This window comes from Oncorhynchus masou, chromosome 23 (assembly GCF_036934945.1).
Source record: "Oncorhynchus masou masou isolate Uvic2021 chromosome 23, UVic_Omas_1.1, whole genome shotgun sequence".
NCBI classification, from domain to species: domain Eukaryota; kingdom Metazoa; phylum Chordata; class Actinopteri; order Salmoniformes; family Salmonidae; genus Oncorhynchus; species Oncorhynchus masou.
In genome coordinates, this window is record NC_088234.1 from 39028587 (window position 1) to 39129692 (window position 101106).

The following is a 101106-nucleotide window of genomic DNA, read 5'->3' on the forward strand; positions in this document are numbered from 1 at the left end:
AATTCTTACAATTTTGTCATGAGATGCAGAGAATATTTTGCTGTTTTAAAGCTTATTTTCATGCAATTCTATACATTTTGCCATGTCTAATGTGTATTTGTGTGATATTTGAGGGACTCAAACATTACAACATAATCTATGGGCTAAAAAACATTAGCTGACATGGACTAGCTGATCTGGACATTTCGGACAAGTTATAAATAGCGCTCCCTGCCGACCCCTGCGCCCCCTCTGCCGACCCCTCGCGCCCCAGGGGGGTGCCCCACAGTTTGGGAACCACTGATTTAGGTTGAGGCCCTGCTGAAAGGTGAATTTGTCTACTGGAAAGCAGACTGAACCAGGCTTTTCTCTAGGATTTTGCCTGTGCTTAGCTCTATTCCATTTCTTTTAATCCTAAACTCCCTTGCCGATGACAAGCATACCCATAACATGATGCAGCCACCACCATGCTTGACAATATGACTAGTGGTACTCAGTGACATGTTGTGTTGGATTTTCCCCAAACATAACGCTTTGTATTCAGGACCAATAGTTCATGTCTTTGCCAATATTTTTCCAGTATTACTTTAGTGCCTTATTGCAAACAGGATCCATTTATTGGAATATTTTTTATTTTGTACAGGCTTCCTCCTTTTCACTGTCATTCAGGTTAGTATTGTTGATCCATCCTCATTTTCACCTATCACAGCCATTCATCTCTTCAACTGTTTCCACTCTTGGCCTCATGGTGAAATCCCTGAGCGATTTCCTTCCTTTCCCCAACTGAGTTAGGAAGGACGCCTGTATCTTTGTAATGACTGGGTATATGGATACACCATCCAAAATGTAATTAATAACTTCACTATGCTCAAAAGGTTATTCTATGTTTTTTTTACCAATAGGTGCCCTTTGCAAGGCATTTGAAAACCTCCCTGGTCTTTGTGGTTGAATCTATGTTTAAAATTCACTGCTCGACTGAGGGACGATAACAACTATCTCTATGTGTGTAGAGAGATGAGGTAGTCATTCAAAAATCATGTTATTGCACACAGTGAGTCCATGCAGCACATTTTTACTCCTGAAAGTATTTAGGCTTGTCAGAACAAAGAGATTGAATAATTATTGGCATTTTCCTGATCACATGACTCGGACAGGAAAAACTGGTCGCCTGCTCTGGGAGCCAAAGATGAATTTGTTCTGTGCCCAAATTCTTCTCCCTCCTTTCCCTTTAAGTGGTTCAAGGAAATACCCCCCATAGATTAAACAGCATAGGGCTAGTGTAAGCACGGGTTATTACACCAATCCTATGCTTTTAAATCCATGTGGGGGAGTGTATACTAGAGCGAAAAGGGTTGAGAATTGGGACGCAGGATATGACTCATGAGATGCTGTTGACGATGTTCTGTTTGATGTTTCACTGTGCATATGATGAGTATGTCCTAGGTCCTGGAGGGCCAAAATGTCTCTTGATTTTCAATGCCTTTTAATCACAGACTGTGTATATTCTCTCTGGCCAATCATTGACATTGACTGATCAATAAGTGAAGCTTGTGCCAGAATGAAACTGAAACCAGTAGGATTAGATGGCTCAATGACTTGAATGGATGTGTAAAGCTTTAGAACAGGACAATAACAGAAAATCCCATTGCCTAGTATCCTACCGTTCAATCCAGACATGTTTTTAAATTGAACCTTTATTTAACTAGGAAAGTCAGTTAAGAAAAAATTCTTATTTTCAATGACAACCTACCAGGAGAACAGTGGGGCAGTGGGGTTCTGGGGCAGAACGACAGATTTTTACCTTGTCTGCTCTGGGATTCAATTCAGCAACCTTTCCGTTACTGGCCCAACGCTGTAACCACTAGGCTACCAGCTGCTCCAGGTGAATGTGCTCTGAAAATGAAGTCTTTGTTTACTTGCCTTTGCTCCATTTTGACAGGCTGAGTTCCCCATTTGTATGGCCTATTATCAAAATGTTTATTTTCCGATCAGTTCTGAAAACTGTCCTGCAGTGTTTCATTTTCAGCCACACAGATACAACATGTTTTGGGTATTTATGAATGAGTGCAACATACATATGTTATTCAATCAAAGTTACAACTTCAACATGGTCTCGTGTTTGTGTATGTTTGCTATTTTGGAATAAACTGTTTGATTTGGATTGTATAGTATTTTGCCGGGCTATTTCTGATTTACGCTAACTGGTCGTTGTCTTGCCAAAGCAACAATGTAGTGTTTCTAACAGCAGAAACAGTCAGGTACCCAGGCTAACTACAGTAGTTGTGTCATTGGGTGCGATTCAGATAACCATATTACGTGCGAGCTTGCAAAGTTTTACAATATCATTATAACACGGTGATGTGGTAAAGATTGTAAAGATCTGATGTTCTACGCAGGCCTTAGGATTTGTCGATTTGGAATGTGCTCAGTACGTGTGTCACTGTGAGAAGTGCCCCTTTTCTGTTTTGTGAATAGTTTGTCATCCTCACCATATGGCATGGCTCCCACAGGTCGTTGTGTTTGATAGGTTCTTGACGTCACCAACTCACTCCGAGTTACAAAAACATTGTTGTTACCCTTTGTTAAAAATAGCCTGGTACCAGATCTGTTCGTGCCACAGGAGGTGGCAAGATAACAGACAAGTCACAGAAATGGAGGAAATACTACATTTACATTCAAGACACATGACCCACTGCTCTCATAACTTGGGATGTCAACCTCAACATGGCCATAGCCCAGCAATGACCAAATATCTTTACAGCTCCACACAGCCTTGTGTGTGAACCAGTACAGTTGGTTAAACGTTGTGTTTCTCCTTTCGGGTTAACTATGAGAAGAATGACCATAACATGTCTGCTGAGCGGCACCACTCCTTATTGTCACGGCTATGGAACCGTGTGTGTGTGTGTGTGCGTCTATGGAGAAGGGAGAGAATGGTGGGAGGGAAGGGAGGTGCACAGAGGACAAGGGTGGCGGAGGCACCCACTCATTGTCTTGCGTCAGATTTGAGTCTGCACTCTCAAGTCGAGGAGCCCTTGGAGTGATGCCAACACCCTGAAGACAATGGGGATTCTTATCTCTTTGTTAGAAAATCCTGCTGTGGAGAGAGAGAGGAGGACTGAGGGTGAGAGAGAGCAAGGCTGCTCCAAGAGGCTAGAACACACTGCAGATGTGTCATTTGGGTTCAAATTCCACCCCTGATATCCATGATTCCATCCCCCTCTCCCCCACCTCCCTGTCCTCCCCCACCTCCCTGTCCTCCCCCACCTCCCTCTCCTCCCCCACCTCCCTCTCTCCCCCACCTCCCTCTCCTCCCCCACCCCCCTCTCCCCCCCCACCTCCCCCACCACCTCCCTCTCTCCCCCATCCCCCTCTCCTCCCTCTCTCCCCCCCCTCCCTCTCCTCCCCCACCTCCCCTCCCTCTCCTCCCCCACCTCCCTCTCTCCCCCATCCCCCCCCTCTCCTCCCTCTCTCCCCCACCTCCCTCTCCTCCCCCACCTCCCTCTCTCATGGTGATGCTGAGAGGCTGTGTTCACTGATTCAGGTGGATCTGTGCTGTAAAACTACACGCATCGATTGATTTGTTCCATTTTTAGACTGCATCCTGTAAACAATAGTCTAATGCAGAACTCGTTTCTGTTGGCCGTTGATGCCATCCTATCAGAAACATGCTCTAGTACAAAATACTATAACAGTGACACATTTGAGAAAGAATTAGCTGACACACAGACATCTCTGTCAGTAGCAAATCTTTAATTACAGTAATTTGCACAATGCTAATATATATATATATATATATATATATATATATATATATATATATATATAAATATATAAAACAGACCTAATAAAGTGCTTCGTAACATACAAACGTCCTACTCATTATTTGGCACACCATTTTATCATAGCGGAATCACATATTTCAATCAGTATAATTCATTAAAAAAAGCAATGAAATTATCATAAACATTATATTGAATACCTACCCTATTTGATTTCATATATACTTTATCATTATATCAAATATATCATTATTCAGGTGGTACTAACAGGGTTTGTCCCATTTCCCATAACGAAATCCTTTCAAATATAAAAAAATGCCAGTGATGTTCTTCATGGTACATTCAAACCAAAATATTGGTTGAAAACATACAATATACATACAGTCAATCCATTAGATATCATGAACCACGTGGGAAATGTTGAGAATAGGTAGATTGCATTTTATCCTGCAACACTCCTGAGAGGAACTCTTTGTGTGTGTGTGTGTGTGTGTGTGTGTGTGTGTGTGTGTGTGTGTGTGTGTGTGTGTGTGTGTGTGTACTGCAGACATTGAGATGTGGCCTTTAATTCCTGACATATGCCGTCTACAGAAAACAGTTCCTCTGTCCATCGAGTGAGTGCGAGATCGCTCCTGCGTTTCAGTCCATCACTGAGGGAGAGTAGCACTTCCTTATTGAAATACACCATGCGACTGGCTTTAGTCCTGTTCAGAATGTTCCATGTAGTAGTTTTAAGTAGGGGTGCCAGAGTCCTGGTAGTGACAATCATTAGATTTCAATGAAGGTTTATTTTAATTTGATTTATTTAACCTTAATTTAACTAGGCAAGTCCGTTAAGAACAAAGTTCTTATTTAGGCGACAGCGTTCTGTTTGAAATGTTCCATGATACTCTTGTCAGGGAGTTGTGACAGTCATGGTTATAGTCCCTGAGAGCAGTAACAGTCCTGGCCAGTCCTCTTTCCCTCAGCTCAGTAGGGTTGGACTTGGGCTCGGGGGATGATGCTCATGGCTATGTGGTTGCTGTGGGGAGAAAGATGAAACAAGAAAAAAAAAAAAAAAGAGTTTGTATCTTGGTTCCATACCACCTTTACTGCAACAATGTTTCAATCAATCAATCAGTGTCCTGGGCCCGTATTCACCAAGAGTCACGCAGTAGTAGTGCTGACAAAGGATCAGTTCAGCCTTTTATGTCATATTGAATAAGAAGATAAGATGATATGGGGGCCCACCGAGTACCGAAGTACAATCATCGGATGCATACGTGTAAATATCTTAGCTACTCACTCATAGTTATCACTGTGCTTCATCCTCCTGTAGAACTTGGCCAGTTTGATGGAGAAGATGATGCTGGGGACCAGGAAGATCGTACACCAGCCCAGGCTGAACCAGAATGCATTCTGGACAAACAGACACACGTAGGTTAATAAACCATGCTGGATTAGCACAGTGAATCCTTTTCTCTCTCTCTGTGTGTAATAGTTTCCTCACCAGAGATTGCACCATGTTTGAGCAGACTATAACCTCAGCTGAGTCCATCGCTTCAGCCACTGGGCCACAGAGACCAACCTGCTGAGTGATCTACAGAACACACACACAGAAGTGTCAATCAATCAAATGTATCAATCAATTGTATTTTATATACCCAGCCTGAAACCCAGGCCTGTTTTAACAGAAGATGATCAACCACACATTCTTACACGTAGGGTTGAGGCTAAACCTAAAATTAAACCAAACACACGGTAGAGTAATGCAGTGATACAGTAATAATAGTACACTAAGTGAACACACCGTGAAATTAGCCCAGTCAGCATACGCCGTGAAGTACCCCATCTGACAGTCTAGGAACCCCCTACTCTCCTGAGAGCGAGAGAGAGAGAGAGACAGATGTAAATTCGACACTCATACTCATGAGAATCAGTGGAGCTTTGCAGCAGAGAATCAGGTGGACTTCCCTGTAACTACGTGAAGTGGGCCTTGTGAGCTAAGATGTGAGCAATGGCTGTGGTGCTACAGGCGAAGTCAGACAGAGAGCTGTGCTTGTCACACTCATCGGAACTCATCTCTCCCTCTTCACTGTACAGAATGTGGCATTATGACGTCGTTTTCTGGTTGTATTTTTTTTTTTTCCGTGACGGGATGAGCTTGTGTGGCTACTCACGGCCTTGACAATCTGTGTAGTGTTAGTGTTGAGGAACTCTTGAGCTGTTCCCACTTCCCTCAACACATCTCCGACTGTGCGCTAAAGGAGAGAGCGAGAGAGAAAGAGAGAGGGATGAGCGCGAATTGCACAGCTACATTGTGACGTGGTCTAATGAAAGAACACGCGCTGCTCATGCTTTCTGAACATCCTGCAGTATACTCACATCGATGTGTGACGCTATGACACCGAGGGCATCTATGGTGGAGTTCAAATGAGTCTGAAACACAAAAGACCGACCGATACTATATCCACACGTACACACAACGTGACTCTGCTCTGAATAATGACCTCCGAAGAACTGATGAAAACACGTCACAGATAGTTCAGATAGCTGTACATTTAGTACGGCCACACGCATGGGACATTTAGCTGACCGTTGTCCAGAGCAGAAGCCGACAGCGCCAGGCTGGTCGGACGTACCAGTTGTGGGAGGATGGCAGTGTTAATGTAGAACTGGATCTCTCTCAGGTCTGTAGCCTCCTGTGTCAGCTCTAATTTAACACCCGTCTGGAGGGAGACGGTGGGACATGCTTCACATTACTGTCTTTCTACAAATGCACAGTCCAACACTGAGGAGAACATTATACGATGATGACTGAGTGGATTTTATTACTCACTTGAGCAGCAGCCAGTTGGTCTAGCCTGTCTGCTGTTTCATTCAGATCAATGCTGGAAATATTGTTGATCTAAAAACAGACGTCGAAACCGTTACGGTATGTCATATGATCTGATGTATGCTCAAATTCGATACAAACTACGAGACCAAAGGTCACACGGACGCGCACACTTTGTACCTGCTGGGTGACAGAGCTGAAGTCGACATCATGGGCCTTGTCAGAGAAGCTGTGTAGCTGATTGCGTATGTCGCGGGTGAGCAGGGTGACTGTCGACAGTTTGATCTCATTCCTGTCAAAGTGCTGCTGAATCTCTTCTGTGTACTGGGAGGGGAGAGGTAAACACATGATTAGAAGGACTAGTGGAAAAATTGTCCTAGGAGAGCAGATGGTTTAATATATGGACTTTACACCAATTTGGAAGTGGAAACATAAGATGATTCATTTGGGAATTAAATCCCCATGTAAAGTGATTCCCAGTGATCATCAATAGACAGTATATGGTGATAGAAAAAGTTAAAACCATATGTGATCGAGTAGAAACCATACGTGACAGAGTAGAAACAGTAGGAACCCTACGTGACAGAGTAGAAACAGAAGGAACCCTACGTGACAGAGTAGAAACAGTAGAAACCCTACGTGACAGAGTAGAAACAGTAGAAACCCTACGTGACAGAGTAGAAACAGTAGGAACCCTACGTGACAGAGTAGAAACAGTAGAAACCCTACGTGACAGAGTAGAAACAGAAGGAACCCTACGTGACAGAGTAGAAACAGTAGGAACCCTACGTGACAGAGTAGAATCAGTAGGAACCCTACGTGACAGAGTAGAAACAGAAGGAACCCTACGTGACAGAGTAGAATCAGTAGGAACCCTACGTGACAGAGTAGAATCAGTAGGAACTCTACGTGACAGAGTAGAAACAGAAGGAACCCTACGTGACAGAGTAGAAACAGAAGGAACCCTACGTGACAGAGTAGAATCAGTAGGAACCCTACGTGACAGAGTAGAAACAGAACGAACCCTACGTGACAGAGTAGAATCAGTTGGAACCCTACGTGACAGAGTAGAAACAGAAGGAACCCTACGTGACAGAGTAGAATTAGTAGGAACCCTACGTGACAGAGTAGAATCAGTAGGAACCCTACGTGACAGAGTAGAAACAGTAGGAACCCTACGTGACAGAGTAGAATAGGTAGGAACCCTATGTGACAGAGTAGAAACAGAAGGAACCCTACGTGACAGAGTAGAAACAGAAGGAACCCTACGTGACAGAGTAGAAACAGAAGGAACCCTACGTGACAGAGTAGAATCAGTAGGAACCCTACGTGACAGAGTAGAAACAGAAGGAACCCTACGTGACAGAGTAGAATCAGTAGGAACCCTACGTGACAGAGTAGAAACAGAAGGAACCCTATGTGACAGAGTAGAAACCATATGTGACGTAGTAGAAACAATAGAAATCGTAGTGTGACAGTCGTACTTTGGACACGTTGAGCAAAGCATTGAGGTCTATGAGATCATACAGATGGAGTGTTGTCCATAGAGGCCTGTTCTTTTCACAATCACTACAAACACACAACAATACATCATTACATAGCACAATAGCACAACAAAAACAACATTACATTTAGAGTGACTTATAGTAACCAGAAAGCAGATCTTTCATTTGTATAACCCTTTATAATGTTTCTACATACTTGTATACTTCAGTGAGTGTCAGGTTGCTCTTCAGGCCCAGTGTCTTTCCTAAATTGAAGCCTTGTATCAGGCCTGGAGTGTCAGCAAACTGGGGAGGGGGGAGACACACAATCAATCAGTGAGTCAATGAATCCATTGTGTGTGTGTGGATGTATGAGTGTGTGTAGGCGTGTGAGTGTGAGTAGGCGTGTGAGTGTGTTTGTGTACCTGTAGTAGCTGTCCACTGCGCCAGGGCTGGCAGATGAGTGTGTAGACATTTCCTCCCAGTATAAACAGTACTAACACCACCAGCATGAAGAGCCAGGAAAACAGGAAACTTAGCCCTGCACCCCTACACACACAAATACGTTGAGATCACTTTTTCACTAGATGACTTTTGTTAAGGGCACGGGCGTCACTTATGCCTATGCTCGCTCACACACACACACACACACACACAGACACACACACACACACACACACACAGTGACAGTACATACGCCATGAGGAAGGTTCCTCCACAGTCTGCGGTGCTGGATCGTTCTGTTGGCTCGTCCTTTGGGCTTAGTCCAACCGGGCCCAAAAACAGACCCAGGAGGTTACACACTACAACTAGGAGAACTGAACAGCTCAGGATAATACACACACCCCACCTAGGGAGACAAACAGAAACAGAGGATCTTTACCTTATCTGTTCAGTCCTGTCAGTGTGTGTGTGTGCGTGTGGGTGTAAGTGTGTTCATTACCTGATCATCTCTACCCTCTCTGACTGTTGTGAGTACATGCCGATGTATCTCTGAGCCTCTCCCAGTGTGTCTGAGATGTTTCTGAGGGCAGAGACAGGGATGTTTCCCTTCACCTCAGAGATTTGTCTCTTGATGTCTTCAAGCTGCTGCTTCACATCTGAGGGAGAAGGATGAATATACCTCTAGACACTGATCCAAGGTCAGTTTTAAAGGTATTTAGGTAAGGTTAAAGCATAAGATGTGGCTATAAGGCTAGTAGACATAATCTTGATAGTGTGGGTGTGCATAATAACCTATACAAGGTAGAAGTTTAACTGAATCTAATTGATTTATAAAGCTATTTTTATGTCAGCGGATTCCACAAAGTGCTTATACAGAAACCCAGCCTAAAACCCAGAGCAGCAAGCAATGCAGATTGTGGCGTACAGCAGGTCAGCCACCAGGGGGAGACTCGTCGAGGTCTTGTGACAGGCGGAGTACACATCACAAGGCGATGGCTCCCTCTGCTGGACGTGCCAGGTCTCGACGGGCTCTCTGGCCAGGACTAATTGGGGCTGGTGAGTAATCAAGGGCTGATTTCCCATAAAGCTGCCAGAAGGGCAGCACACAGGAGAGAGACTGGGGGAAGAAAGGACTCCTGTATAGTTGGGGACAGTTTGAGACGTAACAGGGGGGAGTTCTTTTTTTTTTATCCCCACGGGACACAGATAGACCCGGAGCCCAGAAGATGGTATCCCGGAGGGGGTCTCATGGGGGTGACCTGTTCTTTTCTTTTGAACTATTATTTGAATAGACACCTTTTGAAACTGAGCTAATCCAACTCTGTCCGTGTCTGTCCTGTGTAAACGTTTTGACCCAACCACCTGGCCTGCCACAAGATGTAGAAGCATGGTGGCTCTGAAAATCTCCCGAGAAAGGCAGGAATCTAGGAAAACACCTAGAGGAACCAGGCTCTGGGGGGTGGCCAGTTCTCTTCTGGCTGTGCCGGGTGGAGGTTATAAGAGTACATGGCCATTAAGGCCATATTGTTCTTCAAGATGTTCAAACGTTCATAGATGACCAGCAGGGTCAAATAATAATCAGAGTAGTTGTGGTGTCTTAGTCCTATAACAGTAGTGACATTGAAGGTAATATACTCACTCTGTACCATGTCCTTGGTGTCGTTGGTCACTTTTTGGGGAATACTGGCAAAGAAGTCTTCTCCCTGACACACACACAGTCAGAACCATCCTCAGTAACACTCCATGGAGTTTCCCAGCATATATTATGCATGGAAGTCAATGGAGGACTTGCATGAAAAATGTATCAAGCATGCATCTCAAATTCCCCCTCAGAACAGGACCATGCATATTACTGTATCATGTCAGTAACACTTCACTAATCCATGGCAACTGTGTGTGCATTGTGTATTTCCCCCCACACACACAAACACTCAAATGAAATTGTATTTGTCACATGCACCGAAATTGCCACATGCGCCGAATGTGAAATGTGACCTTAACATGAAATGCTTATGTTACAAGCCCTTAACCAACAAAGCAGTTAAGAAAATAATGTCTTGAAAATGTTTACTAAATAAACTACAGTAAAACATTTTTTTTATAATAATTATAAAATAACAATAATGAGGCTATATACAGGTGGTACTGGTACCGAGTCAACATTCGGGGGTACATGTTAGTCGAGGTAATTTGTACAAGTAGGTAGGGGGGGTCAATTCAAATAGTCCGGGTGTCCGTTTGATTAATTGTTCAGTAGTCATATGGCTTGGGGGTAGAAGCTGTTAAGGAGCCTTTTGGACTTAGACTTGGCGCTCCGGGAAAGCTTGCCGCATGGAAGTAGAAAGAACAGTCTATGACTTGGGTGACTGGAATCTTTGAAAAAGGTCCTGGATGGCAATAAGCTTGGCCCTGTGATGTACTGGGCCGTACGCCACTGTAGCGCCTTATGGTCAGATGCCAAGCAGATGCCATACCAGGCGATGATGCAACCGGTCAGGATGCTCTCGATGGTGCAGCTGTATACATTTTTGAGGATCTGGGGACCCAGGCCAAATATTGGATTGTTAGTTGATCCATCGGCCAGTTTCTTGGAACACTATACCCATTTTGCCAATTGGACTTGGATCCCTCTGCTACTTGGAACCCTAGTAATCCACGACAGGTCTATCGACGTCACCACACGCGGAGGCAAAAACAGACTGCTAGCCCCGGTCTGCTAACTGCTAGCTTGCTATCCCCGACCTGCTAACTGTCTGAATCGCCGTGCCCCCAGCCAGCCCAACCACTTACTGGATCCATACGATCACTTGGCTACGCATGCCTCTCCCTAATATCAATATGCCTTGTCCATTGCTGTTGTGGTTAGTGATTACTGTCTTATTTCACAGTAGAGCCTCTTGCCCTGCTCAATATGCCTTAACCAACCATGTTGTTCCACCTCCTACATATGCAATGAATCACCTGGTTTAAACATCTCTAGAGACTATATCTCTCTCATCAGTACTCAATGCCTAGGTTTAACTCCAATGTACTCTTTTCCTACCATACCTTTGTCTGTACGTTATGCCTTGAATCTATGCTATCTTGCCCAGAAACCTGCTCCTTTTACTCTCTGTTCCGAACGTGCTAGACGGCTAGTTCTTATAGCCTTTAGCCGTACCCTTATCCTTCTTCTCCTCTGTTCCTCTGGTGATGTAGAGGTTCATCCAGGACCTGCAGTGCACAACATGCCTACCACTTTGAAGATGCAAAATTGCAACATTTCTATTGTGAAACAAACAAGAAATAAGACAAAAAAATAATAAAAGAAAACTTGAGCATGCATAACTATTCACCCCCCCAAAAAAGTCGATACTTTGTAGAGCCACCTTTTGCAGCAATTACAGCTGCATGTCTCTTGGGGTATGTCTCCATAAGCTTGGCACATCCATCCACTGGGAGTTTTGCCAATTCCTCAAGGTAAAACTGCTCCAGCTCCTTCAAGTTGGATGTGTTCCGCTGGTGTACAGCAATCTTTAAGTCATACCACAGATTCTCAACTGGATTGAGGTCTGGGCTTTGACTAGGCCATTCCAAGATATTTTAATGTTTCCCCTTAAACCACTCGAGCATTGCTTTAGCAGTGTGCTTAGGGTCATTGTCCTGCTGGATGGTGAACCTCCGTCCCAGTCTCAAATCTCTGGAAGACTGAAACAGGTTTCTCGCAAGAATTTCCCTGTATTTAGCACCATCCATCATTCCTTCAATTCTGACTAGTTTGCCAAGTCCCTGCCGATGAAAAGCATACCCACAGCATGATGCTGCCACCACCATGCTTCACTGTGGGGGTGGTGATCTCGGGGTGATGAGAGGTGTTGGGTTTGCACCGGACATAGTGTTTCCTTGATGGCCAAAAAGCTCAATTTTAGACTCATCTAACCAGAGTACCTTCTTCCATATGTTTGGGGAGTCTCCCACATGCCTTTTGGCTAACACCAAATGTGTTTGCTTATTTATTTCTTTAAGCAATGGATTTTTCTGGCAACAATTCCATAAATCCCAGCTCTGTGGAGTGTACTGCTTAAAATGGTCCTATGGACAGATACTCCAATCTCCGCTGTGAAGCTTTGCAGCTCCTTCAGGGATATCTTTGGTCTCTTTGTTGCCTCTCTGATTAATGATTTCCTTGCCTGGTCCATGAGTTTTTCTGGGTGGTCCTCTCTTGACAGGTTTGTTGTGGTGCCATATTCTTTCCATTTTTTAATAATGGATTTAATGGTGCTCCGTGGGATGTACAAAGTTTCAGATATTTTTTTACAACCCAACCCTGATCTGTACTTCTCCACAACTTTGTCCCTGACCTGTTTGGAGAGCTCCTTGGTCTTCATGGTGCCGCTTGCTTGGTGGTGCCCCTTGCTTAGTGGTGTTGCAGACTCTGGGGCCTTTCAGAACAGGTGTATATATACTGAGATCATGTGACAGTTCATGTGACACTTAGATTTCACACAGGTGGATTTTATTTAACCAATTATGTGACTTCAGAAGGTAATTGGTTGCACCAGATCTTATTTAGGGGCTTCATAGCAAAGGGGTTGAATACATATATGCATGCACTACTTTTCAGTTTTTATATATATATTTTTTTAAACAAATTACTATTTTGTGTATGTCCATTACATGAAATCCAAATAAAAATCAATTTAAATTACAGGTTGTAATGCAACAAAATAGGAAAAACACCATGGGGGATGAATACTTTTGCAAGGCACAGTAAGTGTTCCTTTTGTCCAGGTTAGAAAAGGCAGTGTGGAGTGCAATAGAGATTGCGTCATCTGTGGATCTGTTGGAGAGGTATGCAAATTGGAGTGGGTCTAGGGTTTCTGGGACAATGGTGTTGATGTGAGCCATGACCAGCCTTTCAAATCACTTCATGGCTACCGATATGAGTGCTAAGGGGCGGTAGTCACTTAGACAGGTTACCTTTGCTTTTGTAGGCACAGAGACTATGGTGGTCTGCTTGAAACATGTAGGTATTACAGACTCGGTCAGGGAGAGTTTGAAAAGGTCCGTGAGCCGGCCGTGACCAGGAGGTCCATTGGGCGACGCATAGGGAGGGTTTGGCCGGTAGGGATATCCTTGTCTCATCACGCACTAGCGACTCCTGTGGCAGGCCGGGCGCAGTGCACGCTAACCAGGTCGCTAGGTGCACGGTGTTTCCTCCGACACATTGGTGCGGCTGGCTTCCGGGTTGGACGTGCACTGTGTTAAGAAGCAGTGCAGCTTGGTTGGGTTGTGTATCGGAAGACGCATGGCTTTCAACCTTCGTCTCTCCTGAGCCCGTACGGGAGTTGTAGCAATGAGGCAAGATAGTATCTACTAACAATTGAATACCACAAAATTGGGGAGAAAAAGGGGGTGGGGATAAAAAAATAAATGTCAGTGAAAACACTTGACAGTTGGTCCGCGCATGCTCTGAGTACATGTCCTGGTAATCCGTCTGGCCCCGCAGCCTTGTGAATGTTAACCTGTTTAAATGTCTTGCTCACATTGGCTATGTGATCAGCCAGTCATCTGGAACAGGTGGTGCTCTCATGCATGCTTCAGTATTGCTTGCCTCGAAGTGAGCATAAAAGGCATTTAGTCCGTCTGGTAGGCTCACATCACTGGGCAGCTCAAGGCTGAGTTTCCATTTGTAGTCTGTAATAGTTTGCAAGCCCTGCCACCTCCGACAAGAGTCAGAGCTGGTGTAGTAGGATTCAATCTTAGTTCTGTATTGACACTTAGCCTGTTTGATGGTTTGTCTGAGGGCATAGCGGGATTTTTTAGTGTCCCACTCCTTGAAAGCGGCAGCTCTAGCCTTTAGCTAGGTGCGAATGTTGCCTATAATCCATGGCTTCTGGTTGGTATATGTACATACGGTCACTGTGGGGACGACGTCGTCGATGAGCTCATTGATGATGCTGATGACTGAGGTGGTAAACTCCTCAATGCCATTGGTTGAATCCCAGAACATATTCCACTCTGTGCTAGCAAAACAGTCCTGTCTGACTACTTCCGTATTGAGCGAGTCACTGGTACTTCCTGCTTTAGTATTTGTATGTAATCAGGAATCAGTAGGATATAATTATGGTTAGATTTGCCAAATGGAGGGTGAGGGAGAGCTTTGTACGCATCTCTGTGTGTGGAGTAAAGGTGGTTGCACATGTGACATACTGGTAGAAATGAGGTAAACCTGATTTAAGTTTGCCTGCATTAAAGTCCCCGGCAACTAGGCGCCCCGCTTCTGGATGAGCATTTTCTTGTTTGCTTATGGCCTTATACAACTTGTTGAATGCGGTCTTCATGCCAGCCTCGGTTTGTGGTTGGTAATAGACTTAAACTAAAAATATAGATGAAAACTCTCTTGGTAGATAGTGTGGTCTACATCTTATCATGAGGTACTCTACCTCAGGCGAGCAATACCTCGAGACTACCTTAATTTTAGACATCGTGCACCAGCTGTTACTGACAAATAGACACACACCACCACCCCTCGTCTTACCGGACGTAGCTGTTCTGTCCTGCCGATGCACGGAAAACCCAGCCAACTGTATATTATCCGTGTTGTTGTTCAGCCACGACTCAGTGAAACCTAAGATATTACCCTTTTTAATGTCCCGTTGGTAGGATAGTCTCAAACGGAGCTCAACCAGTTTATTCTCCAGTGATTGCATGTTGGCCAATAGAATGGATGGTAGAGGTGGGTTACTCACTCGCCGACAAACTCTCACAAGGCACCCTGATCTGCGCCCCCTGTATTTCCTTATTTTCTTCATGCAAATGACGGGAATTTGGGCCTTTATATCCTTTGCGTCAAACTCATTAAACAAAAAATCTTTATCCAGTTCGAGGTGAGTAATCACTGTTTTGATATCCAGAAGCTATTTTCAGTCATAAGAGATGGTAGCATCAACATTATGTACAAAATAAGTAACAAACAATGTGGGGGGAAAAAACACACAATTGGGTAGGAGGCCTTAAAACAGCAGCCATCCCCAGCAACATTCTTCTAAAAAGCACACACACACACTAACTCACTGTCTTCCATGCAGAGGTTACCTTAACCTCTACTTACAAAAGAGGGATTCCCTTTGATTATAAATTAGTTACATTATCTGTGGTCATGTTTTCCACAATGGCATACAGTACGCAGTACTGACACAGCAAGAAAGGTGCCGTTGTGTATGATTACTTTGCCTGGCATGCCACAAAACACCTCATTTGGATTTTGAACATTTGCTGCATATAAAATCAACTAGTTAATTGATAGTCTTCGCTTCCATAGCCCATATGGAACGATCCAAATACATAGTCTTGAAAAATGTGTCTATTTAGTCCAGACAGACTCACCTCTTTCACTTTAGAGTTTAGATCAGCCTCGGTGACGTTATTAACGGCCGACTGCAGTTCACTCAGACTGGGGACCTGTGGAACACACACACACACACACACACACACACACACACACACACACACACAAACACACAAACACACAAACACTTTAGATTGCAAACTGCTCATAATCCTCAATGACTTCTTTGCAGTAAATGTCATTATTATGCTTTGGCAGAAGGGGGCAGCAAAGCCAGAACTATCAACTATGCTGACATTGCCTGCCTTATTTTTGATTTTACTTTCATTTATACGGGTTTTTCTCATTGAGAAATTGAACCAGGTCTCTCTTTTCCAAGAGAGACCTGGCCAATAGCAGCAGGGGGAACAACGTTTCAGACAAAACAACTCACATACACTAACACAACATTAAACAAAACTATAAACCCACATACAGTACAACAATTACATATTAAATGTTAAAAACACGAACGTCTTGACTAAAAAACAGCTGTCCTAAAGACAATTACACCCTTCTATGTTATATACATCGATCAAGTATTTAAACTCCACCCACGAAACTAGATCATCACATTTTAAAATGATGCTCGTTATCGAAGTAGATCAGTGATAGGGATGAATGAAATACTGCATTGTCTATGATAAAATAAACTGAAGTCTAAAAACAACATTTATATGGAACTATTCAGGCCTTTTGTTGGACATGTGTTTAGAAGATAAATACACAATGCAGAGGATGAGAGGTCAATATAGTACTAAAGGTCAAGAGGACTAAAAGTCAATAGAGTACTAACGATCAATGGAAATAAATAGTGTTTTTTCTGTAATAGGGATTAAAGACCAATGGGTCAGAGACATGGGAGGAATTTCAGTCTGGGACTCACAGCTACATGGCAAATTCTCATTGGTATACATTGAGCCTGAAATCGGATACTTGTTACTTGGCCATTGGCACAGTTTAATTGCAAGGAATTCTAATTGGTCAACCACAGGCTAGAGCTGGGTTATAAAACTACATCCTGTCCCTTTGTTCTGTGGAGAGAATCACTGAGGACAGGGGAGAATGAACATCTACCTCTCAGCATAACATCTTTGATTTGTCCTCCTCTTTGAATAAACCAATTGTTCTCCCCCTGATATGCTTAAGGGCCTGTGTTGTTGAAGAGTAACATCACTGCTAACAGACAGAAATGTCTGGTTTCTTCTTGTCTTACTGATAAGGTGTGTGTGCATGTGAGCATGCATTATGAGCTGTAGTTTTCCTGAAACCCAAGCCCTTCGTTGGTGGTAGCCTGTTTGAGGGGGGGGGGGGGGGAGTGCGTCAGAGGGAGTAGGAGGAGGAGGCGGAAGAAAGGACAAGTCAGGTCAGCTTACAGACTGAAACCTGACATCCAAAGATAACACCATGAGTCATTGAGTCTACTCATTTGCCTGTGTCGTGTCGATCTCATTAACCTAGTAATGTGTTCCTCCTGTTGCAAGGCAATTTCCTCAAAACACAGTGCATCACCACACAACACACACTGTCGAAAACCACGCACACATGTTATCAGGAACACAGAAGAGCTTGATTGTGTTTAACAAAAGGCCTGAATCCTTCCTTATCAAGAACAAACCAGTAGGATGAAAAGACACACTGGTGGGTACAGGGTGATAACTGGGGAACCAGAACAATCGTAGAAACGTAGAAAGAGGAAGAGGCGGCAACACGAAACTAAGTTGTACTCACAGCGATAGTGGTGGCAATTGTTAGTTTCTGTAGCTCTGACTGATAGGCCGAGCACGCAGTACAGTTAGGGTTTCTCAGTGTGCTGTTGATGCGGTCTCTGACAGAGCTAACATTATCCTGGACCACAGATACATCAGACCGGACCTGGGTTAGAGTAGAGTCTAACCTCACCAGCAGGACACTGGTACTGTTCACCACTAGGATACAAATACAACATACACACATTTTAAAATGTCAGAAGACTTTAAAAGCACTTTGTTAAACAATTAATGTAGATAATTCAAATGAACCTATATCAGAAGAGGAATATACACACAAACACCACACACAAGCGCACACACACACAAACACACACACAGGATGGAGTTGTACCATTGGCTATATCTCTGACAGACTGCAGGGAAGGTTTCAGGGGCCCTCTAGCCTTCTCTGGATCTCCTTGCCCAGCAGATTACCTATATCTGGGAGCGAGAGAGAAGGTAGAGATGTATGTCATTGGTGTTTCCCAAATTGTGAATGGCAGCTAGTCACTACTGGGTCAAAACGACGATTGGCATTACAGTTGTTTCAGTGTGTTTGTACTTTGCAGAACGTGTGATGCATTATGTGACTAGAAGCTCGGGAACTCACTATTGAGGCTTCTGGTGACTTCATCCACTGTCTCATTGCTCCCTATCAGCACACTATCAATTTGCTGAGCAGAGATAGAAGACACACACACTTAGACACAGGAGAGATTACATAAAATTGAGGAGACTCTCTCAAGCACATTCTGAACACAAAACTGAAACTTCAAAGCCACTACCGACAGCCAAAATGAATGATTGACATGTTCTAACAACACAACCTGCCCTACCATTAACCTATCCTTCTCTCTCCATCCTTTCCCTCTCTCTTTCTCCCTCTTCCCCCCCTTCTTCCTCTCTCTTTCTCCCCAGTCTTGCTCCCTTTCTCTCCCTCTCTATCCCCTGCCTTCTTCACCCTTCTCCCTCTCTTCCCCCGGCGTCCCTCTCCCTCTGTTGTACCAGATAAAAGTGTTGACAGTGCGAGCCTGACCGTCAGTTAAACATAAAGGTGAATGGGCGACTAATGGTGTGACAGAGGGTCAAATGTCATACCCCCAAGACATGCTAACCTCTCACCATTGCAAATAACAGGGGTGGTTAGCATGTTTTGGGGGTATGCTGTTTGACCCGCTGTTTTTAAATCACTCGGCATTATTCACATTTCATTTTAGGATGATCCGTAACCATGGTATCATCCACATTAATGTAGAAGTGTTTAGAAACATATTTTATATATATATATATATCCAAAATAACAATACAATATTTACCATTGATTTCTAATGGGCACTAAATAATCTGAAACACAACCAAAACGAACTGCAAATGCATACGGCAAGTTTGTAGAGTCACGCTTGATGTCGTCATTGCGCCCTAGGTACATGGGGCCAAAATTTAAACCTGTGACAACTTGATTCATAATAATCTTTAGGGGTGTCAATAAATTTGACCCCCCCCCCCCCAAGGGCAGCTGAGGGGAGGACAACTCATAATAATGGGTGGAACGGATCAAGTACATGGAAAACATGTTTGATTTGTTCAATACCATTCTATTTATTCCTTCCAGCCTTTACCATGAGCCCGTCCTCCCCAATTAAGGTGCCACTTGCTGCCTGTAGAGCATACTCCATAGCTCCAGTATTTGAATGATTTATTTTATTGTCTTTCTTGCTCATCTTTATCAATGGTGTCAATAATTTCAGACCCCATTGTTCATCTATAAAACTGTCTGCATTGACATGTCTATAATGTTTTAGAAACTAAACTGGTCTTCCTTCTTCATTTATTACTTAGGTTTTCTACTCCCTTCTGAAAATCACAGGTAAGTCCTCTCTCACACGCACGCGCACACACACACACACACACACACCTGTGGGACAGCAGTGAGGTAGGTTTGGAGGTTGTCAAGTGTATTGTTGAGTTCTACAGAGCTGTCCTCGACACTCCCTTTCAGAAACTGGTTGCTGAAGAACATGCAGATGTTCCCTGAACTACACACACATGCACAGAAAAATTAGTGTGTGTTCATTGTTTTACTTCATATCAAAAATGCTCGTTTTTTTTCTTATCCAAAAGGATTAAAATATGCGCGCGCACTTACAGTATGACTAGCGTGGTGAGTAGCGTAGCCCAGTAGAATCCTCTCCTGTGACAGTGGACAGCTTGAGTCTGCTTCTGGTACATGTGTCCTCCACAGTGTCCACAGCAGCGACAGCAGGCCAGGCAGAACCCCACCAGGGGCATCAGGATAATGTACACGATCCCTATAGCAGCACACACTAGGAAACCAACTTCATAGAGAAGGACCTGAGGAGATTCACACACAGTTAACATACACAGACACACACACACACACATTAACATAAACACACAGATACACTAGTAGAATATATAGGATTATGAGCACAGTGTAAATAAGAAGAAGAAGAAAAGTTGGCTGATTCAACATTGGTGAAGAGAAGGATGGTGACACTTTGCTCAAATATATTAACGTTGCACATTACTGTGTAGTGTTAGTGTATTTTACACTGTCATCTACTACTCATGCAATACTATGAAAACCGAATGACCAGAAATATTCATTAGACCAATCTTCTATCTTTAACAATGAAGAGTCATTGTTGTTCAATGTGACGTCACACTCTGTCAAATATCACTAGACAATAGATTGACTGTGATGTGGACATCTGTGGCATCTGTTCTCACCTCTTTAATGGTCTTGTCATCATTGTATATATTGCCATTTTCCTCCAATAATTTCACCAGCAAATCTAAGGGAGAGAGATGGAGAGGGAGAGAGAGAGGGAAAAAAAAGAAGACGGATGATCTGGATAAGCACTACACAATGCGTACATATGTAAGGGTCTTGAAATCATATGGCATATGAAAGCAATTATGAAAACGTACAGTTATGATATAACTATTGTTCCCTGAAGGAGGGAATGAGGTATAACATACTTTGGGGAGTCAACAACTAATCATTTCACCTGAAGAACTGAACGGATGCCAAGCCCGCCCTCGGAAGTCCCACCTTCCTGACTATAATACTGGGGGTGGCATACATTTCCTCAATTATTAAGTACCTCTCTTCAGCGAGCCCAATTTCACTGTAGGCGCGGAGTGATTGTATGTTCCCATAGTATGTTATACCTCGTTCTCTCCTTCGGGGAATAGTAGTTAAATTCATAACTGTACGTTCCTTTTCCGTTGTCACTCTGTATAACATACTATGGAAACACACAATCACTCCCCAAGCCCAGCACGCCTATGATAGCCCATGCACACACAGGAGGGGGGGGGGTGCATGTGACAAATGCGCATGTGGCGCAGGTGACAAATAAAATTAGATTTGAGACCCTGGGGTAGAACTGACAATACCTACATGACACGTCAAGATGGCTCCCACATAAGCTTCAAATGTATAAAAAGAAAGGCCCTGCTCAAAAAGCTCTTGGAAGGACATCAAAATGTCCACCAAAGAGCTCTGAAAAGGAGAATCTCCTTTAACCTGACATCAAATCTCGAACGCACGCCACTTACAGTGCCTTGCGAAAGTATTCGCCCCCCTTGAACTTTGCGACCTTTTGCCACATTTCAGGCTTCAAACATAAAGATATAAAACTGTATTTTTTTGTGAAGAATCAACAACAAGTGGGACACAATCATGAAGTGGAACGACATTTATAGGATATTTCAAACTTTTTTAACAAATCAAAAACTGAAAAATTGGGCGTGCAAAATGATTCAGCCCCTTTACTTTCAGTGCAGCAAACTCTCTCCAGAAGTTCAGTGAGGATCTCTGAATGATCCAATGTTGACCTAAATGACTAATGATGATAAATAAAATCCACCTGTGTGTAATCAAGTCTCCGTTTAAATGCACCTGCACTGTGATAGTCTCAGAGGTCCGTTAAAAGCGCAGAGAGCATCATCAAGAACAAGGAACACACCAGGCAGGTCCGAGATACTGTTGTGAAGAAGTTTAAAGCCGGATTTGGATACAAAAAAGATTTCCCAACCTTTAAACATCCCAAGGAGCACTGTGCAAGCGATAATATTGAAATGGAAGGAGTATCAGACCACTGCAGATCTACCAAGACCTGGCTGTCCCTCTAAACTTTCAGCTCATACAAGGAGAAGACTGATCAGAGATGCAGCCAAGAGGCCCATGATCACTCTGGATGAACTGCAGAGATCTACAGCTGAGGTGGGAGACTCTGTCCATAGGACAACAATCAGTCGTATATTGCACAAATCTGGCCTTTATGGAAGTGGCAAGAAGGAAGCCATTTCTTAAAGATATCCATAAAAAGTGTTGTTTAAAGTTTGCCACAAGCCACCTGGGAGACACACCAAACATGTGGAAGAAGGTGCTCTGGTCAGATGAAACCAAAATTGAATTTTTTGGCAACAATGCAAAACGTCATGTTTGGCGTAAAAGCAACACAGCTCATCACCCTGAACACACCATACCCACTGTCAAACATGGTGGTGGCAGCATCATGGTTTGGGCCTGCTTTTCTTCAGCAGGGACAGGGAAGATGGTTAAAATTGATGGGAAGATGGATGGAGCCAAATACAGGACCATTCTGGAAGAAAACCTGATGGAGTCTGCAAAAGACCTGAGACTGGGACGGAGATTTGTCTTCCAAAAGACAATGATCCAAAACATAAAGCAAAATCTACAATGGAATGGTTCAAAAATAAACATATCCAGGTGTTAGAATGGCCAAGTCAAAGTCCAGACCTGAATCCAATCGAGAATCTGTGGAAAGAACTGAAAACTGCTGTTCACAAATGCTCTCCATCCAACCTCACTGAGCTCGAGCTGTTTTGCAAGGAGTAATGGGGAAAAATTTCAGTCTCTCAATGTGCAAAACTGATAGAGACATACCCCAAGCAACTTACAGCTGTAATCGCAGCAAAAGGTGGCGCTACAAAGTATTAACTTATGGGGGCTGAATAATTTTGCACGCCCAATTCTTCAGTTTTTGATTTGTTAAAAAAGTTTGAAATATCCAATAAATGTCGTTCCACTTCATGATTGTGTCCCACTTGTTGTTGATTCTTCACAAAAAAATACAGTTTTTTATTTTTGTGTTTGAAGCCTGAAATGTGGCAAAAGGTCGCAAAGTTCAAGGGGGCCGAATACTTTCGCAAGGCACTGTATATGTTATACAACCATCTCGTAGAGGGCGCATGGGCCGAGTGTATAGACATAATCACATTCGAGGTTAAACCCCTAGCCGTCAAATTCAACCTTTCAGGGGCCAAACCCACAGATCCATATCTGCGGCTGTGGGTAACAAATGCTCACTTGCGACTGGGACAATAGATCCCAACGACATGGAACCCTTCATGGATCCCTGTCCAACAGGCGGATGGATGATCTCTGGGAATCAAGGTTGCTCGGGCCGACGGGGTTGCCACCAGAATCAACACCAGACCCTCCTGATGGACCCTCTCCACATGGGCATGAATCAGGCCCAGCGGAGGAACGCATAGAGCAGGGTCCGAGGCCACTAACACGCCAAAGCGTCTGTTCACAAACAAATGACAATGCACATTTTTCGAGCGATCTTGGAAAGAGGGGTGCAGTCTCCACTCCCCCTTGGAAAGTACAACTTCCCCATGTTGAGAGATCTGGGAAGATACATCGCCCTGAGTGACAGAAAATGCGCACTGCTTCATACGAGCGTCCCCCTACTGCCTGTTGATGTACGCCACCGACCAGCCTGTTGTCGGACATTACCAACACATTCTGTCCCTCCAACATTGGAAGGAAATGCCTCAGTGCTAGCAAACAGTCAGTAGCTCTAGGTAATTGATATGCAGCGCCCTTTGCGCTGTTGACCAAATCCCTATTTTCGAGTAGCCCACACAAAGCGCTCCCCATCCCAGTAAAGATGCATCTGTCGTGATCAACATGCAGCACACTACCCGAGCCCATGAGAACCCCTTGCAACAACAAACGTGGGTCCCTCCATGGAGTCAACTCCCTTAGGCATGACGGTCATATCTTGAGCAGTCAATGGCAGTAGCGAGATGTGTCCAGACGCGTAGCAATCACTCGGCGCCTCAACAGACGCCTCAACAGAAGTCCTCGAGGCACCACAGCTTTCATAGAGGCCATCAGACCCAATAATCGTAGGCACAAGCGAAAAGGCGCAGAGTGCCCCAGCTGAAACCGTGCCGGACAGAGCCGGAATGCGACCCTCCTTTGTTGGGACAATAAACACAGGATTCAGAACTGTGTCCAGAATGAGACCCAGACACCGAAAGCACTGAGCCGGAGTGAAACAACTGTTATTGTAATCCACTTTGCACCACAGACTTAATATGGGAAACCAGCGTGGCAGGGTGGCCAATACTCTGATCCGCTGGCACTGCACCGGTGCCAAAGTCGCCTCCACTGCCATAGAAAAGGTGCAAAGCAATCGGGAGAGTCCCGAAAGGCAGGACCAGAAACTCGTAGGCCACACCCTCAAAATGAAACCTCTTGAAATGAAACCTTCTGTGGGGAGGATGTGTAGCCACATGAAAACATGCATCCTTCAGATCTATGTGCGTAAACCAAACGCTGGGACACACCGACTGCAATAGCCAGCGAAGTATTAGCATTTTGAAATTGCAAACCTTCAGGTGATTTGTTTAAAAACACACAAGTCCAGGATGGGACTCAACGTTCCATCGCTCTTGGGAACTGACACGGGGACAAGCTTTTGAAGGAGAGAGGAAATCTCCTCTCTCAAGACAGGCGCTAGGACCTCGGAGACCATTGACATAATGACATCAAGAAAAGGAAGACGCACAGCGAACTACAGACTGTACCCCCTTGTCACCATCATCTTCGCCCATGGTGAACTGTGCATGCCAGCCACTGGACAGAGCACGCTGCCAGTCTCCCATGCATTGTCTCCTGAACGGGCAGAGCACCACCCAGAGAACTGGGATTTTTTTAAACAAATTTTTAAATATCCCTACTTGACAACCGTGTGTCTAAACTAGGGGAAGGAACTGTTTATTATACCCACAACTGGATGAGACCGCACTCTTGATACCCAATAAACACAGAGGAACTTTTGTAGAAACAATGTGCTTTCTTGCTACTGCTGTTCTGATACCCAGCCCACACCGGGTTTGGGGGACTTTGCAAACCAGTAACTTGTCCCCGTTGACTGAGCCACTTGGGAGCACTATTGCCCTTGTTGGTGAAACTGGCTCATCCAAATACATCCTCCTGTCCCTGTCAGGAATCCAGGACAATGTCAAGCAGAGGTGGTGGTGAACCCATACTTCTCACCATAGCCAGGATAGTACAGCAGGACGGACGCAGTACAAAATCAACAGCAGCACAGATTTCATCGAGAAGCTCTGAAACCGACTTCCCCGGTCTTATTCAGCTCCTGTAGCAAATCAATATAATACATCAGCTGCATTGTGACCACATTCAATGACCGGGCCGCCACACCCTCAGTGAAGTACACTTTGTCCAGCTGATCCGTCGAGAACCAGCACTATGTATTCATCGTGCTAGGATTAGCCCTCTTTGTAGCCTCTGGAGCTAAGTAACTTGCCAGCTTTCCATCCATCCATCCAGTGTTATAGTGGAGGGATTGTGCATTCCTGGTGGAGGGATTGTGCGTTCCTGGTGTAACTCGGGCAGTTGTTGTTGCGATCCTGTACCTGTCCCGCAGGTGTGATGTTCGGATGTACCGATCCTGTGCAGGTGTTGTTACACATGGTCTGCCACTGCGAGGACAATCAGCTGTCCTTCATGTCTCCCTGTAGCGCTGTCTTAGGCATCTCACAATACAGAAATTGCAATTTATTGCCCTGGCCACATCTGCATTCCTCATGCCTCCTTGCAGCATGCCTAAGGCATGTTCACGCAGATGAGCAGGGACCCTGGGCATCTTTCTTTTGGTGTTTTTCAGGGTCAGTAGAAAGGCCTCTCTAGTGTCCTACGTTTTCATAACTCTGACCTTAATTGCCTACCGTCTTGTAAGCTGTTAGTGTCTTAACTTAATTGTTTATGGTTCATTGAACAAGCATGGGAAACAGTGTTTAAACCCTATACAAATGAAGATCTGTGAAGCTATTTGGATTTTCACGAATTATCTTTGAAAGACAGGGTCCTGATAAAGGGAAGTTTATTTTTTATAAACATATAAACATCTTCTGGCGTGTTCATGTGAGAGGATCAGAGTTCACACTTTCACAAGGCTGAATGGAGATCAGGCATCACATTTTTACATCAACCCTCGGATCTCTCCCACCGGCATTCCCTCCCTCTCTTCGTTCATTCCTCCTTCACCCTCTCTCTCTCCCTCTCTCTCTCTCTCTCTGACAACAGTAAGATAGGAAATCAAACCTACCCGTATGTTATTTAGATGTAACCTAAACTAAGGATCATGAAACCATGGGTAACCATACCGGTGTTGTAAGACCTGAGCCAACCACACATTAAAGAACTGCTTGTCCACCATTGTCCTGTCTAACCCTGGTAGTTATGGTTATTGTTCATACACCAACGGCTGGCATTCTGGACAGAAACCTGAGAGGACATATATCACTGTCTAGTTGGGAAGGAGGACATTCTGCTTTTTCACATTCTCTCTCTAATTCTGCATTTCTCGCTCCCTCTTTCTGTCTCTCTCTCACACAGAGGCCACTCACAGCCTAGTGAATGCTGACGGACTAGATAAGTTGCATTGAATTGTGAAAACTGTTACAGAGTAACAACGAGGTGTGAACCACTTAAGAGTGTCTTAGGATAGGATTCGAACAGAGAGTGGATCAGTCCGTATTTACAGTTGGGTTCAGAAATGTAAAGTTCTTAAAATGTTAAATTACTGCTCCTTGCCTGGCACATAATAACAGACAAATGTCAGTGTTCTCAACAAACATAAAACCAAAACATGCGCAAACAAGGGTTGAAATACTAAGCAGCAATAATACCTCCAATCCTGATTGGATAGAAGCCATGATCAGAGAGACTATCGCTATCCAATCCGTGCATAGCAACCTGAGAGCTCTCTGATCTAAGACGAGTTTCACCTGGGCAAAGGTCAATGACTGATTAACGTGTGTGTGTGTGTGTGTGTGTGCGTGCGTGCGTGCGTGTGTGTGTGTATACCTGAGGGACCTTCACTGTTGTTTGTCAAACAGAATCAATAATGAAATGTACTGTCGTGACAAAGGAGATGGACAATCAGATTCTGTCAGTGAGACAAACTACAGTGGAGTATTGTCCACAGGCCTACGCTGTTACTCTGCTCTGTGCTTTCTGGGTTAACCATAAGTGTATGAGTCACTTTCATCTGACTACAGTAGTTAACCATTGACAGCCTGACCCACAACACACCAAAGGCATTCCCATGAACACACTTACTGGCTAACGGCGCCGCCAGTTTCTATGGTAAAAGAGCGCTGGTTGGCTCTAATGTTTAACCTCATCACATCCCTATAGGCACACATGCTCAAATCTTTGGGGAGAGTTAGGAGGAAAGCAAACAGTGCATTTCCTGATGGAAACTAATCTCAGTTAAGCTAGAAATAAAATATTGCCTAATGTTTACGTAGTCTGTTCACAAGAGATTAGTTGGCAACAGAAGAAGAATTATAATACAATTCCCCTATAGCTCTATACCATTTTCACTCTGCAAATTGGAGGAAGCCCATGTATTTGTATGGGATGTACATAATGGCTACACACAACTGGCTAGGTCAATATGAGGTCAGTATGATATATAGACTGCTGTAGAAAAGGAGCGCTGTCAGACTAGGCTATGTCCAAAATGGCACAATATTCCCTTTATAGTGCACTTGTTTTGTTTTTTGACTATGGCACCCTGCTCCCTTTGTATACTGTAGTACACTACTTTTTACCAGACAAATTCAGCCCTAGACTGACCTTTGGGGAAGGAGTTGGGCTGGACGGTGTGGAGGAAGGACTGGACCACCCCGGACATGAAGCCTGTGTCTGCTCCTGGGACTGACTGGTACTGGGGCTGGCTCAGGTTCAAGGGAGTGACTCTCATAGGACAGGAGTCAGCGGGAGGCTGGGCCAAGCTGGAACCCAGGAACAGTGCCCCAATCCAGGCCAACACCACCCTGACGCAGCCCCCCAACCTCCAAACTCTCCTATATGCTCCCATCACTGCAGCTGGAGACAGGGCCGGAGGGTGTGCTAGGGTAAGGATGGAGAAATTCGTGTGGAGCAATCAACTTATGGCACAATCTCAGTATTGCTGGGCCTGCAAACGCACAGAGCAGAGAGAGACTGGGGTGAGGGTGGAAACACACACGGATACAGAGGAGAAAGTCAAGAAAAACACAGAAGTAATGAGATTGTTGTGAAAAAGTGCAGGCACTGGAAAGGAAATGTATTGTATAGTAAAGTATTGTATAATAAAGTATTGTATAGTAAAGTATTGTAGAATAAAGTATTGTATAGCAATTGTAAGAAATCCAGCCTTGAAGGAAACCATAAACGTGATAACAAGGGAAACGTTCTCTAATGATCCCTAATGATCTGTAAACATTCGGCACAACATCCTTCTAGAGACCATATGTCTATCTTAGGCTCTACCATAGTACATGCCATTTCACAGACGGGTCGTTCTTGCATTGTGCTGGCATTTGTGTCCCTTGCCTATGCAACCATGAAAAACACATTAAAATGACAAATAGTTACACATCACACGTTTTTGTTTATATTGAATATATCAATGATAAAAACATACTGTAAAACTTTGTTTACGCATTGTTTAAAGTTTTTAGGGTTAGAAAATTGGCTTGTCCCAGTAGGGACGTGTAGAGTTGTAGAGAGATGTTTTGGGGGATTTAGAGATATCTATTATTTTGAATGCTAGAAAGTGAAACAAAAGTATTTCATATATTGTATAGATCAATAAAAACGAAGGCGGCTATTACAATACCAATGTTTTACTAGTATAATGTCTGTCCCCCAGTTCTATGTCATTGGCGTTAGCACCTTGAAAATCATTCCCTCCAATAGCAAACTGTTATCGGGGGAAGGGTCGATTTTAAAGAAAATTATTTTCTAATCACACCCTTTTAGTAGGTCATAAATTTGAGGATTCCATTTATAATTTGGTGTCTAAATGTGTCACTTGAATGTGAAAAAGCACTTGATGTTACTCAATTTAAATGAAGGGAAATTATTACATTGTGAGCAAAATTATTAATCATATCGCTTAAGTAAATGATTTTCAAACTGCTAATGACCTTAGATTTGCCCATCTGTGGCCTCCGTTTAAGAAAATGCTCAATAACCTCCATTTTTTTTTTCATTGGTGAAACCATCATTGGTGTAACCATCATTGGTGTTACCATCATTGGTGTTACCATCATTGGTGTTACTACTCCTACTGGTGGCACAATATTATCACAATGGTCAAAATTATTAAAAGTCATTAACCCCTTACACTCGTGGAAATTTGTCTAGAGCATATGAATAGGGCCAAATTGAAATGTTCTTTTAAAAGAAGAACTCTAAAAAGCATTTGCATAACCATGGTATCAATTGAAAGAGAACACTTTGAAGATTATGGGGAAATTGTCCAACTAAAGGCGAGGACACAACAGTTCACCTGACAAGACTGAATCCAAACATTACACTATGATTTTATGTGCATTTGACATTTATTGTCATTTTCACAGCATTTGTCAACAATGAAATCTGAAAATACTCTGGAAACATTCAGTAACATAATATTATTCATAGGAATTTTGGAGAAATTGCAAGCTAAACCACCCCCCCTCCCCCACATTACAATGGTTTGAATGAGAGGTTAAACTGTTGTCTCTAAGTGTCACGTTCTGACCTTTATTTCCTTTGTCTTGTCATTATTTAGTATGGTCAGGGTGTGAGTTGGGGTGGGCAGTCTGTTTGTTTTTCTATGATTTGGGTATTTCTATGTTTCGGCCAAGTATGGTTCTCAATCAGAGGCAGGTGTCATTCGTTGTCTCTGATTGAGAATCATATTTAGGTAGCCTGGGTTTCACTGTGTGTTGGTAGGTGATTGTTCGTCTCTGTGTTTGTTTTCACCAGATATGCTGTTTAGGTTTTCTCACATTTATTGTTTTTTTGTTAGTTTAGTCATGTATAGTGTCTTTATTAAAGTACCATGAATAGCCACCACGCTGCGTTTTGGTCCGCCTCTCCTTCACCTCAAGAAAACCGTTACACTAAGTGGCCAAACACCTTTCCAAACTGTGCACAGTTAAGTCATGTAAATGTACTTTTATGACAAAAGGAAAGAGCCTTTAACTATAAAGTGCTACTTTTTGTTTTATCTCTCCTAGCTTTAACATTGAGGAGCTGTAGCAAGTTTTTTGTTTGGAAAACAGCCCTGCGTCCCACGTCACACAATTACTGTTGTTGTTTACGCAAACCCAAAACCTTCCAATATAAATCACAATCTGGGTCAGGTGGGCATAATTTGAAAGTTTATTCTAATGCCAACATGGCTAGCTAAATTATAGAATACGATCTTGCAGTGTTAGGCTTTCAAAAGGCACTTCAGACAAACATATTGTAATTTTGGTGCGCATAGAATGGAGTTTTGAGTGCATTCAATTGAGTGTTCCGAGGCAAGTTTTCTTCACCATACTACAAACATAGGCTCTTTATTTTCAGGACAACCCAGGTTATAACGCATGTCCTCCTTGTATCTGTGGATCAAATATAGCAAGAGATGTTTTCAAATATGAAATGTGGAATGCAAATTTGGACTCGTGGGTGTGTGGTTTGCTTGTATGACAACAAAGTGATATTTATTTAAATCCTCAACGCCTCATCTTTCAGAACACAGGCTTCTCTTGGTTTACAGCATTTCCCTGACTCGGACAACAACAAATGTGCAAATGTAGCCCAATTAGCGGGAGGGATGAGGGCATCTTCTTGTTGTGTTCTGTGTTCAAGTTAACGGCTATTAGTCAAAACTAATGAAGCACTGTCGTGGAGAACCTGAGCTCTGACATCACGTATAGCATGTTACTGTACACCCACTGCGTTCAAATGTAGTAGTTTATCAATGACAAAATCGGCCATTTTCAACCCCTATATGGGATGACAGAGGCTGTGAGTGGAAAGAGCTACGCTGCCATATTAGTTTATTTAGAATAGGAAGATGTACCTAGATTTGTAAATTCTTTACACATTTCCAATACCAAATGACACCACAATTCAAGAACCACCCAGATGCATTTACAGTAACTCGTGCATACATTTAACTTACGGGTGGTCCCGGGAATCGAAACCACCCATGCTCTACCAACTGAGCTACCACTGATAAGGTTATCAAAGTCTTTAAAGACCTGAGTTTTGATCAATTAACCACCAACACATAATACATTACTTGAATCATGCAATTCCACATCCTCTTCCTAAATCAATAAAGATGATACACATAAAACCCTGAGACAGATCACCAAAAACATTAAAAATTCCATAATGCAAAACCACACCCACAACACACTATTCTGAGTCAGAAAATCGGTAATGTTCATAGAGAAACAAAAGACTGGCCCAACAGATCCATAGATGATGCAATCTCAATTGCTCTCCACACTGCCCTCACCCACCTAGAATACCTATGAGAGAATGCTGTTCATTGACTACAGTTTAGCATTCAAAACCATTGTCCCCTCCAAGTATCTCTAAAAGTATTGATGTTCATCAGTCCAGAGACAGGAACAGCGTCAGCAAACGTATAAAAAGACAAAAACAATACAATGAGGCAGCGGGGAACAGAGGTGGGGAACTGACAAACATAAGGGAGGAAAAAACACAGATTATAAGTGAGTCCAGGTGAGCCCAATTTCGCTGATGCGTGTGAAGACGGAAGGCAGATGTGTGTGATGGATGCCAACCTGGTGACCTCAAGCGCCAGGGGAAGGGAAGAGCAGGAGCAGACATGACAGGTTGGAGTCATTAAAACTCGTTTTTGAACGACTCCACAAATGTCTTGTTAACAAACTATAGTTTTAGCAAGTCAGTTAGGACATCTACTTTGTGCATGACGCAAGTAATTTTTCCAATAATTGTTTAGACAGATTATTTCACTTTTAATTCACTGTATCACAATTCCAGTGAGTCAGAAGTTTACATACACTAAGTTGAATGTGCCTTTAAACAGCTTGGAAAATTCCAGAAAATTATGTAATGGCTTTAGAAGCTTCTGTTAGGCTAATTGACATAATGAGTCAATTGGAGGTGTACTTGTGGATGTATTTCAAGGCCTACCTTCAAACTCAGTGCCTCTTTGCTTGACATCATTAGAAACATTTTAAAAATCAGCCAAGACCTCAGAAGAAAAAGAAATGTAGACCTCCATAAGTCTGGTTCCTCCTTGGGAGCAATTTCCAAACGCCTGAATGTACCACGTTCATCTGTACAAACAGTACGCAAGTATAAACACCATGGGACCATGCAGCCGTTATACCGCTCAGGAAGGAGACGAGTTCTGTCTACTTGAGATGAACGTACTTTGGTGAGAAAAGTGCAAATCAATCCCAGAACAGCAGTAAAGGACCTTGTGAAGATGCTGGAGGAAACAAGTACAAAAGTATCTATATCCACAGTAAAAACGAGTCCTATATCAACATAACCTGGAAGGCCGCTCAGCAAGGAAGAAGCCACTGCTAGAAAACCGCCATAGAAAAGCCTATGGTTTGCAACTGCACATGGGGACAAAGATCATACTTTTTGGAGAAATGTCCTCTGGTCTGATGAAACAAAAATAGAACTATTTTGCCATAATGACCATCATTATGTTTGGAGGAGAAAGGGGGAGGCTTGCAAGCTGAAGAACACCATCCCAACCGTGGCAGCATCATGTTGTGGGGTGCTTTGCTGCAGGAGGGACTGGTGCACTTCACAAAATAGATGGCATCATGAGGAGGTACAATTATGTGGATATATTGAAGTAACATCTCAAGACATCAGTCAGGAAGTAAAAGCTTGGTCGCAAATGGGTCTTCCAAATGGACATTGACCCCAAGCATACTTCCAAAGTTGTGGCAGAAATAGCTTAAGGACAACAAAGGCAAGGTATTGGAGTGGCCATCACAAAGCCCTGAACTCAATTCTATAGAAAATTTGTTGACAGAATTGAAAAAGCATGTGAGAGCAAGGAGGCCTACAACCCTGACTCAGTTACACCAGCGCTGTCAGAGGGAATGGGCCAAAATTCACCCAACTTATTGTGTGAAGCTTGTAGAAGGCTAACCGAAACATTTGACCCTAGTTAAACATTTTAAAGTCAATTCTACCAAATTGAGTGTATGTAATTGAGTGTATGTAGACTTCTGATCCACTGGGAATGTGATGTAATACATAAAATCTGAAATAAATCATTCTCTCTACTATTATTCTGACATTTCACATTCTTAAAATAAAGTGGTGATCCTAACTGACCTAAGACGGGATTTTTACTAGGATCAAATGTCAGGAATTGTGAAAAACTAAGTTTAAATGTATTTGGCTAAGGTGTATGTAAACTTCCGACGTCAACTGTACATTGTTATTGATTATTGATTATTGATTTTTAGTTTGCAAGAAAGGCATTTCACTGTATTTGTGCATGTGACATGTGGATGGGGGCAAGCACGCCCCCATCCACATCAACAGGGCTGCAGTAGAGCAGGTTGAGAAGTTCCTCGGTGTCCAAATCACTAAAGACTTTAAATGGTCCAAACACACAAAGTTGTGAAGAAGGCGAGACAGAACCTCTTCCGCCCTCAGGACGTTGAAAGAGTTTTGCATGGGCCCTCAAATCCTCAAAAAGTTCTACAGCTGTACCATTGAGAGCATCACTGCCTTGTATGGCAATAGCACCGCCCTCGATTACATCGCACGACAGAGGGTGGTGCGGACAGCCCAGTACATCACTTGGTCCGAGCTCCCAGCAATCCAGGACCTCTGTATCAGGCCCGGAAAATTGATAGACTCCAACCACCCAAGCCACAGACTATTCTCTCTACTTCCGCACTGCAAGCGGTACCAGTGCATCAACTACCAGGCTGTTGAACGGCTTCTATCCCCAAGCAATAAGACTGATAAATAGCTAACAAAATAGCTACACGGATTATCGGAGTTTACCTTGTATCTTCATTGACCTTATATTCTTTTTTTTGCTCTGTCTCTATGCACACTCACAGAGCTCTACACACACTCACTCCATCATCATCTTCTCACTCACACACCATGAACATACATTAATACTGACTCTACACGCCCGCATAGCCACTCACATACAAGCTGCTGCTACTCTGTTTATCTTATACCCTGTTGCCTAGTCACCTTACCCCTATTCACATCTACCTCCATCATTACAGTATCCCTGCACATTGTAAATACGGTATTCGAACGGACCCTGTATATAGTATGCTTATTTACTTACATATTTCTTCTTATTTCTCGTTTTTTTTTTTTTTTTATAGTATTACGTTGTTATTGATTATTGCATTGTTGGGTTTTGAGTTTGCAAGAAAGGCGTTTCACTGTATTTGTGCATGTGACATAAAAAAAACTTGACCTTGATCCTGCTTACTAAGATTGTGACTGAACATACCGGTATTCTGTTTGTAAAGTAAAGAGAAACGCTTTTACTGGTTTTGCATGAGCTCAAACACAGTATTGCAATGTCATTGTTTGTCCAACAAGTTTCAGTACATTATATTTATTTATACAATGGGAGGGTCTTTTCCTGAATGCCGATTGGTTAAAACCGCATTTGAGCCGGTGTCTATGCCACAAGTTACCACCTGCTAAATCTATAACGTTAAAATACCTATTTACTCTGTTCCATCTGACTGCGCAATCCACTGTCTCATCAGCCCAGTCGGGAAATGTATAAACTTAATCTCCACTATTAAGAGCATCTAGACATTTTCTCACATTTCTTTCAGACTAATATTTAGCTGTCAACAGTGGAGTATATTGCTGTCTGTCTATCAGACATTTGCAACATTGGTTCAATATTCCAATTCGATCTCCAGCTGTCCCATAGTAATGAACATGACAGACAGGCAGGCCGCATTTCTCAGCCAGTCGAAAACATGAATCAGCTGGCATCATTTTTATGGATATATTTACAAAGAAATGTCAATTGAAAAAAAGCTCAAAGAAACGAAGTGCAGCTAGCTTGCAGTTTTTCCAGCTTCAGTTTGAAGTGATTGTGTTAGCTGTGTTGTTGGCTAGCTCCTCTGAACAACAGTGTCCTGACGAGAGAGCACCGTTTCTATGCCAGGTGAAATTGTTATGGAAGTATTCAAAAAATTTCACTAGAAAACAGCTTAAACAAATGCAGCTACTGATGTTATTCTAGCTGTTTGACATGGCTGTAAGTTATCCATAGTTTGCTAGCTAGCAAGCAAGGGATAAGAACGTTGCCAGCCAGTATGGACTGGGTGTTTTTGTTCCATAGATACAGAACAAAAAGACTGAACGACCGGGTCGTTGTGTCTCTGACAACCGAACTGATAGAACAAACGACCAGCCGGCTTGGGTAGCAACCCTAGATTTGTTTGTCGGGACTATATCTTGTGGAAAGGATGAAATAGTATGAATAAATTCAAATATTTTTAATATACACATGTCAATCATTATTTGAATATGTCGGTAACCGTTGACAATGCCCTTGGAGTCAGTGTTTGGAGGAATAGAGTCGGGCCTAACAACACCCGTGCCAATACATCTTCCAAACACCGGCTTTTCTGGCATTGTCACTTGATTACACAGTACTAGGACAACGGAAAGAGAGAGAAAATAGATGGAGAGAGAACATAGGTAGGGAGAGAGAGTAAGAAATAAAGAATAAAAGAAAGCAAGAGAGAAAGTACAGACTGAAAAGCTCTCACTCACCTCCCACAGTGTTAACAGAGTTCTGTTGAGAGTAGAGCAGAGAGAGAGAGCAGGATGATAGGCTCCTTTGTACACTACACACACAGTCCTATTGGAACACAGAACACACAGTCAACCAGTCCTGGAGACCAACACTCTCCAACTACCGCTACTTCAGCTGTATATAACTACTCCATAGCTCTTCTATAGAAAAGTGGCTTTATTAATTACAACAGCAGACTCGTACAGCTACCTCAACAACCTTAACTACTGCTATTGCCTATGGGTGTTTACCTCAGTATCTCTGGGAGCTAACTGCAGAGCTGTTAGCCTACTTTCCCTGTCCCTGTATGAGGAGAAGGGGAGTGTTTTGAGGAGAAGAGGAGACAGATAACTGGAGAGTGAGAGGACAGGAAAGAAGAGGAAAGAAAGTAGAGTGTGTTGGAGACTAGAGAGGATAGTGACATCGGAGAGAGGAAGGGACCGAAAACAGGACTTTACCTGTTGTTCCTTCAGTCGAGTCAGGAAAGAGGTGAACCAGTAGAGCTGGAGCGTAAAGAATATAGTCCAGGTGAGTGAGTGTGCGTGTCTGGTCTCTGCCCTGGTCTCCCCACTAGTGTGTTAGTATGTGTGTCCCCGGTGAGAGGGAGTATGTATTAATCCCTTCCTTGATCAATCTGATAGGGTCGACAACTGCTCTGGTGAAGGTCAAGTTGACTGCCTCTCTCCCTGCCTGCCTGCCTGTGAAATACTGGCACTGAGAATAGAGGGAGGGAAGAAGGGATTGGAGGAGGGAGAAAGGAAGGGTTTTAACTGGACAAGAGCAAGAGAGAGAAGTGGGAAGGTGGGGGGAGGGTGGGAGCAAAACAAATACTTTGAGGAGGGGGTGGTCACTTAGCAGCAGTGGTGTAAAGTGCTTAAGTAAAAAGTATAATTTATCACTCGAAGTGTGTTTATCATTGTAACTTGATTTCCTGAAGATGTGTCTAATAAAGGGGTGGGTCACACAAAGCCACACAATATGTATACCTTCATTTGTAACACATAAATATGCCATTATAAATGCTTATAAATGCTTCATCAATTATTGTAAATGTTATAAAGGCGTAAGACTTGTGCGTAATGCTTAAAGGCCTACTTTAAATAAGTAGTTAACTAAAACATGTCCAGAATTCTGTCAAAAGCATGGAGTTAAGGGAAACTCCCTTCTTAATTTTTTTTTTAAATGCTAAGAAAGCAGCTGTCTGAACTTCAGATCCTTCTCTTGGAGCAGAAAATGGATGCACCTTCCCATCTTACCCAAGCAGAAAAAAACATGTTTTTTCATGATACTTATTATAAAGTGTTACCCATTCACTCATTCATTCAACAGGCTAAAAAATAAGACAAAGGGTTTGGAATATATATTTTCTCTGATGAAATACCACCACAAATTCACATCACCAGTGATAAGGTGCTTATACGTGTAACAACACAGCCCAAATATGCAGGTAGTGACTAGCGGAACATAGGCAGGTAAAAATGCAGAGGAAATGAGGGCCGGGTTTCAGGAAGTTCGATTAAAATAGTACATTAAAAACTATGTGAGTTACCTTTGAAGGTCATTCATTTGTCTTGTAAATATTAACAAACAATATACTCAGTCATTTCAGTGATAACCTTTAAATGACAAGACTATTGTTATGTGAGGAGATGGAGTAGGAATGCATAATATTGAGAACCCAGAACCAAATCCCACATGCCTGCTGGCTAGCTACCGGATTTGGTTACTCATATGGCTGTAACTTACTTGTTTGTTTTAACAGTCTGTCACCAGAGACTACAATGTACACTGCCCTGTGCTGAAAATAGTACTGTATGGGATATCCTAGGGGGGAATATTACACAAAAGATTCCCTCTTATCATAAACATGAATGTTAGACGGCAAGTAGCCTAGTGGTTAGAGCGTTGTGCCAGTAACCAAAAGGTTGATGTATCGAATCCCCGAGCTGACATGGTAAAAATGTGTCTTTCTGAACAAGGCAGTTAACCCACTGTTCCCCGGTACGGCGTCATTGTACATAAGATTATGTTCTTAATTGACTTGCCTAGTTAAATAAAGGTTACATTTAAAAATAAATGTTAAAGGCCCAATGCAAAAAAATTATATCAATATCACACAAAAGGGAAAGCCAGCCGAAAGCTGCCCAGTGAGCCTACCAGATGAGCTTCCTGCATTTTATGCTCGCTTCGAGGCAAGTAACACTGAAGCATGCATGAGAGCACCAGCTGTTCAGGGCGACGGTGTGATCACGCTCTCCGTAGCCGATGTGAACAGGTCAATAATCACAAGGCCGCGGGGCAAGACGGTGTACTCAGAGCATACGCAAACCAATTGACAAGTATCTTCACTGACCTTTTCAACCTGTCCCTAACTGTATTACCTATATGTTTCAAGCAAACCGCCATAGTCCTGGTGCCCAAGAAAGCGAAGGTAACCTGCCTAAATGACTACCGCCCCGCAGCACTCATGTCGGTAGCCATGTAGTGCTTTGAAAGGCTGGTCATGACTCACATCTACACCATCATCCCGGAAACCCTAGACCCACTACAATTTGCATACCGCCCCCAACAGATCCACAGATGAAGCAGTCTCAATCGCACTCCACACTGCTCTTTCCCACCTGGACAATAGGAATACCTTTATGAGAATGCTGTTCATTGACTACAGCACATCAGAGACCTGGCAGTTTGGTGCCAGGATAACAACCTCTCCCTCAACGTGATCAAGACAAAGGAGATGATTGTGGACTATAGGAAAAGGACGGCCGAAAGTGCCCCCATTCACATCGACAGGGCTGGAGTGGAGCGGGTCGAGAGTTTTAAGATCCTTGGTGTCCACATCACCAACAAACTATCATGGTTCAAACACACCAAGACAGTCGGGAAGAGGGCACTACGAAACATTTCCCCCCTCTTATAGTTTTAGTTTCATCAGCTGTACAATATGATATACAACACAGGACAAACTGAATTTGTAATGGAACACATCAGCAGATCTTACCTGACTAGATAAGACATGTTTATGATGTTTGTGGCCACTGGCCAATAAAGGATATAAATATAAAGTCTGAGAGAATCTCCTGTAATTAACTCACATTGATATACAATAAACCTGTAAACTACCTGTCACGTATTAACTGTATTTGACAAGGTAATCCTTTATGTGTATTTTAATATCTGCAGAACAACACGTCCATCGACTCGTCCACCGACCCTACGCTGGCCAATGTTCCCATCTCTCTCCCTCAGGAAGCAGAACAGGACTCGGGAGTGAAGCGGAGGTAAACATTAACCCACAGAGTCCATGGTGAAGTCCCAAATGGCACTCTACTCCCTATTTGGTGCACTACTTTTGACCAGGACCTTGGGGCTCTGGTCAAAAGTAGTGCAGTATATAGGGAATAGGGTGCCATTTGGGACACATCCATCGCTCATCTCCTCCCATCATCATCACAGAGGCAGTCGGTGTCAAAACAAAAAGGGTCATGGTCATTAGGTACCAAACAGAAGAAAATGGACTGAAACATGGAGAGACTACCTGGACTTGGCCAATAAGAACCGCTCATTTTCTTTTACGTGCTCTAATGAACAACCCAGGCCTCGCCGAACCCCCTCTTCCATCACTTGGTTTAATGTGCATTATGGAAAAAGTCAATCAAAAAGGTCATATTATATCAAATGTCGATATCACATATAAAAGCCTTCATTATCAAAAGAACATGCCTCTATTGGAATATAATATTGATTTTATAGTGGTCATATAACCAGTAGCTCTGAGAGGCACTTTGCAACATGGACCAGTGCATTTGTTTTTTTAATGTAACCTTTATTTAACTAAAACAATAAAACACTGTTTTAAAATAGAAAATTAAAGTTTTGTTTGAACATTATGATAGTGTTGTTTAGTGTCCTTTAGAGAGCATCCTTACCTGAAGATATGTGACCCTAGGTGTAGGGTGCTTCTGTATGAGTCAGAGGAGGTGAGAGGAGTAGATGACAGGACACGCTGATACACTGATCCCTTAAGCAAACTTGCCACCATCTCCCACCAGCCACTGCTGACTGTGACCGATGTTCCTTCAGCCTCAAAACACACAGGCCCTGGGGTTCTCTAGTTTGGGCCAAAAGACTGTCCTCTCTCCTCGAGACCCGGAAACCGATAAGTGGTCGAGGAGTGTCAATTTCTTAGTAGGCGAACGGAAGAGTCCTTCCCACCTCGATCGCCACCTTTCACGAGTATTGTTTTTATACCTGCCACACCTTTGAATCAGCTTTTGCTTTTGTCAGAGAAAACATGCAAACGTTCTCTAGAAAATGTCTTTCACAACTAACTTAATTTGATCATTTTACACATTTATATATCCATAGCACATTTATGCTATGCAGTCAATTTCACCATAATCTAAAGCATACACTTGGCACAGGAGAGCGTCTGCCAAAACTCACACCCCCATCCTCATCACTCATTCGTGGGAATGAGAACACGGGGACGTAACTTTCACTGGGGACAGGGGGGTCATGCCGCCCCCCCACACTCTGAAACTGCATCACCTCTCCAGTTTTATAATTGCCACTTTTTGTATCACATTGCAACAATGTGCTTTAGGTCCATGTGGATGACTTCGAGTAGTCAGGTAGGCTGTTTGGAGTGTTCAGCTGGTTGGATTTAGGGCTGTGTGAAGGCAAAGCTTCTGGAAAGCTGGCTGGACCAGAATGGGAGAGTTGAGCATAGCTCAGCAAGAACCTTTTGTGGCAGGGCTGAAATGCAGTGGTAATGTTTTTTGGGGGATTCAGTTCTTTTGCATGGCAAAGAGGGACTTTGCAATTAATTGCAATTAATCTGATCAGTCTTCATAACATTCTGGAGTATATGCAAATTGCCATCATACAAACTGAGGCAGCAGACTGTGAAAATGTATATTTGTGTCATTCTCAAAACTTTTGGCCACAACTGCATATTTTAATTGAGACCACACGCGCACCTGATCTAGCAGGTATGGTTACAGAACTGGAAGCAGCGAGAATGATGACGACACTTGCTACATTTTGCATAGGCCTATAGGATATAGCCTACTTTTTAGGATGACGATTTGCAGGCAGATACAAATAAATAGGTAATCAATACTTTTTGAAAATCAAAAAGGCGCAATGCTCACTCACCATAGTAGCCTCACCTACATGCGCGTTGTGCCTTTTCTTTTTCAATTATTACATTTTTTGATTGTACTTTGACGTTGGTTGAGCGCCCTCCCCTTCTTTCCATTATCAATACAATTTCATATTCAAGTTAAGTGCGACGTGCTTCTCTGAATTTGCAGCCAACTCTATTTCAATGAGACCACACATAGTAAGCCCACTTGGACTCTCACGCCCAACTAGGAGAGGTAGGCTACTGAAGTTGAAGCAGCGAATTCTGTGTGTGTGTGTACAATTTGAAAAATGTGTGCTTCTAATACAATTGGTAGGCTAACTCATACAAAGCAGTAAGAGAATCGTTTCCAAATAATCTGTGGGACAACAAAAATATGTCATCCTGAATTCGTCTGTATTGACCGGCAGCATGAAAAATGCCATTCGCGCGCAATGATCTTTCAGGACCTGGTGTCCTGTGGGAATACAGCCATCTCGTGCAGTCAGTACGCAACACTATGCACATCATGTTAACAGGATCAGACAGCCAGGGAAGGCCAGTTACAGAGCTCACGTGAATTTTGCAGTATATTAAATATGTTAGATCATTTGAGTTATTGACTACACTGGTGGGGGTCTGGCGTGCAGTCGGTTCGGGCTGGCTGGTCGGTCTGGCTGAAATTTGATATATTATGTCTTAATAAAAAATAATCGAAGGTCTTCGTTTTTTTTAAAGAGTTGTTCATTTGTTTGGATATTGGTTAAAAAGGTGCAACACAATATTCATTATTGAATTACCTTTGATCTAGTTCAGTCTTATTAAATCACTTAAACATATTCAATCTCTTACCAAGCCTGATGACTGTGGGCAGTTTTGCTTACTTTTTGTTCCAAATAGAGACAGCATATTGGATTGTGTAAAAATGCAGGAAATGAGCTTTAGACGACAAATATATATATATATACATACACATACATACTTGGGGAAGACCCCCCCACTTAAAAACCAAAGTGGCACCCCGGTGAGGAAATGTCAGTCATAATCAATTCTACTCATTATCATCTCCCACATCACATCTGCCAAAATGTATCAACGGTCTTCTTATAACCAGATGTGATATTTTAGAACGGAAATAACATTCTTGGTAATTACATTCTAGTCTTGGGCTTTCCGTGCTGACATGAAGGACAATTTGCCAAAAGTCAGTCTGCCTCTATATCTTCGAAGGCCTGAGGCTACTAAAACACTTATTTACCCACCCGCTGACTCTAGGGCAAAACCTAACTTCCACTTAAGTCACATTTTCACTGTCTCCCATGAACATCAATGCAAAAAAAGTTGACTTAAACGGATTTGCCTCTGTGCTGAGAACAGACATAGCAAGTGAAGAACATCAGTCAACTGCGCTCAATTGAAAGTGTCTTTATTGATACCGTTACATGAATAAATGGCAGAAACTCGGCAAAATATCATATAAACCGAATATCAAACCACGCCTATGATGCGCTAACAGGGACATGTATGGGTACATCGCACCACTCAGACGCTACTACTTTTGACCAGCGCCAAACGTGATAGTTCCCTGTATTGGGTGTGATTTGAGACGTGCCAGTTTCTACTCAGTGAGCCTGCTGAAGGGAACATGACTGGAAAGCTGAAAACATTATACAGTTAAGCCTGGTGATGTCTGAATGGATTTAGAGACCGTTTGGGAGTTAGGAAAGAGAGGGTTGATCCTGCATTCTTGTGGGCTGCTAAAGCTCTGGAGACCCCTGGTGGTGAAACTAAGCATCTACACCAAGTTATGTACAGAGAAATCAGAGGAATCATTCATCACTGTCAAATCAAATTTTATTTGTCACATGCTTCCTAAACAACAGGTGTAGGCTTACAGTGAAATGCTTACTTACAGGTCTTTCAACAATGCAGCATTAAAGATTAATATATAGAGAGCGAGAAATGCATTACTCGTTCAACTTAGGTCCTGATGGATTTTACATAAGATTTATTTTTTAAGTAGTCCTTTTTCTATAATCTTTTTTCCCCCTATGGTGATTTCTTCCTATTGACTTGACTGGAAATCATGTCAAGTTACCTATGAGGAACGTCTGGAAAAGCATATGAAAATAATGTAATTCTCTAGTCTTTTCAGACATCTGAGTGTTGATCATATTGGGGTCATTTATTGAAAACGTGAGGTATAGTTGAGATGACATAGCCAGAAAAGCCTACAAAATGACATTGGGGGCAAAGGCATAGATATTGTACATGAACTTGCAAACTCATTAACCAGGTTTCCATCCAACCATTTCATGCAAATTAATTACCTGACGCATAAAATTATTGACAGGGCTGATGGAAACAGGAAATGCTGGTACAATTTTATGGTGGCATCTTTTTGTGTCTCTAAAATGAATTGTGCAATGGGGGTGAAACACCTTTATGCGCAAATATTGATATAATAACCATAATATTTTAGTAAACTCGGGAGTCACGCGATGATATGGTTTATGGTTCTCCCACTACAACTCGGGAAACAATGCAGTTTAAAGTAGGCTTCAGATTAAATAAATGAACTTCATAGGGTGGTGAATGTGCAAAGTGATGAACTTGATGCTCCTTTCCACTAAATATTGAGTCTTATTCTGGTGAAATGATAGATGCTTGGCTGCAGTTTAACCAATAAAATAATAAAAATCGGTCTTATCTATAATCATCTTATGTAGGTAGCCTACCCGCACTATCTGTGAGCTGTTGGCTGGAGTGCACGTGTCAAAACCAGAGCGTGCATATTTGCTATATAAACGCAACAATGTTTGTGACAAAACCATTAGTAGAGTTGAAAATGTAATGGAAACCGATTGAACTTGAATACATGGGAATTAACTGCAAAAGTTAGTTTTTGTCTGCTACGTCATCGCGCAAAGCCTTTTATGAGCAAAACGTCAGTTTGATGGAAACATCTCTGGTAGGAAAATGCGCATATTGATTTATGCAGATTTTAGAATATTCGCATGAAAATCTGTCGCAAAGTGGATGGAAACCTAGCTATTGGCATCGGTATCAAAATAAATAAATTGTATTTTTTTTATTTTACCTTTATTTAACTAGGTAAGTCAGTTAAGAACAAATTCTTATTTTCAATGACGGCCTAGGAACACTGGGTTAACTGCCTGTTCAGGGGCAGAACGACAGATTTGTACCTTGTCAGCTCAGGGATTTGAACTTGCAACCTTCCGGTTACTAGTCCAACGCTCTAACCACTAGGCTACCCTGCCGACCCAATTATGTAGAACAAAAATTCATAGCCAGCTCTCGTGAATGGAAATTGCATTCAAGGGTACAACCACCAAACAGTTTTTTTTTTTTAAATGGAGAAAAAAATGTATCTTTACATTGGAGAGATGCCATAGGGTGTTTATCTAAGGAAGGATACGTAGAATAACAATTATACAGAAACTACCTTAAATATACAAGCACAAAGACACAAACATAAGAGGAAAAAGCGCACAAAATTATTAATACAAACAAACTAGCATATTCGGGGATCAATATTTAAAAGGATCTTGCAAAGTAGCTTCTTGGTTTGTAGCTTTCAAAAATAGTGATTACAAATTATTGGGAAACGCAAGCCAATACAAAATGTGTTGTTTTCTTATATCTTACATTGCCATGCCAAAATTGTCTTCAAAAGTTTTCGTAACATATCAGAGAGAGAAAATACGTGTCTGTACTGTCTGAGATGTGGACATGAGGTACTGAGCAGATAAGTAGACAGGGAGTTAGGATGGATCTCAACAGGCACCCTATCCTCTAAATCAGCGATTCTCAACTGGTGGGTCTCGTGAGGTTTTGAATAGGTCGGATGAGTGTGAGTGAAAAAATAAAATACATCCTCAAATCTGAAGTTAAACAACAAACAATTATAATTAACCTATATTTAATTTAATCTCAACTATGTCTTAAAACCACAGTATTTTCAATATAGAGTTATTAGCAGCACTATTTAGCAGATTGGGTTGATTTTGTCATCTCAAACGAGTTTAACATTCTTCAAGAATAGGGGCAAAATTGAAATTTAGGTGGGACTGCAGTTCCCTTGTCATATAATTGATACATTTACTATCAATATAGCATTGAAAATAGCATGCATTTTGGCAACAACAAACAACGCAATGCAAATATTGGACCGCGACAGACCCGGTTCAAATTGGGTCCCCAGGACAAACCAGTTGAGAACCACTGCTCTATATAGTGCACCACTTTTGACCATAGCCCTATGGGTCATTGTCAAAAGTAGTTCACAGGGAATATGGTGCCATTTAAGGTGCAGGCTTGGACATTAAAAGAGGTGGCTTTTCCCTTCAGATCCGAATCACTGGGATTTGTTATAATGTCATTACCATGTCTGACACTGACAGGCAACATACTGTATCAGGCATAGACAATTCAATATTACATAGATGTAGATCTTAATGACAAGAATACAAATTATCTAACAGTAATATTTATACAGTTACATACCGTAGATTCTCCTCTCCAGTCACAGGTTTCTGATGCTTTACAATTTCTTTATATAATCCATAATAAAAAGAACAAAATACACCATCAATTCATAAGAAATATAGATTGACGATAGTGGAAAACAGTAAAGAATATTCTGGGGTGCATTTTTGTTTCATTTATTTGTTTGCTCATCTGTTTCATTTTTAGAAATTGATATAAAAATAAAAAATTTAAATCAAACTAAAAACATAGAAAATTAAAACCCACTTCTGTATGGCCTGGTGCTCTGGTCCAGGTGGGGAAGTAGGACCTCTCTCCAGTACCTCAGAGTGTCTGTGTGTGTGCGTGCGAGCGAGTTGTGTGTGTGTGTGTGTGTGTGTGTGTATGTATGTGTTGCATGCGTGTTGTGTGTTTTAGGTTTAGCGTAGCGGTTCTCAACTCCGGTCCTCAAGCTCCGGCAGTGTACAGGTTTTTGTTCCAACCAGGTCCTACAAAACAAATAATTTAGTTTTTAAAAACTGAACGTTGGATTTATGCTGTAGTGCACACAATACGTTTTACTCTGCTAAAATCTAAGAGATAATAAATAAAACTAAGTATTCCTTCCCTGTGGAGGTGAGCACAACAGAAATAGAGGTACGCTGTCAAGGCAACACACCCAGAGACCCGAGGTTGGAACAAGAACCCGCCAATATGTCCGCCAGCAAAATGGCCAACATGGCTAGCACTGATCATAGACGGCCGAACCCAGCTCTGACTCAAACACTCTGACCAGTAAGCACAGGCTCCCTCCCTCACACACACAAACAGAACAGAGTCAGGCCTAGCACTGATGATCAAGGGGAAGAGGGCCAGGGTTGAGCACCACTGAGCATGTGCGAGAGAGAGCGTGAGTGGGATTCATTTTGCAGGTAGATGAGTAGCGTATCTGGGTGGTGAGTTAGGGTTTATGGTTGTGGCTCTACTGTGCGTCATTCTTGCTGTCCTGGCTGCTGGGCGTCTTGTTGTTCCAGGGGGAGTGTGCGCCCCCCAGAGCAGGGGAGCTACCAAAACTGTCCTCATCCTCCAGGCCCCCCGCTCCGTTGGCCGTGTCGAACTGGCCGTTCTCCAGCCGCGTGATCAGACGTTCATCTTCGTCTCCGAACTCCCCTCCCATCAGTGTGGGCTCGCCCACCATCATCACGTCCTAGAGAGGGACAGCAAGGGCCGGAACATTATCCCCATAACCACGGGGGAGAACCGAGCATGGACGATCCCAAAGGACTTCGAAAATGGGATGGATGGGGCTGGGACTACCGTGGTTACATGTAATGGTGGACTTTAGGCTAGATGAAACTTATGATTAATATTTTACGTAACTTTAGGTCCTTGAAGGCCTTAAAATGATATGGACATTTTCAAATGAAGCCTTTCAGTACCTATGAAAATAAGGATAACTCATGTTTCAGTGTGTGTCCATCAATGCTCACCCCACTCACAACCAGACATAGCTCTGGGTTTCAGGCATACAGCCCAAATATTCAACACCATCGACAGCAGGCCCAATGCCAGCCTCTGTTCCAGGGATTTGGGTAGTATTGCCCTTCCCCAATTGGTCAGCGGTGGGCAGCCCTGATCCTCGAGTGCTGCATCATGGGGTTTTTCATTCCACCTCGGGTCTCATTGGCTCACTTAACCAACCAATAGCACCTAAGCTGTCTGTGATATCTACGTTTTGATAAAACCAGCTACTACCGCTGTGCCTAAGTTTGTAGGACAATAAAGCAGAATGAGCGGATTGCCTCACCTGCTCCAAGTAGAAGTTACCCCTAATCACAGACCTAGAATCAGATTGGTGCATCTCCACTCCTAACTAACATTTAGAGGGTTTATATAGTATCTGATCCAGGACCAGTGGTAATGTCTACCTCCTGTATGTGTGTGACCCGTAGGCCAGAGGACCAGGGACTGCCCAGCACTGGCTCACGTCAGACAGGGAGTCATTGGCATCATAAACCTAATACACTTCCACCATTCCCCATAGCCTATTTCCCCAATCTGATCCTAAACCCAAAAGGCCCTACCTCCACCCTTCTTCCTCTCAACCCCATATCCTGCCTTCTCCTATCGACTACAAACCTGTCTTAAACTCATATCCTTATCATACCAGCCCCATATTTCCTGCCCCCACACCCGCCCTTTTCCTTTCTCACCTGTCCTATCACTCCCATCTGACCAGAAATGTCTACCCCTATATTACCTGTCCCAAACCCCCACCATCATCACCCCCCCAAAAGGTTGTGATTGGGAATCCAATAAAGGTGGTGCACAATTGGCCCAGTGTCGTCCGGGTTTGGCCAGTGTAGGCCGTCATTGTAAATAAGAATTTGTTCTTAACTGGCTTGCCTAGTTAAATAAAAGGTTAAATTAAAAACAAACAAAACAATATGTAAAGATGGGATGCTTACAGGTACCTGTGTGGAGAGAGGGAAGTTGTTTGCAGGACTCTTCTTCTTGCTGTTGTTTCCTCCACCAGCACTCATGTTGCTTCCGCCAGACATCTTCCTTTTCCTCCGCTTGTTGGGCGCTTGTCTGGCTGGCTCAGCTGGAAAGAAATAGGAGGAAAAGTGTAACAGATCTGCAGCGTGTGAGTGTGTGGCTTGTAGTACTATCTTCATGGGTACCGGAATCCCAAAAGTCCCCACAAGGATAGAAAAACAAGGGAAATTTGCCCTTATTGGGACATTCCCCAAGGCTATTTTTTAGCTTACAATTAGGGTGGGGGAAAATAAGATTGAATGGAAATAAATGTTAGGTCCCCACAAGGATAGTTAAACATATGCTGTGTGTGTGTGTGAGAATCCAATTCATCTGTGCACCAAGCAAGCTAAAGGGTTCAATTCTCAAGTAAGGTTGTGTGGTTTACCCAACATTAGGGATGGGCATGAGGACTCGAACGGTCGTCAAAGCTCGATCTTTAACCAGAAATTTTAAAAAAAACATTGTCAAACTATTTGGTGGAATGTCATTTGTGGCTGCCCAAACAGGCAAGTAAAAAGTTTATTTTAGTGTCTTGAAAACAAATGTTAATTTCCTTTGACTCTAGTGTTCTATTTGTACAGTCGTGGACAAAAGGTTTGAGAATGACACAAATATTAATTTTCACAAAGTTTGCTGCTTCTGTGTCTTTAGACATTTTTGTCAGATGTTACTATGGAATATTGAAGTATAATTACAAGCATTTCACAAGTGTCAAAGGCTTTTGACAATTACATGAAGTTGATGCAGAGTCAATATTTGCAGTGGTGACCCTTCTTTTTCAAGACCTCTGTAATCCGTCCTTGCATGCTGTCAATTAACTTCTGGGCCACATCCTGACTGATGGCAGCCCATTCTTGCATAATCAATTCTTGGAGTTTGTCAGAATTTGTGTGTTTTTGTTTGTCCACCCACCTCGAGGATTGACCACAAGTTCTCAATGGGATTAAGGTCTGGAGTTTCCTGGCCATGGACCCAAAATATTGATGTTTTGTTCCCCGAGCAAATTCGTTATCACTTTTGCCTTATGGCAAGGTGCTCCATCATGCTGGAAAATGCATTGTTCATCACCAAACTGTTCCTGGATGGTTGGGAGAAGTTGCTCTCGGAGGATGTGTTGGTACCATTCTTTATTCATGGCTGTGGTCTTCAGGCAAAATTGTGAGTGAGCCCACTCCCTTGGCTGAAAAGCAAAGGTTCCCTGTATTTTTTTGGGGCACTGAGCAAATTTCAAGTCTGCTGAGTGCAAAATTCTGTGCAATTGGAACGTGTTCACTGTGAACACTGAAGCTGTACCCGCTTTAAAGTTACAGTTTTAACTAGAGGTCGACCAATTAATCGGAATGGGCGATTAATTAGGGACGATTTCAAGTTTTCATTACAATCGGAAATTTGTATTTTTTGGACACCGATTTGGCCGATTTTGTTTTACACCTTTATTTAACTAGGCAAGTCAGTTAAGAACACATTCTTATTTTCAATGACGGCCTAGGAATAGTAGGTTAACTGCCTGTTTAGGGGCAGAACGACAGATTTTTAACTTGTCAGCTCTGGGATTCAATCTTGCAACCTGACTGTTAACTAGTCCAACGCTCTAACCACCTGCCTGTCATTGCACTCCACGATTAGCCTGCCTGTTACGCAAATGCAGTAATAAGCCAAGGTAAGTTGCTAGCTAGCATTAACCTCTTGAAACTCTGGGGGCGCAATTTCATTTTTGGATGAAAAACGTTCCCGTTTTAAACAAGATATTTTGTCACAAAAAGATGCTCGACTATGCATATAATTGATAGCTTTGGAAAGACAACACTCTGAATTTTCCAGAACTGCAAAGATATTGTCTGTGAGTGCCCCAGAACAGGAGCTACAGGCAAAACCAAGATGAAACTGCAACCAGGAAATCAGCAGGATTTGAGGCTCTGTTTTCCATTGTCTCCTTATATGGTTGTGAATGCGACAGGAATGAGCCTGCCCTATCTATCGTTTCCCCAAGGTGTCTGCAGCATTGTGACGTATTTGTAGGCATATCATTGGAAGATTGACCATAAGAGACTACATTTTCCAGGTGTCCGCCCGGTGTCCTCCTTCGAAATTGGTGCGTCATTTTCAGCTGCTGGTATTTTTCCATGGGATTCTGAGACGAAAGCAGGCTTCCACGAACGGCATATCAATGAAGAGATCTGTGAAAAAACACCTTGAGGATTGATTCTAAACAACGTTTGCCATGTTTCGGTCGATATTATGGAGTTAATTCGGAAAAAGTTTGACGTTTTGGTGACTGAATTTTCGGTTCGTTTCGGTAGCCAAATGTGATGTCTGCCAAATGACTTAAATGTAAATGTACAAAACTGAGCGATTTCTCCTACACAAAGATTCTTTCAGGAAAAACTGAACATTTGCTATGTAACTGAGTCTCCTCATTGAAAACATCCGAAGTTCTTCAAAGGTAAATGATTTTATTTATTTGGTTATCTGGTTTTTGTGAAAATGTTGCGTGCTAAATGCTAAGCAAAATGCTAAGCTAGCTTGCAATACTCTTACACAAATGCTTGATTTGCTATGGTTCAAAAGCATATTTTGAAAATCTGAGATGACAGTGTTGTTAAGAAAAGGCTAACCTTGAGAGCAGGCATATTATTTCATTTCATTTGCGATTTTCAGAAATCGTTAACGTTGCGTTATGCTAATGAGCCTGAGGCTGTATCCACGATCCCGGATACGGGATGGGTAGTATCAAGAGTTAACAATCAATCATAATCACTAGTTAACTACACATGGTTGATGATATTACTAGTATATCTAGCGTGTCCTGCGTTGCATATAATCGATGCAACGCAGGGGGATGATTTAACAAAAAGCGCATTTGCGGAAAAAAGCACAATCGTTGGACGACTGTACCTAACCATGAACACCAATGCCTTCAATCCACAGAAGTATATATATTTTTAAACCAGCATATTTAGCTAAAAGAAATCCAGGTTAGCAGGCAATATTAACCACATGAAATTGTGTCACTTCTCTTGCGTTCATTGCACACAGAGTCAGGGTATATGCAACAGTTTGGGCCGCCTGGCTCATTGCGAACTAATTTGCCAGAATTTTACGTAATATTGACGACATTGAAGGTTGTACAATGTAACAGGAATATTTAGACTTAGGGATGCCACCTGTTAGATAAAATACCGAACAGTTCCGTATTTCACTGAAATAAACGTTTTGTTTTCTAAATTATAGTTTCCGGATTCTACCATATTAATGACCAAAGGCTTGTATTTCTGTGTGTTATGTTATAATTAAGTCTATGATTTGATAGAGCAGTCTGTCTGAGTGATGGTAGGCAAGCAGCAGGCTCGTAAGTATTCATTTAAACAGCACTTTTGTGCGTTTTGCCAGCAGCTCTTCCCTTTGTTTCAAGCATTGCGCTGTTTATGACTTCAAGCCTATCAACTCCCGAGATTAGTCTGGTGTAACCGATGTGAAATGGCTAGCTATTTAGTAGGGTGTGCGCTAATAGCGTTTCAAACGTCACTCGCTCTGAGACTTGGAGTAGTTGTTCCCCTTGCTCTGCATGGGTAACGCTGCTTCGAGGGTGGCTGTTGTCGATGTGTTCATGGTTCGAGCCCAGGTGGGGGCGAGGAGAGGGACGGAAGCTATACTGTTACACTGGCAATACTAAAGTGCCTATAAGAACATCCAATAGTCAAAGGTATATGAAATACAAATACTTTAGGGAGAAATAGTCCTATAAATACTATAACTACAACATAAAACCTCTTACCTTGGAATATTGAAGTCTGATTGCTTTTCTGATTTTCGTGACCAAGTTACCTGATGCTAGGTGTACTTATTGTTTTGTCGAGCAATCGATAAACTTACATAAATGCTTGTATTGCTTTCACTGTCAAGCATAATTTCAAAATCTGAGACGACAGGTGGATTAACAAAAGGCTCCACTGTGTTTTCCTATATTGCACTTGTGATTTCATGAATATTAATATTTTCTAGTAACATTTTCTATTATGCTATTCAGCGTTGTTGATGACAATTCTCCCGGATCCGGGATGGTGGTTCTAAGAGGTTAAAGGAACCACCAGCTTTCATATGTTCTTATGTTCTGAGCAAGGAGCTTAAACGTTAGCTTTTTTTACATGGCACATATTGCACTTTTACTTTCTTCTCCAACACTTTGTTTTTGCATTATTTAAACCAAATTGAACATGTTTCATTATTTATTTGAGGCTAAATAGATTATTGATGTATTATATTAAGTTAAAATAAGTGTTCATTCAGTATTGTTGTAATTGTCATTATTACAAATAAATAAAAAATATTTTATTTATTTATTTATTATTTTTAAAATTATTATTTATTATTTTTATTTAAAATTGGCCGATTAATCGGTATCGTCTTTTTTTGGGTCCTCCAATAATCGGTATCCGCTTTGAAAAATCATAATCGGTCGACCTCTAGTTTTAACAGTGGCCAAGTAGGCTACTGTGGCTATTTGATCCTAATGTAGGCCTACCATCAAAAACAATGGGGAAAATGCATCCAATAACATTTTAACAACTGTTCTATCATTCAGCCAACAGTAGCAGCCAAATGTGTTGTGCTCAATGTAGGTCTACATTCCATGAGACTTTAAAAAAAAAAAAACATGTAGGGATTGACAACCTGTTTATCCACTTGTACTTCAGACAAGGTGACTGAAATGTGTTGTTTGATGCAAAAATTTAAAATTCATTATTACAGAGAATCAGACAAATTATGCTACCCACAGATCCATGTGGCATTGCTTCATTTGGTTGGTTATGGCACACCAGTCTGTGTAGAGTATGGGCCTGAGTCGTGCCCGTCAATGCAATAGAATCCAACTCCAATGCTCTCTGACTACAAGAAAATCTCTTGGATAGTTAGTTTTGTTTTGGTATGATGCATTGAAAATGACTAATATTGCGTTGATTCGACCACAATTCGCACAGTAGAGGAAAACGTTTATAGTGTTAACTAGAAAGTTGGGTGAAGTTCAATTTCGTGCTTCTCTAAGCGGGCTGATATTTCTTCTGCACAGCAGTTCCAGGGAGCTGCGCGCCCGTGCACAGCTTAGAGCAAGGGGGGCAAAGTACAGCCCACGGGACATATCCGGCCCTTTTTCCCTCCCCAATTTCGTGATATCCAATTCATAGTTACAGTCTTGTCCCATCGCGTCAACTCCCGTACGGACTCGGGAGAGGCTAAAGCTGAGAGCCGTGCGTCCTCTGAAACACGACCCAGCCAAGCCACACTGCTTCTTGACACAATGCCCGCTTAACCCGGAAGCCATCCGCACCAATGTGTCGGAGGAAACACTGTGCACCTGGCGAACGTGTCAGTGTGCATGCGCCCGGCCTGCGACAGAAGTCGCTAGAGCACGATGGGACAAGGAAATATCAGCTTTCCAAACCTGGACAACCCTGGGCCAATTGTGTGCCGCCTCATGGGTCTCCCAGTCACGGCCAGCTGTGACAGCCTGGAATCGAACCCGGTTCTGTAGTGACACCTCAAGCAGCGATGCAGTGCCTTTGACTGCGTGTGCCAGTCAGGAGGCCCCCGCAAATTGATTTTAACAATCAATTGGTCCCCCATAAAATGCATCCCTCCATTGAATTTCAAAATCATGAGGCCCTCGTGCCAAAACGTTTGCCCGCTCCTGGTTTAGAGGGAACATTACCCCCTACACAAAAGCATGCTGAGTGTGCACACAAGCTCCCGTTAGGCCTACAAAAATAAAAGCCTATAAAAACATATCTAGCTGATAGGATAAACAAGCTACATTCATTGCCAAATGGCGACAGTTATCACATTCTAAATGGACTGGTTGATTGAAGTAGGAAGATATGTGATCCAACAACGAGCTGCAGTTTTGGAATAATTGTGTCCCGTCCGTTTTCTGCAAAATGCTAGTGCCATTTAAAATTGATTAGGCAATGCTATAACCCTCTAAACATAGACAGGTTCCACACTGAAAATACACAAAATTGTACTTTCATCAGAATCATTAAGCCTAGGCCTACTCACCGAACAGATGCATTGGCCGTAATTACTGTGAAATTCTTAATACATTTTGAGAAAAAAAAAATGGGAAAAAAAATAAATTACAGTCTGTATATCAAAAAGACAGATTGTTTTGTAACCCTGAATCTTCTTTCAACTCGCTAAATTGAGCCCTGTTTCAAATTATCACTGAGAATAACTTCCTTGTTTTTTCATTTGGAAAAATATTATATTTTATTCTGTTATATTACATCATGTTTTTTTTAAACAATAAAAAAAGGTGTCTTGACTGATAAGGGATCAGGAAATAATTAACAAAACAAGGCTATAACATTGCATAGCCATTGGATTCTACAAACCAACGCCACTGCTGATATTACTGCATTTTTTGAAGATTATTGTTGAACAATATAGACAGTTGAGATTACGATTTCAATAAATTAATCTTAAATGGCACTTGATTTTTTATTGACTGAATAGATATATCTGTAATGGTTATGATAAATTAGGCATTGTCGCACACTGTTGGCATAGGCCTATAGATAAATGTTTGGGCCTTGCATTCTAAAAATAAATTTTCAAATGTACTCAGATTTCTTTTTTTTTATGTGAGTACTGGAACAGTCAAAAAATGTCAAATGCCCATCCCTACCAAACATGTGTATAAGTGGATTGTCTGTGTAAAGTCTTGATTGTTACCTGGTGGGGCCACCATGCGTTGCCACTTCTGGAAGAGGCAGGTCTTGAGACAGTCTCTGGGACTCAGACTGTAGGTCTTGTGTCTGGACATCAACTCCTGCATCGGCTCCAAGATCACACACAGCTAGATGAGAGAAAGAGGGTCAGAGAAACAGATTACCAATACTTCTTAAGTACCAGCATCTCTAACCACATTTACCATTCCACTGACTAAAGCACTGAACGAGACAACCAGTGGCAGCTGTTGGGAGGAGCTATAGGAGGACTGAATCATTGTAATTGCTGCAATGGAATTAATGGAACGGTATCAAACAAAATAAAACTTATGGAAACCCCATTTGACACGGTTCCATGAATTCCATTCCAGCCATTACAATGAGCCTGTCCTCCTATATCTCCTCCCACAGACTAGACATACCCTGAGGTAGTTGAGTGTGGAGTTGGACAGGCCACATCTTGTGATGTTTTTAGCCAGCTGATCCAGCATCTGAGGGTCCTGCACCTTGGAAGAGAGTGAAGAGAGAAGGGTGGAAAGAGAGCAGAGAAGAAACATGGGAAGGTGGTCAGTAACACTGGTTTGGAAATCAATTAATAAATCAATCCACCAAATCTGTGGGTGTGCGTCAGGGTTTCCGTTAGGAAAATGTGGCGGCGGAAATTTGAGATTTATACCGGACCATATGCATTGCGTAACCTGATTAGGGCGTCCACCCAGTGCTCAGAATGACAGAAATCACATAGATTATGGTCATTCATATTAACAGAACATGCAGGTTGAGGATCCAATGATGTGCAGTACTTCTTACTGAAATCTGATGCCTACTTTGAAGATGTTAGAATAACTGTCCACATTTACTGTGTGGCAACCCAGGGGCCAGCAGGGAGCTACAAAGGAAGGAGCAGGACCATGGTCAGCACCAGAGGGCTAGAGAGGCCAAGTTGAGTCAGCACCATGGACAGCTCTACAGGCACCAACTGGGGCTGGTGATCCAACACTAATACTACCCAGTCCAGGTGATGCAAACCAATTGGCACCTGGAATTGGTCCCACCTGTCCCTCGTTAACCCAAATGAGTATAAGTTGAGGCGCAATCACTCGGCCGCTTGAGCAGACAGGCAGAGGGTATGCCTAGACCTTAGAAGAACTGGAGAAGAGGACCCATTCCCAGGCAGCATGCCACCTGGTGCAAGTTGAGAACAAGTATTGAAACCCCGGACTCATCGCTCTCTTTTGTTGTTCATTACCACAGGCGGTCCGAGGAGCCGCCACGCCGAACACCGAGTGACCCACCCGTTACCTGAGACGCCTTTCAGTTATTTCTCCCCATTCCCCCCAAAATTTAGTAAGGAACAACTTTTGTTTGAGCACAGCAAAATGGTCTCCCACGGTCTTATTTTATTGTGAGTTCCACCTCTGACTCCCCTGGGCTACCATATTTTCTTCAGCCAACAAGACGAGTAACAGCAAAATCACTAGCCTACATGAATCTACTATCCCCCAATGGAAGTTAACCTATTCTATTGGTAGGTTAACAGACTGACCATTGTGGAAGGATAGACTAGCCTATGTAGCCTGATGCAACAGGTCAGAACGTTTAGCTTAAAATGTTGCTCAACTATTATTTCTTCACATTATTAGCGCAGCAATGTCCATTCCATAGTGGGGATAAGACCATTGTCAAAGCACACGTGAGCGGTTTCCTGTGACAGATGAAAATAACAGTTAGACATTTTGAAAGAGGAAATCTAATATGCAACAATTAGCATGGGTTGCTAATATGACAAGGATTGTGCCTTTAGGCGACTGGACAATGAAAGAAAGTTTATATAAAATAATTGCCTCCACGGATATGGTCTGATTTTGGGTAGGCCAGTTTGAAGCAAGATAAGACCTGTCTCAATACATAGTAAAATGTTTGTTGAAGCACCTTTGGAGGCGATTACAGCCTCGAGTCTTCTTGGGTAGGACGCTACAAGCTTGGCACACCTGTATTTGGGAAGTTTCTCCCATTCTTCTCTGCAGATCCTGTCAAACTCCGTCAAGTTGGATGTGGAGCGTTGCTTGCACAGCTATTTTCAAGTCTCTCCAGAGATGTTCGATCGGGTTCAAGTCCGGACCGCTCAAGGACTTGTCCTGAAGCCACTCCTGCGTTGTCCTGTTGGAAGGTGAACCGTCGCCCCAGTCGGAGCGCTTTGGAGCAGGTTTTCATTTAAGGATCTCTGTACTTTGCTGTTTATCTTCGCATCAATCCTGTTAAGTCTCCATCGACCTCATGGCTTGGTTTTTGCTCTGACATGCACTGTCAACTGTGGGACCTTATGTAGACAGGTGTGTGCCAAGTCATGTCCAATCAATTGAATTTACCACAGGTGGACTCCAAGTTGTAGAAACATGATCAAGGTTGATCAATGGAAACAGGAAGCACCTGAGCTCAATTTCATGTCTCAAAGCAAAGGGTCTGAATACTTACGTAAATAAGGTGTGTTTTTTTATTTTTAATACATTTGCAAAAATGTCTCATTGTGTGTAGATTGCTGAGGATATTTTTTAATTTAATGAATTTTAGAATCAGGCTGTAACTTAACAAAATGTGAACAAAGTCAAGGGGTCTGAATACTTTCCGAAGGCACTATGTTTTCAAAATGCATACTGCTTCCAGCTCAGTGTAAAGTGGTGTGACGCAACGATGAAGCCCAACTTCCGTTGCCTATGCTCTAGCGCTGCCTGACAGACATTCTGTTCAAAGGCTCTGTATGCTGAAACATAACGAATATACCATACACAAACAAAATTATGCAAATTAACCTATAGACCGATAAGCATGACCGATCGACTCGTATTTCCATCAATTATTTCACAATAGAATTTCTCTCTTCTCAGGGACAATTGGCCGGCGCCAATTTAACATGTATAGACCAACCGCCTGCTATTACTGGCTAACGGAAACCCTGGTGTGTGTGTGCGACTCACGTGCATGGCCAGTATGCTGCGAGGCAGGACTTCTCTGTGTTGTCTGATGCTAAAATGCCACGTCTTGATCCTCATCATGTCGTCAAACATGAACTCCAGGTACAGACGGCCCTCCACACACACCTAAAGGAGAGAGGTTAGAGGTCAAACACCTAGAGCAAGGTATGGTTTCTTATCATACAGTGCACAGAAAATAGGGGGAGAAAGACAACTACATGTTTGGATTTGTAAATGAAAGGTGGAGTTGTGGAATTGTAAGTGGGGAATGTAATGTGTATTTGCAAATGTTCAAATGTACCAGAAAGTGTATTTCGTACCTGTGTGAACATGGGCTTGCCGTTCTGTGTAACCATGGTGCACTGGTCACAGTCCAGAGACACAAAGTTTGTGTGGAAGGACTCTTTAGGGTGCTTCAATGTGTAGAACAGCTCAGTGGCGCCGCCTTCAAAGATACTCCGGAAGTACCGCGGGATCAATGTCCGGCCGATAGCTAGGAAGAGGATACATTTACTGTTTCAATAAAATTATTTGGTTTCAAATGCAGATTAACATGTTATGGTTAGAGGGTGAAATCTATGCAATCCCATAATAAACCATAGCCGCCCTGGAATTCAAAATATTTCGTACTGTATCGTTTAGGCCCGTCCTCCAGACAAAAGGTGATGGTGAGCATGGCATCATCCTCAAAGAACTCTGTGGTGAAGGCATCCCACCAGAGATTGTCACAGTCCTACAACACACAACAAAATCAGTCCAACAGTAGAGGGGAGAGAAGATATTCCCACCATCAGTGAATCTATCATTCAATAAATCAATCTCCCATCACAGACTAAGGGCACAGCCAAATCGCCATCATCGCCCACCTCTGTCCAGTTTTGTAGCCGTTTGTTGAGCTCAAATATCCTGTAGTCTGTCTGGTTGCCGTATGGTGTTGGTCTCCTGCAACAGGCCAGAGCAGGGTCAGTACAGATGGACTGGACTTTACAACTTTTTTCGAATTAAAACATTTGCTCTAACACTATTTTGAGGCCTGGGGTGGTCAAGGTTGATGCTGTGATCGTCAGTCGTTGTACTCACCCCATGCCAGGCTCTAGGTATGACGGGGGGTACATTGGTGTTGGCCTGCAGACGGAAAGACAGGAGAAAGTACAAATTAAAACAACCCAGTACTATATAGGTACTAATAGTAATGTACTAACAGTACGAGTTAAGTGGTAAATGCGTGCGTGTCCTACCCTACGTCCCTGTCCAGCATGGTGCCGGGGTGGAAGGGGGGGAAGGCACTGCCGTTAGGGCCGGGCTCCTTGGGGGAGTACAGCTTGAACGACTTAGACGAACAGCCTAGAGAGAGAGAGATTGAGCGATTTGTACAAACTGATTACAGCCTGATTACACAGACCGTGCGCACAAAAAAATCTACCAATGAATTTGCAGCCTCGCACCAACACGCTCCACCATTAAGCCAGCTACAGCCAACTCAATTACTTGCTTGTTTTTGCCCCTCCATGTGTGAAGGAGACTATTAGACAAATATGCATCTTTAATCTTATTTACTCTACCAGGTAGGTTGACTGATAATTCCTTTATAGCATATTTCAGAGTACAGAGTACAGATGAGAAAACAGGTTAAAAAAAGTTGACTACATTGTGGAAATTTTAACAATATTGTATTTTCTTGTGTGCAAATAAATACAAACCAATCATATGCCCTCAGCCATTGCCAAAAGCTATGCAATCTGGTTGACTGAAACTACTTAGACTTTTGTATCCTACTTTGTACATTAAATTAGGCAAATATAAAAGGCCAAATGTAGTCTACTTCAAAATACACACATGCTAGGTAAATAAGCCATTTCATGCTCAAATTGACCTTAATATGGAATTGCTCTAAATCTCTTTATAAACTGGGTAAATCAAGATGTAGCCTAGGTCTATTCATGATACAGATTAATGCATATTATTCAATACGAGTGTGTGAATGCATTGAGCTATCGAGCTTGTTTTGACTGATTTTGTGGGGCTCCAGATCCCTTCCATGTAGGACTTATTCTATTGTACATTTCCAGAAGCAGTCTTATATAAAATTGTGCGCTGTCTCTAAGAAGGCAATGTCATTTGTGAGGCAGAACATTGCGGTGGATTCTGGCTTTGTGGGTGGCTATGGAATATAGGGGAAACCAGGCAGGAGGGAAATGAAGTGAATGAGTTTATGGTGGCGAGATATTCACTTTGTCTTGAGTCAAGTTTTGGGTGAAAATCAGCTTTGAAATGTGCATATTTTTCATTATACTTGCATATTATCACAAAGAAAGTACTTGGTAGTGAATTTGTGTTGCTTCAGCTGTAAGCTAGCAAGTAAAGTTAGCCTTCAATTAAAGCTAGTTTCGTCTTGCGTTGTAAAAGTGTTCTAGCCTGTATGAACATTGTTTTGCCAACAGTAATTCTTACATGCCATGTTGCATTATTCAAGTGTTAATTTATGTGCAGCATGAGTCAGGAGCTAACACAGCCCAGACAGTACCAAACAGCTTTTTAAAATAAACATACAGAAGTTTCCGTATACCATATAACACTAAGCCCCTCTCTTGCATACAGCAGCCTAAAATCATGTGATCAGTCCTGTTGTGTGTGTGGTGTCCTGTCCTGCCCATCCCCCACCCCTCCCTCTAGCTTGCTGTGGTGTAACCCTTCTCCTGCCTAGATCTGTGCATACTGAAACACTCAGGCCTTCATTACAACGCTGCTGTAACTAAACACCCCATCTAAGGCTTACTGAATTTGAAGACAAAGAAACACTGCATTGAGCCTCAACCTGTATTCAATAACATCCCATCTCCATCTGTAGAAGTAAGGCTGGAATAAAAAAAATAGGCTACTCTCTGTGGCCTACTTCGTCAACAAAGGGGGGTGGGGGCGTAGAGAGAGATTAGAGAGGGGTTATGTGCACTGTCCTGAGCTGTCTGCCCTCCTTCCTCTCTAGTGCACAACTCAGCCAGCCCAGGTCATTATAAAAGGCATCCAAATGCTTCCCAGCCAAAACTGTTCAGAAGAGTTTGCATATATTATGGCATTTTGGGTTTGGCTGTTCGGCACACTTTTTTGAGGCAAGCTGAAGTCTATGCCCCTTCCTCTGTGATTGGTCAACAGTAGGGATTCTTCAATAAAGTATTGTTTTTAAACGAGAGACGACTCATTTTCAAATACCTTTTTCATTGAGAAATACGGCACCAAAATTCTCATTTACATGTGAAATTGCACGAAAAACATCTCCTCTGCAAAAACATCCAAATTAATAACAGATATCTTGAGTTATCATAGATTAATTCGGACTATTTTGAGGATCTGGCTACGGCTTCTCAATATGGACAAACAGTACTACTGCCTCTTTTTTCTCGTTTTTCAAGGGAAGGTCTTTTACGGGAGTATGCAAGTACACATGTTCGGCTAGCCGAGTTTAACTCGGCACCAGCCGAACTGAAGCATGCTGAGGCCTTAACACGGGAAAAATGATAGCTTCTACTACAACAACTCTAATATGCGCCCAAAAGCAGAATCCTGCATCTTACCAATAAAGCATTGTTTGGAGAACAACATTACCCATCTTATATAATCCCCCCCCCATAGCCCCTCCCAAAAAAGCACACAAATCCCCCTTGTTTCACTGCACCCCAGAGAGGCTGTCTATCCTCCCCTCTCCAGCCCTTCTCTACAGGGTTCACTGCAGTTCTATTGGAATGACCTTTGACCTGGCAGCAACCCCAAACCCTGGTACACCAGACATCCCCCTGTATACACTCAGCCTTTCTCTAGGCTAGCCAAGTACGTCATATTAAATTACTCATTAATCATCCTACAATCAATAAAAATACTTTTCATTGCACAGACTGGCTTTAAGCCTTCAACCTCTGCATATAGCCATGCCAACATGAGAATAGAATGGATAAGCAGTTGGTGGCATCCACTCACTCTACTCTGGGGTCAATCCTGTCTTTATGACAGATTTAGATGGATGACATCAGTCCAAGCTTCCAGAGATCTGGAGCAGAAACATAGAGTAACACTGGAGGAGCATCATGTCACTGTCTGAGAGATGTCATATATAGAGGAGTCACAAACAACCTCTCCTATATTCCCCAGATGACACACACTATCCAATGAAAGCGCCATTGACCTATCTTGGAGTGGGTGAAGTTGCCTCTACTACTAGAGAAACTGATCTACAGCCTGTTTTGAATTTTCCACTCAAAGAGATTTGGATGAACTTATACTCTATCTGTAGTCTGGGGGTTATGATTGATTAGAACGAGATTTGAATAACAAAACAACAATCGACATTTGACATTTGCTCAATTAAACACACCGAAAGACAGCATTGAGCCTAGTACAGATTACGTTAGTTAAACATCGAAGTGACAGAGCTGAGAAGCTAGCAGCCAACTACATGAAGTCTTCATTAAATTGTCTTATCTTGATGAATACTGACGCGTGAGATCAGTTGAACACAAGGTTTTACTGGATGCTGATAGCATGCTAGCTACAACAGCAAGATTGCCTGTGTTGACCACTGGCAGTGAAGTTAGCTAGCTGTGGCGTTAGCCATCTAACGTTAACTGTTAAGGAACTAAGTACGTTAGCTAGCTGCACGAGCCGCATTCGAAATTTCACGTTTGCATCCTAATAATCCATTCCTACTTAAAATTGCAACACGACTAGTACCTAGAGTTAATTGCGAACACTTCAAGCCACCATACCTGCACCGAATGGTTAAACGAAACGGGGGGGGGGGGGGGTTTCCAACACCACTGCTCGGTTAGCAGGCTAGCTTGAATGCTAGCTGTCCCAATTTGAAGCACCTTCAGGCTCAGCTTAAAAAAATAGCCGTTACTTCAGTGCTCCTCTGAAACAAAACGAAAAGCAAAACAAAAAAGTGGCAATAATTAGTATTTTCTCAGGTGCGTTATTTTTACTCCTCCAAGGTAGCGTTTTTTTTTTTAGCAACACAGTTGTTGAGAAGTGGTGAAGGAGCCAAACCCTTTGTTCCTAGCCAGCAGCGAACAATGCCCCCCCCGTCTCTGCACTTGCTCTTCTTCGATGAAGTTTAACAGCGGTTGGCAACTAATAAATATTGCATTACCGCCACCTACTAGACTGGAGTACAACTCCCTTATACTTTGTCTGAAAAAAACAAAGGAATAAACAAATACCCTACCATCGAACATTACGCTCAAAAAAAAAAAACTTTAAAAAATACCACCCAACTCCATTATATAAATCTATGTAGTCCTACCTCAGGCCAACAATCTGAAAGGATGGGACACTACCACTTACCAAACCCTGTACATCAGAGGAGTTATAGTCTCGCACACCCAAATACCACTGCAGCTACCTAACACCAGTCTCAACGTCAACAGTGAAGAGGCGACCCCATGATGCTGACCTTCTAGGCAGAGTTGCAAAGAAAATGCCATATCTCAGACAGGCCAATAAAAATAAAAGATTAAGATTGCCAAAAGGACACTGGACAGAGGAACTCTACCGAGAAGGCCTGCATCCCGGAGTCGCCTCTTCACTGTTGATGTTTGAGACTGGTGTTTTGTGGGTACTATTTAATGAAGCTGCCAGTTGAGGACTAGACGCTAATGAGGCGGCAGCGTTGGACAAGTAACCGAAAACTTGCAAGTTCGAATCCCTGAGCTGACAAGGTAAAAATCTGTCCATCTGCCCCTGAACAAGGCAGTTAACCCACTGTTCCTAGGCCGTCATTGAAAATAAGAATTTGTTCTTAACTGACTTGCCTAGTTAAATAAAAGGTCAAATTAAAAAATAATTTAAAAAAAATAATGTACTTGACCTCTTGCTCAGTTGTGCACCGGGGCCTCCCACTCCTCTTTCTATTCTGGTTAGAGACGGTTTGCGCTGTTCTGTGAAGAGAGTAGGACACAGCGTTGTACGAGATCTTCAGTTTCTTGGAAATTTCTCGCATGGAATAGCCTTCATTTCTCAGAACAAGTATAGACTGTTGAGTTTCAGAATAAAGTTATTTGTTTCTGGCCACTTTGAGCCTATTTATTTATTTTTATTTTACCTTTATTTAACTAGGCAAGTCAGTAAAGAACAAATTCTTAATTTCAATGACGGCCTAGGAACAGTGGGTTAACTGCCTAGTTCAGGGGCAGAATGACAGATTTGTACCTTGTCAGCTCGGGGATTTGAACTTGCAACCTTTCGGTTACTAGTTCAACGCTCTAACCAGCAACCCACAAATGCTGATGCTCCAGATTTTTATTTTATTTCACCTTTATTTAACCAGGTAGGCTAGTTGAGAACAAGTTCTCATTTGCAACTGCGACCTGGCCAAGATAAAGCATAGCAGTGTGAACAGACAACAACAGAGTTACACATGGAGTAAACAATAAACAAGTCAATAACATAATTTTTTCCTACTATCTATATACATTGTGTGCAAAAGGCATGAGGAGGTAGGTAATAAATAGGCCATAGGAGTGAATAATTACAATTTAGCAGATTAACACTGGAGTGATAAATAATCAGATGAACATGTGCAGATAGAGATACTGGTGTGCAAAAGAGCAGAAAAGTAAATAAAATAAAAACAGTATGGGGATGAGGTAGGTAAATTGGGTGGGCTATATACCGATGGACTATGTACAGCTGCAGCGATCGGTTAGCTGCTCAGATAGCAGATGTTTAAAGTTGGTGAGGGAGATAAAAGTCTCAAACTTCAGAGATTTTTGCAATTCGTTCCAGTCGCAGGCAGTTGAGAACTGGAAGGAAAGGCGGCCAAATGAGGTTTTGGCTTTAGGGATGATCAGTGAGATACCCTAGTAAAACTGACTATCTGTAAGTTTTGCGGCGTGAGTGAAGGAGGCTTTGTTTCGAAATAGAAAGCCGACTCTAGATTTGATTTTGGATTGGAGATGTTTGATATGAGTCTGGAAGGAGAGTTTACAGTCTAGCCAGACACCTAGGTACTTATAGATGTCCACATATTCTAGGTCGGAACCATCCAGGGTGGTGATGCTAGTCGGGCGGGCGGGTGCAGGCAGCGAACGGTTGAAAAGCATGCATTTGGTTTTACTAGCGTTTAAGAGCAGTTGGAGGCCACGGAAGGAGTGTATATGGCATTGAAGCTTGTTTGGAGGTTAAATAGCACAGTGTCCAAGGAAGGGCCAGAAGTATATAGAATGGTGTCGTCTGCGTAGAGGTGGATCAGGGAATCGCCCGCAGCAAGAGAAACATCATTGATATATACAGAGAAAAGAGTCGGCCCGAGAATTGAACCCTGTGGTACCCCCATAGAGACTGCCAGAGGACCGGACAACATGCCCTCCCATTTGACACACTGAACTCTGTCTGCAAAGTAGTTGGTGAACCAGGCAAGGCAGTCATTTGAAAAACCGAGGCAACTGAGTCTGCCCATAAGAATATGGTGATTGACAGAGTCGAAAGCCTTGGCTAGGTCGATGAAGACGGCTGCACAGTACTGTCTTTTATCGATGGCGGTTATGATATCGTTTAGTACCTTGAGCGTGGCTGAGGTGCACCCGTGACCGGCTCGGAAACCGGATTACACAGTGGAGAAGGTGCGGTGGGATTCGAGATGGTCAGTGACCTGTTTGTTGACTTGGCTTTCGAAGAACTTAGATAGGCAGGGCAGGATGGATATAGGTATATAACAGTTTGGGTCCAGGGTGTCTCCCCCTTTGAAGAGGGGGATGACCGCGGCAGCTTTCCAATCCTTGGGGATCTCAGATGATATGAAGGAGAAGTTGAACAGGCTGGTAATAGGGGTTGCGACAATGGCTGCGGACAGTTTCAGAAATAGATGGTCCAGATTGTCAAGCCCAGCTGATTTGTATGGGTCCAGGTTTTGCAGCGCTTTCAGAACAACTGCTATCTGGATTTGGGTAAAGGAGAAAATGGGGAGGCGTGGGTGAGTCGCTGCGAGGGGGACGGAGCTTGTTCAAGTTTTCGATTATCACGGATTTATCGGTGGTGACCGTGTTACCTAGCCTCAGTGCAGTGGGCAGCTGGGAGGAGGTGCTCTTGTTCTCCATGGACTTTACAGTGTCCCAGAACTTTTGGGAGTTAGAGCTACAGGATGCAAATTTCTGCTTGAAAAAGCTGGCCTTTGCTTTCCTGACTGACTGCGTGTATTGGTTCCTGACTTCCCTGAACAGTTGCATATTGCGGGGACTATTCGATGCTATTGCAAGTAGTCTAAAGAAAGGCCCATTTTATTGCTTCTTTAATCTGAACAACAGTTTTCAGCTGTGCTAACATAATGGAAAAAGGGTTTTCTAATGATCAATTAGCCTTTTAAAATGATGAACTTGGATTAGCTAACACAACGTGCCATTGGAACACAGGAGTGATGGTTGCTGATAAATGGGCCTCTATACACCTATGTAGATATTTTGTTTTATGGAATAAGCCGTTTCCAGCTACAATAGTATATATCCCATTTAACGCTTTTTAGCAACAATTACTTTTACATATGGGTGGCCCCAGCAGGAATCGAACCCACGACGCTTGGCGTTGCAAGCACCATGCTCTACCGACTGAGCCACACAGGACCATAGTACCAATAGTAATTTACAACATTAACAATGTCGACACTGTATTTCTGATCAATTTGAAGTTATTTTAAAATGGACAAAAAAAATGAGCTTTTCTTTCAAAAACAAGGACATTTATAAGTGACCCCAAACTTCTGAACTGTAGTGTATATCCTAACATCACTTTGTTGGGAAAAGACTCAACATTAAAGAGGACGACTCTTCTGTTTCACCACTCACGCCACCGTGTCTGCTTCACACCGAACGATGAGCATCACAAACAACGGGAATCTTCCCCTTCAGTTGGTCAACTTTTACCCCAGTAATCACTCCTTTCAATGGCACCCTTTTCTTGAAGGCAAAACAATTCACAATTCTCTCCCCCATTCGTAGAAAGCGGAGCGCCTTCTCCCTTTGACCAGCAGAAACACAAACAATAATCACAAGACCACTTCTGGTTACCCTCACCAATTCCACAGCACCCAAATCTGATTTCACCCACCACCCTGAAACCAGAAATGGGTCAGCCAAAAGGCAGGGGTCCACTTTTTCCAACAACAAAAAAACGGTCACAGACTCATCTTTATCCTGACCCTCGGTGCGAGCCTCGGGCTCCAAGAACTTCCCCACACCTATCACTTCTGACACTTCAACCTCATTCACTTCCATTTCTCCTCCTGTCTTCAGCTCACTCTGCTTACACCTTCTACCATTCTTCTTTAACAAACCATCTCCCCTTTTCCCGCCATTTATAACCGACTCGAGCTCACCCGCTTCCTCCCTCTCGCTATGACCTCCTCTGCCTCTTTTTCACCTCCATTCCTCCTCTGTATTCCAAGTATACATCGCCTTATGATATCGCACTTCTCCTGACATTCATCTTGTTCTTGCCTTCTCAAGGGACACCATTTAACCGGCGGTCACAGTCTCCGTACAATCAGCACGAACCCCTCGGGATGTAGCGCTCAACAGTGCATCCCACTTAATAAAGCAGCTGCAATGCTTTTCCAATTCAAACACGCACGCTCTTCCAACCACCATCCACTGTCTCACTTCCTTCTCTCTGTACAGTCAGCTTCCCCCTTCTCGCTGTTTTGTCTTCTTTAAATTTGTATTAGCGGAGCAAAACCAAATGAAAGGCGCATAGACCGCCACCTACTGTACTGGAATGTGAACCTGTGTTTCCACCTGCTGTTCTGGAGTATGAATTCATTACACTTTGTGACTCAAAAAGGATGGGGGGGGGAAAGACAAATTGGCTTTCCAACTAACCTTACAATTCCAATGGAGTTTTCCCATCTCCTCAAAACTATCTCTGACAGTAATTCATTTAGTGTGGACGGAATTGCTGGTGGCGGTTGTTGGGATGTGGGTTGATCGGAGCTCTGGTATCAATAGTTGATAAACAAACAATCAAACTTTACTCAGTGTGGCAGCGGTTCGGCACGGGTGTGCTGGGACTGGGTCAGATATGGTAGGAGATAGTGATGGAGAAGAGAAGCAAGTACGGAGCATAGCGGTAGAAATAAAGGGGGGAGTAGAAAATAAAAAATAAAAGGGGAGAGAAAGAGAGTAGGGGTTTGAAGGGAAGTGAGAGGTTTACGGAGGCAGAGAGATGGCAGAAAACTACATTTGAGGAGAGTAACATGGTGTCCAATGCTAGTAGAAGTTCAGAGGTAGAGAGTGCTGAAGAAGTGCGAGATATGTTGCGAGGGGAGCGTGGAGGTGAGGAGGAGCATAAAGTGATTCCGAAGTTTAGGGAGGAAGGGGGAGTTGGGGCGATGAGTCCAATAAGGTTGACGGCTGTGATCAAAGAGTTGATTGGGGGAAGTTGTCAATGCTAAAGTCTTAAGAGATGGGAGCTTGTTGGTGTTCTGTAAGGACATGGCACAGAGGGAAAAAAGGGAAATGTAAGGAGATGTCGAGCAACTGAACTGATCAAGCAGGGAAGTGTCTTAAAAGGGTGATAACAGGAGTGCCTGCGAGTGTTAGCATTAAAGAGGTAAGCGACAACTTGAGGAGGTATTCCTTTGAATGTTCAAAGATTGCAAGCAACAAGGTGTGGAGTTAAGGTAGATATCGTGTCTATTCTGTTACACTTCAAGGACAGGGTACAGCCAAATACAGTAACCATAGGATATATAGGAGTTATTATGTGAGGGTGTATGAACCGAAGCCTTTGAATTGTTATAACTGCCAGAGATTTGGGCATGTGGCAATAGCCTCTAGAGAAAAAAGGGGTGTGCCAGATAAGGAGGGGAGTATTAAAAGTGTAATGATGGTGTACAACCAAAGTGCTGCAGCTGTGTGTGGGGGGGGGGGTTCATAGTGTGGCATATGGTGGGTGTGTGGCAATGAAGCAGGCAGTGGAGGTGCAACAAGTGAGAGTGGAGAGAAGAGAGTTATATGCAGTGAGGCAGGTCCAGGTCGAAGGAGATACAGGTTCAATAGAGAGATGGGTTTGGAAAAGGAAAGGGGGATACCTAGTCAGTTGTTCAACTGAATGCATTTAGCTGAAATGTGTCTTCCGCATTTAACCCAACCCCTCTGAATCAGAGGTGCGGTGGGCGTGAACATATAGACCGGGGATTACAGGGCAGGCGGGTGGGTGATATGGCATACATAGACAAGAGAACGCTGGTGGCATTCATAGCAGGATCTATCGATATAACTGCCAAAGTAGAGGTCTTACAACAGGGAGGATTCAGCTAATAGTGAAAGCGGCTGGGAGACGTCTGAGTACGACAGGGTTGACATGGGAAGAGGTTTGAGATGCCCTCAATCATCTGAGGGGGGAATCATGTATTACTGGATCTTAGTTATGGTGGTCGTACTACAATGGAATGCTCGAAGCCTGTTGGCTAGTGGGCAGGAGTTCAAGCAGTTCATTGTGGATATGCCAGCTAAGCCTGATGTGATTTGTGTGCAGGAAACATGGCTCAAACCAACTGTGGAGTTTATCACAGAGGGATATGTAGTGGTTCGTGTGGACAGAGACATGGGGGGAGGAGGGGATGAGCCACCTTCATAAAGCAAGGCCTCCTTTACAGGATGCTAGGCGAAGGTATTGAACTGGAATATGTGGTGGTGGAGGTGTGGTTGAGAGGAGGGGTGCTAGTGGTAGTGAACTACTTTATCTTTATCAGATATTGGACCTGGAAGTGCTGGAGAGGGTGGAGGGCCATGACATAAGTAATGTAGTGTGGTGTGTGATTTTAATGGTTATGACATGCTCTGGGAGAGAGGGGGGGGGCAAGCAAGTTAAAATCGTAAAGAAGTGAAAGATCTGATGTGCCTGAATGATGGCTGTGGGACCAGGATTGATGTAGCCATAGAGAAAGAGTCTGCCTTGGACCTCACTCTGGTGTCTAGAGCAATGGCAGGAATCTGTGAGGTATGGGAGGAGTCCACTGTAGGGGGTGATCATTACCCCATAGTATGCACAGTAGGACCGGAGGGAAGAGGAGGTGTCTGTGGATGGAGTAGGCAGGTGGGTGTTTTGAAGGGTAAAGTGGGATCAGTTTCAGGAGCCGAGGGAGCGGGTGATGGCTCAAGTGGATAAGAGAGGGGATGTGGATCGTATGAATAACTGGGTGAGAACAGCTCGAGTTGCGGCAGCTGCTGAGGCAATACCGATGAGTTCAGGGAGGAGGAGGAGGAGGAAAGCAGTCCCATGGTTGGAGGAGTGAGGGACAATGGTGAGTAGTAGGAACAGGGCATTTAGAGTACTGACCAGGATGCATAACTTCCAACATCTGATTCAGTATAAGCAGGCCCAGGCGAGGAGAACTATCCGTCAGGCAAAGAGGTCACGTTGGCGACGGGTTCTGTGATACAATTGGAAGGGCGACACCCGTGGGAGATGTGTGGGGGATGATTAAGAGGATGAGAGGGGTCAGAAGAGAGTGGGATTATCCAGTGTTGAGGAGTGGGAAGGATGTGGCAGTAACAGATGAGGAGAAGGCAGAGAAGATTGCCAAATCGTTTGTCGAGGTGCATAAACTCTGAATATTTGTCAGAGGAGGGTCAGAGGGAGAGGCACCTGGATGGGAGGACGTAAATGCTGCTTTGAATGCACCATTTACCATGGCAGAGATGAAAAGGGCAATAAGTAAGTCTTGGTTAACTTCACCTGGGAAAGCTGAGGTGTGCTATGTTATCACATCTTAGTGATGAGGCACTGGATAATGTATTGGATAATGTATTGGTTTTGTACAACAGAGTGTGGGAGGAGTGGAAACTACCAGGAAGCTGGAAGGAGGCCGTCGTGGTACCAATCCGGAAGCCCGGGAAGGACCCAACGAGGCCAACAAGCTATCGGCCAATAGCTTTAACATCACATGTATGTAAGATTATGGAACACATGATTATGTAGAGGCTAACTTACTTCCTGGAGAGCAGGGGGCTAGTATTGACACATCAGAGTGGGTTCAGGAAGGGAAGGGGAACTATGGAACCAGTGCTCTGCTTAGAAGCAGAGGACAGGAAAACTCAGGTGAACAAGGAGACTGTTGTAGCTGTTCCGGTGAGGGTTGGGAAGTATATACCAGGCAGCTACCTGGTGGATAACGGTACACCGCAGGGGAGCGTGATTAGTCCTCTGTTGTTCTCAATCATGATCAATAATGTTTACTCTCAAGTACAGATGGATATTGGAAGGTAGCTATTTGCAGATCATGTATGAGGATTGAGGATCATGTATGTTGCATTGATCTGATCTGTAATAGACTATGGCAGTATAGTGTATGGTTCGAAGGCCAGACCTCAGTGGAAAGGCTAGATGTCATACAGGGGCAAGGGCTCAGAATATGTAGTGGGGCGTTTCGCACCTCTCCAGTGGCTGCGCTACAGGTGGAGATGTTGGGATATGCCATTGCAGATTAGGAGACAGCAGCTGGCAATTAATTATTGGGTCAACCTACAGGGACATGGGGTGTCTCATCTTACCAAAGGGATTTTAGAGGCATGCTGTGAACATGAGCGAAGACAGAACACAAGCTTTGGGTGGGTAATGCCCAGGCGAAGGAGATGGGACTGTATGGAAGGGAGTTTAGTCCAACGGTAGCTATTCCTGTAAATCCACCATGTCCCCTCCCACCTCCAGTAGTTGATCTAGAAGTGTTGTAGAGACAACAGAAAGATAGGGAGGTGTTGATCCATCTGATTTGTTTAAGAGAAGCCTAGACACTGTGTATCAGGATTTTGTGTCCATTTACACAGATGGATCAAAAGATCCAAGGACAGGACGTACTGGGTCAGCATTTGTAGTGCAGGAATGTGGGGTGGAAGTCAGGAAACATATTACAGATCATCTGGCTGTATATACGGCGGAGCTGATGGCCATACTGTTGGCCTTGCAGTGGGTGGAGGAAGTCAAGACAGACAGAAGTACTTATTTGCTCCGATTCATGTGCAGTGTTGATGAGTCTGCAGTCCTTCAGGTCACGTAACAGACAAGACCTGCTTTATGAGGTGCTACAAACCCATGGCAGGATTAGACAGATGGGTATACAAATAAGATTTACCTGGATCCCAGCCCATGTGGGGGTGGAGGGGAACAAGGCAGTTGATGTACTGGCTAAACAAGCACTTAGTAGTGGGGATGTTGTAGTTTCAATGAGCAAAGCAGAGTCAAAAAGCCTGATATGGACAGTGACGGTGCAGAGATGACAGGAGCAATGGAAAAGAGATACTAAGGGCAGGCATTTATTTAAAAGCACAGAGGAAAGTCAGGGAGGGGAGGACGTCAGAAAGGGACAGAAGAGAGGAGGCAATTTTTTACTAGATTAAGGGTGGGACACAGCCGGTTGAATAAGACTATTGTGATTATTGCACAAGAAACAGAGACCGTGGAGCATGTATTGCTATAGTGTAGGCAGTATCAGAGGGAAAGAGAGATGATGATATCTAATATGGATAAAGAGGATGAGAACAGAGGAGAGACAGAGTCAGCTTTGGCAGTGCAGAGAGCCTTCGTAACACAGAGAAGAGCAGTCTCGGTTGAGTGACCCGTCTTGAATCCTGACTGGTTAAGGTCAAGAAGATTGTTCTGGGAAAGATAATAAGAGAGTTGGTCAGAGGAAGCACGCTCAAGTGTTACACGCTCAAGTGTTATTGGAAAGAAAAGGAAGGGATGCCTGTCTATGGTTTTTGACATCAAAGGGGTCTATTGTTGGCTTCTTGAGGAGGGGAGAGACTCAAGCCATTTTGAAGTCCGAGTGGATGCAGCCAGTGGTCAGGGAGGAGTTGATGAGGGAACTGAGATATACAGTTGAAGTCGGGAAGTTTACATACACCTTAGCCAAATACATTTAAACTCAGTTTTTCACCATTTCTGACATTTAATTCCAGTAAAAATTCCCTGTCTTAGGTCAGTTAGGATCACCACTTTAGTTTAAGAATGTGAAATGTAGTAGTAGAGAGAATGATTTATTTCAGCTTTTATTTCATTCATCACATTCCCAGTGGGTCAGAAGTTTACATACACTCAATTAGTATTTGGTAGCATTGCTGTTAAATTGTTTAACTTGGGTCAAACTTTTCAGGTAGCCTTCCACAAGCGTCCCACAATAAGTTGTGTGAATTTTGGCCCATTCCTCCTGACAGAGCTGGTGTAACCGAGTCAGGTTAGTCGGCCTCCTTGCTCACACACGCTTTTTCAGCTCTGCCCACATATTTTCTATAGGATTGAGGTAAGGGTTTTGTGATGGCCACTCCAATACCTTGACTTTGTTGTCCTTATGCCATTTTGCCTTTGGAAGTATTTGGAAGTATGCTTGGGGTCATTGGCCATTTGGAAGACCCATTTGCGACCAAGCTTTAACTTCCTGACTGATGTCTTGAGATGTTGCTTCAATATAGCCAAATAATTTTCCTAACTCATGATGTCATCCATTTTGTGAAGTGCCCCAGTCCCTCCTGCAGCAAGGCACCCCCACAACATGATGCTGCCACCCCCATGCTTCATGGTTGGGATGGTGTTCTTCGGCTTGCAAGCCTCCCCCTTTTCCTCTAAACATAACGATGGTCATTATGGCCAAACAGTTCTATTTTTGTTTTATCAGACAAGAGGACATTTCTCCAAAAAGTACCATCTTTGTCCCCATGTGCAGTTGCAAACCGTAGTCTGGCTTTTTTATGGTGGTTTTGGAGCAGTGGCTTCTGCCTTGTTGAGCGGACTATCAGGTTATGTCGATATAGGACTCGTTTTTACTGTGGATATAGATACTTTTGTTACTGTTTCCTCCAGCATCTTATGTTCTGGGATTGATTTGCACTTTTCGCACCAAAGTACTTTGATCTCTAACAGACAGACCGCTCCTTCCTGGGCTGTATGACGGCTGCATGGTCCCATGGTGTTTATGCTTGCGTACTATTGTTTATACAGATGTAGTACCTTCAGGCATCTGTAAATTGCTCCCAAGGATGAACCAGACTTGTGGATGTCTACAATTTTTTTCTGAGGTCTTGGCTGATTTCTAAAAGATTTTCCCATGATGTCAAGCAAAGAAGCAGAGTTTGAAGGTAGGCCTTGAAATACATCCACAGGTACACCTCCAATTGACTCAAATGATGTCAACTAGCCTATCAGAAGCTTCTAAAGCCATGACATCATTTTCTGGAGTTTTCCAAGCTGTTTAAAGGCACAGTCAACTTAGTGTATGTAAACTTCTGACCCACTGGAATTGTGATACAGTGAATTATGAGTGAAATAATCGGTCTGTAAACAATTGTTGGAAAAATGACTTTCACGCACAAAGTAGATGTCCTAACCAACTTGCCAAAACTATAGCTTGTTAACAAGAAATTTGTGGAGTGGTTGAAAAATAAGTTTTAATGACTCCAACCTAACTGTATCTAAACCTCCGACTTTAACTGTAGGACAAGGTCTGGAGATGGGAAGAGGGGATTGGGTTGAATGTGCAGGTTGTCGGACGGACTGACATCACTAGTCGCAGGATTTCATCTGGAAAGAGAGGGGAGAAAGAGACTAAGGCATGTTTTGTGAGAGAGGGACCAGTGGAGGAGCGGATATCGTCAACCTTCTTTTCAAAGTGGTTGACAGTCATCTGTAGAGAGGGAGGGGAATTAGGTGTTGGATGATTAAGGAAGAGAGAAGGTGGCAAAGAGGCAGAATCTTGATATTTTAGGGTGATAGAAAGTGGCTTTAGCAGCTGGAAGAGAAGGTAGAGAAAGGATGATAGATCCTCCGGAAGTTAAGTTTTCCATTTTTCTCCATTTTCGCTCAGCTGCCCGCATCTATGTTCTGTGATCTCGCAATGGTGTCACAGCCACGGAGCAGGAGGAGAGGGCCAAGACGGCTGAGAGGAAAGGTTACAGTGAGAGTCGTAGGATGCGAAACAGGAGGAGAGTAGGGTCAAAGAGGCAGAATCAGGAGACTGGAGGGGAGAAGGATTTAGCAGAAGTGAGAGATGATTGGATAAGAGGAGAGAGCAGGGGGCGAGAGTTAAGAGAGTTAAGATTGCGACGACACTTGACCATCTTGGTAGGGGCTGGAGGAGAGCGAGATGGAAAAGGAAACTAAGTCGTGATCAAAGACCTGGAGGGGGGTTGCAGTGAGATTAGTAGGCGAACAGCATATAGTAAAGTGGCCTGCCTTGAGTGGGAGGGGACTGGGAAATAAATTAATCGAATGTAGATGTCGGGAGGTTGAAGTCGCCCAGTACTATGAGTGGCGAATCATCGTCAGGAAATTAGCTTATCAAGGTGTCAAGCTCATTGAGGAACTTTAATGGCACCTGGTGGGCGATAGATGACAACAATGTTAAGCTTGAGTGGACAAGTGACCATGACAACATGGAATTCAAATGAGGAGATGGACATGAGTGGCGGAAAAAAGAAAATCTCCACTTAGAGAAATGAGTAGCCCTATGCCACCACAATGACAACCAGATGCTCTCAGACTATGAGAGAACACATAGTAAGATGAAGAGAGAGCAGCTGGAGTAGCAGTGTTTTTGTGGGGTGACCATGTCTCCGTCAGATGAATAGCGGAGCTGATTTGGTGTAAAATGCTGTATCTAGAAACAATGTATCCTTGATTGCAATGTTTTTTTTTCCCTTCCAGAGTTTCAATTAGCTCAGGAAGTACAACGCAAAACATCTTTGTGGGAATATGTGTTAAAATGTCGCACAGTAAGTGGATCTTTTGTATTTGTAAAGTTATTTCGTGGCGATATGAAAGTAGAGTTTTTGAGGTTAATCACGCTGTGATTATTAATGGTTACAGAGCGTCGGGACAGCTGTACACATTTCCCCTCTGTGTTTAACCCCCTCGAGTCGATTGACACACTGGTGTATCAATCTAAGTAACCTAGAGATATATTATTATTTTTTGCATTAGATGTGTCTCAATCCTCCGCATCCGCCGATGTCGTGAAAGGTGGCAGAGCTAGAGCGGTGTTGGACAGACCTTGAGACATCCTGAAAAATCGTTATTCTCACGAAAACATCCGTAGCATCTGAACGGTTTGACCTACAGAACTATTATGACCATTCTATTGACAGGGGAGACTCACAAACACGATGTTGGTCACAGTTTTGCTCTCAAACCCCCACAAGTGTCGGGACTCTGAAGTCTGCACCGTCGATGTGCCAACTTCAGTTTGTAACATCCGAACTGTTTGGGCTACAAACTAACGTGACACCAATTATGAAAAGGGTAGATTCTCTGTTTTGCTCTTACTCGTCTGAAGGTAAAACGGTATCGGTTTAAACCTCGATTCTTATGATTTATTTCTTGACTGTCTTTTTTTTGTTGCCATTTATATGTTATTTAATGCATTTCTCTGGGCTATAGTAGTAAAGGCCAAATTCAATATTTTCTCAAATGTTTTTATATATTTTTGGGGGGTCATAAAAGGCAGGCACGAGATGGCAAACAGGGCTCCGTCTTAGTACACACTCACTCATGACCAGTGATCATTAATCTGTGTTAACCCAATCTCTACTCTTTAGTGGACTGGTCAGGGAGGGAGGAAATGTGGGAAGAAAGCTAGGAAGGAAGAAAGTTAGGAGGGATGGAAGGAGAGGGGGGAATGTAAGGAGCAGAGGAAAGTATATATTTTTCTTGTATTAATGAAACAAGAATGAGAATCCCACTACTAGCCTAATTCCCAGCCTGTTGTTTGTTCCATATGAGAGGCAGTCACGCCTCACTAATTGTTGCCTTCTGAAGAGGTAGGTAGAGGTAGGGGTGGAGAGGTAGAGCGAGAGACTTGTGAAAAAGCATCCCCCTCTACTGGACCAGATGAAAAACAGCTTCTCCTCTCTTTTGTCTGTGGAACTCAATAATAGACTGTGTGATCTGATACAGTGCCTTCAATAACTATTCAACCCCTTTATTATGATAAGCCTAAATAAGTGCAGGAGTAAAGATTTGCTTAACAAGTCACGTAATAAGTTGCATAGACTTGCTCTGTGTACATGATGTATGAATGACTACCTCATCTCTGTACCTCACGCATACAATGATCTATCAGGTCCCTCAGTCTAGCAGTGAATTTCAAACATAGGTTCAACCATAAAGACCAGGAAGGTTTCCAATGCCTCGCAAAGAAGGGAACCTATAAGTAGATGGGTAAAAAAAAGCAGACATTGAGTATGTCACACCCTGATCTGTTTCACCTGTCTTTGTGCTTGTCTCCTCCCCCCTCTAGGTGTCGCCCATCTTCCCCATTATCCCCAGTATATTTATACCTGTGTTCTCTGTTTGTCTGTTGCCAGTTTGTTTTGTTTGTCAAGCCTACCAGCGTTTTTCCCCTTGCTCCTGACTTTTTCTAGTTCTTGTTTTCCCGGTTTTGACCATTTTTTCTGCCCTGAGCTTTCCTGCCATCCTGTACCTTGTCCCACCACACTGGATTATTGACCTCTGCCTGCCCTGACCCTGAGACTGACCTGTTGTTCTGTACCTTTGGGACTCTGATCTGGATTACTGACCTCTGCCTGCCCGCAACCTGTCGTTTTGCCTGCCCCCTGTTCTAGTAATACACTTTTGTTACTTCGACACTGTTTGCATCTGGGTATTTCCTAAAATGTGATAGAATATCACTTTAAGCACGGTGAAGTTAAATACACCTAGTCACTACAAAGAAACAGGCGTCCCTTCCTAATTCAGTTGCCAGAGAGGAAGGAAACTGCTCAGGGATTTCACCATGAGGCTAATGGTGACTTTAAAACAGTTAGTATTGGATTAATTACATTATAATTTAGGTTATTATTGTGGAGTAACTACAGAGTGAAAAGGAAGAAAGCCTGTACAGAATAGAAAATATTCCAAAACATGCATCCTGTTTGCAATAAGGCACTAAAGTAAAACTGTAAAAAATGTGGCAAAGAAATGTACTTTATGTCCTGAATACAAGAGTACCACTTCATATTTTCAAGCATGGTTGGGGCTGCATCATTTTATGGGTATGCTGGTCATTGGCAATGGATTTTGTTTAGGATACACATAAATGGAATAGAGCTAACTAAGCATTGACAAAATCCTAAAGGAAAACGTTGTTCAGTCTGCTTTCCAACAGACACTGGGAGACAAATTCAACTTTTAGCAGAACAATAACCTAAAACTCTTGGCCAAATATACACTGGAGTTGTTTACCAACATGGCATTGAATGTTCCTGAATGGCCTACTTACAGTTTTGACTTAAAACGGCTTGAACAAAATGTCTGTCTAGCAATGATTAACAGCCAACTAAAAATAATGCACATATTGTACAATCCAGGTGTGCAAAGCTCTTAGAGGCTTATCCATAAAAATTCACTGCTGTAGTCGTTGCCAAAGGTTATTGTAACATGTAACACTCAGGGGTGTGAAGACTTATGTAAATTATATTTCTGTATTTCATTTTCAAATAGGGCTGTCCCCGACAAAAAACAAAATCTTGGTCGACAGAGTCATCTGTTCTTATCGACCAATCGTTTGGTCGAAATGTTTCAACATATTTTTCCACATGTAGACACATCCTATGTGTTTTAATCAAATCAACTATATGCCCTGAGCTTGTCTGATGCTTTAAGCGCACTGTTTGATGAAAAAAAATGAAGACGCACAAATAACTAAAGGGACGCAATTTATTTGCTTGTGCCTGGCCAGTGCCTCTCTCCCTATTCCCTCAACCCTTGCTCTTTCAACGTGACACATGTATGCATTGCATGCCCAATAGGGCCTGACCTATAGCATATCATAATCACATTAATAAATTGGTTATAACACACCCCGAACACCTTAAAACATGTGACAGATAAACAGATGAAGAGGACGCCACGAATAAACAGAAAATGCATGCAATTGCCGACATGGAACGGTTTATTTATGTGTTAAGGCTAATTATTCAAGGGTCGCTTTATTTTATTTTTTTCTTGACTAAAAATGCTTAATTGCAATTCAAATCATGAATGGCTCATATGATGCTGCAATACTTAGCCTGCTAATGATAATGACATTACTTATTATTATAATGAGGATCATAATAATAATAATAAATAATAACAATAACAATAAGGAGATCAAAAAAAAGAAGGGTTAAAATTATTATAAATATACACTATCGTTCCATCGTGTTGTTCAGATTAAAGAAGCAATAAAACTGGCCTTCTTTAGACTACTTGAGTATCTGGAGCATCAGCATTTGTGGGTTCAATAACAGGCAAAAAATGGCTAGAAACAAATAACTTTCTTCTGAAACTCGTCAGTACACTCTTGTTCTGAGAAATTAAGGCTATTCCATACGAGGAATTGCCAAGAAACTGAAAATCTCATACAAACGCTGTGTACTACTCCCTTCAAAGGACAGCACAAACTGGCTCTAACCAGAATAGAAACAGGAGTGGGAGGCCCCGGTGCACAACTGAGTAAGAGGACAAGTACATTAGTGTCTAGTATGAGAAACAGACTCCTCACAAGTCCTCGACTGGCAGCTTCATGAAATAGTACCCGTAAAACACCAGTCTCAAAGTCAACAGTGAAGAGGCAACTCCGGGATGCAGGCCTTCTAGGCAGTTCAATTTGATGTTATTTTAACGGACAAAAAAAAGTGATTTTCTTTCAAAAACAAGGACATTTCTAAGTGACCCAAAACTTTTGAACGGTAGTGTAGTAAATTTTCATACAGATGTCTTGCCCCACATTATATATATATTTTGCTCGACTAAAGAAATCTCGGTCGACAGACAGCCCATCAACAAAACAGTCGACTAAATGGGGATAGCTCTATTTTCAAAAAATTAGCAAAAATGTTTTCTTTTGTTTTTTTATTCACTTTGTTATCATTCGGGAATTGTGTGTAGATTGGTGGGAGAAAAATGCACTTTCCGAGAACTGTACATCACTGGTGAATAAAAGTCACATCAGGCTGAGAATGTAGAATACTGTAGACACACACACACAGCTTGCCCTTTCTGTGGTTCTTTGCTGGGATTATCTCAGAGACCGAGGAAGACACAAACAATATGGTTGTACGTGTGCGTGCATGCAAGTGTGCACGTGTGTGTCTGTTTGCGGGAGTGTGTGTGTGTAAGCTTGCGCCCGTGCGTGAGCGAGTTCTTGGAAACAGCAGGACAATGTGCTGGTATGCCAGCACTGCCTGTTAAAGCCAGTAATCCCTATGCCCTCCACTGTGCCATTGTGTGTTCAGTACAATAGACGGGTTGACTAAGTACGTCACGGAAATGATGTGCGTGCATAGTTATGGCCAGGTAGAGTACATTGATATGAATCAGATAGCTAGCAATAATGACAAGAAGCTACCATGTGGTGAATTGTAGGTGGCTCGTCTCAGCTCGTTCCATCTTGTTCCTGGTGCCATTTTTTGTTTTGACTGATGCCATGTCTATGCTAATATGGCTAACATTCACTACCGAGCTAACCAAAACTGTAATAATGTATTTGAAAGACAACAAGTGCTCGTTGTGCAAATATTTTTATGTTTTCAATAAACATTTCAAGAAGACATAGTTGACATGTTGTCAAAAGTCTAAGCCAACCCTGTCTGTTTAACTCCATAGTTAAGCACGCGTTGGTTATGGTTATGTTGCTATAGGGGGCACTAAATATATATAAAATGATGTGGACACGCCTTCAAATTTTGGGATTCGGCTATTTCAGCCACACCCTTTGCTGACAGGTGTACAAACTGGAGGACAATGCCGTACAATCTCCATTGACAAACATTGGCAGTACAATGGCCTTACTGAAGAGTTCAGTGACTTTCAACATGGCACCATCATAGGATGCAACCTTTCCAACAAGTCATATTTCTGCCCTGCTAGACCTGCATCGGGCCACTGTAAGTGCTGTTAGCGCTTAAAAATAGTCTGTCCTCAGTTGCAACACTTACTACTAGGTTCAAAACTGCCTCTGGAAGCAACATCAGCACAAAAACTGTTCGCCCGGAGCGTCATGAAAAGGATTTCCATGGTCAAGCAGCCGCACGCAAGCCTAAGATCACCATGAGCAATGCCAAACGTCGGCTCGTGTGGTGTAAAGCTCGCCACCGTCAGACTCTGGAGCAGTGGAAACGCATTCTCTGGAGTGATAAATCACGCTTCACCATCTGGCAGTCCGATGGACGAATCTGGGTTTGGCGGATGCCAGGAGAACGCTACCTGCCCCAATGCATAGTGCCGACTGTAAAGTTTGGTGGAGGAATAATTGTCTGGGGCTGTTTTCATGGTTCAGGCTAGGCCCCTTAGTTCCAGTGAAGGAAAATCTAAACGCTACAGTATACAATGACATTCTAGAGGATTCTGTGCTTCCAACTTTGTGGCAACAGCTTTCGGAAAGGCCCTTTCCTGTTTCAGCATACATAACAATGCCCCCGTGCACAAAGCGAGGTCCATACAGAAATGGTTCGTCGAGATCATTGTGGAAGAACTTGACTGACCTGCACAGAGCCCTGACCTCAATCCCATCAAACATCATTGGGATGAATTGGAAAGCCAACTGCGAGCCAGGCCTAATCGCCCAACATCAGTGCCTGACCTCATTAATGCTTTTGTGGATGAATGGAAGCAAGTCCCCGCAGCAATGTTCCATCATCTAGTGGAAAGACTTCCCAGAAGAGTGGAGGCTACTTTTGCAGCAAAGGGGGGGAACAACACCATATAAGTCCCATGATTTTGGAATGAGATGTTAGATGAGCAGGTGTCCACATACCTTTGGTAATGTAGTGTATTTTAGAAATCATGTCACGCATGAAACGGGTGCTTTGGCGTCCTCTTGTGATCGTCCTGAATATCTCCTTACTGTGCTCTGCTTCATCAAACCATCGAGATCATATCAGAATGCTCAATATAACTCAGTTGTATTCAACTGGAATGCTGATAGAATTTACAACCTTGAATGCCCTATGGAAAACTCATAGTGAAGCTCAGACGGCCCAGGTTCAAACCCAGACAGACCGCGCTGAAAAGGGGACCCACTGTAGTCTCATTCACAAGTCTAACCTTTACCCTAGAAGCCTGACGCATGTGTCTTGTCTTACATCACCCCATCTACTCAAGTCTCTGCTCTCTCAGTGTTTCCTGTAAAAGGTTAGGCAGAGCTGATGATGGAAGCCACTGTGTGCTTCACTGGCCAACAGGCTTTCAGCTACACAGATCTGGGGGATGAGTATTAGTATGGCGTACAATGGAAAAGGTTTTGTAATGCGAATCGAAAATTGGCATTTGTTATTTTGGGATTAGTGTTTGTTATTGATATTTCAGGTTAGCCCTTGTTTGTCGACTTTCTTCCAATTGGTGCCTATTGATCATGGCCCTGCTGTAAGATGACAACATGTCCCCTCCAATAGCTGTGTTGACTTGACAAGCCAGCAGGGTTAAGGCAAATTCCATGAAGCAATTAATGATCATTGAATTAAAGAGGATTTGTCCGTTCATTAATGACATTTGAATTCACTTCCTGAAGGGACGGACGTTGACTCCCACGCCCTGGTAGGCATCACGCTTGTTCTGAATAGAGCGATTCAGACATGTACTTGCAAATGAAAACGGACCCTGATAAACATACTGAGATGAGATAAGTGATTGAGGTGAACTGTACAAAAAAGTCACTGACAATTTCTCTCAACAAGCAAAGACCATATGTACACACTTCTCTCTCATACACACGCAATCACACACACACACACCCCGTGTATCTATCTTTTAAACGTCTCCAGGTTTTAGGTCTCAGAGAAACAGCATAGTTGGAGTGTGTCCGCTTTGTTTGTCTACTTATGGTGGAAAAGTAAAAAATTAAGAAGGATAGCGATGAAAAAAGCGATTTAAGCTCAGACTTAGTTACCGTTATATAACCCCTTAGTTACATACAGACGGTTATCAAAACACAAGCCCGTCAGGATTGTCATAGCTGCTCACTGGTTGCGATAGCAACAAGGAGGCCAACAGAATGGCAAACAAAGCAAGTAGTTAGAAGCTGAAAGAGGGAGACAATGGGGAAGAAAAAGAGTGAGAGACTATATATCTACTCTGTCCCTTCTACTGAGTCTATATGGGGTAGCAGGGGTTGTTGAGGCCAGGCACAATCATGGGCATGCCGAGTAACCGTCCCCGCACGCACAAACATGATCCACTGAGATGGAATTTAAAAGCACAGCAAATAGTTGCTGTCTCTTTGCTTGTATTACTCACCATAGGCAGCCTCTCATTCAGTGCTAAACCACATACCTCACTGGCTAATTATAAAATAAAGCTATGCAATGCTTGAAGGATGTTGTTGTTCATCTTTTTGTGCTCTTCTTCTCACCTATTCCTCACAACAAAGCTTTCTCTGAACACTGGAAGGATTGTGTTCCACTGAGTGACTTTGTTTACCTGCCATCTAATTTTCAACCATGTAGAAAACCCCATTTCTCATTCCTCCTCTCCTCTCTCCAGCCAGTGGCTCATGCCAACTTTCCTCTGCTTTCCTCTCTCCTTGCGGCACGTGACATCACATCGAAAGCTGTCTGTATCCCTTCCTCTTCTCTCTGTATCCCCCCCTCTCCTCTCTGCATCCCCCCTCTCCTCTCTGTATCCCCCCCTCTCCTCTCTGTATCCCCCCCTCTCCGCTCTGTATCCCCCCCTCTCCACTCTGTATCCCCCCCTCTCCGCTCTGTATCCCACCCTCTCCGCTCTGTACCCCCCCTCCTCTCTGTATCCCCCCTCTCCTCTCTGCACCCCCCCTCCTCTCCTCTCATCATCCCTCTTCTTACTGCATTCTTTCTGACGGGAGGGGACAGTGAAAATGGGAGAGTGGTATCAGTCAGCAGAGGCAGTACCAATCTATCGGGGAAAGAGTGGATCGGTTCACTCCCCCTGTCTGCCATCTTAGTTCTGCGTCAAGTCCTTTTCCCTTCAATCAAGGAGGCAGACCATGTGACATTCTGCATGAGCTGGTGCCACCGATGGCGAAAGAGAGTGAGAAAGCGAGAGAGACAACAGGGAGTGAGTGGGTGAGGTAAAGAGAGGAGAGTGGTAGAGGAAGAGACATGAGAGGGGAAAGAGCAGCTTGCATGTGTGTGTGCATGTGCGAGAGTGTGCGGGGAGTGGGTGGGGGGGGGGGGTAATTTAGCACACGTGCGTTCTATTTTTACCAGGCTGTGACTACCTCCACCATGATAGAGCAGTGAGATCTGTCTTGCAGTACTTACAGATCAGACTCTCACGGACTGTTAGGACGTGGTCATGTCAGTGTTCCACAGCACAGCCCACACTCAGTCTTACACAGAGCCACACACACACACACACTGAGGGGGAGGATCCATCAGTGCAACATCAAACAGGAATGTAAACAAACTAGCTTTCAAACAGGACCACTGAGTTACTGTGTGTCCCCTCTTAATCCCTTTCTTTTTCTCTCTCTCTCTCACTTTCTTTCCCTCAGTCTCTCCTCCTCGACCCACCCCCACCTCCCTCCATAAGGAACAAGATTGTTCTGTGGGCGCAGGAGCGCTTCACTGGCCTAAACTTGTCCCAGCAAGAAAACATTGCTCCCAAGTTGTTTACAATCTTTACCTCATTCAACATGGGGGAAAGCCACATATGTGTGCAGATGTGAGTTAGCAATAGCTAGTAAGTTGTTGTGCAGTCTCCTTGAGATACAGTATAAAGTACCCTGAATATTGAGTCAGGAAAAAAAACACTGTAAACCAGTTGGACTTTTTTTAACAGTACATTCTAAACAAATATGTGGATACCATCAAACCTTTACAGCAGCAAAGACACGAGAGGTCACATGAGAGAGAGATAGAGATGGGTGGACTTACCCGGGCAAGCGCAGCCTCCAACAGACATCTTCTCACATGTTGTAGGTCTCTGCTCTGCTGGAAACAGCTGCCTTCAGTCCTCCCTCCGTACGCATGGACACACTGGACACGTGCAAAGAGAAAGAAACAAGGAGAAGAGTGTGAGGTGTAGAACAACAGGGAATATAATGAAACAAAACTGGATCGGAACTCCCTCACTTTCTCTCGCTGTCTCCCTCTCTGAGAATCAGGAAGTAGGAAATAGAGTGCACTGGTTGGTTCATTAATATGCAAATTGCAACACTGGTGGGCGGAGAAAGATATGAGAGAGAAGGAGACAAACCATAGGTCTGTTGAAATGGCTTATTGTGGCAAACGTATCAGTGCTTGTACAGAGCAACAACATGATTATACAGGGCAACAGAAGGGGAAATCTCCTGTTTTTTGTTCTAAATGTATGATGCCACGCAGAGGCTATGTGCTTTGCAAACATTGATCAGCCAGTGCCGGCTCTCGTATTTAATTGGTGGCCTTGATGTGCAGTTCATTGATTTGAGCGTCCATTTGTAATGTTCATTCGTGTAAATAGGAATAACCTCAAAAACACTCCCTCTCACTCTCTCCCTTGTCCTCCCTCTGTTTTGCATCCGTGTGTAGAACAGCAGTGTTAATCACTACAGTCAGCATTGATTAAAAATGCAAAGCCCTCCTGGAGCACTGCGACACTGGAGACCAATGGAGACACACAGACACACACAGTGGGAGAAGCTATAAGAGGACGGACTCATTGTAACGTCTGGAATGGAATCAATGGACAGGAGGCAAACATGTGGTTTCCATATTTTTGGGATGTGTTTAATACAGTTCCATTAATTCCATTCCAGCCTTTACAATGAGCCCGTCCTCCTATAGCTCTTCCGACCAGCCTCCTCTGACACACACACACAAACACATGCATTCTACCGTTCAAAAGTTGAGTAACTTAGAACTGTCCTTGTTTTTGAAAGAAAAGAAAAAAACTCATACAACGCTGTGTTCTACTCCCTTCACAGAACAGCGCAAATGGGCTCTAACCAGAATAGAAAGAGGAGTGGGAGGCCCCGGTGCACAACTGAGCAAAACGACAAGTACATGAGTGTGCTGATGCTTCAGATACTCAACTAGTCTAAAGAAAGACCCGTTTTATTGCTTTTTAAATCAGACCAACAGTTTTCAGCAGTGCTAACATAATTGAAAAAAGGGTTTTCTAATGATCAATTAGCCTTTTAAAACTAGCTAATTGGATTAGCTAACACAATGTGCCATTGGAACACAGGAGTGAGTAATGGTTGTTGATAATGGGCCTCTGTACACCTATGTAGATATTCCATTTTAAAAAATCTGCCGTTTCCAGCTACAAATAGCAATTTACAACATTAACCATGTCTACACTGTATTTCTGATCAATTTGATGTTACTTTAAAATTTGACAAAACAAAATCAGTTATCTTTCAAAAACAAGGCCATTTCTAAGTGACCCCAAACTTTTGAACGGTAGTGTATAACAGTCGGAGTCGGAAGTTTACATACACCGTAGCCAAATACATTTCAACTCAGTTTTTCACAATTTCTGACATTTAATCCTAGTAAAAATTCCATCTTAGGTCAGTATGGATCACCACTTTATTTTAAGAATGTGAAATGTCAAATAATAGCAGAGATGATTTATATCAGCTTTTATTTCCTTCATCACATTCCCAGTGGGTCAGAAGTTTACATAAACTCAGTATTTGGTAGCATTGCCTTTAAATTGTTTAACTTGGGTCAAACGTTTTGGGTAGAATTCCACAAGCTTCCCCCAAAAAGTTGGGTAAATTTTGGCCTTTTCCCCCTGATAGAGCTGGTGTAACCGAGTCAGGTTAGTAGGCCTCCTTCCTCACACACATTTTTTTCAGTTTGAGCCCACAAATGTTCTATCAAGGCTTTGTGATGGTCATTCCAATACCTTGACTTTGTTGTCCTTAAGCCATTTTGCCACAACTTTGTATGCTTGGGGTCATTGTGCATTTGGAAGATCCATTTGCGACCAAGCTTTAACTTCCTGACTGATGTCTTGAGATGTTGCTTCAATATATCCACATCATTTTCTTTCCTCATGATGCCATCTATTTTGTGAAGTGCACCAGTCCCTCCTGCAGCAAAGCACCCTCACAACATGATGCTTCCACCCCCGTGCTTCACGGTTGGGATGGTGTTCTTCAGCTTGCACGCCTCCCCCTTTTTCCTCCAAACATAATGATGGTCGTTATGCCCAAACAGTTCTATTTTTGTTTCATCAGACCACAGGACATTTCTCCAAAAACGATATTTGTCCCCATGTGCAGTTGCAAACTGTAGTCTGACTTTTTTATGGTGATTTTGGAGTAGTGGCTTCTTCCTTCCTGAGCGGTATGATGGCTGCGTGGTCCCATGGTGTTTATACTTCTGTACTATTGTTTGTACAGATGAATGTGATACCTTCAGGCATTTGGAAATTGCTCCCAAGGATGAACCAGACTTGTGGAGGTCTACAATTTTGGCTGATGGTCTTGGTTGATTTCTTTTGATTTTCCCATGATGTCAAGCAAAGAGGCACTGAGTTTGAAGGTAGGCCTTGAAATACATCCAAATACATCCACAAGTACACCTCCAATTGACTCAAATTAGCCATGACATAATTTTCTGGAATTTTCCAAGCTGTTTAAAGGCACAGTCAACTTAGTGTATGTAAACTTCTGACCCACTGGAATTGTGATACAGTGCATTATAAGTCACATAATCTGTCTGTAAACAGTTGTTGGAAAAAATACTTGTGTCATGCACAAAGTAGATGTCCTAACCGGCTTACCAAAACAAGAGTTTGTTGACAAGAAATTTGTGGAGTGGTTGAAAAACGAGTTTTAATGACTCCAAACTAAGTGTATGTAAACATCTGACTTGAACTGTATGTATGTGTATGTATGTGTATATATATATATAATTAATAAATTAATAAATTAATAACACACACCAGGTCGCAGTTATAAATGAGAACTTGTTCTCAACGAGCTTACCTAGTTAAATAAAGGTGAAATAAAAAATAGAAAATGCACACACACGCTAGCGCTCTCGTCTCTTTAGCCTCCCCTCTCCATCAAGCATGTCTGCTCTCTAAACCCAATATTCTTACAGTCCACCACACACACGTGCACAGACAGACAAACACACACACACTCCTCTGAGCCCCATGTCTACTCTTCCTTCGCTCCACTACATGATATCTTAGGAACATCAAGAATGGTGAGGAGAGAATATTAACACACACACACTCGCAGTGACACACACATATACTCACAATAGGAGTGGGGCTCCTCTTCACAAGCTACAGCTCTTTGTTATCCGTCAGTCAGGATCAATGCGTTGAGTAAACACAACAACCATTTTACAAAAACGTCAAGTGGGACACAACATTCTCTACAAACTATCAAGCGCCGTGTCGATGACCGAGCCATCAGAGCTGAATGTCATACATGCTGTTAGACACATTTCTGAGGAACTGTCGCCACCCTCCCTGAGGCCTTTACTGTCAGTCCTCACATCTCTCGCTCTTAGATCTCTCTACTCTGTTTCCTCTCTCTCCCCTTCTCTCTCTCAGTCTAGCCAGACCAAAACAGTATTATCTCAGCTGGCAGTAGAACTCTTGTTTTTGAAATGGCGAACTGAGAACAAAAGGCAAATATGAGTATTTTCACACACACACACACACACACACAGTGTTTGTGTGTCTGTATGTGTGTTTTTGTTTGCATGTACAGTACGTCTGTGTGTCTGTCTCCACTGCAGCTTTGGAGAAATGGCTCCTGTTTATATACCAGGTAGGCTTTAAGCCTAGAGATATACACTTCACCACTGACTGCACAAACAGGCAATGTTGATCACACCGGCGCTCACACTCACACTGTCACTCACCCTCCGAAGCAGCTTCTCCGAAAACAAAGATGGTGTCGCTCTGTCTTTCTCTGTCATAAGGCATGCAGCAACAGCACAACAGTAATGTCAGAGGAGGAGTCAAGTACTTGCACAAACACAACTGAATGAGAGGCATCACACCTCATCACAGAGGCATCACACAACATGTAAAGAACATGTTGACCTCTGGAGGTAAACAAACACTCATTATGAACATTACATTTTACACACACAAAATAAGGACGTTGGCATAGTCTAGCCTGAGGGGCATGACATCCATCTCCCAGTCCATCTCGGGTGAGGTCAAAAAAAAAACACAAAAAAAAATCTTTACCTCTCCTCTTTGTCGGCCTGTCGACTTGGCACCTCACTACACAAACAGTCACATGTACACACACACCATCCATGCTTACCTTCCCCCCCTTTTGTCTCCTCCAGTCTTCTGTCCTTGGCTGGCTGTAGAAACACCAGTCAGTTCACTATAACATCCACCAGGTCAACCGCAAAGAAAAATAGACCGCCAGAAAAAGAGAGAGAGAAACAGAGAGATGAAATGGATCGCGGAGATGATGAGGAGGGATGGAGACAGCTAGCTCTCCGATGGTATAAATATGACGCAGAGGCAGCAGCCAGAGTCACTTCTTTCCTCTCCTCTCCTCCACCCCATCATACCCATGAGAGAGAGAGAGAGAGAGGGCACTGTATCCATGGCAACTACAGAGCAGCAGTAAGCGGTGGTTACTGAGCTCACTGGGGCACAGCAGTGTTCTCTCCCAGCCCCCCCACACACACACACTCTCTCCCTTTAATGAGCACGCTATCTCAGTCTGTTCCTGACATGCACACAGCCTGTGTGATTCCCTCTAGTCCTCCAGAGCAGCAGTGAATGTCCTAATGATGACAGACTACCTCTCACTACAAGGGGACCTAATTTAGGGTCCCTATCCCTCCATCTGCCCCTCTCAGCTTCTGAATAAGTTTTGGTGAGGTATGTAATCTCTGGAAAGAGGCTGGTCTTTGGCAATAATGCAATGCCATGTTGTACCTCAAGCCACCACCAAAATGGCAGTTTTTTTATTTATTTTTTATCAATTGATGATGAGAAGGTGAAGGTCTTCAAGAGTCCAAAAAGTTGTGCAAAAGAACAAAACAAAAAAAAGAGACCCGGGGCAGAGGGACAAGTTAGAATTTTGGGCCTGTTCTGGTCCTGGGTCCAGTATTCGGGTTAGTGTACCATGAGGGTCCAAAATTCAACTTGTCCCCAGGTCCAAGTCAGGTTGAGTTGTCAATTGTCATGGATCAGGTCTATGTTGTAGAGCTGATATATTCGAGTGGACCCCTCCGAACCTGACCACAGCTTTGTATAGCTTACATAGTGTAGGGCAAATGAGCTGAATAACGTTTCATTTGTCACTCAGGTCCGATCTGGTCGGGTCTTTTTAAAATTTGTATCATTCGGTTCGAGTAGAATATCCACAGCTCCAGTTCATGTCAGGTACAACTTTTTGGACCAGTGAAGAATTAGATTAGGCTATAGGCCTAGTAGTAGCCTAGCCTACCTTAACCATGCCTACTGTTGTTCCTATGTAAGCAAATGAATGATTCTCACAAAACCAAATGTATTACTGTTTTACTACAGTACTTCTAGTGATCACCATCATCATTATCATCATTACGAGCACACAAATTGTACTATCGGACAAGGTATCCCCCTTTTCCTATTAGGCCTCTCTAGCTACACATACTTCATAAATATGTCACTTTTTTTTACATAAGCTAAACTTTGACGATCATCACACAGTTGGCTACACTGATTCCATCCTAAAGCTTACCGTATTGCTTGCCAGTCAAAACTGTTCGTGCATATACAGTACTATTACTTTTTGTTGTTCGTTTTGGTCTTCGGCAGGGTTTTTTTCAGCTGTTCCAGCACACCAAAAATGTTCTTGAGGCAAGTCGAGTATCAGTAACCGAAGTCTACGCCCCTTTGTCAGTGATTGGTCAACAGTACTACTCCGAACTTGAGTGGGAACATTAACTGTTTGTTGTCATTCAACGAGAGCTGACCAGTTTTCATGAAACATTTTTTGCACTTGAGAAAAACTACACCAAACGTCTTAGTTTTTATTTAATCTTTATTTTATTTATATTCAGTACGAGTCAACAGTTTGGACACACCTACTCATTCAAGAGTTTTTATTTATTTTTTATTATTTTCTACATTATAGAATAACAGTGAAGACATTAAAACTGAAATAACACATATGGAATCATGTAGTAACCAAATAAAGTCTTTATATTTTTGATTTTTCAAAGTAGCCACCCTTTGTCTTGATGACAGCTTTGCACACTCTTGGCATTCTCTCAACCAGCTTCACCTGGAATGCTTATCCAACAGTCTTGAAGGAGTTCTCACATATGCTGAGCACTTGTTGGCTGCTTTTCCTTCACACTGCGGTCTGACTAATCCCAAGCCATCTCAATAGGGTTGAGATCAGGTGAGTGTGGAGGCCAGGTTATCTGATATAGCACTTTCCTTCTTGGTCAAATAGCCCTTACACAGCTTGGAGGTGTGTTTGGTCATTGTCCTGTTGAAAAACAAATGATAGTCCCACTAAGTGCAAACCAGATGGGATGGCGTATCGCTGCAGAATGCTGTGGTAGCCATGCTGGTTAAGTGTGCCTTGAATTCTAAAAAAAAGCACAGACAGTGTCACCAGCAAAGCATCCCCACACCCTCACACCTCTTCCTCCATGCTTCACTGCGGTAACCACACATGCAGAGATCATCTGTTCACCCACTCTGCGTCTTACAAAGACACGGCGGTTGGAACCAAAAATCTCAGATTTGGACTCATCAGACCAAAGGAAGATTTACACCAGTCTAATATCCATTGCTCGTGTATCTTGGCCCAATCAAGTCTCTTCTGAATAATAGGAAATGTGAATTATGAGCGTTGAAATGATGTGACTTGAACTCAAAATGTAATATTCCTGTAAAGGACGTGATAACATATCTTGGAATTAAAGTTTGCAAAGATCAAAAAGAAAATGACAATTTAAATGTATCTCCTATTGTAGATAGGGGAGGCAGCGTAGCCTAGTGGTTAGAGCATTGGACTAGTAACCGAAAGGTTGCAAGCTGACAAGGTATAAATCTGTCGTTCTGCCCATGAACAAGGCTGTTCCTAGGCTGTCATTGAAAATAAGAATTTGTTCTTAACTGACTTGCCTAGTTAAATAAAGGTTAAATAAAATTGTAAAGAGATTTAACTCCTGGTTATTAAGAGATCGTAATTGTACCTTTATCAAAATCTGAAGACTTGTCCAGATTAGTTTATACTTCCCTTGCCTTAGATGTTCCTTTGTCAGTAACTAAAATGGTTGATACAAAATGATTTAAATTGATATGAAGAATAAACCTAATTGTTTAAGAGAATAGGTTGTATATAACACCCGAGGTGAGTGAGTGTTGAATGCTCTAGATTTTAAAACCTCTAACAGAATCTTTAAGATCAAAGAGATCGAAGAAATAATGATAGCATTTGGAATATATTCCCTAATTTAATATTCCAACAGGTTGGTGGTCTGGAGTTCTTAGTCAAATGCAATTTTGATTTGGGTAAAATCACTATTAAACAGTCACTACAAAGATACAGTTGCCGGGAAAAAAACTCAGTTGCCGAAGAGAAAGGAAACCGATCAGGGATTTCACCATAAGGCCAATGGTGACTTTAAAACAGTTAGAGTTTAATGGCTGTGATAGGATCAAATGGAGGATTGATCAACAACATTCTAGTTCCACCACAATATTAACTTTATTGATAGAGTGAAAAGAAGGAAGCCTGAATACAAATATCCCAAAACATGCATCTTGTTTGTAAGAAGGCACTAAAGTAATACTGCAAAAAAATTGGCAAAGCAATTAACATTTTGTCATAAATACTGTCACATCTGCTCCTGCTACGCCCTCTGGTGTTCATCCGGTGTCTTCTTGACCTGCAATTACTCCCTCTGTACACACTCTCTCTCTCCCTCTCCCTCTCTGTGTGATTGTGTGGTTGGAGACAGGTGTGCTGGAGTCAGAGCAGATACCTACCAGCTGCAACTCGTTCCATAATCAAGGCCTCTACAAATACTCAGTCCTGCCACTACCTCTCTGCCATTTGTAATCTCTGCTCAGTCAGTTCATGATTCTAGCCATTTATGATTATTCAAGCTCCTGTTACTCTGCATGGCCCTGTTTATTCTCTCATTGCAGTTACCGCTCTGGCTCCTGTTCCACATTTCACCACCTTGCTCTGGATTTTACTCCCCACCACTACCTTGGATTCCCCTCAGGACCTATTTACCCTGTTCTACTCGGCTAACTCCAACCTCAGTCTCCACACCTGTTTTTTCTGCAACTCATCCGAGCTTCCCCGGAGCTGCACTCCATATCTCCCTGTGTAACAAGAAATATTTTGGTTAATTCATCCCTGTTTCCTCATCTGAGTCTGCTCTTGGGTTCCCATGTGTCGCTCCACTTAACAAAAAGTGTTTTGGTCAAATCCAATAAAACAAATACTGAGTACCAGTAACGACTGGGAAGTTTTTCAGGATAAAAAAAATACATGGCGCTAAGCACAGGCAAAATCTTAGAAAGAAATCTGGTTCAGTCTGCTTTCCACCAGACACTGGGAGTCTAATTCACCTTTCAGCAGGACAATAACCAAAAACAAGTCCAAATATACATTGGCATTGCTTACCAAGAAGACAATGTTCCTGAGTGACCGATTTACTGTTTTGACTTAAATCCATGTCACGTCTACTCCCGCTCCCCTCACTGGTGCTGGTTGTCGCCAGTTTATTCATCTTAATTACGCACACCTGCCAACTGGCAAGAGTCTTCGCTGACATTTTTAACCTGTCCCTGACTAACACCATGTTTCAAGCAGACCACCATAGTCCCTGTGCCCAAGAACACTAAAGTAACCTGCCTAAATGACTACCGAACCGTAGCACTCAAGAAGTCTGTAGCCATGAAGTGCTTTGAAAGACTGGTCATGGCTCACAACACCATTATCCCAGAAACCCTAGAACCACTCCAATTTGCACACCACCCCAACAGATCCACAGCTGATGCAATCTCTATTGCATTCCACACTGCCCTTTCCCACCTGGACAAAAGGAACACCTATGTGAGAATACTATTCATTGACTACAGCTCAGCGTTCAACACCATAGTGCCATCAAAGCTCATCACTAAGCTAAGGACCCTGGGACTAAACACCTCCCTCTGCAACTGGATCCTGGACTTCCTGATGGGCCGCCCCCAGATGATAAGGGTAAGCAACAACACATCCGCCACGCTGATCCTTAACACAGGGGCCCCTCAGAGGTGCGTGCTCAGTCCCCTTCTGTTATCCCTGTTCACTCATGACTGCATGGCCAGGCATGACTCCAACACCATCCTTAAGTTTGCCGATGACACAACAGTGTTAGGCCTGATCACCGACAACGACGAGACAGCCTTTAGGGAGGAGGTCAGAGACCTGGCCGTGTGGTACCAGGACAACAACCTCTCCCTCAACGTGATCAAGACAAAGGAGATGATTGTGGACTACAAGACAAGGAGGACTGAGCACGCCCCCATTCTCATTGACGGGGCTGAAGTGGAGTAGGTTGAGAGCTTCAAGAGACTCACCTGTATTCCATCACCTTCCTGATTACCTCCCCTATATCTGTCACTCCCTTTGTCTCTTTCCACAGGCTTTATTGATTCTGTTTCTGTGCATTATGTCTGTACCATACTCGTGTTCTTGTTTTGTTCCATGTTTCATTTATTATTAAATTCACTCCCTGTACTTGCTTCCTGACTCCTCGCGTACCCGTTACAATCCTGTTTGAAAATCTATGGCAAGACCTGAAAATGGTTGTCGAGCAGTTATCAATAACCATTTTGACATAGAATGATTTTTTTTAAAGAATAATGGGCAAAAGTTGCACAATCCAGGTGTGAAAAGCTCTTATAGACTAAACCAGAAAGACTTAAAACTGTAATCGCTGCCAAAGGTGCATCTACAAAGTATTGACTCAGGGGTATGAATATTTATGTAAAATGAGATATTTCTGTATTTAATTTTCAATAGATTTGCAAAATGGTCAACTACAAAACAATCTTCATTTTGTCACTATGGGGTATTGTGTGTAAAAATCTATTTTAACCATTTTGATTTCAGACTGTAACAACAAAATGTGGAATCAGTCAAGAGCTGTGTTCGACAACCCATACTCACATACTGTATACTACACACATAATTATTAATGTGTGTATATACTATATACAATTAGTTCATTTTAGTATACTATAAACAAACAATATCGTTTCAGTTGAAAGCACTAGAGCTTCACCTGTCTACCGGAAGTTGATGCTGTTGCTATGCAACCTCTTGCTAGCTTATTAGCATAACAAATGATGAGTTAAGCATTTTATAATTTCGGTTGTGTTAGTAAATTCAATCTGGAGTGCCAGCGTGCCTGAACTGGCTAACGGTGGCTAGTTACTTCCCCCAAAAATGTAGAACACCTCACTTTACTCGCCCCAGCACAGCTGGTTAGGCTGTTTTTCATGTTATCTAGAGCGTTGGTGACTGTAACTGTGCTGCAGGCAACAATTCTTTACACTTTTTTTTGCCGTCATTTACTGACCCAGGCCATATTTAACAGTGCGCGAGAGTGCACTGAAATCAGAGTAGACAGCCAGAGTTAACAATGTCCATTGAAAGCACAATGACTATACCACCTAGCTAAGAATGATGTAAATAATCGAGTCAATAAACGTTGGTTAGTTAGTTAGATAGCAGATGGTTAATATACTGCCTGGCAAGTTCGATGTATTAGTATCCGACTAACATTAGGTAACTAGCTAACATACCGGCACATACTGCTGTAATGCTAAATGTAATAACATACAGTGGGGCAAAAAAAGTATTTAGTCAGCCACCAATTGTGCAAGTTCTCCCACTTAAAAAGATGAGAGAGGCCTGTAATTTTCATCACAGGTACACTTCAACTATGACAGACAAAATGAGAAAAAAAAATCCAGAAAATCACATTGTAGGATTTTTAATGAATTTATTTGCAAATTATGGTGGAAAATAAATATTTGGTCACCTTACAAATAAGCAAGATTTCTGGCTCTCACAGACCTGTAACTTCTTCTTTAAGAGGCTCCTCTGTCCTCCACTCGTTACCTGTATTAATGGCACCTGTTTGAACTTGTTATCAGTATAAAAGACACCTGTCCACAACCTCAAACAGTCACACTCCAAACTCCACTATGGCCAAGACCAAAGAGCTGTCAAAGGACACCAGAAACAAAATTGTCGACCTGCACCAGGCTGGGAAGACTGAATCTGCAATAGGTAAGCAGCTTGGTTTGAAGAAATCAACTGTGGGAGCAATTATTAGGAAATGGAAGACATACAAGACCACTGAAAATCTCCCTCGATCTGAGGCTCCACGCAAGATCTCACCTGTGGGGTCAAAATGATCACAAGAACGGTGAGCAAAAATCCCAGAACCACATGGGGGGACCGAGTGAATGACCTGCAGAGAGCTAGGACCAAAGTAACAAAGTCTACCATCAGTAACACACTACGCTGCCAGGGACTCAAATCCTGCAGTGCCAGACGTGTCGCCCTGCTTAAGCCAGTACATGTCCAGGCCTGTCTGAGCATTTGGATGATCCAGAAGAAGACTGGGAGAATGTCATATGGTCAGATGAAACCAAATAGAACTTTTTGGTAAAAACTCAACTTGTCGTGTTTGGAGGACAAAGAATGCTGAGTTGCATCCAAAGAACACCATACCTACTGTGAAGCATGGGGGTGGAAACATCATGCTTTGGGGCTGTTTTTCTCCAAAGGGACCAGGACGACTGATCCGTGTAAAGGAAAGAATGAATGGGGCCATGTATCGTGAGATTTTGAGTGAAAACCTCCTTCCATCAGCAAAGGCATTGAAGATGAAATGTGGCTGGGTCTTTCAGCATGACAATGATCCCAAACACTCCGCCCGGGCAACGAAGGAGGGGCTTCGTAAGAAGCATTTCAAGGTCCTGAAGTGGCCTAGCCAGTCTCCAGATCTCAACCCCATAGAAAATCTTTGGAGGGAGTTGAAAGTCCGTGTTGCCCAGCAAAAGCCCCAAAACATCACTGCTCTAGAGGAGATCTGCATGGAGGAATGGGCCAAAATACCAGCAACAGTGTGTGAAAACCTTGTGAAGACTTACAGAAAACGTTTGACCTCTGTCATTGCCAACAAAGGGTGTATAACAAAGTATTGAGATAAACTTTTGTTATTGACCAAATACTTATTTTCTACCATAATTCGCAAATAAATTCATTAAAAATCCTACAATGTGATTTTCTGGACTTTTTTTCTCATTTTGTCTTTCATAGTTGAAGTGTACCTATGATGAAAATTACAGGCCTCTCTCATCTTTTTGGATTCAGGTCTGGACCTTGACTCGGCCATTCTAACACCTGGATATGTTTATTTTTGAACCATTCCATTGTAGATTTTGCTTTATGTTTTGGATCATTGTCTTGTTGGAAGACAAATCTCCGTCCCAGTCTCAGGTCTTTTGCAGACTCCATCAGGTTTTCTTCCAGAATGGTCCTGTATTTGGCTCCATCCATCTTCCCATCAATTTTAACCATCTTCCCTGTCCCTGCTGAAGAAAAGCAGGCCCAAACCATGATGCTGCCACCACCATGTTTGACAGTGGGGATGGTGTGTTCAGGGTGATGGGCTGTGTTGCTTTTACGCCAAACATAACGTTTTGCATTGTTGCCAAAAAGTTCAATTTTGGTTTCATCTGACCAGAGCACCTTCTTCCACATGTTTGGTGTGTCTCCCAGGTGGCTTGTGGCAAACTTTAAACAACACTTTTTATGGATATCTTTAAGAAATGCCTTTCTTCTTGCCACTCTTCCATAAAGGCCAGATTTGTGCAATATATGACTGATTGTTGTCCTATGGACAGAGTCTCCCACCTCAGCTGTAGATCTCTGCAGTTCATCCAGAGTGATCATGGGCCTCTTGGCTGCATCTCTGATCAGTCTTCTCCTTGTATGAGCTGAAAATTTAGAGGGACGGCCAGGTCTTGGTAGATTTGCAGTGGTCTGATACTCCTTCCATTTCAATATTATCGCTTGCACAGTGCTCCTTGGGATGTTTAAAGCTTGGGAAATGTTTTTGTATCCAAATCAGGCTTTACACTTCTTCACAAGTATCTCGGACCTGCCTGGTGTGTTCCTTGTTCTTCATGATGCTCTCTGCGCTTTTAACGGACTTCTGAGACTATCACAGTGCAGGTGCATTTATACGGAGACTTGATTACACAGGTGGATTGTATTTATCATCATTAGTCATTTAGGTCAACATTGGATCATTCAGAGATCCTCACTGAACTTCTGGAGAGAGTTTGCTGCACTGAAAGTAAAGGGGCTGAACAATTTTGCACGCCCAATTTTTCAGTTTTTGATTTGTTAAAAAAGTTTGAAATATCCAATAAATGTCGTTCCACTTCATGATTGTGTCCCACTTGTTGTTGATTCTTCACAAAAAAATACAGTTTTATATCTTTATGTTTGAAGCCTGAAATGTGGCAAAAGGTTGCAAAGTTCAAGGGGGCCGAATACTTTCGCAAGGCACTGTAACTTGTCTGTGAATAGCCGTATATAAGACAATTGCATGGACTGCCCAGGCAGAGCTTCTGACTGACGTATACAATTGTGCATTCAGTTGATTGGAACCTCTCCAGCGCACAGAAAAATAAAGAATGGTTACTTTAAAAAATAAATAATAATAAACAACTACAACAAAAAGAAACAAATTAGAATAACAAATCGAATTATCTCTTGATAACTCTGTAAGGAAATAATTGTATCGCATAAGGTAATGGTTAAAAAAAATAGAGACAGCTCTCTCTCTGTCCTTCTCGTGGTCCAAATCACACATAGGACTATTTAGAAATTATAAACGTTTTCCTAATTATTTTTCTTTACATAGCCAATAAAAAAACTATGTCTCCCTGTCTTCCAACTGAGGGTGATCGTGCCTCATTAAGTGAGTGTTTATTTTCCTATACCTCAGACACCATTTAAAGATATTTCAAACAATTCAAACATTATCTGTATCAGATTTACATTGCGGTTTTCAGTACAGTTCTTCTAATCAAGAGCATTTATGTGTGTAACCAAAACTCTGACTGTAGAAACTTGAATTTGTGTACAGCATCTTTTCTAACCTGGGAAAAAAACACTAAAACCAAATAGAAATACCCCACACTTCTAAATCCAATAGAGTATTAACTACTAACAACTATGAAATAATTGGTGGGTTGTGTGTGGATGCTGGCGTGTGTGGCAAAAATCGTAGGGAAAACACAAACAAAATTGTTACTATTCCTTCTGCTCAAATACTATATACTGGAATGCAGCCCTGGGACAATTAAACTGGAAAAATGATTGTTGTTGTCTAGAAAATATTGCATATCTAAAAGATTAAAAGAAGTATCATATAAACTAATTCACAGAGTGTACCCTATAAAGACCATTATTGTACACAGACTCAAAATTGCTATTGATGACAAATGTGTGTTTTGTGGTTGTGACCCAGAAACTATTGACAATTTATTTTGGGACTGTTCTCATGTCAGAAGAATTTTGATTGAGTTAGAATACTTTATTTTAAGGGAAACTAATTTTAATGTTTATTTGGAAAACTGATATTGTGTTCTATTTTGACCCAATTGATACAGACCCCAATTTCCTTTTAATTGTTAATTTGATTATTTTTCTTGGAAGATTTCTTTATTCATAAGATGAAGAGGGCAGAGAAAAAAAACTATTTAAATCGTAATTGTTTAAGATAGAACTGAATCATTATTTAGAAATAATCAGTAAATGTAAAAACTAAAGAGCAGTATGTACCATAAAACTTTTTGACAGATGTAAATGTTCTTTGATATGCCTGTGTTAAGTTGATGTACTCTTGTCCATATATTCATGTTTTGTATTTTGTGTTGCTGTTCAATAAAAATAAAAATAAAAATTTCAACAACAAAAAAGACCCCCTCCCCCTCCCCTCCCAAAAAGTATATGCTTGCACAAACATTCACTTCCTGCAGGCGCAAGAGGCGACGGATAGCGTAGGTGTTAAGAATGTTGGCCCAGTAATTAAAAATGTGTCGATGTGCCCTTGAGCAAGGCACTTAACCCTAGTTTCTCCTGTAAGTCACTCTGGATAAGAGTGTCTGCTAAATGATGAAAAGCCAACTTGAGTTGGCTTCAGAATGTTCAGAACGCCTTCAGAATGTTTGAGCATGACCAACTTCACTGTTCAGACCAGGGATGGGCAACTTTGATGGGGGACACACAAAAATCTGAACTCATCATGAGCGGCCGCAGTGGCTCGTGGGTCTGTGTTCTCATAACCACACAGATTTGTGTAATCTATTTGTGGAGTACTTACCTCTCTTAACTAAATCCAATATACCAGTAGGGTAGCGTTTAGGGGGCCCTAACTGAGATTTGGTTGGGGGAACCCCCACCTCACAGGCTAAGCATTTAACTGACCACAGTCTTGACCCCAGAGAGAGAAATGTATGTTTGAGAGTTATATCCTGCAATTCTACACATTTTGCCATGGTGCACCTTGTGTATTCTACTATTCTAACAGTAAGTTGAGACCAGTGGTGCAAAGTACTTAAGTAAAAAAGACTTTAAAGTACTACTTAAGTAGTTTTTTTAAGTATATGCACTTTACTATACATATTTTTGACAACTTTTACTTTTACTTCACTACATTCCTAAAGAGAATGATATACATTTTCCCTGACACCCAAAAGTACTCGTTACATTTTCATTGCTTAGCAGCACAGGGAATGGTCAAATTCACACACTTATCAAGAGAACATCCATGGTCATCCCGACTGCCTCTGATCTGGCGGACTCAATAAACACACATGCTTTTTTTGTAATTGATGTCTGATTGTTGGAGTGTGCTCCTGGCTATCCATAAATAAATAAAAACAAGAGAATTGTGCCATCTGGTAGGCTTAATATAAGGAACAAGAAATTATGTATACTTTTACTTGCACCTTAATACTTAAGTATATTTTTAGCAATTACATTTACTTTTGATACTTAAGTATATTTAAAACCAAATACTTTTCGACTTTTACTCAACTAGTATTTTACTGGGTGACTTTCACTTTTACATTAATAATTTCTATTAAGGTATCTTCACTTTTACTCAAGTATGACCATTTAGTACTTTTTCACAAGTTGTTGAGACCCTGACTGAGTTCCAAATTAATAAAAAAAATTATTACAAAAATTGACTGGGGTGTTTTTGGAAATTGATCTGCGGGCCGCCATCCCTGTGCCAGACCACTGAGGTATAATAATAAAAAACGGTAGAGTTTGAAGAAACTGCTTCTGTTCAGAAATCCCCGATCACGCTTTTAGGCGATGTCATGGCGACGTTGGGGAGTCTAGCGCATGTGCAGGCCGTCATAGCCACTCCTTCGATACAATGTCGTTTTTGACGATTTTTTTATTTTTAATTTCACCTTTAATTATCCAGGTAGGCTAGTTGAGAACAGGTTCTCATTAACAACCGCGACCTGGCCAAAATAAAGCAAAGCAGTGTGACACAAACAACAACATAGAATAAACATGGAATAAACAAACATATAGTCAACAATACAATATAAAAAGTTCATATACAGTGTGTATAAATGAGGTAAGATAATGGAGATAAGGCAATAAATAGGCCATATTGACGAAATAATTACAATATTGCAATTAAA

At 42.7% G+C, this 101106-nt stretch overlaps 1 protein-coding gene and 1 pseudogene across 12 annotated transcripts; both read right to left on the minus strand.

The window, feature by feature from the left end:
- Positions 1 to 3823: 3823 nt before the first annotated feature.
- Positions 3824 to 36294, minus strand: LOC135510804 (prominin-1-A-like; annotated as a pseudogene).
- Positions 36295 to 42551: 6257 nt separating this feature from the next.
- Positions 42552 to 90198, minus strand: LOC135510805 (LIM domain-binding protein 1-like). 12 transcript variants are annotated; one of them, XM_064932037.1, is made up of 14 exons: positions 90074 to 90198; positions 88242 to 88720; positions 87628 to 87662; positions 84297 to 84398; positions 58680 to 58785; positions 58522 to 58566; positions 58308 to 58383; positions 58072 to 58174; positions 57762 to 57934; positions 57445 to 57567; positions 54892 to 54975; positions 54474 to 54597; positions 47672 to 47808; positions 42552 to 46410 (listed from the first exon to the last, which is right to left on the minus strand). In XM_064932037.1, the coding sequence occupies exons 4-14, from the start codon at positions 84322 to 84324 to the stop codon at positions 46186 to 46188; spliced, it is 1224 nt and encodes a 407-aa protein (XP_064788109.1). In that variant the 5' UTR covers positions 84325 to 84398; positions 87628 to 87662; positions 88242 to 88720; positions 90074 to 90198; the 3' UTR covers positions 42552 to 46185. The 12 variants fall into 12 exon arrangements, with proteins under 12 accessions (XP_064788109.1, XP_064788110.1, XP_064788115.1 ...); XM_064932038.1 differs by lacking the exon at positions 87628 to 87662 and having other exon boundaries at positions 88242 to 88697; XM_064932043.1 differs by lacking the exon at positions 87628 to 87662 and having other exon boundaries at positions 47678 to 47808.
- Positions 90199 to 101106: the final 10908 nt, after the last annotated feature.

Coding starts and splice junctions, on each gene's coding strand:
- LOC135510805 (XM_064932040.1), bottom strand. CDS start 84,324: ATGTCTGTTGGAGGCTGCGCTTGCCCGG. Junction 57,935..58,071: donor GGACGGGCCTAAACGATACA/GTACGAAATATT, acceptor TCCTCTTCCTAG/CTATCGGCCGGACATTGATC. Junction 47,809..54,473: donor ACGCATGGTGGCCCCACCAG/GTAACAATCAAG, acceptor ATTTCTTTCCAG/CTGAGCCAGCCAGACAAGCG.